At 35.0% G+C, this 144,179-nt stretch overlaps 11 protein-coding genes, 1 long non-coding RNA gene and 1 pseudogene across 30 annotated transcripts in view; 7 read left to right on the top strand and 6 right to left on the bottom strand.

Annotated features, from left to right (window-relative positions):
• Positions 1-1,987, top strand: part of LOC107622386 (cationic peroxidase 2) — a 2,115-nt gene extending 128 nt beyond the window's left edge. Inside the window, exons 1-3 of the mRNA XM_016324260.3 lie at positions 1-672; positions 902-1,064; positions 1,284-1,987. The exon at positions 1-672 is cut by the window's left edge and continues 128 nt beyond it. Coding sequence (XP_016179746.1) covers positions 274-672; positions 902-1,064; positions 1,284-1,699 — 978 coding nt within the window. The 5' untranslated portion in view covers positions 1-273 and the 3' untranslated portion in view covers positions 1,700-1,987. The remainder of the gene's footprint in view (positions 673-901; positions 1,065-1,283) is intronic.
• Positions 1,988-34,058: 32,071 nt separating this feature from the next.
• On the top strand, positions 34,059-34,574 carry LOC148579133 (uncharacterized). Its single transcript, XM_088488781.1, has 2 exons — positions 34,059-34,280; positions 34,383-34,574. The coding sequence occupies exons 1-2, from the start codon at positions 34,059-34,061 to the stop codon at positions 34,572-34,574; spliced, it is 414 nt and encodes a 137-aa protein (XP_088344907.1).
• Positions 34,575-34,610: 36 nt separating this feature from the next.
• Positions 34,611-35,377, top strand: LOC107620092 (uncharacterized). Its single transcript, XM_016322311.2, has 2 exons — positions 34,611-34,871; positions 34,970-35,377. Exons 1-2 carry the CDS (start codon positions 34,611-34,613, stop codon positions 35,375-35,377), a joined length of 669 nt encoding a protein of 222 aa, XP_016177797.2.
• An 11,393-nt stretch (positions 35,378-46,770) lies between these two features.
• On the bottom strand, positions 46,771-51,622 carry LOC107622385 (protein LNK1). Of its 16 annotated transcripts, none has more exons than XM_088505674.1 (10): positions 51,475-51,606; positions 50,415-50,815; positions 50,252-50,299; positions 49,560-50,037; positions 49,104-49,446; positions 48,176-48,859; positions 47,470-47,615; positions 47,177-47,312; positions 46,995-47,086; positions 46,771-46,846 (listed from the first exon to the last, which is right to left on the bottom strand). In XM_088505674.1, the coding sequence occupies exons 4-10, from the start codon at positions 49,874-49,876 to the stop codon at positions 46,786-46,788; spliced, it is 1,779 nt and encodes a 592-aa protein (XP_088361800.1). In that variant the 5' UTR covers positions 49,877-50,037; positions 50,252-50,299; positions 50,415-50,815; positions 51,475-51,606; the 3' UTR covers positions 46,771-46,785. The 16 variants fall into 16 exon arrangements, 13 of the variants coding, with proteins under 13 accessions (XP_088361800.1, XP_088361790.1, XP_088361795.1 ...); XM_088505664.1 differs by lacking the exon at positions 46,771-46,846 and having other exon boundaries at positions 46,890-47,086; positions 49,560-49,748; positions 49,840-50,037; XM_088505669.1 differs by lacking the exons at positions 46,771-46,846; positions 50,252-50,299 and having other exon boundaries at positions 46,890-47,086; positions 49,560-49,748; positions 49,840-50,037; positions 50,415-50,580; positions 50,693-50,815.
• Positions 51,623-52,754: 1,132 nt separating this feature from the next.
• On the bottom strand, positions 52,755-57,252 carry LOC107622384 (uncharacterized). Its single transcript, XM_016324257.3, has 5 exons — positions 55,247-57,252; positions 54,996-55,158; positions 53,901-54,064; positions 53,341-53,599; positions 52,755-53,197 (listed from the first exon to the last, which is right to left on the bottom strand). The coding sequence occupies exons 1-5, from the start codon at positions 56,779-56,781 to the stop codon at positions 53,090-53,092; spliced, it is 2,229 nt and encodes a 742-aa protein (XP_016179743.1). The 5' UTR covers positions 56,782-57,252; the 3' UTR covers positions 52,755-53,089.
• A 21,064-nt stretch (positions 57,253-78,316) lies between these two features.
• Positions 78,317-78,898, top strand: LOC148579132 (uncharacterized). Its single transcript, XM_088488774.1, has one exon. The coding sequence runs from the start codon at positions 78,317-78,319 to the stop codon at positions 78,896-78,898; it is 582 nt and encodes a 193-aa protein (XP_088344900.1).
• A 9,711-nt stretch (positions 78,899-88,609) lies between these two features.
• LOC107623682 (CD2-binding protein-like protein) lies at positions 88,610-93,071 on the top strand. Its single transcript, XM_016326028.3, has 10 exons — positions 88,610-88,859; positions 89,015-89,237; positions 90,087-90,212; positions 90,295-90,447; positions 90,950-91,076; positions 91,259-91,300; positions 91,666-91,965; positions 92,121-92,163; positions 92,363-92,440; positions 92,669-93,071. The coding sequence occupies exons 1-10, from the start codon at positions 88,783-88,785 to the stop codon at positions 92,733-92,735; spliced, it is 1,236 nt and encodes a 411-aa protein (XP_016181514.1). The 5' UTR covers positions 88,610-88,782; the 3' UTR covers positions 92,736-93,071.
• Positions 93,072-93,824: 753 nt separating this feature from the next.
• On the bottom strand, positions 93,825-96,745 carry LOC107623217 (serine/arginine-rich SC35-like splicing factor SCL30A). 3 transcript variants are annotated; one of them, XR_015905351.1, is made up of 6 exons: positions 96,197-96,742; positions 95,845-96,081; positions 95,466-95,655; positions 95,216-95,352; positions 94,768-94,957; positions 93,825-94,377 (listed from the first exon to the last, which is right to left on the bottom strand). XR_015905351.1 is itself a non-coding variant. In XM_088505630.1 (4 exons), the coding sequence occupies exons 1-4, from the start codon at positions 96,559-96,561 to the stop codon at positions 95,347-95,349; spliced, it is 798 nt and encodes a 265-aa protein (XP_088361756.1). In that variant the 5' UTR covers positions 96,562-96,745; the 3' UTR covers positions 94,974-95,346. The 3 variants fall into 3 exon arrangements, 1 of the variants encoding a protein (XP_088361756.1); XR_015905352.1 differs by having other exon boundaries at positions 93,825-94,373; XM_088505630.1 differs by lacking the exons at positions 93,825-94,377; positions 94,768-94,957 and having other exon boundaries at positions 94,974-95,352; positions 96,197-96,745.
• A 12,029-nt stretch (positions 96,746-108,774) lies between these two features.
• LOC148579131 (secreted RxLR effector protein 161 pseudogene) lies at positions 108,775-109,431 on the bottom strand (annotated as a pseudogene).
• Positions 109,432-115,143: 5,712 nt separating this feature from the next.
• On the top strand, positions 115,144-120,965 carry LOC107622847 (potassium transporter 7). The gene is made up of 10 exons (XM_016324893.3): positions 115,144-115,626; positions 116,343-116,571; positions 116,672-116,920; positions 117,115-117,165; positions 117,452-117,712; positions 118,076-118,128; positions 118,236-118,350; positions 118,437-118,691; positions 119,260-119,782; positions 120,035-120,965. The coding sequence occupies exons 1-10, from the start codon at positions 115,336-115,338 to the stop codon at positions 120,549-120,551; spliced, it is 2,544 nt and encodes an 847-aa protein (XP_016180379.1). The 5' UTR covers positions 115,144-115,335; the 3' UTR covers positions 120,552-120,965.
• LOC107622848 (copper-transporting ATPase PAA1, chloroplastic) lies at positions 120,664-122,376 on the bottom strand. 2 transcript variants are annotated; one of them, XM_088505627.1, is made up of 3 exons: positions 121,788-122,376; positions 121,556-121,709; positions 120,664-120,749 (listed from the first exon to the last, which is right to left on the bottom strand). In XM_088505627.1, exons 1-3 carry the CDS (start codon positions 122,073-122,075, stop codon positions 120,664-120,666), a joined length of 528 nt encoding a protein of 175 aa, XP_088361753.1. In that variant the 5' UTR covers positions 122,076-122,376. The 2 variants fall into 2 exon arrangements, with proteins under 2 accessions (XP_088361753.1, XP_016180380.1); XM_016324894.3 differs by lacking the exon at positions 120,664-120,749 and adding an exon at positions 121,137-121,323.
• Positions 122,377-122,480: 104 nt separating this feature from the next.
• On the top strand, positions 122,481-125,480 carry LOC107623532 (uncharacterized). Its single transcript, XM_021114031.2, is given in 3 exon segments — positions 122,481-122,834; positions 123,784-125,311; positions 125,313-125,480. Coding segments are annotated over 2 exon segments (1,500 nt in total). The 5' UTR covers positions 122,481-122,834; positions 123,784-123,832; the 3' UTR covers positions 125,334-125,480.
• An 8,285-nt stretch (positions 125,481-133,765) lies between these two features.
• LOC110268144 (uncharacterized) lies at positions 133,766-135,792 on the bottom strand. The gene is made up of 3 exons (XR_002356229.2): positions 135,652-135,792; positions 135,003-135,068; positions 133,766-133,899 (listed from the first exon to the last, which is right to left on the bottom strand). It is a non-coding gene; the product is annotated as an uncharacterized LOC110268144 (long non-coding RNA).
• Positions 135,793-144,179: the final 8,387 nt, after the last annotated feature.

The raw sequence follows: 144,179 nt of genomic DNA, 5'->3' as shown, positions 1-144,179 counted from the left end.
ACGTTCCCTTCATTCACTACTTGCTTAATCATATCCATCAGCCGGCTTTGCTTACTCTCTAATCTCTATTATTATTTTATCATCACCTTCTCTCATCTTTATTATTAATTACCTTCTTCCAATTCCTAATCAGCCCTATAAATACCTTCACTACCTTATTACTATTATCATCGTCCCATTCCCATGCATACGTGTTATTAGCTTAGCATCCTCATTCATATACATATAATAAAGTCAATAATAATTATTACTTGAACTTAATTAATTACCAAAATGGACGGTGTTTTCATCAACAAAAGATTCATTATGATTGCCTTATTGTGTATTGTTTCTACCACGGTGCATGGCCAAGGTACCCGTGTAGGGTTCTATGCGACTACATGTCCAAAAGCTGAGTCCATTATCAAGTCCACGGTTCAATCCCATCTTAACTCCGACCCTACTCTAGCTGCTGGCTTACTCAGAATGCACTTCCATGATTGCTTTGTCCAAGGTTGCGATGCTTCTGTCCTCGTTACCGGCTCTGCCACCGAGAAAACAGCATTTGCAAACCTCGAACTTAGAGGATTTGAGGTCATTGACGACGCAAAGACACAACTCGAAGCTGCATGCCCCGGTGTTGTGTCTTGCGCCGATATTCTTGCCCTTGCTGCTCGCGACTCTGTCGTCCTGGTATATATACACAACAATAATAAAATTTTAAAGTAAAGATAAAAGCTTACGTACAGTTATCTTTATATGAAGTTGATAGTTGAAAGTTATTAGATGATAATTTAATCAAACATGTTAAATTATTTAATAATTTTTAGCTATCAACTTCACAATAAAAATAACTATACCGTGAGTTTTTACATGTTTTAAAACGAACAAGTAATAATATTGAGAGTATTTTTGTTTGCAGAGCGGTGGATTGAGTTGGCAAGTGCCTACAGGACGTAAAGATGGTCATGTGTCACAAGCTTCGGATGTTAACAACTTGCCTGCACCTACGGACTCTGTTGATGTTCAAAAACAGAAGTTTGCAGCAAAGGGCCTCAACACACAAGACCTCGTTACCCTTGTTGGTAATCATACTAAGATTATATTATATTTGTCAGAGATATAACTTCCTTTATTAGTTTAAATTTTTTAACTTTTGAAAGAAATCATTTTGTGAGATATATAGTATTTGTTACAGAATAATTTTTATTGATTTAAAACAAATAAAAAATTTCGATGCAAATTTAACAGAAATTTAAAAAACACGTTTGTACAATGAAAAAGTTTGATGAGTATGTGGACAGGAGGACATACGATAGGTACCGCAGCATGCCAATTCTTCAGCAACAGATTGTACAACTTCACCGGAAATGGCCCTGATCCTTCCATTGACCCTTCATTTGTTCCGCAACTACAAGCACTCTGCCCTCAAAACAGTGGCGGTAGCAACCGTGTTCCCTTAGATACCGGAAGCCAACTGAAATTTGATACTTCTTACTATGCTAATTTGAAGAATGGACGTGGAATTCTTGAGTCAGATGAGGAACTATGGAATGATGCTTCCACAAAAATGTTTGTGCAGAGATACTTAGGCCTAAGAGGGGTGCTTGACTTGTCTTTCAGCGTTGAGTTTGGAAAGTCTATGGTTAAGATGGGCAACATTGGAGTCAAGACTGGTGCTGATGGTGAAATTCGCAAGATTTGTTCTGCTTTTAACTAACTACTTCAATCAAATAAATGTGTAGCTTAATAGAGTGTGTTTTCATTTGCAAATCATCAAAGTCTATGTATAATATCTTTTTATTTTTTTAAAGAAAAAAAAAAGAAAGTTTTTGGTGGTCATTGATCAGATGATCAAATATTTCTCGTGTGATTTGTTTAGAATATTATTACACATTATTATTATATATGCTATGTTTTAATTTGCACATGTAAATGATTAGAAAAATTATATGATGAGATGAATCTACATATACGGAACCAAATGATATGAATATTTACTATTAAATATTAAGTATTCAGTTAATAACGCCTAAAATTTCATTTTCAAAATATTTATTCTTTTTGGTTTTTTTGTTCGTCGGTAGCTCTGATGGTTCATGGATATATATCATGGATTGTTCCGGGGATAAACGTAAATGGTTCAATTATTTTAAATAACTTTAAGTAATAATATATATAGACTTAAGCATCGAAAATGACTTAACAATATAGTATATCTTACCTTGTCTCATTTAAAACGATAATGATAATGTTAGGCTGATAAAAAAAAGTTTAAATTTATTTTATTTAATTTTATTAATTATATTAATAATTAATAATAATAAATAAGATAAATTTAAATTATTTTGATTAATTTTTTTATTTTTTAAATATTATCAGATTTAAAACAATTTAGTAAAAATTAAGAAGTAATTTTATAATAATAAAAATATTTAATAACTAAATAAAATTAATAAAAATATATAATTTAAATTTATTTTATTTAATATTTAATATTATTAAAATTAATATATATTAAATAAGATAAATTTATTTTTTTTTTATCACTCTAATATTACATATGATAGTTATCCAATGCCTTGCAGGTTACAGCTAGCCCTTTAATTAATTTATTGATGAGTTTATGAATTGCTGATGTAGATCAGAATTTTGATCTGCAATGATTCAATAGGCCTAATTCCCGGCCAGTTGTTAATATATAGTAGTTACATAAATAATGATATAAGTCTTTTCAAATGAAAACAAAAATCTACAGGGTGGGCGTAGGTGTTTAATATAATCAAATCATAACTTAGAAAATCTACCAAATAATCATCATCATGGGAGTAGTTTTGCATTATTGAGTCTTTTTCCTTTGTCACTTATTTTGTATACAGTAATAAGTTTAATGAGAAGTGACAATAATAACAGATAATAAATAGTGACGACAACGACCCACCATTATTTCCCAAATTCATAAAACTTCTAAAACTTGAATTTGAATTTCACTTCGTTTATTCTGATCATATATATGAAGTAGACATATAGCTAGAGCGAGGTTAATATTAGGGAACCAATTAGAGGGTAATCAATTAGAATTAATTAGTTGAAAAACAAAAAATTTATTATAAAAAAAATAACTTTTTACTATTTTAATTTTTTAAATTTTAAAATTAAAAATATAAAAAATTGATTTGAATTGGCTTATGTTATATTTGATTTTCTAGACTTTTTCAATTAATATATGTTTATGGTAGTATAACGATAGATAATAAAAAATTAGTACAAATAATTTAAAATTATCTATTTAATATTTATTAATTATCGTTAGTATAATTATATAATTTTAGATATAATAAATATAATAAAAATACTATTTGTATATCAAAATTAACCACTAAAATCATCCACCAATGTATTTGTGTATAAATACATGTGTGATTTAATTTATTTGTGTATAAATACATGTGTGATTTAATTTATTTTCAACGTGTATTTATATTTCAACCTGTATTTTATACTAGTGACTGACTTTGGTAGCTGATTTTGGTGTACACGTAACATAATTTTAAATATGGTCACAATTCACATACATACATCATCAACAATATTAATTCACTGCATGCATGCATGCAGGCTACTTATTGTAGTGAACTTTCAAGTACATATACTAATTAACTAACCATAATTAATATATAAAATATACGACTCATTAATTACATAATAAATTAATTAACAGCAGAGAATTTCTTGAGAATGTCACCGTCAGAACCGGTCTTAACAGCATTGCTGCTCATCTTAACCATGGAGTTATTGGCAAAATTCACACAGAAAGGAGGAGGCGAGCCAAGTATCTCCGAACGAAACCGTTGGTTGAAGGGTCAGTCCAAAGAAGCTGATCGGAGCGAAGGATTCCATGGCCTCTGAATTGGCTTCCAGTGTCCAAAGTAACTCTCTTCTTGGGTTGATTCTGAGGGCAGATTGTGGCAGATATGGAAGAAAGAAAGGGTCAAAATTGCTGTATATTCTGTCCGCAAAGAATTCGCATGCTGTGTCCACCACCCACCTACATGTTGATGTTTATATATAATAATCACACACTACAAAAAATAAGGGGTTTAGCCACACACAAAATCGTGGCTAAACTCTAAGATAACTGTAGCAATCATATATTGGCCACGAAATAATATTTGTGGCTAATCGGGGGTTGCATTTTTAATTTGCCACAATTATAGCGTTATTAGCTACAGTTTTAAACATCGTGGAGACCTTCAGAGAGCCACAGTTTATATATCATTGTCGACGTATAATGCCGTGGCTAAATAAGAATAATCAAATCGAAAAATATAATTCTACCATACTTCATCCGTAGCTAATTTGTGCAGGCCGGGTTTTTCAGCCACAATTTTTTTTTGTGGCTAACGTTGGGTTATTTTCACATACAATTCGTGGCTAATTTGTACTAATTTGCTCTAATTGAACAATTTTATTAAATTAAAATTATATTTATATATATAACATTAATAACAAAAATCAAACTTTTTAAATATATAATATCTAACATTTTTTCATATAATAATACAAGTCTAAACTTATATATAATAAGAAATAAGAAAAATTTTAACATAAATAAAATAAATTCTAATCCTTCTAAAATAAATATATTTAAAATTTCAACTATTACTTATTAAATACACCAATTAAATGTCTGGCATATCACTGGATAAACTAGGGACTTTATCACTGTATTTTGATAACAAAAATTTGTACAGAGCTGCCAACTGAATTTTGGTTTCTTCATATCCATAGCTTTTTCTCTAAAGTTTCAACCAGCTTCTCTAAATTTATCACACGTCCTACATTTTCAACACCAAAAACCTTTTCATTTTACAGCGTTGCTCTACGGGCCATTACACCCAGAAACCGTACCAATAAATTTGCGTCATTATCTTGACTTTGTCCATGCCCATCAAGTTTCATAATGTCTTTTTCATCATTTTTCAAATGCCAAACTTGAATTGTCGTCCTTTTGCCAATTGTGATTTCTCCCATAGAAGTGTCTACGACTGAATACAAAGTTGAATAAAAGAAACAAATCAAATATTAGAACTAAAAAAATCACGTAAAAAAATTGAAATTTTATATACCTTTGACATTCACAACTAAAGGGTCATTATAATCTTTTTTGGTAGGTATAGTTGAGACTTATTTCGTCCAAATCTTCTTCATTGTTGTTGATATTCTGTGGTTATCGTAGTTCTGCTAAAAGAGCCTCTCCTGAATTATTACGTTTTTGCTTCACGAAAAAATCTGCAAAAAAAAAAAAAAAAACCCAACAAATAACACTAAAATTAAGAAAGAAAAAAAATTATGTATTTTTTTTTGGTGACTAAACAAGGAAAGAAACAAAGCAAAAACTATTCTAAATCCGAGCGGATGATTCGTTGGAGATCAACACTAGGCTCAGACCAAATAACATGATTAGAGTTACTCTTGGCACCATATTTAGCCATCCAATCCGCAGCTCTATTTGCTTCTCGGGACACCCATTCAACGTGAACAAGCCAAGGACGAGATAAAAGCTCCTGAATCTTGTGAACCAAATCTGTTACTTCAGATGGATACCCACTTGTAAGCTCATGCATGATGGGCAGAATGTCAAGGCAATCTGTTTCACATATAATATCCCTCAAACCGCAATCCCAAGCTAAAACCAGCCCCCTCCAAGCAGCAAATAATTCACATCTGATTATAGACCAAGGGGGAATGCTTCCAGAGCAGCCCGAGATCCAATCTCCCTTAGAATCTCTAATAATACACCCAAATCCCGCTAAATTTGAATCCATATACAAGCTTGCATCACAATTAACTTTAAAACTATTGCCTACCGGTGGTTCCCAACACAGGCAATTTCGGAGAGACCTAAAGGCATTGCTTCGATTCCTGTAAACCTGTAAGTCCTTGGCGGTAATTCTGGCCAAGGCAACAACCTTATGGTCTGTCCAAGGGTTGTCAGTGTTGAATATGTCATTGCACCTATGTCTCCATACCCACCAAAGCCCTGCACCAAAGGACGCCTCATTGTTAGCCAAGGCCTTCCGAAACCACTCTTCAAGAGCAGTACCAGCCGTCGAGTCCAGGATACTAGGATCCAACATATACCAGATTGCCTTTGATCGTTCACAGTCTCTAAGGCAATGCTCCATAGTCTCCTGCGCCTTGTTACATCTCTTACACATATCTGAAGAAGCTAAATGCCGCTTGAATCGAAAGGTCTCAGTTGGTAGAGCATCATGTAAGCTAAGCCACATAGTAAATTTGAACTTCTCTGGAATGTTTGTGTTCCACAACCAGTTCCAATTACTGTTGGCATTCCAATTTAATGTTTTCTTTAATAACCATCTGTAACCCTCCCTTGCACTATACTTTTTTGTTGCTGCAGGCCACCACTCCCACTGTGGCTCCAACTCAGTCAAACTAGGATATCTCAGACCATAAATAAACTGCTTAATCTCATGCGGAATAGGCGTGGTAAGACTATCAACCTCCCAAGACACCCCTTTCCACAAGTCAGCCACCATGAAATCTGATTCAGAAATATGTACATAAGGAACAAGGTTGCAAAGCTTACCAAAAGGAGTCCACTCATCATACCAAACTGATTTGTGGACATCTCCAATATTCCAATGAAGCCCTTCCTTGAGATGCTCATAGGCACTAACAATGTTCTTCCAGGTAGCCGATGAAGAATTTCTACTGTTTCCGTTCATACCAGATTGATTCCTGAGATATTTATGCTTCAGAACCTGCACCCATAACTTCTCACTATTATTTAGACAATCCCATACCAACTTTCCCAGAAGCGCCATGTTAGCACAGGAAGTATCCCTAATACCCAATCCTCCTGCCTTTTTAGGAGTTATGGCGACCTCCCACCTGACCAGAGGCAGTCCTTTTCCAGTCGCTTGGCCTTTCCACAAGAATTGTCTCATCAAGGAATCAATTTTATTACATGCATACTTCGGGAGAAGAGAAATTTGCATTTCATAAACTGGGATAGAGGCCATAACCGATTTAACAAGACAAAGCCTCCCTGCCTTATTCAGTAGGCGTCCTTTCCAACTGGAGAGCTTTCTCGAAATTTTTTCAATAATCTCCTGAGCCGTCTTCCTGGAAGCTCTGGCATGACCGATGTTAATTCCCAGGTATTTACCCAAATCATTGCAGAACCGGATGTTAGAGACCCCTGAGAGAACCTCTTTTCTCCTCTCCGACACCCTCTTGGAACACTGGGCCTTTGACTTATGAAGATTTACCTTTAAACCTGACGCTCTAGAAAACAAGTCCAAACAATGCATGACCTCTATTACTTGAGCTTTTGATGCCTTACAGAAAAGCAAAAGATCATCTGCAAACATCAAATGAGAGAGTCGTGGTCCATTCCTAGAAACCGCAACTGGGTTCCACAAACCTTGGGAAACTCTATGAGAGATAAAATTATGTATTTTGAGTTTAGAGGATACCCTTTCATATGATAGGGTTCATATAGTGTGGTTAAAGAAAGTTTCTTTCAGGTGCTGCAGAAAAAATAGGAGTTAAAAGACAACGTGAATGAAAAAAATAGGAGTTAAAAAATAACGTGAATAATGGGAAGTTATATTGGAATTTGTCCGTAATTATTTTAACTTTCTGCCAAAAACTACCTCAAAAGTTAAGCGCACATTAACATTTCAGCTTGGTCATTATTGTTTAGATCGTCTTTTAATTTTCTTTAATCTTGAGAATATTTCTTTCTATTCTACTGTTTATTATCTACTAAATATATTTTAAATTATTTTATTTTTAATACAATAGTTATTTATTTATTTTTTAATGGTCAAATATAATTAAAAATTTAAATTTAAATTTAAATTTTAAGTCTGTAATGTTTTTATCTTTAATTTTTATTATAACAATAAATAATCAAAAAAATACTTTAATAAATATATGACTCTCACAATCTCTCATTTCATGCCGTTGATAGTTGATGATTCAAACAATGCACTATTATTTAATTATTTACCTATTATACACAAAACAATATAATAAGAGTTATACCTTAAGTAAGTTTTGCAAATATTTTTATCTGAAAAATTTAATGTTTAATAAATTTTAATTACTAAATTAGTTACTAAAATTTTATTATATTAGACAAATTAATTATCACATAAAATTGTTATAAGAAATTTTACAAATTAATTTTTTTGTTACTTAATAAAATTACAAATTTTTATATAAGTGACTCATAAATTAATTAGTATTAATTTTTTTATAACTAAAAATAATTATAAAATAATTAATTAATGTAATATATCAATTAAATAATAGTATAAATAAAAAATTTAATTCATAATTTCACAAAATAATTTTTAAAAAGATAATTATGTATATAATAAGAGTACAGTACATACAAAAATATATAGTGAGTACTAAACCATGTAAATAAAGACTAAATTTTTTTTAACATATCCTTTTTTTTAATTCAAAAAATGATAAAATAATTTATTTTAATAAAAACTAACTTTTTTATACTTAAAAATTATTGAACTTTTTATTATCTATTCAAATTATATTATTTTAGCTAAATAAATTTTATCTTTATAATTAACTCAAATATTAGAATATTATTTTTATTTTTATAATTTTTTATTTTATTTAAATTTTTTTTTATATTTTAGATTTAATTTTATAAATATGTGTTAATGTCAGAATATTTAAAATAATGATACTATACATTAATAAAGTTATTTAAAAAATTAATTTATCCAAGACAAGATAGTTATAACATGTTAATGTAAGCAGGAAGTACAGCTACGAAAATTATTGTTTGTGGCAAAAAGTTAAATTTTAGCCACTGTGACAATGTTTCGTGATAAATAGAAGACACGCTCATTTATTTTTATCACAATTTAGTATTCGTAGTTAAATTTTGGTGGCTAAACCCCGTTTTTGTGGTAGTGACAGTCGGCTTCATATATATAAAGTTATTAACAACATTATTTTTTTTAAACAAAAAAATGGAATAAATATAATTAATCATGTGAGTACAATAATACAAATACATATAATTTTATAAATTATTAATTTAAATTATATCTATTTAAATTTTAAATTATAAACTAATATAAATTTTATAATTTAAAATTTTAATTATTTAAATAAAATTAAATTGATTAAAAAATAAAAATATACTAATATAATTCAAATTGTATTAAAACGTAAACAAGTTTGCTGAGTTCATAAACAAATTTTACGTAAATAAATAAGTTTAGTCAATATAATAAGTGCATGTTTGGGCGCCATTATTTTGTTAAAAAAAGATCTTTTTTCAATGAAAAATATCTTTTTTTATTTTTTAATGTGTTTGACAAATTTCTAGTAGTAAAAGTAAAAGCACTAGTAAAATAAAAAAAAAATATTTTTTGAGAAGCTGTAATTTACATCTTTTTTTAAAAGATATTTTTTCCTTAAAAAAAAAAGATATTTTTCATGTAATAAATAAACAAAAAAGTACTTTTATATTGTTATACCCAAACATAATTGATTGATAAAAAGACCTTTTTACATGAGATATCCAAACATAAAATTACTTTTACTTCTCTATAAGATCTTTTAAAAAAAGATAACTCGAAAAAAGATCTTTTCTTAGAAGCTCACCCAAACAAGCCCTAAGTGAATTTTGTGCAAACTTTATGAAAACACAATAAAAAAAATTAAATTCTAAAAAATAACATGATTTTTTTTTGAAAATTAAATTTTTTTATATTTTATAATAGAAATAAAAAATCTTATTAACATTGAGCTGGTCTAATATACTAGATAATTTTATTTTTTTAATGATTTTTAATTATAATTTTGGTTAAAAAATTATGCAGTAAACAATTAACTATAATTTCTCAATTTAAATTAGTCAATTTGTTTTTAAAATAAAATACGGTAAAAAATCTAACATTATAGCTATATCAATTGATTTTTTTAATTAAATCATTTGTATAAAATAAGCCGATTTTTTTAAACCAAATGGTAATACGTGTCATCCATCCAAAAACAACTTCACATGAAGTCGACTACAGGTGAATTTCCACCTTAATTTTTATCAAATTTACTGAAAATGTAAAATTTACATAATTATATTTATCGTTATTGATATCAGAATATATAATTAAATATTAAAAAACCAATTTTATATAATTTAAAATTTTGAATTGATTGTTAACAATTTGAATAATTAATTTAATTCGTCTCTAATTATTTAAGTAATTAAATTAAGCAGCGATGATCTACTAATATATCAAAAAAATAAAAATTATTTATATTAATTATTTAAACAGTTAAAAATGTAATAGAAATTTTTTCTTGGAGTGGAGGCTATCAATGAGAATTGAAGCAACTTAACTGCTAGATTAAGATTTGACCTAACATCGAACTTAACCGTTGATCTAACTATCAACTCAGCTTCAGAAAATGATGTCAATTGTCAGGTAGAAGTAGAACCCTACACTCGTGCCTTGCGCCTGCACTGTCTTAGGCTCTTGGCAACACATAAAAGTATAAGACGGATAGAGCCATCAGAAGAACCACAAACCCCGAGACGGAAGCTTTTATTCCATAAATAATTACAAGTCTCCATTTTATAAGAAATTAATTATATATTATTACGCCAATTGAAATGCAAGTTTTAATTTGTAGAATAATACAATATGCATGGGAAAGTAAAATACATATCTGAGAGATTAATTAACGTATTGGTGCAAGTATTTATAGGGGTATGCATATCTTTTCAGAAAAAGTTATGCTTATAAATTTATTTAACTAAGTCTAATTAAATTAAAATGATGCATCTTAGATATGAGTATGACCTTTTATTTCAATTAAAACGAAATCGTAAATAACTAAATTTTGTACGTACACGTTTTGCATCCTCTTTTTTTTTTTTTCCTTTTTTTTCCTTTTTTTTCTCTTTTTTTTTTTATCTATCTTTAAAAAAATAAGAATAAGAAGAGAAAAAACAAAACAAGAATTAAAAAAAATAAGAGCAACAAAAAAAAATTAAATAAGTTCTTGTTAAAAAATGATCGTATAAATTCATAATCTTAAAAATTTTTAATTAAAAAGTTTTTATCTTACGATTAAAAAATTTTGAGTTAAAATTAAAAAAATTAATGCTATTTTTTTACTTTATATTTTTTTCAAACAATAACTTTGACTTCTTTTTTTTTTTTTATAATTTTTCTTATTTTACATTGTTGGTTGGTGAACATTAATTTGTTAGTAAATTAGCTTCAATGATAAGATATGTTAAGAGATTGCCACCTTGGTACAATTAGTTAAAGTTTTGCTATTTATCACAAAAAGACTTTCGCAAAAGAAAAGCACAAAAATCTCAAAAAATCTTCTTACTATGAACAGTAAAAATATTACAAAAAATTTGTACTCTCAGTGTATGCAGCATATTAAGTACAAAAATACTTTAAAGAGCCAAAAAGAGATGCAAACACTAACCTTTGGAAAGAAGAAGATAGAGAGGCGACTACGACAACAGAAGAGAGCCTGAGAATTTTTGGAAACGAGAAAAAATAGCGAAGGAGCGAAACAGTTTTCAGAAAGCAAACGAAAGAAAAGAAAAAAAAGAAGAGGGAAAGACATTTATAATACACTAGGGGTATAACAGTAAAACAACGCAATCATTAAAAGAGCGCGTCGTTATCAATGTAATTGCCCTCCGCGTGTAAATGCAAAACCCAAACGGACGCGATGGTTGACAAGACGGGACGATTTATAATTCAAAATCACGTCGATTTCTGACTTAGCCAGAAAATGTCAACCCCGGTGTCTCCGAGCTCCATCAATACTCGAATCTAACTCGTAACTGAGAGATCGGACTCGAGCAGGGGCACTGTTAATATCCTGATCCAATACAATGGTCAGGCCCAATTAAGCCACAAATGTCCAATCCAAAGGGTTGGCCTTCACTAAACCATCCGACCTTTTCATGAGGTCGGATTCGACATGAGCTGGCAAGTGACACTTATTCAAATAAGTAAATGCCTCCTAGAATCTCTCATCCACTTCTAGAAGAGAGATCCCAACAACCCTAAGATAAAGGGACGGTTATCCACCATCAGAAGTAGAACTACTTCAACGATGGTTATTGGTCTATCACCTATAAATACCCTGAAGCACTCAGGTAAAACTAAGTTTCAATACTCTAAAACCTCCTCACTACCTTTGCTAACTTAGGCATCGGAGTGTCTTTGCAGGTACCACCCCCGTTCTTTCACATATACAATCCGGACGGCGGCTTCTAGACGTAAACCAAGTCGGAGACCACCTCCTCTAGCACTTGGGCCTTATAAACAAGCCCAACCACCATCCGATTCTAGGTAATCTCCGGAACAAGTATGATTCATCATTTTATATATGGTGAATGCTATAATGTTAAAAAAATAGTGTCTATTTATTAAAAAAGATTAAAAATTAATATTTAATTTAAAAGATATAAAAATAAATAATTTTTAAAAAATTAAAACTTACTAAAAAAATAAATTAAACAACACTTATATATTAACTCATAAGCACTATAAAATTGATATATATATAATTCATTATTATTAATAATGAGAAGTTCATCTTCTCAACCTTTTTTTCTCTCTCTCCCACCGAATACATCTATGCTTCTTTCTTATCTATGAAAATTTGATTAAACCACTTATGAACTCACTTTTTTAACACACAAACTAATTTTTATTATTTTACTTTTTAAAAAGAATACAAAAAATCAAGCAAACAATAAAAAGAAATAAAATAAAAAAGTTATATTTTTTATAAAAAATAAAAAACTTTTTAAAAAATACGTAATTTTATAAATAAAAATATATAAATTCTGCATGAAAAAAAAGAAAAAAAATTGTAGTATCAAATTTAAAATTTTGAAAGATTTTAGTATCAAAGTTAAAAAATTATAATCTTATTTTTCACGTGAAAAAAGAAGAAATATAATTTATGTGCACATATATAAATAATTTTTATTAAATTTGAGTCAATTTAGTTAGACTTAGTTAATGAAAATATTTAATGTATAAGAGGATTGATATTTCTTAGCTTGGTGCCATAAATTATTGAGAACAATAATAATCATAATGATGCACTAAGCAATAAAGGTGAGACTTGTTCAAGTTAAGTGTCAATTGTGAATGCACAAAATGAAGTGTGGTATAATGATTCAAATAATAGTGGTGCAACTGATCGATGTAAGATATCGCTATAATAGGATAGTAACTGATGGGGTCGCTGAATATGCAAGCTTTAATTATTGTTTTTTTTTTTTTTTTTGACAAAAAAAAATATTTTTTAATTATAGAAAAATTAAATGACACTTACACATATAAAAAAAATATCAATTCTACATAAATAATAAGAAGATAGATATTTCAAGTATTGAACTAAAATCTGATAACAAGCTCAATATTCGATTACTAAAAATTTTAACGAGAAAAAATAGAGATCAAATAGAATCTCTTTTATTTTTAAATCTACACAACTAATAAGATGCATCTTCTTTTTCTTCTCCATATAAATCTGAATATTTTTTTATTCTAAAAATTTTCTTCTATTTTTTCATAGAATTTTTCTTCAAGATCTGAAAAGATATGTATCATCATAACACCACCAGCAACCATAAAGAGAACTAAAACACCACCACAAAAGAGAGAAAAAATTACATATGGGTTATAAAATCAGGAACGCAGAGCTAAGCTCAGGTTCAAAAGAAGGTTATTTTAGATCTAGATCTGGATCTCAAATCTAAATCTCTAAAAGAAAAGAAGAAAACAGAAACAAACCAAAAAACAGAAAATAAGGAGATAAGAGAGAAAAAGATAAAGAGGTGACGGAGTGGTGTGGGCAAAGACGGAGGAGAAATAGAAGAGAAGGAGAAAGGAGGAGAAAGAAGCGGAGATAGTGGAGGCGAAAAAAGAAAAAAAAGGTTAAAGGAGATTGGAGCATAGAAGGGCCACTGCGGCCTAGATTGAGGCAGCGGCGGCGACCCTTAAAAAGAGCTTTGCGGTTTACCTCAATGGGAGAGAGAGAGGAGGGAGATGCGCTAGAGTTTTGAAAGTTTAGTTTTAATTATTGTCTTAATGATAATACTAAGGTCTTTTAATTTAAATTATTGTCTTGTGAAATTTTTTATATGCAAGAGTCCCTCTCTCGGTTGCTAATGTATTTCTCTGTCTCCCTTAATAATCTTAATAAATAATCCCTATTGAATTACTATTTTTTACCCTACATTATGGCAATATTACTCTCTCAATTACAGTCAAATTAACTTCACTCGTTGTAAAATTAATTTTAACCTTATAATATATGTATATTTCTCTTTATTTGACCCTGAAGTGACTTTAATCTATAACAATATATAATGACAATACATGAGTTTGGTTCCAATTTTTTTTAATATTGCCTTTTCTAATTAACTTCCCCACTTAATCGTTAGTTATTCAATTTAAAAAAACTTCCACTATTTTCTCTTATCTTATATTCATGTTATTAGAGCAACTTTGTACTAACTTTCACCTATTGTCTCTCACTTCTCACTTGTTTCTCTCTTCTCATCTCATCTCTTATTAATATTATCAAATACAGAGAGAAAAAAATTATTTTATTTGCTTTTAATCCAACTTATCTTCTCTTGAAGATATCACAAATAGAAATAAACACATATCTAAAATTGTTGACCATCAATATTTTGCTTTAGGTACTCTATTTAAACTAATTGTTGTAAACTATAAGTAATAAATTTTTTAATTAGATCCATGTTTTGATCATTACTATTATATTTTTATTATTTAGTAGCTATAATTTATATAAGAAATTATTTTATTTTTGGTAGAATTTAAAATATATTAATCTCATGCTAATAATATATTATTTTTTAAACATTCAGATATTCATAATAACATTCATAATAACAGTAGAGTTGGTCTTGGTCCAAATTCAAGTAACAAATAGAATGGTAATAACATTGGTGGGTATAAACTATCTTTTTTTTAAAACGTTAATTCATACTTAGTAAACTTTCAATTATTTTTAATATAATATGTTACATATATTTATAATACCGTTAATTTAAGTTTGAATTATTTTTTATTAGAATACTATTTTAATGTACTCTAAATTTTTATTAAGTATTTATTATTTTGATGAAAATATTCTTATAACAAATATTAATTTTATTTTTTATTTTTTTTCATACAATATTAAATTATTTATATTAAAAAATTTAGATAATTCAAAAAATATTATTTATATGTTAATAATCTTTTTTTTAATATTCAAGTATTAGAATTGGTCCAAATAATATACCGAATGATGATAACATTAGTTGGTTGTGTATATATATATATATATATATATATATATATATATATATATATATATATATATATATATATATATTCTATTAATTTGTTAATTTTATCTTTTGAATTTTTTTTATTATGGTACTATTTTAATGTATTCTAATTTTTTATCGTGTATTTATAATTTTAAAGATAATCATTCTTAGAAAAAATATTAATTTAATTTTTAATTTTTTTTATCTCTGATAATATTAAATAATTTATAACAAAAGATCTAGAAAATTTTAAAACTATTATTTATATTTATAACAAAATAACAATATACAAGACTATATGAGAGTTTGATGTCCAATTCTTTCTTTCCATCTTATCTCTATCACCATGACTTAAAATTAGATGTAGTTACTCAATGAGTCTCCCGTAGCATTATAAAATATTTATTTCAAAAAATTGGTCATTTTTTATTTAATTTATATGGCAAATAATAATATTTTATGTAATTTTATTTTATTTAATATTTAATAAATTTAGATTCGAATTCTCTTTTATTATTTTATTTCTTTACTCTAATAATTGTTTCATACAGAGAAACGCATCTAGAATTAGAAATAGAAGTATAAAAAATTGAAAAAAAATTAAAACAAATTAAAAGATGGATTAATAGAATAAATAATTGAAGAAGAAGTTACACATTTTTTCTATAACTGTTACTGAAATACAAAAGAAGATAAGACATGAGAATATGAGTTGTGCGTGAAAGTGGTTTTTTTATGTAACGTAACTGATGGATGTACGGGAGAAGTTCTATCATAAAAGGTAATATTGAAATTTGGATTTGGATACTAAAACTCCGTGTAGTTCTTCTTTAAAGTGAGACACTAAAATATTTATTTATTTATTTTTAAGAATCTAATTTTTTTTATTCTAAAAGTATTGGTATTTTTTATTTAATTTATACTGCAAATAATATTTTATTTTATTTTATTTTATATCTAATAGATTTAGATTTAATTTTTTTTACATGGTTGAAATAAAATAGTGCTATTGTATAATTGTAAACTTTAATTTTTTTTTGTCATAATAACTATTTTCTCCTACTATAATGCTACAGGTTAAATATTTTCTAATTTAATTTATACTGTAAATAGTAATATTTTATTTTATTAGTTATCTGATAATATTAAAAGGAATATAAAAGTTTGGTGTCCAATTATTTTTTTCATTTTACTCCTATCACTATAACCCAAAATAACCGATATAGTTATCATTATTTCTACTATCATAAAGCAGTTTGTCTGTGGAATTATTGTTATTTGACTTATTTCTACTATCCTATATATTGTTTTGTACTCTTTTATTATATTATTATCGTTATTTTTTTTCATTTTTGTACTGGAAGTCTCCGTACGTGTTGTGAGATGGATCAGGAACTTGTGGGTCAGAACGACGGCCGGATCGTCTGACTAGAGCAATGGGGGGTGATACCTGCAAAGATATTCCGACGCTCAAGTCAGAATGGATCTGAGAGGTATAAAGTGTGTAGAATGAATGACATACCTGAGGGGACCTTGGACTCCCTTTTATATAGGTGGTGGAATTTATCTTATCTTATCTTATCTTATTTAGTTAAGATAAGAGAGTTGTTTGAATTTGAATATCGATTAGAAAGTCTAGTGGGCCGGTTTGGGCCTTCTAGAAAGAGGAAGTAGGCCGAACCCAGGTAGCCGGGTTAGGGGCCGTACCAGGGGTGGGACCCAGAGGTTGGGTCCGTAACAGTTGTCCCACAGCGGGAGAGCGAGTGAGGTCGGTCTTCGTCGCTGGAGGACATGGGTTTTGCCGTTTATGGCTTTATTCCGCGTTATTGGAATGGTGGTTGGAGCCCGGGAGGTCAGTTTGACGGCTTACCTGATGTGGGAGCGGGCGACTCTTGGGTCGTCGCTCTTGGAATCTATGTTAGTGGTTGGTGTGAGCTTTTCGTATTCTTACGCCCGTTATGTTTCTCGAGATACGCTGTCAGTTGCATTTTCAGAGAGAACATTTATTGCATAGGGACGTTTGGACTGCTTTCCCTTTTTGCCCCGCCATCTTTGTTGGTTCATGGGGGTATTTTTAGTTTTTTACCCTTCGCAACAGTTTTGATTTTTTCTTTTTTTTCCCTTGGTCGCTTCATTTCCTAGTTTTCTTTGTTTCGTGCTTTCTCTGCTCTATGTGCTTTGCATTCTTCTTTCCTTCTTCCGTGTGCTTTGGTGTTTTGCTTGGTGCTCCTGTACCATTCGCGTGCTAGTTCTGCGTCCTACTTCGACTCGTATCAAGTTGTATCAGGTTGGTGTTCTTTTCCTATGCCTACATTATCTTTATTTATTTTTGCTTTGCTTGCATGCACTGGGACTGCGTTTTGTTCCTTTTACTTTGCTCTTTAGTACTGTGTTTCAGATAGGGGTAGTGGGTTTATTTTGGGAAGGACGTGCACCACTGTTTGTAGGCATAGTTTATGGTAGATGGTAGTATTTTTCATTTTCTCCACCGTGTGGTTTTGGTAGGCTGATGGTGGTGCTTCCCTTTGTTTTAGGTATGTCTCGGCGGAGGAATGAGGGTGCGGGTGCTTTGGCGGTTCTGGCAGGGGGCATCCACTCTCTATATTATTGGGTAACCTCCGATGTTCGGGGAATGCCGTCTCAGATGACGGAGGCGGACCTCCAGCGGCTCCGCGATCAGGGGGCTGTTTGCAGAGGTGGTGATACCGAGCGTCAGTATGAGCTCGTCCTTCCTGAGGTTGATGAGAGGGTTTGCTACCTAAATCTTGACTCGCCAACCATCTTGGATTGAATGTAGGTATAAGAGTCCATGTTTACACGACTTGGCGTGTGATGCGTGAGCATCTTTCCTATCTTTTCCTAGTGAATTTGCATCTAAATTGTTGAGTTTAATAAAGAATTAATTATCTTTTAGCCAATGTGGATGCTACTTTGAGTCTTGTACAATTCTGTTTATTTTAGGTAGCATTCAACTAGATTTGATGGAGTTTCTGCAGAAGAAGAGATGAAGGCGAATGATGCTGTCAACCCTGACCTCTCTGCACTCAAACCTGAATAACTCGAGCTACAGAGGTCCAATGGACGTGATTCTAGTGGATTTGGAAAGCTAACTTCCAGAGCTTTCGAACGATATATAATAGTCCATACTTCTTCTGTGAACTCGCTGCCAAGGCTGCGCCTAACTTGAGATTTCACAAGTTAGGCGCAAGACACAACAATACGCGAGATTGGCGTGGTTAGGCGCACTAAAGTTCATGTTAGGCACAACTTCACTCAACTAAACCCCAATTCATGCTGCCAAGCCTAAGTTAGGCGTGGATCCTAGTGAAGTCAAGTGGTCCCCATCCATCAATTGAAGATTTGCTGATTGCTATAATTAATTCTAATTTAAATTCAAATTTAAAAAAATAGAAAAAGATATTATGTTAGTTTTAAAGATAGATTTTAAATTAATTAGGATTAGAATTAAATAGGGGGATACCACCTCAACATTATTACATTCCAGACTTTCAATTCTATACAAATTTATATTCCGTAATTCTAGTTTTCTACTCTGAACCATGAGCAACTGATCCTCCATTGTTAAGGTTAGGAGCTCTGTCTATTTGTATGGATTGATTTTATTGCTTTTTCTATTTTAATTCATGTATGGATTTACAATTTAAGAATTATTTTCGCTCTTCATCTTATAAATTTGGGTGGAACGGAAGTATGACCCTCTTTCTATTTGAGTTCTTGTATAACTTGAAAAAGCTCTTTACTTGAACAACAGCTTGAAAACATATTCTCCTAAATTTTAATTATCTGGATTTAACATGATACGTGACATATAATCCTTTTATTTTTGGGTAATTAGAGTTTTTGTGGCATATAAATTGGAATTTGATCATGTAGCTTCTAATTGGAATTAACTGACCAAGAAATTAGCAGTTGATAAATTTTAGAAGAGACTAGAAAGGTCTAAGGAAGTAGGGTCTAGTCACATATAGTTTGTCATAAATTAAATCCTACATAATTAAAATAGTTAGTAAGAAAAGTAAATCCGGAAAAATAGATAACTCTGAAACCTTAACTGCCTTCTCAATATTTTATTCCCAACTTATTTATCTGCCTATCTTTAATATTCTAAATTTACTGTTAATGCTTTTAAACTTCCAAACACTATTTTCTGTTTGTCTAACTAAGTCTATCAAACACTATTGTTGCTTAATCCATCAATCCTCGTGGGATCGACCCTTACTCACGTAAGGTATTACTTGGTACGACCTGGTGCACTTGCCGGTTAGTCTGTGGTTATAAATTTCATACCAAATTTTTAGTGCCGTTGCCGGGAATTGATTGTGATTAACAACTATTCGTTATTTGATTGCTTAGATTAGATAATTTTCCTTTTAATTGATTTTATTGTAGTATTATTAATTTCTATTTTCATTTTTTCTTTGTTTTTTTTCTCTTGCTTTTCGTTTGTTTTCCTATCCCACTGTTTGATTTCACTTTCTTTTATTAATTTTTATTCTTTTCAAAAATTTTACGTCGTTTCTTTTTTTATTTTTTATTTTTTTATTTATTTTTATTTTAGTTTATTTTCGTTTTGTTTCTGTTTATTATTAATTTATTTTATTTTTTTATATTTTATTAGTTTTATTTTATTTTTGTCTTTAATTTCAAAAAAAAATTAAATAAGTAAAAAAAAATTAAATAAATAAATAGCACAAATATTTTTCTTAATTTCTGAAATTAAATTTGGCGTTTTTTAGTTAGTTTTATTTTTATTTTTCTTATTTTAATTTTTAGAATTCTGTTCTTTCTTCTTTGTTTTCCTGTTTGTCACATGGTGCGTTTAATTCTGTTTGGTGTTGTGTGCTAAGGAAAAATAATAGAGAGAGATAATATGGCTTACTACTCACACCCGAGTAGTGATTCATATTATTGTGGATGGGGGAACTATCCAAAATTTGGTTGGCAAAGTCAAAACCAAAGAAACTTCAGTGCTCCATATTCCAACTATCAAGAACCACCATCTCCATATTCATACCAAGAACCACCACCTCTTTATCCATATCAAGAACCATCATCTTTCTACCCATATCAAGAGCCACTATCTCTCTATCCATACCAAGACCCATCATCTTTTTACTCTTATCAAGAACCATCACCTCCTTCTTATCCATATCAAGAGTCACCATCTCCTTATTCATTTCAAATACCATCAGATCTTGAGTTTCTCATGAAAGAATGCATACATGATATAAAGACTAGTGTCAAAAACGTAGAGAAATATGTGCAGTCGATTATCAAGTCACAGGAAGAGGAGCAAGCAAATTCCTTCCCAAGAGATATAATGCAAGATCCTATGGAAGAAAGTGAGAAAATCAATCAAAGGAGTTTATACTCCAGTGAATTAGAGAACTTTTCACCCTCACACATGGAAGAAGAGGAAGATGCAAAAATAAAGGAGGTTGATGCACCAACAAAGAAGGAAGATGCACAAACAAAGGAAGTTGCAAGAGATGAAAATAATTATGGGAATCTACACTCCAATGAAGCAGAGAGTGGCATGGAGTGTGAGTTTATTGAACCACCAATTCAAGAAGTTCTTGATGAAGGGTACACTCTAACCATCACACAACACCCACATGTTGAAATCAAAGAAGTGAAGATAACTAAGTAAAGCACTGAAAAGAAGATTGTGACCAAGAAACAGAAGAAAATATCTATGAAGAAGAAAAGGTCAGAAAAAAAAATCCAACCTCTACCCCAACAAGCAAGGTGAATCAAGCTAATCACAATAAAAAAATCTTGTTAGAAGGAATTTATATCAGGGGGCACTAATTTTCACCTCTTCCCTCTTGGAGACATTTCTTTTAACCAACTAGAAGAAGAGGAAGAAACTTCAATAATCAAGTGTCAAGCTAGTGACGTTAAAGAAACGCTTGTCGGGAGGCAACCCGATAATTTCATATCATTAGCTATTTTTCATAGTAGTAATTTTCTTCTTTATTTAATTTTTACTAAATTTTTACTGTTTTTCAGATCATGCAGCTATTTAGAACAGGACCGAACACTTCAAAAAAATTTTATCTGTCTCCAAATTCAACATGGGAGAGTTAAAAAAAAAAAAAATGCATGCTGATCCCACAACACCCTTCTTCATCCCTTTATTCCCTTTCCCCTTATTCCCGTTATCACTCCTACCTACCCCTCATTCATTCTCCATTCAAACCAAGTCTCCCCCTTTTTTGTAACCCCCTTCCCTTTATTTTTATAATATATATATATATCTCGCAACCCCCCTCCCATACATATATAATCCGTCCCCCTCTCTTTTATATATATATATATATATATATATATATATATATACACACACACGCCCCCTTCTTATATACATATATATAAATAAATAAATAAATATAAAAAAATTATATATATATATATATATATATATATATATAAATAAGTATTTTTATTTCTCTTACTCTTTTATTTTTTTATTATTCTTTTATCACGCTATTTGTTTTTGTTTTCAGTTCTTTTTTGCTTGAGGACAAGCAAACCTTTAAGTTTGGTATTGATGCTTCGCTTATGATTTTCTGTTTATTTTAATGGCACCAAAGGGAGACGAATCATCTTCACGGAGGAGCACAACCTGAAGAATAAGACGACCGCTAGGATAACTAAGGTGGTTGAGTTCCTTTCATTTTTTATTCCTCCCCTCTTTTTCTATATTATGTTCCGGTTTTCTGCTATTTTTGCTTTGTTTGTTGCATGATCCTTTATTAGTTAGAATCCTAGGTCTAGTTTAGTTTTCTCTTAATTGCTTTAAAAGATGTCTCACGTATTACTCACTGAGCTTGAATTCAAATAAAAAATACAGAAGTGATGTATTGCATGAGAAATTGAGTTAATTTTAAGAGTAGTCTTATTTACTTAGATGTGGTGGCAATACTTTTTGTTTTCTGAATGAATACTTGAACAGTGCATATTTTTTATAGTGAAGTTTATGAATGTTAAAATTGTTGGCTCTTGAAAAAATGATGAAAAAAGAGAAATGTTATTGATAATCTGAAAAATCATAAAATTGATTCTTGAAGCAAGAAAAAGCAGTGAAAAACACAAAGCTTGCGAAAAAAAATATATAAAAAAAATATATAAAATAAAAAAAAGAAAGAAAAAAAAAAGCAAGCAGAAAAAGTCAATAACCCTTTAAACTAAAAGGCAAAGGGTAAAAAGGATCCAAGACTTTGAGCATTAATGGATAGGAGGGCCCAAAGGAATAAAATCCTGGCCTAAGCGGCTAAATCAAGCTGTCCTTAACCATGTGCTTGTGGCGTGAAGGTGTCAAGTGAAAAGCTTGAGACTGAGCGGTTAAAGTCCTGGTCCAAAGCAAAACGAGTGTGCTTAAGAACTCTAGGCACCTCTAACTGGGGACTCTAGCAAAGCTGAGTCACAATCTGAAAAGGTTCACCCAGTTATGTATCTGTGGCATTTATGTATCCAGTGGTAATACTGGAAAATAAAATGCTTAGGATCACGGCCAAGACTCATAAAGTAGCTATGTTCAAGAATCAACATACTGAACTAGGAGAATCAATAACACTATTTGAATTCTGAGTTCCTATGGATGTCAATCATTTTGAACTTCAAAGGATAAAGTGAGATGCCAAAACTATTCAGGATTGCAGTTGTAAACCCCACTATAAGAAGAGACATGAGCTTAATCGAACTCTCATTCTCATGCAAATTCACATTCTAAGCCTATATTAGTTTGGTTGCTTGAGGACAAGCAACAGTTCAAGTTTGGTGTTGTGATGCGTGAGCATCTTTCCTATCTTTTCCTAGTGAATTTGCATCTAATTTGTTGAGTTTAATAAATAATTAATTATCTTTTAGCCAATATGGATGCTACTTTGAGTCTTGTGCAATTCTGTTTATTTTAGGTAGCATTCAACTGGATTTGATGGAGTTTCTGCAGAAGAAGAGATGAAGGCGAATGATGCTGTCAACCCTGACCTCTCTACACTCAAACCTGAATAACTCGAGATACAGAGGTCCAATGGACGTGATTCTAGTGGTGTTGGAAAGCTAACTTTCAGAGCTTTCTAACAATATATAATAGTCCATACTTCTTCTCTGAACTCGCTGCCAAGGCTGCGCCTAACTTGAGATTTCACAAGTTAGGCGCAAGACACAACAACAATACGCGAGATTGGCCCTGCCCACTTCAAGTTAGGCACACTAAAGCCCACGTTAGGTGCACTAAAGTCCATGTTAGGCGCAGCTTCACTCAACTAAACCCCAATTCATGCTGCCAAGCCCAAGTTAGGCGTGGATCCTAGTGAAGCCAAGTGGTCCCCATCCATCAATTGAAGATTTGCTGATTGCTATAATTAATTCTAATTTAAATTCAAATTTAAAAAAATAGGAAAAGATATTATGTTAGTTTTAAAGATAGATTTTAAATTAATTAGGATTAGATATAAATAGGGGGATACCACCTCAACATTATTACATTCCAGACTTCCAATTCTATACAAATTTACATTCCGTAATCCTAGTTTTCTACTCTGAACCATGAGCAACTAATCCTCCATTGTTAAGGTTAGGAGCTCTGTCTATTTGTATGGATTGATTTTATTACTTTTTCTATTTTAATTCATGTATAGATTTACAATTTAAGAATTATTTTCGCTCTTCATCTTATGAATTTGGGTAGAACGGAAGTATGACCCTCTTTCTATTTGAGTTCTTGTATAACTTGGAAAAGCTCTTTACTTGAACAACAACTTGAAAACATATTCTCCTAAATTTTAATTATCTGTATTTAACGGGATACGTGACATATAATCCTTTTATTTTTGGGTAATTAGAGTTTTTGTGGCATATAAACTGGAATTTGATCATGTAGCTTCTAATTAGAATTAACTGGCCAAGAAATTGGCAGTTGATAAATTTTAGAGGATACTAGAAAGGTCTAAGGAATTAGGGTCTAGTCACATATAGTTTGCCATAAATTAAATCCTACATAATTAAAATAGTTAGTAAGAAAAGTAAATCCGGAAAAATAGATAACTCTGAAGCCTTAACTGCCTTCTCAATATTTTATTCCCAACTTATTTATCTGCCTATCTTTAATATTCTAAATTTACTATTAATGCTTTTAAACTTCCAAACACTATTTTCTGTTTGTCTAACTAAGCCTATCAAACACTATTGTTGCTTAATCCATCAATCCTCGTGGGATCGACCCTTACTCACGTAAGGTATTACTTGGTACGACCCGGTGCACTTACCAGTTAGTCTGTGGTTATAAATTCCGCACCAGCGTGCGGCTTCCGTTTTCGCAAGGTTTAGGCGCTGTTGAGCCGATGTTCCGTGGTCCCGTCTCGGTTGCATCCAAACAGTTAGGTAGCCATTCGCTCCTTCGAGTTTGTGTGCGAGTATCTGGAGCTTTCGGCTTCAGTTAATGTCTTCCTCTTCCTTTTCTTGTGCACCCTGCCGACAAAAGAGGGGAAACACAAGAAGGGGTATATGTCGTTTATGGTCCAGCCTAATCGACGTATTTTTGGTCTATACAAGGATTCTTTTCATGGGTTTAAGAGGGAATATTTTAAGGTGCATCCTGCTCAGGGGCATCACCCTTTCTGGTTGACGTTGGAGGGGGAACGTCGGTTTCTGACATACTGGAATTTTGGTGCTGGGACATCGTATTTGGCGCGGGTCACTTCTGAAAGGCTGTCCCCAGAGGATAGGGATATCTCTAGTGTCCTTTGGCACCTTTTTAGGGAGTGTCCTTTAAATCCCTGGGACATCATGAGAGACCCGGTGGCTTATCATACTTTTATCGATGCGTATTTGTCATTCTTTTGCATTTCGTATCTACCCGATTTAGGGACTTATGCTTTTTTCTTTTGTTTTTTTTTTTCAGTTGAAATGGCTGGTGGTCTGAGTACTTTGGCAAGGATGAAAGCTGCCATAGAGCGGGAGGTAGCGTCAGAAGCTTTTCCTTCTACTCCCTCATCCCAACCTGCCGAGGGTTCTCGGGCCGTTTCTCAGGAGCTGGCGCCTGGAGTTGGTGATGGGGCCCCCGCTTCTTCGGGTCCGGCGACCGTGGATGGTGATGAGGAAGTGGTCGTGGTCTCGGCTACTGATGCTTCCTGAAAACGGAAGAGGTCGGAGGAGGTCAACAGCGAGAGTTTGGAGGAGGAGGGTACGGTGCCCTCTGTGATGGACCAGAGTGTTGACGCCCCGACCTTTTTTGACCAGCACCTCATGCTCGGTACCAAAGAATTTTTTCATGACTGTGATGTGGCCTTTTAGGCAAAGTCAGTATATCGCGCCCTCCTTCGTTCTGCCGTTATAGTTTGGAAGGCTGAGCCTATGTGGCCCAAGTGGGTTTTATGGATAAGAAGCTGTGTCATTCCCAGGCCGAGGTGGCCAAGATGGAGGAGAAGCTCGAGGTGTCGAAGACGGCTAGGGAGAAGGTTGTTAAGGACTCTGAGGATGCTGGAGCTGAGCTGCTTCGTTTGTCCGAGGTCGAAACTTAACTTTTATCCCAGCTGGGTGGGGAGCGGAGACGGGCTTTGGATGCCGAGTTTCGGGCTGCCGTGCTCCTTGCCGAGGTTGATACCTTGAAGGCTGAGGTGTCTGCCCTGAAGGTTGAAGCCCAGGGGCTGAAAAAGGAGAAGGGGGAGCTGCTGGCTGACGTGAAGAATGTGATCTCTGCTACCAAGGAAATGATGAAGGCCTAGACTTTGGTTCTTGCGCTAGATGCGGACGTGTCTGTGATGGGACGTTTAAGACTGTCCAGGATGGCCAGATCGTCGATATAGAGTAGGGCACTTGTAGGTTTTTTATTCCTGGTTGTGTTTGGCCATTGGACCGTTTTTATGACTTTAAACTTGTTCTTGTTTGTGGTCGGCCTCTTTGTCGTGTCTACGACTTATGTACTTGGTCTTTTATTTATGTATTGATGACTTTACTTTGCGATTTGGGCCGTTCGGGCCATTTGTTATTTTAAGCCGTGTTTGACTTATTTGAGTCATTTAGACCGTTAGTCCTAAGTAGTATCGTGACTCGAGGTTTTATGTGGGCCGTTTTGGTCCTCATCGGATCGTTTAGCCATATTTTCGTGGATATCCATATGTTTTGGCCTCGGGAGTGATCGGCCTCCGAAGTAAGCCGTGCGTTTCTTGACGTTTGGGAAGGGAAATAATTTTCAAGATAGGAAAGATATTGAAAATGGAATTTTATTAAGATACTTGGGCCTCACTAAAATCCTCTGGTGTTGGCGGGAAAGAGTACCCGAAAAATGACATTGAATAATAAAAAAAGACATATAAATAATTGAGATGGTTTGTCTTGAGATAGGAGGTTCTTCCGTGGTTGTTCCTAAGTGTAGTATTGCCGTAGGTTGGCAGCATTCCAGGTTCTTGGTATCTCAGATCCGTTAAGTCGTTTGAGTTTGTAGGCTCCTTTTCCGATCACTGCCCTGATTTTGTATGGGCCTTCCTAGTTAAGGGTGACTTTCCCTTCCCCGGGGGTAGGAGTGCCAACGTTATTTCGTCGTAGAACGAGCTCGTCGAGTTGAAAATCTCGTCGGATTATGCCGCGGTTGTACCTTAGTCTGATCCTTAGTTTTAAGGCTGTCTCTCGTAGGTGGGCTATGCTCCTGACCTCGTCCGTGAGGTCTCGTTCCGCATCCTCGTTGTTTCCCACGACAGTTCTTCTCGGACTGGGGTTGCTGACTTCTACTGGAATGACGGTCTCTAAACTGTAGGTTAACTGGAACGGGGTTTTCCCGGTGGAGGTCTAGGGGGTGGTTCGGTATGACCAGCGGACTGAACCGAGCTTGTCAGCCTAGAGTCCTTTGGCTTCGTTGAGCCATTTTTTGAGGCACTTCACTTTTATCTTGTTGGCTGATTCAACCTGTCCATTTGTTTGTAGGTGTTCCACTGAATTGAAGTGGTGAGATATGTAGAGTCCCTCTAGAAATTCTTTGAATCGTTTGTCAATGAATTGGGTTCTGTTATCCGAGATTACGACCTCGGGGATCCCAAACCGCATTACTATGTGTCTCTAGAAGAACTTCCGGCATTGATTCTTCGTGATGGAGGCCAAGGGTTCGACCTCAATCTACTTGGTGTAGTAGTCGATGGCGACAATGAGGTATCGGAGTTGTTTGGGTGCCGTGGGGAAAGGGCCGACAAGGTCAATGCCCATGTCCCGAAGGACCGGTCTACTGTTATGGTGTTGAGTTTGTGCGCGGAGGGGGGGGAGGGGGGGCTTGATGGATGTTAGAATGCATCTGGCATTTGCTACAGTTGAGGAGTCTCTGATAATAGAGAGCCAGAAGTATCCTACTCGGATAGCTTTCTGGGCCAGGGTTTTGCCCCCAATGTGGTGGCCGCAACACCCTTCGTGGATTTTACAAAGTATATAGTCTGTGATGCCGGGCTCGACGCATTTGAGGAGGGGTTGCGAGAATCCGCGCTTGTAAAGTTGTCCCGTTATTGTAGTGTAGTTGGCATCCTCCCGTTTCAACCGTGTTGCTTTCCTGGGGTCCTCGGGTAACACTCCGTTTAAGAGGTATTGGAGGATGATGGCGGTCTATGAGCTTTGGTCTGAGATAAAGAGATCGACCATGGTTGAGACTGATATGGATGGTGTTCTGACGACTTCCTGGATCAACGATTGTTCCCTTGGCCTGATTTGGTGCTAGCTAGTTTCGAGAGTAGGTCTGCCCTTGCATTCCGTTCTCTGGGAACGTCTTTGATAGTTACTCGCTCGAACTCGTTTGCCCATTCTTTTACCTTGGCCAAGTATGCTTGTAGTAGGGGCTCTCGTGTCTGGTAGTTTCCGTTGATTTAGGAGCTGACCACCTGGGAGTCGCTGTAAATTTCTAGTACCTTTGCTCCGACTTCTTTGGCCAGTATTAGTCCGGCTAGGAGGGCATCACATTCGGCTTGGTTGTTCGATATCGGGAATTCGTATCGGATGGACTGTTCGATAACAATTCCATTTTTGTTTTCTAGTATCACTCTGGCCCCTCCCGAGTTGGTATTGGATGAGCCATCTATGTGTAGTTTCCAGATTTCGACGAGTTTGCCTCCTTGTGTCATTTCGCAATAAAGCCCGCCATGGCATGTGTTTTGATGGAGTTTCGAGGAAATGGGCCATCAGGTCCGCCATAGTAGTCTTCTCATCAGCCATGGAAACTACAAGAAAAACGCAAGTGAAGAAGTCAGTAACCAAGTTATTAGCGAGAAAAACTCCGGAGGAAACGAAAAGAAAAACAAAGAACGGGGAATAACCTACCTACGTGAGCCCAACCGATTTTCCGATCCCCATCACTAGATGAGGATTCAAATTTTTAGAACCAAAGATCGCCAACAGTATGTCGGCTATCCGGCGGTTCTTCTCACCTAATCCCTCATTGGTATCCTTTATTAAATAATCTGAGCCAGCCCCAAAACTTCAATAGGTCGGGATCCGTCTTTCTCCTTCCAGAGTAAGCCAGAAAGGGTGATGATCATGCGCAGGTCTTACCTTAAAAAATGTACTCTTAAAACTGTGAAAAGAGTCCTCAAAGAGACCGAATATCCGTCGGCCATGAACGGCCCGGAAAGACATGTATCCTTTCTTTGTCTTTCCCTCACTAGAAGGATTTGTCAGTAGAAAGAAATAAAGGAACACGTTCACGGAGGCTGGGAGCTCCAGATACTCAAACAGCAGCCCAGCTGTTAGGATGGAGCTGTGAGGGGACAACGTCGTAGCGGTTTAATAGCGAGATGACAAAAGGAGAAAAGGGGAGCCGAAGGCCCAATGTGGTGAACATGGGCTTGTACACCCACAACCAATCGACAACCCGAGGAGAGGCCATGTTCTTATGACACAACCTTTTGCGATCGCCAGGGACGTAGACATGGTAGTTCACCTCCTCGGGACCTCCTCCACATTGGGAACTGGAATCCCGAAATGCTTGGAGCTCCTCCTTGGTTATCCTATATAGTGTATCCTTCACATCAGAGGTTACCCAAGCGTAAAAATCAATGACGTTCAGCGTCGGTGGTCGAGCCATACTTACAATGGGGGCACCATTCACGTTAACCTGGAAGATCATAAACTCGGAAGATAAACAACAACGGATCTACAGCTAACTACGCCACTAATCCATAATACCTACGCTAATCTAAAGCCTAGATTCAAGAAACAGACACCTAAATGGTACCATCTAACAACTACCTAACATGGACTACGTCGATTCAAGCAAGCATGAACTAAAGTGAAAAAGGAAAATGGCATGCATCACGAAAGCAACAATCATAGAACAAAAACAATGAAATAGGGAGGGGATCATGAAGCACTTACCGGGGAGATATGCAGAAAGAAGGTAATATCTAAATGAAGAAGAACACGCAAGAATTCCACCAAGAACAATTCAGAGAACGAAGCAGTAAACAGAGACAAATGTGGAAATGAATGAAAAATGAGAAAGAAAGGGAGTTTTAAGAGAAGCAGAATGGTAACCGTCGAAAGGGGAGTGCGAAAAAACAGGGGCATAATGGTCCTTTCTTTGGGGTTTTCAAATTAATCATAATGAGCATTAAATGTTCAGCACGAAGATTGAAACGACACGCCAAGCTACAAACGGGGGCAATACACGTGCATGGGGTCACGGTCTCCACTGACGGATTCCCGAATTAAAGAGACTTCGACCAGAGAAGGGGCGAGTAGCACGAACGCGCCAATCACCCAGCCTCGTAATTGGCGCGTTGGGGGCACTGTTCCGACCCGACCCAATTAGCGAGGCGGGTTCGAGTACCTAGGAACCGACCCGCCGGTTCTCCAACCCACCAACTCCCCTTTTCTCTTTTTGTCTCGCGAGAGCACCTGGACAGCTGGAAAGGAAGCTTTCAGGAAGGAGGGTCTGCCCATGTGGGATCCACTCAAGTACAGATTATACAAGAGGAAGACCCTACTCCTCTCCAGAGATACGTCACCTATCCTAACCTTAAATGCCGCTTTCGTACGGACCCTAACTTGAGCGTTGGAGTCCTTACAGGTGGCCCTCCCCGCGCCTCTTGCCACGACAGCTCGGAGGAACTTCATTCGTAGAATCCACCCACGTCCAGCCGCCATCGACTCACAACCCTAGACATTCACCACTTCCTACCCGTTCAAGACTCGAGCCACCGGACAGTATCTGATGTCATTTGACAAAGTTTATTGCGATTGTGTGTGAGCCACTCTTGTTTGATCTTATCTCGTATTTTGGAAGAACGTAACAGGATTTTCTGCAATTCCAAATTAAAATTAAGGGGATAACCGATGATATTTTTTTTCTCATATATGCTTGCAATTTGCATGCATGACTACTACATATCTGTGCTTAGTTATATTGTGTTTGGGAAAGAAATAATTTCTCTATATATTTCCACATCCTACGATTGAAGAAGACTCTACAACTTCCTATTGAAAATTGTGATCTTCTTTTGCATGAAAGGATTTGTTAGCGTACCATTACATTACTCGTTGGAATATAACATAATATGAAATACTTTTTAAGTATTGAAATACTTTTATATATTAACCATAATTAATATATAAAATATACGACTCATTAATTAAATAATAAATTAATTAACAGCAGAGTATTTCTTGCGAATTTCACCGTTAGAATTGGTTTTAAGAGCATTTTCAATTGTCAAAATATGAGTTTTTGTTTCTGATAAAAGTAGAGGCCCACTATTGGAGAAGAAAAAAAATAAGTTCCTACGTGATTTTTAAGAGAAGTGAGTCTCTCTGAGCAGGGACTTTCATCATCCAATAATAATTTGTCACGTGACAAGTTATTATAAAATAAATAATTATATAAATTTATAATTAATAAATAATTATATTAAATAATTATATTTTTATTTAATTTAATTTATATTAATTATCTAATAAAATTATTTAAATAATAATTAATTAAATAATTATATTAAATAATTAAATTATATTTAATTTATTAATAATTATAATAATTAATTATATTAAATAATTATATATTTATTCAATTAATAATTTATATTAATTACCTCAATTAAGAGAAGAAAATTTTGTATTGTATTATCAATTTTTCTAAAAAAAATATTCAATTTATTTTTGAATTTATAAATTTTAATAATATTATTACAAAAAATAGTAACTATATTAATTTTAATTAATTAATTAAGTGGGGTCACAATAGGGATTAAAGTTAGTTCCTCCTAATGGAGAAGAAAGAGATACTTTGAGTTCCTATTCACTGTTTATGACGCAAAAGATGATGTGGAGTTACTTTTTATAACAAGTGGGCCATAAACAGAGACTGAAATGAGTTCCCTATTGAAAATGATCTAAGAGCACCTCCAACAACTGGTTCTCATTCCACTTTTTTCTGACACTTTAGAAAACCTACCGTTGAAACATATCATTATTGAGTCCTAGCATATTGTTCAAGAAGAGAGAGTCCCTGCTTAGAGGAACTCATTGTAACCAATAATAACTTGCCACTTGGCAAGTTATTATTAAAAATAAATAATTATATAAAATTTGAAATAATTAAAATACTAACACTTATATAATTAAATAATTAAATCATAATTAATTTATTAAATAATTTTTATTTTTAAAATTAAAAATACTAACCACATTATTAAAATTAGCTGTTGCAAAACTAGTCGTTGCAAAATTAGCCGTTGGAAACTAGCCGTTACTATGTTACCGTTATTATTAATAAATTAATATATTGTCACTCCATATATACCACTTACATACACTTCTATTCTCACACTTTCTTCTACTCTTCTTCATCTTCTTCCAAATTTACGAAATCAAAGTTCTGCTGATATTATTTTTTGTTCGAAAAAATGGATCCAAACCAACTCAACTCTTTTTTCAATTATTTACAAAACTTTTCTCAAACTCCAAATACCCAACAATCCCAAACCTCAAACTCTCAAGTTTCAAATCAAAATTTTACACTACCAAATATGTTTTAAAATTTAAATCCACATAATCTTCCTAATTTCAATTTTCAAGCTCCTTACAATAATCAATTTCCTATATTCCAACCACAAAATCAAAATTCACAAACACCACATTTTTTATTTTCATCCATATTTAACCCCTTTGTCAGAAATGTTACTCCAACATCTCTGCCGTTTCCAACTCAATTCAGTGCATCAAGACATAACTCATCTGGTGTTGGTGGCTCTTCTAACCCATCCTCTCAAACTCTGATACAATCTAGTCCAAATTCGTAATATTCATATTTTGCAAACCCTTGTGGATTAGATGCTATCGACCTCAATGATGAGATATTGAAGATCGGAGGCAAGATAGTATTCAACACTGGCATTGGAAAGAGGATGAGATGCTGATCAGTGCATGGTTAAATGTTTCAACTGGCCCTATAGTTGGTACCGATCAAAAGGAGAAAATATTTTGGAGTCGAATTCACAGCTACTGTGTAGAATTTTGCTCCAACATGACAAAGGGGTAGTTGTATGTAAGAAACGATGGTATAAGATCAACAAGGCTGTTGCACAATTTGCTGGTTGCTACGATCAAGCTAGTCGAAACATAAGGAGTGGTTCGAACGCTGATGATATAAAGGAGTTGGCCTATAAACTTTATTCCACGAATTATGGTCAAAAATTCACTTTTGAGAGGCATTGGAACATGCTTCGGTTGGAGCAAAAATGGAGAAGCCAACTACCTACACAAAGTGGTGGCTCAAAGAGAACCAAGGTTAGTGCAACTGGAGCATACTCATCCTCATCAAACCCAGAAACACCGTTGGCTGAGGAACCCGGTGTGGACTCTCCCATTCGCCCACAAGGATCAAAGAAGAGCGAGTGAAAAGGTAAGAGAAAAGCACAAATGTTTGAAGATTTTAGCGAAAAGAAATCATCGGTTGTTAAAAAATTATCTCTCATGGAAGATATTAAGAATATTAGAGAAAAAGAACTAATGGATAGGGAAAAAGAAAGAGAAGAGGATATGGAACATAGAGCAAAGATTATGGCAATCAAAGAGAAGGAGTTACAAATTCAAGCGGCAATGAAAGAACAAGAATTACAAGCTCAAACGGTAATGAAAGAACAAGAATTACAAACTCAGAGGTATATTAAAGAAATGGAGATAAATGCAAAAGAAAGGGAAATGGAAAGGATGGCCAAGGAAAGGGAAAGGAAAATGGATATGCAAATACTTAATGCTGACACGTCTACAATGAGTGAAAAACGACGAGCTCTTCATGAGATTGCATGTGAGAAAATAATCGCCAAGTGGTTTACTTAATGGTTCCTTGTATTCGTAGAGTTATGTAGTATGTTCTTATTTTTATTGCGTATTACTGGTATGTGATGTACTTTGTTTTATTTATTTCTGATGTAATTTTTTGAATTAGTCAATATTATTGTGCCGTTATTGTTCATGAAAGTGACCATTGCAAAACTAGTCGTTAAGTAGCCGTTGCAAAACTAGCCGTTAAGTAGCCGTTGTAAAACTAGCCGTTGAGGAGTAGGTATTTATTGCAGACACACTTATAAATATCAACTATCAATGACTCTGCAAACCTAATTCAAATCTTGTTTCTCACCTCGAAAGAGAACTAAAAATTACATTTCTAGATATGGCTAGAAATTTTGATGATATGTTTAATGAGGCTTTATATGACAAAAGAAGAAGGCAAGATAACACACTCCTAGATAATTGGATCGATGAGTATTTACTCGAAGATTCAGAAGAAGAAGATATCGATAGAAGCTCTATCCCAACTCCTCGTATATGGGTCAAAAGAGATCGAGAAGCAGAACATGATCGCCTTTTCCAAGATTACTTTGCAGATGAACCAGTGCATAATGCTGACATTTTTCGACAGAGATTTCGAATGAGAAGACATGTGTTCCTTCGGATAGTAGACGCTCTCTCAAACGTCTATCCATATTTCTAATAGAGGGTTGATGCAACTGGAAGAAGAGGCTTGTCACCACCCAAAAAATGTACCGCTGCGATACGGATGTTAGCATATGGCATAGCAGCTGATGTTGTTGATGATTCTATGCGCATAGGCGAGAGCACTACAATTGAATACTTGGAAAAATTTGTTGAAGGTGTCATTTCGGTGTTCGAGGATGAATACTTGTGAAAACCAAATCCAAATGACGTACGACACCTGCTACAAATGGTGGAGGATCGTGACTTTCCTGGCATGTTGGGTAGCATTGACTGCATGCATTGGCAATGGAAAAATTGTCCAAAGGCGTGGAAAGGTATGTACATGAGTGGTTATCGTGGGGTTGCAACCATAGTACTTGAGGTTGTAGCATCTTCAGACCTTTGGATATGGCATGCGTTCTTTGGAGTTTCTGGTTTAAATAACGATATCAACGTATTAGATCGTTCTCCAGTTTTCGATGATATTCTAAATGACCATGCTCCGGAGGTAAATTATACTATTAATGGTAATAATTATACTATGGAATACTATTTAGCAGATGGTATTTATCCTGAATGGCCATATTTGTCAAATCAATCTCAAAGCCACAAGGGGAGAAACGCAAGTTATTTGCACAATATCAAGAAGGGCAAAGAAAAGATGTGGAGCGAGCCTTCGGAGTGTTGCAAGCACGCTTTGCAATTATACGTGGTCCAGCTCGCTTTTGGGAAAAGAAGAAGCTTGCCAACATAATGAGAGCTTGTATTATATTGCATAATGTGATTGTTGAGGATGAAAGAGATACTTATGCAGAAATTTTTGCTCAAGGCTTAGAGTATGATGATGTCGAAAATGGCTTATCACAACCTCAGCTGGGAGAAGAAGATTTTGCACTATACCATCAATTTCTCCAAAGAAATGCCCAACTTCGAAATAGGCAGCAGCATAGACAATTGAAAGAGGACTTGATTGAACACATATGGCAATTTCACAATGCTTGTCGTCAACTATAGAGTTTAATTATGTTTTTCTTTGTATTAATTAATTTTACAAATTAGTGTAATCTCGAATTATATATTGTGTATTATTGTTATATATGAATTTATTTAATATTAATATCTTTTAATAGTGAATTATTTTTAAATTTATAAATTTAAATTATATTATTAAAAAAATTAATTACATTAATTTTAAGTATTTTAATTAATTAATTAAGTGGAACCACAACAGAAACTAAAGTTAGTTCCTCCTAATGGAGAAGAGAGAGATGCTTTGAGTTTCTATTTACTGTTTATGACGCAAAAGTTGATGTGGAGTTACTTTTTATGACAGGTGGGCCACAAATAGAAATTGGGATGAGTTCCCTACTGGAGATGGTCTAACAGCATTGCTGCTCATCTTAACCATGGAGTTGGCAAAATCCACATAGAAAGGCGGAGGCGCAGCCAAGTATCGCCGAACGAAGCCGTTGGTTGAAGGATCAATTCAAAGAAACTGATATATAATAATCACAGTAATAGATAAGTTTAATTTATCAAATTTATTGAAAATATAAAATATTTTTATAATCATATTTATCTTTGTTGATATGAGAATATATAATTAAATATTAAAAAAACTAATTTTTTATAATTTAAAATTTTTAATTAGTTATTAACAATTTAAGTAATTAATCTAATCAGTCTCTAATTATTTAAGTAATTAAATTAAAAAGGGGTGATCTACTAATATATCAAAAAGATGAAAACTATTTATATTAATTATTTAAATAGTTAAAAATTAAATAAAAATTTTCTCTTGGAATCGAAGACATCAATAAGAATCGAAGCAACTTAGCTGTCAGATTAAGATTTGACCTAACATAAGACTCAATCGTTGACCTAATTATCAACTGACATGATGTCAGGTAGAATCCTACACTCGTGCCTTGCACGTGCACTGTTTTAGTAACACAGAGCAATTGAAAGAAACACAAATCCAAAACTGAAGCTTTTGTTCCATAAATAATTACAACTCTCTATTTTATAAGGAATTATATATATATATATATATATATATATATATATATATTTTTTTTTTTTTCAAAATAAAAGTAATTGCATTAGTTTAAGAAAGTAATATAAAATTTTATGTGAGGTCAAAGAAATAGCAGAAAAGTTTTCTCAATTGAAGTCATAAGTGGCTACTAGTTACGATAATAACCAATAAACTAAAAAAAGAAAAATATATTAGGAAATTAGAAAACTAATCTTCTATTGATCTCATGACAAATCTTTCTTATTTAGTTCGAAATCTGTTTTGGACAAAATTTTCTTATTTTCAAATACCTCTTTATTACGTACTTTTCACAATATCCAACAAAAAACCTCAAAAATGTTGAGGACGTCGTCACCTTCTCTCCCACTTCCAGCACCTAATAGTACTTGGATTTACCGCTCCACAAAGGGGAAATACTTTGCAATGGTGGCACCAGCCTCAAATCTACTGCTCCTTATACTTCCTGAGCAGGGCCGCATCATCAAAAGCAATGAATAATGGTTTCCGGGACTAATCTACATCTGGGACACAAAGGTGGAGTCGACTAGAAACACTGGTAGATGAGGCTCAGTCCAGATAATCTTTCATGCAAAGCTCTCCACAAAAAGATTTTTATCTTTGTTGGTATCTAAAAGTCCGAAATTTTCTTCCAGATTCTTAGGTTTTGCATGATTGCAGATAGTTGATTGATCGGCTCATGCGCAAAGCCATACGCCACCACATATCCAGACGCCACATCATATTGCTTCTTCGAGTTCAAGACCCAAATCAGAGAGTCCTTGCCGTTATTATTCAGCTCTATGGAGAGAGAATGCAGGTACTTACTTCTGGGGGAAAGATTAATTTGATAAGCTCTCTGTTCCATCTTTTTCCTGTTGTCAGTAAGTTATTTACTCTATTAATTGATGAAAATATATTGATTGCTGAGACTGATATGATATGGGTATGCGAGCGACAGCCAGAATTCTTGCCAAACATCATCTCCTAACCCTATACTCCACAACAATCTTTTTTTCACCATTTTTCTACCCTCTAAGAGACTTTGACAGTCCCATAAAGGGTTAGTTCCTTTGTCTCCCGTCAAAGAAGACTTATATCTAAAATACTTACTCTTTAACATTTCGCTAAGTAGTGCATTAAGATTAACAGGCAACTTTCAAAATTATTTTTCAAGTAGAGCCAAATTTTGAGCACGCATGTCTTTGAAACCTGATCCTCATTTTCTTTTGGGTCTTGTCGTTTTGTCCCAACTAATTCATGATATTTTCCTTTCAGTACCTCTTTGATCCTACTAGAATTGTGTTAAAATTCTATGAATCTCATCTAAAAGTGAATAAGAAAACTTAAAACAGAATAGGGTATACATAGGGATTGCTTCTCCAACAGCCTTAATCAGGACATATCTTCCACCTGCTGACAATAGATTTATCTTCTAAGATTGTACTTTCTTTTATACTTTGTCTTTAATGGCTTCAAATGTGACTTTTTTTAGATCTTTGTACAGTTGATGGGAGACTTAGGTATTTATCTTAGGCCCTTATATGGTTAATATTTAGAATTTCTGCTAGTTGATGTCTAATGTGGAGTAGCGTGTTATGACTGAAGAAGACTACTGACTTATTTATGTTGACTTTTGCCCACTAACAATCTCATAGTCATAGAGTAGAGTCAGGATATTAGCACAAGATTCTTTTGATGTTTTACAGAATAAAATAGAGTCATCTGCAAAGAGAAGGTGGTTAACAGTCGGACTTCTTTTGTAAATTTGAATTTCCTGAATAACCCTATTTTGTTTTGTCCTGTGTAACAGAAAGAAAAGTCCTTCTGCACAAAAGAGAAAAAGATACGGTAATAGAGAATTTCTTGACAGATATCTTTAGTTGGCCTAAAAAAGTCAAAAAGTTGGCCTTTCAAAAATACAGAATAAAAAATAGTAGAAATCAGTTCTTTAATCCATGCTATCCATCTAGCATTAAAATCCATCTTCTCCATAATGAACCATAAAAAATACCACTACATTTTATCGTAGACCTTACTCATATTCAATTTTAGAACCATTTCATTTTCCAAATCTAATCTTTTTAACTTAAAATAATGCATGCAATCATAAACTATTAGAACATTGTCAAATATTAACCTTTCTTTCAAGAAAACATCTTGATTAATACTCACAATGTTATTCATAAATTATATATTATTACACCAATTGAAATGCATGTTTTAATTTGTAGAATAATACAATATGCATGGAAAAGTAAAATAAATATCTGAGAGACTAATTAATGTGTTGGTGCAAGTATTTATAGGGATATGTATATCTTTTCAAAAAAATTATGTTTATAAATTTTTTATTTAACTAAGTCTAATCAAGTTAAAATAATACATTTTAAAATCATATAACATTTTATTTTAGCTAAAACGAAATCATAAATAACTAAATTTTATACGTACACGTTTTTTGTCGTCTTTTTTGTTACTTCTCTTTCTTCTACGTTTTTTTTTCTTTTTTATTTTTTTATCTCTCTCTAAAAAAATAAAAATAATAAGAGAAAAATAAAATAAAAATTAAAAAAAGAGCAACAAAAAAAAAAGCTAAATAAGTTCTTGTTAAGAAATGGCCGTATAAATTTATAATTTTAAAAAAATTTAATTAAAAAATTTTTATGTCACAATTTAAAAATTTCGATGCCAAAATTAAAAAATTTCAGTATTATTTTTTTGCGTTATGTTTTTTCCAAACAATAATTCGATCTCCTTTTTTTCATCATTTTTTTTTTATTTCACACTGTTGGTGGATATTAGTTTGTTGGTGAATTAGCTTCAATATGGTACAATTAGTTGTAATTTTGCTATTTATCCTCTGCTCTTTAGTCAGTTAGCATTTTTTGTTATTTATCCTCTGTTTTTTAGTGTTAGTTAGTTAGCATTCCTACATTACTTATATATATATATATATATATATATATATATATAGTTTGAGTGTGATTCATCGTTATTAATAATGAAAAGTTCATATTATCTTCTCAACCTTTTCTCTTTCTCTCTCCCACTAAACGCATCTCTGCTTCTTCCTCATCTAGGAAAAAATGATTAAACCACTTCCAAACTCACCTTTTAAGTTTTAACACACACTTTCATCATTTTTATCGTTTTATTTTTTAAGAAGAATAAAAAAAAATCCAGCAATCAAAAAGAAAGAATAAAATAAAGAAATTATGTAACTTTTTATTTCTTTTTTTTAGTTCATTTTTTGACAATAAATACAAAAACTTTTGAAAAAAACACGTAACTTTATAAGTAAAAACACATAAATTGTACACGAAAAAAGAAGAAAGAAGAAACAAAAAAAACTGTAACATCAAGTTTAGAATTTTAAAAAATTTTGATATCAAAATTAAGAAATTCTTATTTTATGGTTAAAAAATTATAGAGTTATTTTTCACATAAAAAAGAAGTGTGATTCATATGCACATGTGTTAACAATTTTTATTGAATTTGAGCCAATTTAGTTAGATTTGGTTGATAAAATACTTAATGTATAAATAATTTTTATTAAATTTGAGTCAATTTAGTTAGACTTAGTTAATGAAAATATTTAATGTATAACAGGATTTTTTTTTGTGACTGAAATAAATTAAACAAAGAAAAACAAAACAAACAAACAAGGAACTGTCTAAATAGAGGGACAGCCCCGTTCAAGACTACTCTTAAACTCCTCCCAAGGTGAAAGAAGCTCCACATGCGAAAGTTGTAACTTCATCGCCATCTTTGCCATAGTATCTGCCACCGTGTTTGCATCTCTCATAATCAAGCGAAAGTCAACCCGCCAATTCCAATGCATGATATCTCTTATTTTGAGCACCAGTGGATCAATAAATCCAAAACCATCTTGAGTAACAAGATTAAATGCTTCCACACAATCCGTCTCACAAATAACATCTCGTTGACCCACATCCCAAGCTAAGAGATATCCTCTCCAAATAGCAAACAATTCTCCTTGAAGAATACTATTACTCTCAATCATTCCCAAACACCCCATTTGCCAGCTCCCATTACAATCTCTAATAACACAAGCAAAACCAACACTATCATCCAAACCAAAATAACTAGCATCACAATTAATCTTAAAAGTACCAATAGATGGGGGATTCCAAAAACCATTTAGAGTAGAGGGAAGGAACATACGTTGTAATTCAAAAATATTCCTAAGCTCCTTTTCTGAAGTTAATGCCAGACAAATCACTTTTTCCGGAGGCCAAGTTTCATGGGGATTAAAAGATGTCCTCGCCATATCCACCAAAGTCCCGAAAAGAACTTGAACGGATGCTCTCTGCTATGATACAAGAACCAGTTCTTCAATTCCAAAGGATGACAAGAAATATCCAACCTATGCTAGACAAGCTGAGCTTTTGGACAATCCCGAATACAATGTAAAACCGATTCCTGGCTAGAAAGACATCTTGGACACCTATCCGATGACGACATCCCTCTTCTAAAGCGAAAACTTGCAGTAGGAAGAGCCTCTTTAAGACACAACCAAGCCAAAAACTTATGCTTTTCCGGAACAAGCTGACGCCAAAGCCAAAGCCAATTCTCCCGCTCCTCCCAACCAAACAGCTGCTTACACAACCACAAGTAACCATTGCGTGAGTCATAGACTTTGGCAGCAGACCCACTCCAATACCAACCCACTTCCGGACCTGCTTGTTCATCTGGATTGTAAGAGAGAATATTATCTTTCAAATTTTGAGATAAAGGAGAATAAAGAGTATCCAAATGCCACCTACCAACCGACCAAATATCCTGTATCCGGAGATTCGAATCAGAAATGTGAACATAATCCATCTCATTAGATAACCGTCCTTCTCTCCTCCAGCTAGAAAACCAAAAATTCTGGTTCAAATCTCCAATACACCAAGCAAACCCATCCTTTAACACTTCCCAAGCCTTGCAAAGACACCTCCAAATGGGAGAGTCCTTGTTCTTAGGATAACTAAAACAGTCATATAGAGATGATCGGTATTTGGCTTCCAACAATTGGACCCATAGCTTGTTTGGCTGCTGGAAAAAAGTCCAAAGTAGCTTCCCAAGAAGAGCAATATTTACACAATAAGGATCTCTAATCCCCAAACCTCCATATTTTTTTGGAGTAACCAGTACCTTCCAACTAACAAGATTCAATCCTCTTCCATCAACTTGTCCTTTCCAAAGAAAATTCCTCATCATAGACTCCAATTTACTAATGATTCCTTTGGGAAAAATAGAGACTTGCATCTGGTACGTGGGAATAGCAGCAGCAACAGAATTAACCAAGCAGAGCCTACCAGTCCGATTGAGTAAACTTCCTTTTCAGCTTGCTAGCCTACTCCGAATCTTATCCAGGACACCATTGAAAGCTGAACGAGTCACCCTAGAATGGCTAAGGGTAACTCCAAGATACTTGCCCAAGTCTTGGACAAATATGATAGAAGATACCCCAGTAAAAACCTCTTTCCTTGTTGTAGAGACATTTTTGGAGCAAAGCGCTTTAGACTTCTCGACATTAATCTTCATCCCAGATGCTTTGCAAAAAGTCTCTAAAACTAACATCACATTTTGCACTTGTCTCTTTGTAGCTTTACAGAACAGAAGCAAGTCATCCGCAAACATTAAGTGGGATATTCTTGGTCCCTCTCTAAAAATAGCAACCGGCTCCCACAAGCCCAAATCAACCTGATGACTAATAAAGCATGCCAATCGCTCCATACACAACACAAAAAGATAGGGTGACATGGGCTCTCCTTGTCTAAGACCTCGACTAGGAGTAAAGCCATTCAGACGACTCCCATTCTAAAGAATAGATAAGGAAGAAGCAATGACACAATTCATAATCAAATTAAGTGTAGGAATAGGAAAACCAAAGCTTTTAAGGGTATGAGCTAAAAACCTCCAGTCAACTCTGTCATAAGCTTTCTCCAGATCAATCTTAAAGGCCAGTGTGACTTTCTTTGATTTAGTCTTCTTCATAAAGTGGAGGACTTCTTGAGCAATAATGATGTTGTTAGGAGTTCCTCGTCCCGGAATAAATCCTCCTTGAAACGGGCCAACAATCTCCGCAAGATGAGGACGAAGCCTATTAACAAGGACCTTCGTGATGATCTTGTAAACTACATTGCAGAGACTAATCGGCCTGAAATTTTTCATAGATACCGGTGATTCAACCTTTGGAATGAGAACCAGTAAAGTCTCCAACATTCTCGGATCAAGAGGAACACCAGAGAATGCCTGCTTAACCATCTTCCAAACATCAAGACCAATGATCTCCCAATATTCTTTGAAGAAGAAAGCTTGAAATCCATTAGGACCCGGAGCTTTAAAAGAGTTCATGTGAAAAACAGCTGCTTTGACTTCCTCCATAGTAACTGGTGCCGTAAGGTTATTGCAAGCTTCCTCATTCAGAGAAGGAAGAGGCACATCACCAAGGCAACCCAAATCAACATCATCCAAATGACAGAATAAGCTTTTATAGAAAGACTCTGCTTCTTGACTCAGAACCTCTGGATCAGTTTTCCACATTCCATCCTTGAGAAAAAGGCCATGAATCTTATTATGCTTCCTTCGCGCAAGAGTTTGAATATGAAAGAATCTTGTATTCCTATCCCCGAACCTTACCCACTGCTCTCTGGACTTTTGGAACCATAGGAGCTCTTCTTGCACTAGAGTATTATTATAATCATCAAGCAACTGTTGCTCTTTCTGACGCAAATAAATACTATCCACCACTTCCAAACGCTTTTGTAAATAATTAATCTGCTGCTCTAATTCACATTTCTTAACAAAAATGTTACCAAATACCTTCGAGTTAAACTCTAGTGAATTCTTCTATACTTCCGAAAGCTTGCCATGAATTCCTCTATTACCAGACCACCATGACTGGTTCACAATATCCCTATACCCAGGATGAGTAGCCCAAGCAGCAACAAATCGGAAAGGTCGATTCCCTTTAGGCTGAGGACGACCTTTACAACGCACCAGAATAGGGCAATGATCAGATTGAAGCCTATTTAAAACTTCTGCATAAGCCTCTGGAAAGATAGATAACCAACTACTATTTATACAGACTCGATCAAGCTTTTTTGCCACGTCAACATAATTTTTCACCCTCCTGTACCAAGAAAACCGCCTCCCAATAGTCTTCAGATCAAACAAACCACTATCCCCTAATGAAGTAGCAAACATGTCGGCTCTTTGATGAGAAAATTGACAGCCCTTAGATTCATGAGAAAATTTTACTTCATTAAAATCACCAAGAACAATCCAAGGTCCTTGAAAAACCATGGATTGTGCAACAAGATAATCCCAAAGGAGAACCCTTTTATTAAATTGAGAACTGCCATAAATACCACTACACCTCCAAATTAAATTATCAAAGTGAACCTCAACAGTAACACCCTGATCAAAAGCATCAATGAACTTACAACAGACACCCTTCATAGAGGATAGAAACCAAATACCTCCCTTATGCCCCTCTGCTTCTACTATACCAACAGAGTGATACCCCAACCTTTCTCAAAATAATTTTAAATGTTGAAAAGGGGAGTGAGTTTCAACCACAATAAAAAAAACAGGTCTAAATTTCCTAACAAGTTCCTTACAATGCACCCGGGCTAACTTATTAGAAGCACCCCTAATATTCCAAACAATCATATTTAAACTATCCATAAATAATAGGGACAGAATAAATAAGAACATAAACTCTAAACAGAATCACCAACCTCAATAGGTAGTTTGTCCTGCGGTACTGGCACACTCTGATCTTCAATAATTGCCACCTTTGGACCTCCTGACACTGCACCTGCCATGCTTCCATCTACTAAGATTTTCTCCGTTGTGCCACCATTTTTATCAACTGGCGAGTTCTGCAAGGAGGAAGGCCGAGGACGCTTCCGTAGAGAGATTCCACGACGTGCAGGTGTTCTGCGCGATGGAGATGGCGCAATTTCATGTTTTTCTCGCTTTCCCATCCTAATGCCAATTGATTTGCCTCCATCACCATGCAAATTGGGCTTTGGAACCCTTCTCGAACCAAACTTGTGCTGCTTTCCATCTTGGTCCTTCAAACCTGATGACTGGCCCATTGTGAATTTTTCCTTACGCAGCACTTGTTGCCAGCCCTCTCCATCATCCATGCATGTCTCATTAACATGACCATCAGGCACGTGAGGAGCCAATGATTCTGTAACTACATCCTTTCCTTTAACAACTCCTAATTTCTCACCCAAATTACGAGGATTCTCACCCAAATCACGAGCTTCTGATTCAGCCTCTTGTTGAATCTCATGATTGTTGTGTGGCACTAATGTCGGGGCTTCATTATTTTTTTTATCACCAAAGGAATTTCCGTTTCCTTCCAAGGACTCCTTCTCCATGCACAACGATTTATCATGCCCATACAGTGCACAAGTAGTACAAATCAACTGTAAATTCTCGTACTCCACTTCATAAGTCACACCCTCCACTATAATATGTTTGATTACAGGAAACTCAAGATTAATTTGAACACAAGCTCGGGCATATTTTCCTCTTTCTGCAAGCTTAGTAGCCAAATCTACTTTCACCGGAATCCCTATTGCAGAAGCAATTCGCAGCATTGCTTGTTCCTGGTAGCACCAAATTGGAAGTCCCGAGACTCGAATCCATACCAGCGTTGATCCAAAGAATTTTTCGCATGGCCTAAAATCCACATCCCATGGCTTTACTGCAACATAGTGACCGTCTATCAACCACGGGCCACCAAGAATGACTTTCTCACGATCCGCAGCAATATCAAATTTAACCAAAAAATATCCAAACCCCACATCCAACAAATCAAACCCTCCTTTGATGCGCCATACTATCCGAAGCTTATGCATGAGAGCCGTGTAGCCATAATGTTTATCCAGCACCTTGATCACGATGGCTTTCTTATAAGGTTCAGCTAGACAGCTCTTTGCCTCCTTGGTAAAACTGACACTTGGTGGACGAGAATCACTTTACTTACCTATCACCGTCGCGATACCATCCCCAGATAAAGACCCTACTAATGCAAAGGCCTTAGACTTTTCTGCACCAATGACTTTATCTCTAAAAGAGACTTTGGATGACTTTTCTAACCCCTCTCGAGAAGAACCCTCCTTAACACCGGATACACACCCACTCACGTTCTCCCCCTTATCTCTTCCGATGGCATGGCCATCTTCCTCACCGTGTTTCACCCTCAACCGCTCACCCCCGCTCTCTCCTTCTCTCATTCTCCTTGAGTACGTACTCTTTCTCTGCTAGGATTTTTTTTTATTCCATTTTAATGTATAACAGGATTGATATTTCTTAGCTTGGTGCCATAAATTATTGAGAACAATAATAATCATAATGATGCACTAAGCAATAAAGGTGAGACTTGTTCAAGTTAAGTGTCAACTGTGAATGCACAAAATGAAGTGTGGTATAATGGCTTCAAATAATGGTGGTGCAACTGATGTAAGATATCGATATAATAGGATAGTAACTGATGGTGTCGCTCTATATGCAAGCTTTAATTATTGTCTTAATGATAATAGTAAGGTCTTTTAATTTAAATTGTTGTCTTGTGAAATTTTTTCTATGCAAGGGTCCCTCTCTCGGTTGCTAATGTATTTCCCTGTCTCCGTTAATAATATTAATGCATGATCCCCTATTGAATTATTATTTTCTACCCTACATTATGACAATATTACTCTCTCAATTACAGTAATTAACTCCACTCGCTGTAAATTTAATTTTAACCTTATCATATATATATATATTTCTCTTTGTTTGACCCTGAAGCGACTTTAATAATAATAATTGGAACATGTATAGTACTTTTTACATCTTAAAGTAACGATTTGATTTGAGACAGTTACCTAATTCCATGCATATCGTCAATCCAAAACCGGGGGCCAAATTGCACTTTATTTTGATACCAGTTATTCAAAATGTATCTGATGTCGTTTGATAAAGTTTATTGCGATTGTGTGTGAGGCACTTTTGTTTGATCTTATCTCGTATTTTGGCAGAACAGGATTTTCTGCAATTCCAAATTAAAATTAAGGGGATAACCAATGATATTTTTTTCTCATATTTGCTTGCAATTTGCATGCATGACTACTATTCTACTACATCATGTCTGTGCTTAGTTATATTGTGTGTTTGGCAAAGAAATAATTTCTCTATATATTTCCACATCCTACGATTTGAAGAAGACTCTACAACTTGCTATTTTTCTCTGTTTTAACTACAAAAATTCATATATAATAATTATTCATATAACATAATATGAAATACTTTTTTAAGTATTGAAAATTGTGATCTTCTTTTGCATGAAAGGATTTGTCAGCGTACCATTACATTACTCGTTAATCGTCATCATCATAAATACCACCTTATGATGGATCAGTATGATGGCATCCAAATCCAAAGCAGAAAAATGAATTACAAGTTAACTACAGGATCTAAGTAAGCCCGAATAATTATACATATATGCCCTTAAAAAAAATCATCATTATACAGACAGCTAAATGTGCCAAAGCTGATTTAGACACTGATTAGGTGTTACCTCCTACGGTCTTCTTTCCCACTCCAGTAGAAGAGTCTTCTAGACAAACGTGTTTCTCAGTCTTTACTGGTGAATTGATCAGTGACTCATGTATCTATCATCAATTAAATAAAGAAAATGAAGCAAGGATCAAACAATAATATTCTACTTCATTTAAACATGTTAAGAATTAATGAGAGCATACCGTGGCACTGGATTTGAAAGGCATAGTATCATAAGGATGCGACATTGATTGATCATGGGGCCTGTGAAACAGTAAGTGTGCTATAGATCGATCAATGGGGTTTGTGTCAGTTTCCATATCCATGAATCCCATACACCTGAATGAAGTTGCAGGTTATACTTATCAAGAAGATTAAATAGCATTATATTTCTGCAATAAATTAAAAAAGTTTGTTTAACAGTACTTTCTATGCACTGACATTAAGTACTTATAACTATGAGCAATAAAACTGAAGTGAAGACAGCAACCAATACCTGCTACCATTATGTGGCACCATTGATTTGCATGCTTGATCATCTCCGGTGCAACCATTTGCAATTGAGTCATTATGTCTTTGCTCGGCACTCTTAGCCAAACGGTATAGACTATCCCTTAGGCACAATTTGGTTCTAATATCCAACTGCAGCCAAGCAAAATTTTGTTACCGAAGTAAATTATAATCAATGAAACTGATGAACTTGCAGCAATAATTATAAATAGATAACAATTTTAGCATTAAAGCTTTACATCTTGAAACCTTCAGCCTTTTACTTACCAAAGAATGAAAAAGGAAAAGAAAGAATATCACGCACATGCCTTAAAACACTGATGGCAGCGCCAAACTTCAAAGAGTCACTAGACCTTGAAGATAATGCCACCCACGAAAAGGATAGACCTACCAGGGAGGAGAGACTGTTTCTTCCTGATTTGCATATGGAACAAAGTCCACAATATGCCACAAGTTTATTACTTTGACATTTCACCAGGAAGCATCTTAATTTATGTAACTTGGACATTTAAATAAGTTTACATTACATCATCTTTTTGCCTTAGAATTATGCATACGTAACCAAAATCAAAAGTCATCTTTAAGCTAAACTGGAGTAGGGTGCAACGTTGAGGTAATCACACTCTTTTCTTAAGATTAAAAATCCAAGAATAAACAGGATCAAACTAGGACACCAAAGAAGATTCCAATACCTGATCCATGACCTGTTGCAGCTGGCAAAAGCTGTTTGCTTCAAGTGAGTTGCCGTTCAGTGCAGAGCTCATGGATGAGCTTTCCTGCACAGTTGATGAGTCTATTTCTGGAGAAAACCCTATGCGTACTCCATGAACTTCACTGTGGCCTTCATTTTCATTTTCAAACTGATTATCTACCTTCTGAGCTGAACCTGGACCACAAAATGGCATTTCTCTTGACACACTGTCACTTTTGACACTCCTAGATAACGTGTGTTTATCATGGCAGGGATACAACTTTTCTCCCTTTTCATCTGATTTCAAGGTAGCGGCTTCTAAAGAATGACCATGAGAACTCTCCATGTTTGAGGCACAAGATGATTCTTTAAGAGAAGCTGATGGATGCTCACTTTGCTTGGATCTTGATTTAGACAAAGTCGGAAAGAGGGAAGTGTGATTTGGAGTTTGACTCAAGTCTAGGTGCATTAATGGAATTTGTGTCTGCATGCAACCTAAAGGATCAGAATCTGAGCTCAACTTTTGTTTCTGGATGCTATCAACAGAAGTGATCCCACTGGAAGAGGCTCCAAAGTGTTGATGTATATCTTCATACTGCTCCAGAGGAGTATATTGATGTATGGAATCATCATTTTCTAGGTAACTATTTTTTTGTCTTCCTGCTAACGACTTTGCCATCTTCCTCTGCAACATTAATACATAGTGACTTTTTGTCATACACTAATGAATAAACAATTCATCCCAGTTTATAGGTTCTCCCTAATAAAACAGAGTATGCATTCAGAACCTATTGGAAAATGGAAACCGTATAAATCCAACATTTACCCAGAAAATGACAGTTATGACTACTGGTCTTTCCAATTGTGTGTTACATAAAAGAAAAGTTCAATTTTCCATCATAAAAAAAAATAGTGAAACAGTAACAAACCTTTTCTTTTGGCACCAAGTCAGCTGTATTGCTGGATTTCTTTCCTGATTCATTGAAACTCGTAGGAGGGATGCCATTATCATCAACATCCATTTGAGACCTAACTTTTCTATCAGCAGAAGATAATGTTTTGTTGGAATCATTGATTGGAAGACCTTTAATATCTTCCTTGGAACCCATATCATAGTCAGACATACTTTCCAATGGACTTATTTCTGCACATGAAAATTTGAAGTCAGACTTCAAAGCATCATCAGAACCTTCAGCGTCACGAGAAGACGATAGCCAGCAGAACTCCTCTTCATTATTGAGACTTCCCATTCCAAAAGTTAAATCATAATTCCTGCGATATAAAAATGATATTAAGATATTTATATGACAGGCGCAATACATTGATCGGCATTTCACATCAAATGGAAGATTAGAAGATTTGTGTCAAACAGAAGAGTTTCCTACAACATTCTGTCAACATCTTCAAAGTTCTCTATATCCAGCCACCCATCACTATCAAGAAAACTGAATTCGTTATCATCTTGAGACATCTGATTAATTGGATATTGACTAACAGTACCATCTTCAACAACAGACTTGTCTCTCAGGAGAGTGTCATCAGTACAAAGCTCATCACCACCACAATCCATATTGCTGCTCTTGAAACAGTGACCAGACATGTCAGTATCATCTGATGTTAACCTTTTCAATTCTACATATGAGTCACTATCACAAGAAAACACACCCTCAGGTGTGTGAGACCATGAACCCTTTTCCAGCATCCTTTATTTGTGGGTTGGATTTCTCAAGTACAGTTTCTCTTTATCCTGCGTACCACGGTTATTCACAAAGTCACTACTATTTAATACCATACAACCCCAACTAATTTCTTGCAGCTATGATGCTCCATTACATCAAATCCATCCCACGCGTTATTTTTAAGCTGCAAAACAAAGAGGTATTTAGACAATAAATAATCATAACCCAGCATAAATAACATTATGAATCCACAGCACATCATCAAACCTAATCATGAGAGAAGTAGCAAATGTGCTCCATCACCCCCCCCCCCCCTTTTTTCCCCCACCAAAATCACAAAATGCAACCCAAACGTTGTTCCATTACTCATTTAAAAGAAAAAGGAGGACTCACTTTACCTGTCATTCCAAGATCCAAAATGAACCTTAATGAAGCTTAACTTAGGCCTGACCAGTTAACAACGATTCTTACAAGGTCAATCTCTTAATGCAAATAAAATATGGAGACATGGAAAGCAGGCAGCAAGGTACTAAGGCATACAAATTAATGTTTTAATTTTACCATTCAATGACTTGTGTAGAACGGTGACAAAGCAACAGCTACCACCAACCAACAAGTATGATTTCAAGAGTATTATTTCTGGAGTCTTATCAATAGCTATCAAGCCATTGCTTCATCACTAGCTCTTTTTGGGCTTGGATAGCACAACACCCTAAATAAGATTATGCTACAGAAGAAAAGTGGATTTGTGTATAAAAGTAAAATTCAATTGGAAATAAACTGTACTGCAAAGAAAACATCTAATTAAGTCCAAATATTGATATCATCAATAACATTACAGAGTTGTTCATATTATTTGAATAATGAGGGCACATTCTTCTGCTATCTGTTACACCAAGATCTGCCACCGAACATTAGCCATAATATGGGTTACATGTCACATGTCCTCCAGCTCACATGAACTGCTCAAAGTGACTTCACTACTTTAGAATTACGATTATATAGAAATGAAAATTTATATGGAACATTTTTGAAGATATGACATCACAGGACTACCCTAGGAGGAAACTCATTCTAATGACTAGTATCACACGAAATAAGAAAGCCTCTAATTATGCCTAAGAATCAGCCAAAACAGTGTGATTCTCTCAATGATGCAGTTTCCAAGATGAGAATCTCTTGGATGATTTTGAACAAAAGGCACTTATGTGCAGTAAAGAAAAGTGTGGTTACGCTAAATCATGATTATAAATGCAGATAGAGCAACCAAAGTGGTTTTACAACAATTTAACAGGGTAATAACTTACAACTAATAACATGTACTATAATCAAAATCCAAAGAAAAGAAGGCAAGGAATCAGCTCATGTGATTAAAGTGACTCAATTCTTCACTAACCGCGGAAATGATTAACTAAAGTCATAGATATTATGAACAGAATCACAGAACAGAGCCCTACTTCACTAAGCTTATTCAGTCTGAACTCATTCATCAATTCACTATATTAAGAAATAGCAGGATGAATTAACTAGCAAAATCCAAAACAATAATAAGAGTGGCAGCAATTGAACCATTGACACATGCATCGAAGTAAATACATAAGGAAAGAGAAAGTGAAGTTACCGTAAGGAGAAATGAGGAGATGAAAAGAGAGGTTGAGGAAGGTGAAGAGAAGGGAGAGTAAGCGATTCAAAGATTCTTATTACAGAATGACGCTTTGTTCCACAAGCTTCGTTCCTATCCAACTTGCACTCCACAACTTTTCTGTTTTGCAAGTTGGGGGAGGAGGGGATCACGCAGGAAGGGACACGTGGCAGGGTAGATGGATATCGGATCTAGTTCGTGGACGGGAGCCTGGGTTCTCAAGATCCGATCACTTACTGCGTTTTAATTGGTCCAACTCTTTTAAACGCTGCGTTTCGATTAAAACATATTGCTTCCTTTTTTTCTTTACACAATTTTATTTTTCTTAATAATATATTGCCACTTGGCTAGTTGCTTAACACTTGCCTTTCCTTCTTCCAAGTGGGATATCATATTCATTCACTAGTCATCTCCGCTGGTATTCACAAAAATTTATTAAAAAATAAAAAAAAAATCATTTTTACCATTAATAATATCATTTCCGACCATAAAAAATTGATAGTTAATAATTCTCACAAAAGATGGCATGTAAAGTAAAAAGATTTAATAAAAAAATAGATTAACTCGATAAAATTATCTAAAACGTTTAATGAAATTATCCAACAAATTATCTATTTTGGCTAATTTTGTCAAAGTAATTCCATTTTCAATGAATATCAACTTAATTTACATCTTTTAAAGTTAAATTTGTCCTCAATCAAATTTTTATAATAAAAATTGATAATATATTTTAACTTTTATATAATCATAATAATTAGTATATCAATAAATGCTAATATGTCTATTAATTTATTCGTTTATTTATTAAATGTGTAATAAAAATAATAAAAAAATGAATTAGTTTAGATTATATATAATAAAAAAGTATTTTTTTAAAAAAGTTATATACCAGTCCTTCCTATATCTGCATTATATAAAGAATATAGTATAAAAGTATGAATATACACTTATACAGGCTTATAAGTTTAAACATATTATTATCAAAATAATAAAACAATACATTATTTCTATAAAAAATAAATAAAAAACAACATAAACCATCCCATAAACACCTCGTCTTCTAAGATTGATACCTGCTCCTATCAGTTTCAAAAACTATGTACAGATAAGAAAATTGTTGCAGAACATCACCTCCATAAGTAGTAAAAGAGTCTAAATTCTAAAACAAGGAAGAAAACAAGGAACTATGTACTACATGTAAATACAATAAGAATATCTCATAAGAAAACTACAGCGTCATATACTAAAGACTAGAAGTATATTCATATAATAACCGCCAAAAAATATATAAGTATATATATGATCAGAGCAAACGTCCTATACACTTTAGTACTTTACATTCTCAGTCAATGAGAATACCATAATTAACAGGATGATAATAATATCCAAATAGTAGTTCAGAATCTGGTCAACAAAATGGTACATGTCTAATATTCAAATGAGAACAAAACTACCTTATATTTTGAAGATATTAGATTAGATGAGTATATATATAGATAGATAGATAGATTGATAACTACATTGATCTTCTTTCTTTCTTTCTTTCAAAATGTAGGACAACAGATAACACTTGCTGCTAAGGAGAGAATATACATCATTTCTTCAAAAGCTTCTGTGAGAAAATCTTCTTGGAATATGGGCTATTTCTTGAAATTGCTTTGTAGGACTCAACTGCTTCAACTAGTAAATTATGCACATAGCCCTGGTTGAAAGTTGAAACGAGAAAAAGAAAACAAAAAAGGAAAATGTCACAAAACTATGTGAAAATCATTGGGTGCACTTCTTATAAGTAGAAGCAGCAGCAATGAATGAAAAGGAGGAATATAAAGTGGCTATGTTATGTACCTCGGAATAACGCAGAGCTGACTGAATGACATAATTGGCGTGCGGATCTTGAAGTAACTGTTCGAAGCAAGGCGCGCAGAGCAGTTCGCAAATGATTCTAGCCCGATTCTCATCATTGAATACAGCAAGACATTTTTCAACCACATGGCTACTGAACTTCTGCATTGACATGTACACATAATTACCTTCGAATTGCATGTTCATGGTTGATGTTGCAGATGGAATCCTTAAGTCCATGATAAATTGTATGACGTAGTTTCTGCAGAAGGCAAAAGGAATCAAGAGACTAGAGATCGGAACGATCAAAAAGGTACGAAAATTGTATGGACAAATACTGAAAAGATGCAGAAAAAATAGTATGAGAATTGTTTCAAAAAAAGCACATCTTCTAGTCACCGATAAAATTGTTTGAAAATCTCTCTACCAATTACCATAGAAATTTCACTAGAGCTAAGACTATTTGCTTGGGGAAAAGAAAAGAAGATAACATTCTTAAAACAAGGAGTATCTGGTTAAGGGTTTTTATGTGCTAGAGTGAGAAGTACAGTTCCACTAGTTACCCGTATTGATGTTGTGCTAGAAGAAGAGCGTTTGCAGATATTTCCGCAATTAGTTTCTCTCTATGCTCCCCATTTGAATGACCAATGCATCTTTGTAAAACACAACATCCGTGTTGATGAGTTGCAATGTCAACACAGTACTTTGCAGCGGCGACAAATATAAACTGCTCAATGCAATAAATGAAATAGAGAAAGAGCAATTACCATAATGCAATGGAATTTTGAGAGAAAGACAAAATGCAGAAAAGACCTAATCATTTTATCCACACTGATTTTGTAAAAAGTAGTACAAAGTGACAAAATTAACTGCTAGTCAAGAAAATGCCAATGAATTTGACCTGCCAAACCAATTTGACATGGTTTAGTCACTTATGTATTATTTTAGACTATTCCCTTCTCTGCACCAGAAAATATTGTAGTTTATGTGAAATAAAACATTCCACATGCTTACATACAAAGACATCTGATCACAATATCAAGTAATAACAGAGGCCGGCCATGGACGTGAACTTGGAACGGCTATTTTCCCAATAGTGAAGTTTGAATATATGGTGTCAAAAATTAAATTCCTATCTACAGAACCCTGGCTGAAAATAAGTCCAAATATTTTAGTTACATTGACATTATAGAATTATATAAATTGCATAGAAGATAAGTTTGAGATAAATATGGCTCAAACCGATTTAGCAAAGCTACATATCTGCCATTCAAACAGAAAAGCACATGGCCAAAATACATCCATGTCATGTATCTTTTCAAATTTAAAATTTTATTAACAATGCAGGCAAACTTGGTAGAGAGGTGCAATAAATTTGATTAGCGGTTAGAACATCATGATACAGATTTTAGCATTTAAGGAATATGAGAGACAAACATTGAGAAGTTGAGAAGAGAATGAGACAATGGGAACACAATGAACTGCTATTTCACATAAGCTGATCATTAATCATCTATCATGGATATATCGAATAGTTCATAGAAATATAGCAAGACTGAAAAGAGCAGAAAGATTAACATGCACCCATAACAACTTCATGTTTGAGACTATTTTACCATCTATATACATAGAAGATTTAAATATTGTAGGCATCATACCTTGTTATCTTCATTGCTAAGGAATTGCAAACAATGCTGAACAACATGGTTTCCATTAAGATCTTTGATGAGAGCCAAGAATCCTGGTTCAAGGGCAGATACAACCAAAGAAATTTGCCTTCTAGTTTTGAGAGTCTCAATCAGCTTCTGTACAACACGAGTGCTGACACAAGAAAGGGAAAATAAGTAAAGTCAAAGTCCACAACACAATGAAAATAATATCTCAATACTTGCATAAGTTGCAAGATTACCCATGAGTGTTCAATGAGATTCTGACAAGCTGCCCCGGCTCCATAGTAACCTTGAGTATGATCTGCATCCTTTGTTCCTCGTTACAGACATCCAATAACTTCTGCATGAGGTAATTTCCAAAAGAATTCATCATAAGTTCAGCTACATGATCAACAATCTCGTTAAATATCACTTGAACATCTTCTGCCAAACCCTCTTCAAACACTCTTTGCAAGAATCTACAACCATGTTGATCTTTGGCAATTAAATATATGTACCCTCGAACTTCTGCTAGGGAATTATACTTGGGTTCCAAAGAGAATGGACCATGAATCCCATGACTCCTAGGAGTCTCATAAGTTCCTAAACCATGGCACTGAATCTCTAGCTCCGACCTCTGTAGATGTTTGGTGAAATTACTTTCGCGCACAGCACCCTGACATCTTGACCGATTCAAACCCCTACTAGCAACATAGTTAGAACCTTCACCTTGAATGATGAAGCTTCCCTCACTAATAATAGTATCTAAACTTCCATGTGCTAATCTAGCATTTGTAAGTGGCACAGCTCTTACATTAGACATAGGAGGGTTATAATGCAATGACCCATCAACACTTCTATAAGGACTTAAATTAGTACAAAGGGGAGAATCAGGTGCTCTTGGCATGCCCCTTTCCTCCATTATATTAGTTCCATAATTTCGTGCATAGAACAAATCATCAACCATTGGATTTCTGCTTAAAGAAGCAGCAAGCTCTGCTTCCATACTTCCTCTGCCACAGTTTCCATTTCTCATCTGCCTCACATGCCTTGGAGAGCCCATTGAACCATGAGAACCATTCGATTGAGGAATCATATTGCCATGCCACCTAGGACACTGTTGTGATCCAAATAAGTTAGCAATGTTACAATCCTGGTTTAATCCTAACAATGCTGTTTTTGTTTCAGCAGCACAATGAGATCCATCACTAACAGGCCATTGAAATCGAAATAACCCTCTCCTAAAATCATAACGATCCCCGTGCTCTCCGTGAACATTCACAGAATTGTTTCCTCCACTCAAAGAATAATAATCAGGAAATGCAAGGCCATTAGGATTCTCTTGTTGATTTCCAATATACATTTTACTCAAATTGGCACATAGGCCTAGTTCATCAATATCACTGCCCTTCTTCCTCATAGCCACAGCTGAATCAGGTGCCTTTGAATCCAACCAGATGGTGTTAGGGTTAGGGCAAGGCATGGTGGATGTAAGGTCCTCCAATGGAGGTGGTGTTGGTGATCCAACAACGGAGAAAAAGCTTGAGGAAGAACCATCAGATTGAAGAGATAAACCACTAACAGGGGATGATGAAGCACATCGATACTTAATCTGAGCAATAGTGTCATCATAATCAACATCATAACCCATGACACCATGACCATGATCGTGATCATGCTCATCATCACCACCATGATGGTAATGATGAATGAGATTGTTTGATGTTGCAAGAGGGATCTCATTCAGCAACATTTCTAGCTCTCCAGCATCATCCTTCACTGTCTTTTTCCCCATTACAACAACGACGACGTTTTCAGACACCAACAAATACAAACAACTGAAGGAGGAGGAAAAAGAGAAGACACTAGAACCCCAGAATCAGAAGAAGAAAAATAATCGGAAACGCAATAACTCGTTTAAGAGAGGCTAAAATAAGAGAATCTCACTAGAGATAAACCATTTGAGTGATTGATGAACGATCAAAGGTGGTGTCTTAAGTCGAAGGGAATTCAGATTGCATTTGCATTAACATTTGGGTTTTGATCTTTTCCTGAGAGAAGTTTGATGAAGCATGCAAGTGCTAAAGGTTCAGATATGGTTGTTACGTTGCACGGTGTAGAGTATAAATTAAACTCTTTGTAGTTTGGAGTTTCTCACGCCATTGAAGCTGGAACGAGAAGAAGAGGATGAAGAAGAAGGTGAAGAAGAAGAAGAGTCACTCTGCTTTCTAGTTTCTACTCTATTTTTTTATTTTTTTTTGAAATTAAATATTTATATTTATATATTATTATAAAAATAAAAACAAAAGAGAAGAGAGAGAGAGTGTGTGTACTGGTAGCAGCAGAAGAAGAAAACAAATCACGCTATAGCGCCTGTATCTTCTTTCGTACTCTTCTACGCTTAGCTTTTTCGGTGATTTGCTATTGGAAAATGATATTTGAATTCTTGTTTGGCAAGGAAGGGAATGAGGGGAGAAAATCTTAACCGAGAGTCTTCGTATCCTTCTGTGTAATTAGTAATTACTACTTGCTAGTTGCTAGACCTCCGCTAATTAGCGTGTGTTTGGATTAGCACTTGTAAAACTGGAATTTGAATAAACTTAATTTTATATAATTAATTTTGAGTAAAAGCGAGTTTGTATTAAAAAAAATAAATTAAAAAAAAATTTTGTAATCATGATTTTTCTTTCCATTGCTTTGGTATGTTTGTTGATTTCCCCTTATAACTTACCATGGCACCATGCACATGTATTTGGGCCACAATTCATTTTGCCTTTTTGGTACTTACTACTTAAATACCTCTATAAAGATGTTTTGGTGTGATAACAATAAGATGAACCTACTACAAAAACAAAGTAGGGTGCTAATGTGCTATACATACCCATTTTTCTTAAAAAGTTCACTGTCAAAAAGAAAATATAAATAACAATTTTGTGACGTGGGAATGATACCTACAAATAAATGCCACATTTTAATCATTCTAATGGTTGATTTAAGAGGAGGCTTCCCAATGTGGGGTTTTCACCATACTCAACCTCTCCATTGCTTTTGCTAGAAACTAAAGTGATTAGCGACCCAAAAAGGAAAAAAGGTGAGTGATTAAAGACCATATTCATATTTATTTGTTATTTGGATGAAAAAGGTGAGGAGGGCCAAATAGTAATCTTAATTAATCTCTTTAAGGACATTGTTGGTATTTGGTAATTTGGAAAGGACAAATTATGTGCAATACTTTTGGCCCAAAATGGAATTAACATGGCAACGTCCGAATATGGTTAGATGATGGGTTGCTTAGTGGGAAAGCGAGAAACCAATTGGGCCCACATGTGGGCCTTGCTGTGCCCACAGTTTCAGAATTGGCCCACCCACTCCTTGTGCAACATTAGTATTCCTCCTATCAGATATTAACACGTGGAACCTAATGTACCAGCTTATAGGCTTCTAGCTCTTGGAACTAGGATTTTCATTTCCAACTTCCAAGTCTAATCAAAGTAATGATACGTTGAAAAGTATTTTTTTAATAAAAGATGAATTTTGTTGTTTTTATAATAAAAAAATAAAAATAAAAATATTATGCATAATATATATCTTTTAAAAAAATTAGTTATAATTTATAATTTTAATTTTCACCTCACTTTATTTTTTATTAAAAAATTATCATATATTTATATCTCTTTTAGTAAAATTTTTATGTCTTGATAAATATTTTTTAAAGTGAATGTTAATTCATTCTAAAAAAATTAAAGAGTACAACGTTTTTTGAACTCTAAAATATAAATTTTAAATTTTAAATAATTTAATATAATATAAAGTTTATATTGATGACAATGTAGTTTATTTGAATTCAACATTTTCTCATCATAACTTAGGAGTAAACTAATTGTAGCATAGTGGTTCAAGATTGTAGCTCATCACAGCTATAGAATAACATGTCCCAACTCATTAAAAATCTATATAGTTTTCAAGCCAGGCTTTTTATTTTTGGTATTACAGTACAAGTAGTGTTTTTTAATAATATGAAAATTTAATGTATTTTTATTTTGTATAAATACTATAAATTTGAGGATTACATTTATGGTTTGTTTTTTTTTTTTTAATTTATAAATTTAAGGGTCAGATCAATATTTTAATACTAAAAAATTTTCACGGATTTAGATTTCTAAATTTTTTATTATTTTTTTATTCAAAATCGACTCTTAATTTTTTATTCTCACCTAAAACTGAATCTTAGTTTTTTATCTCCATCCAAAATCTGACTCTCAATTTTTTACTTCCACTCAAATCTGAGCTTCTAATTTATAGTTTTTAATTTAAAAAAGAAATTATCTCCATATCCATAAAAAAGAGTTAAACCTTAGAGTAGTCCCTGAAATTACACCTGTACTTTATAGTAATCTCTGGATTTAATAGTTATTCATATTTGTCTCTAAAGTTTCACGACGGGACTCAGTCTCGTCCTTCCGGCACATTTCCTCCAGCTGGTGTTACCGGAAAGCTAATCTGACAACTGGGTGACACGCTGGCAACGCTAAAACGACGTAGTATTATTGGTGGCGCGTAAATGCCCTAAAACGATGTTGTTTCACTCCAAAATTACTTTTGAAGAATCCTCCCTCAAACGTTAACGTAACGTATTGTCTCCCCCCTCTTAAAATACAACACAAACAGAGTATTTCCTTCTCCCCTATACTCATCAATGGCGGTGGTGTGAAGACTGTAATTGCAGCGATTACGTTGGAAGACGACTACTCTGGAAGATCGGTTTCGTCATTTGCATCAAACAAAGACTGTACTGAAGGCTGGTTTCTCTGAAAGAGGTAAGGAAAAAAGAAAAATAAATTATGTGAGAATAGGAGTGCTCTATTTTTTGGTATTGTTGTTAGTTTAATATCTTCAGTAGTTAGGAACAATTTTTTGGAGTGTAATGTGTGGGTATGCATGTTTCTGTTTCACAATGTTTGCTAGAGTTTGATCACAACTAGCTTTTTGAGTGGTTAGGCTAATGAAATTGTTGACTGGATAAGGGTTGTTTGTCATGGTGGAAACATGTTTCTTATCTATCAGGGTTTATTGTATTTACTGTTGAAAATATGATTTTATGTTTTAGTTGTGAAGTTTTCAATTTGTTAATGTGGTTGAAGATGATGAGTTTGATCATGAAATTTTATTTCTAAATTTCAGATAGATGATCCTTTGATTACCATCATATTTCACCATGGAGGGTCATTTATCACAGAGTGTGATAGAAGTGTGAATTACAATGGTGGACAGATTTCTGAGTTGCTGAAAATTGACATAGACACACTGGATGTATTTTTTGCCCGAGACTACTACAAGAAGATTGGGTATGACAATGTGACCCACTATTGGTGGCTGGTACCTAATAGGCCATTGCAAACTAGTCTTAGAGCTGTGTCACATGACAAAGAGCTCATGGAGATGTGTTACCTTGCTCAGAAGAACAAGGAAGTTATCCATGTGTACTATGAACATGGAGTCTCTGAACTTGTGTTTAATGAGGAAGCAGAACCAACATCATCCAAAGGCAAGGAGCTAATAGTGCTACAAAATCTTATTCCACATCCATACCCCACCATCAATGTCACAACCAATACAATCTCCACCACATCACCATCAACTCCAATTTCAGAGCCAACTCACACCACTAGCCCCAAAATAGTTCCTACGACATCACCACCAATTCCAATTTCAGACCCAATACACACCACCAGTCCTACTCCAACAACAATTCCCACAACTAAGCCTGCTAGTAAAGGTATTTCAGGACCAAAACATAAGACTCAACCTACTGCAACTTCTGTTAGTAATTCCAAATCACCACAAAAAAGAATGGTAGCATCCACTGCTGCTCCTACTACTAAGCCCACCCCACCACCAAAAATAATGGCACACCCCACAGTTGCTCCTAGTACTAAGCCCAACCCGCCACAAAAAATAATGGCCTAATCCACTGCTGTTCCTAGTATCAATCCTAACCCACCACCAAAATCAACAGCCTAGACCACTTCAAAATCTTTAACTAGGTCCAAATTTAAACTTAAAGAACTCATAAGGTTTGAACTACCAAATAAAGGTCCTCAAAAATTTAAAAATGCAGCATCACATGCAAGGAGACTTTTAACAAGATCGGCTGCAACTGAAACTTTTGGAAAAGCATCTGTTAAGGGAAAGGAACCCCAAGCTATGTTTGTAAGCTTGTTTAGTGAGGAGGAATCCTCAGATAGTCATGATAGTTATGATAGTATAGAGGACGAATCATATAGGCCTGTTGGTGATGAGGTCTCTAGTGAGGAAGAAGAAGTGATTGTGAAGAGAGTAGTTGGAAAGAAGAGCGATGTTAGAAAGAGGACTACAACAGATAAGAAATAAGTTAAAGAAAAGAGAGATGCTATGCTTGAGGATGATGCTCTTGTGTGTGCAGACTTAAGGTCTGAAGATGATGAATTATTTTTTGGACCGATTCCTAAGGATGGTGAAATAGCACCATATTATGATGCTCAAGATGGAGGTTATGATGATTCTGATGGTGGAGAGTCTTGGCACTCTGAAGAAATGAAGACTCCTCCGAACTCTGAGGATGAGTTGGAGGAGGTTGATTCAAATGAGGTGTTTCCTGAGTTTAGGGAAAGATGAAGGTTTGGTGAGCTTAAACTAGAGGTTGAAATGAAATTTAATTCAAAGATGGAATTAAAGGAGATTGTTTATGAGTATTATATCTAGGAGAGAAGGCGGATCTGGTTTGAGAAGAATGACAATGTAAGAATGAGGGCTGTGTGTAAGGGAAAGGACTGTGGCTGGCTTGTATATGCTTCCCGGGACAATGAGGGTAATTGCTAGCAAATCAAGACCTTTTTGGACGATCGCACTTGTCCTAGAGAGACTAAGAATAGGCTAGATAACAGGAAGTGACTAGGTTGCAAACTGGTTAGGAAATTAAGAAAATATCCCAATCTTAAACATTCTGAAGCTGCACAGTACTTTAAGAGCAAGTGTGACTTGGACCTGAACAAGTCTTCACTAACAAGGGTTCTAGGGGATGCTAGGGCCGTAGTGTACGAAGATGCTGCTGCCCAGTATGGTATGGTTAGGAATTATGGGTTGACATTGCTAAAATGTAATCCTGGCTCCACTGTTAATATTGGTGTTAGACCTCATTCCAATCCTGATGAAGATCCAACTTTTGATAGGATGTACATTTGCCTTTATGGGTGTAAAAAAAGGGGTTCAAGACTGGCTAGAGCATTTCTAAAAACACAACATAGTGGTCAAATCTTCTCTGCCATTGGTCAAGACGCAAACAATCACATTTATGTGATTGCTTATGCAATTCTGTCCATCGAAAACACGGAGAATTGGCAATGGTTTCTGGAATTGCTGCATCAAGACTTGGGTGATTACAAACACCATGGTTGGTGTTTTATTTCAGACATGCAAAAGGTATTGTTGTTGTTTATTGATAGATATTTTAATTAACTACTGATTAGTAAATCACTTTACTGTTGTATATTGTTAGATATCTTAATTATTATTGTTTATTATTATATATGTGTGCTGAGTAGTAAATCTGTTTACTGCTATTTAGAACGATTGAGTAGTTGTTGTATAAACTGGATGCTGCTTAGTTGATGGCCACTGTATATGGGTAGTGTCTGTTTACTCTGTCGAGGGGTCAATGTGATGTCACTTACACAACTTTAGGGACCAGTCTGAATTCATTAATACAACTTTAGGGACCTTATTGAGACTCGATTATAAACTTTTCTATTGGATTTTTGGTTATGCAGGGACTTATCCATGCAGTTCAATATGTCTTCCCAAATGTCCATCCCAGATTTTGTATTTGGCATTTATGGAGGAACTTCAACAAACAGTGGAAGGATAATCAGCTTATAGGTTTGTTTTGGGAGTGTGCAAAGGCTACGACTAAAGAAGGGTTCATTGAAGGGATGAAAAATTGGAGAAGCTAAATAAGGATGCATGGACTTATCTCTGCAAATGGCCAAATGACTCATGGAGTAAGGCATTCTTTAGTAGTGCACCTAGAATGGACAGTATTTGCAATAATGCCTGTGAGATTTTCAACTCATGGATCAAAGAACCTAGAGCCAAGCCTATTATCACACTATTGGAGGAGGTCAGGATGTATGCCATGAGATCTATAGCCAAAAACAAGGTGAAGTTGAGGAACAACGTTGGGATCCTACCTCCAATACATCGAAGCAGGTTGAAAAGATAAGAAAAGAATAAAAAAATTGGGTTTCCATGTGGTCTGGTGATGCAGATTATGAAAAATTTGAAGTTCATGGGTGGCCGACCAATATGGCTGTGGATTTGGGCAAGAGATCATGCACATGTGGTTCTTGGCAACTAAGTGGTATGGTCTTTTATGTATATTTTTTTTATTGTTTTATTCATGATTTGCAGTTGGGATTTTGTTTATCTATGGCAGTGAATTTCTGTATAGGGATGCCATATGTGCATGCATGTGCCGCATTGGCCAGGACTGGTAAAAAGTCATATGAAGTCTGTCATCACTGGTTGACCATGGAAGCATACAACAACACCTATGCCTTTCATATAAATCCACTTCCTGGTCAGGCACTGTAGGAGAAATCACCACATAACAGATCTCAGGCACCAAAGTTCAAAAAGAAGCCAGGGCCAATTAAGAAGAAAAGAAGAAAAGATGCTGATGAGAAGCTAAGTAGAGGCAAGAAGCAGAAGACCTCCATAAAAAGAGTTTATAAAAAAGGACATTGTCGCTAATGTGATGAAACAGGTCACACCAAGAGGAATTGTCGTAAGAGGGCTGTTGACGAAAAAGCAACTGTTGTAGCTGCTGCAGCGGCTGCTAATACTGATGCTAATGGAGGTGAGGTCAACAATTCTGCTCCAACTACTACTGTAAATGGTGGTGATGCCCCACTTGTACCCCAGGCTCAGGTCAAGATTCAGCTTGATCTTAGTCAGCCTGTTTTGTCAGAAACTGATGACTCTCAACAGGTTCACATTGTTACTTACCCATATATATATATATATATATATATATATATATATATATATATATATATGTGTGTGTGTGTGTGTGTGTGTGTGTGTGTCTTACTATTTTAAATTTTCTTAGTCACTTCAAATATTTCATGTTTCATACATAGGTGCAACCCCCTTTTGTTTGACCAACCAAACTACTTCCTAAGAGAAAGTTGTCACACCTAAAAAGAACACTCCATCAACAAGCACACCAGCTGCTCCTACCCAACCAACCAGCACCCCACCTGCAAGCACTCCATCTGTAAGCACTCTACCAGCAAGCACTCCATCTGCAAGCACTCTACCATCAAGAACTCAACCAGCAAATATAATGAGATTTGTGCTTAATCCTGGATTTAAGCCACTCAGAACCAAGAATTAATGACTTAGATTATTATCTTTAGGGACATATGGTGTTTTTGTTTGTCTGTTTTGGTGAAGTAATTTATTTTGTATACTTTCTTAATTAGGATCCCAGTGTGGAGGATTTTAGTGTTGGAAACTAATGAGACTTATGTTTTGGCAACTCTGATATACTTGGGAATCTATTGTTCTGGATTTATAATGCCTTATTTTGGATATATTTTTTACATTATGAAATATTAATTACGACTTTTTTGAATTGATTTGTCGGATTTTTAGTTTTATTTTGTCCTCTTATATGCAATTAAGATGCATTCCAAACACTGCATGTCCATTTCCATTTTATTTACAAGAATTATATTTTGGATGAATATATTAGTAGTTCATATTGTTTCTCCAATTTTCAAAATATGCAAGCACAATAGTGTCAAACACTTTAATTTACATTTCTTTCAAACAAAATGACAAGTACAACTACAAAAAAAACATATGCTTGTCATTTGTTTTTTGCCAGATACAATTGGCCAAATTGCCTATCTAACTTTAAGGAAAAAACAGCTACTGTAATCAACAACATAAATACAAACACCAAAACTCCACCTACTTTTAGAATCCTAACTTCAGACTCTAATCTTCCAAGTTTTCAAGCAATCTTCATCTTCCATTCTTCATTGTCAATTGAAAGGCTTGTTCTACCATCACATGTTATCACATCCTCTTCAAGAATTTTATCTACCCGCAGAAACAACCCACACTACCTCTTACCTATAGTTTGCACCCAAGAAAGTGAATCAACCAAGTTTATATCCAGAATTACAGCAAACAACAACAACCACTTACATTGTAGTTTGGGCAACCTGCGAATGGTCTCCCTGGATTAGAATCCGTCGCTGACTATCGCAACACTGGTCTCGACCCGCACCCACACCACTCTGGTAAACGCGAATCATGTTATTGTTCATTCTCCTCATAATGCTTCCAAACGATCGTGGGTTGTTGGAGCTCCCAGCTGCGTTGCTCACGCTAGCCATTATCGTTTGCCTATGAAGATTCTAAAGAAAATCCAAGGGGAGAGACCAGAAGAGAAGAGAAAGGGCACTGGAGATTGATTCTCAACATTTGGGAATTAGGGCTTTTAACTTCAAATTAGGGACCAAATTGACTCACAAAGTTTATTTATCCATGTCAGCTAGCCGTTAGCGTTGCCAGCATGTCACCCAGTTGTCCAAATCAGCTTTCCGGTAACGCCAGCTGGAGAAAATGTGCCGGAAGGATGAGACTGAGTCCCGGCGTGCAACTTCAGGGACAAATATGGGTAACTATTAAATTCAGGGACTACTATGAAGCACGGATGTAACTTCAGGGACCACTCTGAGGCTTAACTCATAAAAAACACACAAACTTTCCATAACTATGTATAACACAATCTTCCAATGTATTACCAAAAAATTTAGCCTCCAAGCCACTGGTTGTTACATGGATGGCACACCATATAATAAGAGTCACAAAGTATTTAAAAAAAAGTAAAGTATTGTTTTTGTCATTAACGTTTGAGTAAGTTCTATTTGTATCTCTAACGTTTAAATCGTCCTATTTGTATCCCTAACGTTTGTAAAAGCGATCAATATTATCCTACCGCCAATTACACATCATGAGCTTTAGTTTGAGTTATGAAAATCTCTTCTTGAAGTTAGAATACAAATGTCTGGAAAATAACTAAGGTTGCGAGAACCGGACCAGTCAATAAACCGGTGAGGTCACTGGTTTAATGGTTCACTGGTTCGACCGGAATTTGACTGGGATTCGACCGGTTTAATTAAATATTAAATAAAATTATTAAAAAATATATATATAATTTTAAATATATAAATTCAATCATTTTTAACTTGATAAAATTTAAAATTTCACATAATAAATTATCCATAATTTAATATTAGAAGTTCACAAACAACTTCAAACATCAAAGTTCATAACTAAAAATAACAAAAACGCACATAATAACAAACACATAATATTCTATAATTTGTCCAGAAATTTTGCAAGATGATATTTCATTCTATATATCCCCTCCATTGTAAGTATTTAAGCAAAACATACATGTATATTGAACCTTATTATTTTTGTCATACTTCATTATAAAATATTGCCAAACTGAATCAAATTCACCTCTAGAAGAACCAGTTTGAGAATCTTGAAAAGCATTGGCTGTGGATTATTTTGTGATTGTTCTTGTAACATACAACACAAACAAAATTATGAACAGAATTACAAATAAATCAATAATCTCACCAAACAATTACTAAATCAGCAAACAATAACCTCAGCAACCAAAATCATGAATAAATAACAAAAAACAATAACATCAGCAAACAATAGCCTCAGCAACCAAAAGCCTCAGCAACCAAAATCATGAATAAATAACAAAAAAGTGAAAAACAATAACCTCAGCAAACAATAGCCTCAGCAACAAAATCATGAATAAATAACAAATAAATTAGAAATAACAAATAACAAATAAATCAAAATAACCTCAAAAAATCAAAATAAATCAAAATCATGAATCCAGCAAACAAATAAATCAGAAAATCATGAATAGAAAATCAGAAATAACAAAAAAATCTATTCCAGCAAACAATAACCTCATAAATAAGTCAATAACAGAGTATTACTTACCGGCGGCGAGGAGGAAGGCGAGCAACGACGATGACAGAGAAGGCAACACCGGTGAACACAGAGAAGGGGAGCTCGGCGATGATAAGGACACGGTGGGGGTTGCGGTGGTCAAACCCGTCGCTGCGGGACACGGTGGCTGCGAGATGAAGTGGCGGCGGGCTGCAGTGGCTGCTCGATTGGTGGCTTGATTGGCTTTTATGGTTCTCAGAACTCAGAAGAGATGAGAGACGAGTTTGTGAAGAATGAAGAAGATTTAGGATTCAGTAATCAGTACTGCGTTTAGCCGTTTAGCCTTTCCTCTTTTCTTTTTTTTTATTAAAAATGGCAAAATGACGCTGTTTAGAGGCTTTTTTTCTTAACCGGAAACCCTCCAAAAAATCGGACGGTTCTGCCGGTTCACTGGTTTTTCCACCGATTTTTTGTCAGACAATTTATAGGCTTTTTCGGACCGACTAGGTGACCGGTTTTTGGTTAATCCGGTTGAATTTACCGGTCCGGTTCGATTTTCAGAACTATGGAAATAACCGATGATCTACTCCGAAAAATAGCTCATCAAAAGTTGAAACTAATCCTTGCAACATTTACATAATTGACTTTTCTAGGGACACAATTGAACCTAAACACAAATAGTCGGTACAATATTAAAATCGAACACATTCAAGTGAGACCTAATTGAGAATGAATACATTTTAAGTAAGAATAATTGAAAAATACAATATGTTTTGTTAGTATAATTGACGGCAGATAACATTGAATCATTTTTATAAATGTTAGGGATACAAATAGGACAATTTAAACGTTAGGGACACAAATAGGACTTATCCCAAACGTTGATGACAAAAATAATATTTTATGTGGCTAATTTTTTTGGTAATGGATTAAAGAGGTGTGTTTTGCATAATTATAGAGAATTGGTGTATTTCTTTTAAATATAGATATTTTTTTAAATTAGAAATTATAAATTGGAGGCTTAAATTTGAATAGGATAGAAAACTGAGCGTCAGATTTTAGATAGAGTAGAAAAATGAGAGTCGATTTTGGGTAGGAGTAGAAAACTGAAGATGAATTTTGGGTAAAAAATAAAAATAAAAAAATAAAAAAAATCTAAATTGGAGAGTCCGATTTGTATATTCTAAAATATTTTTAATATTAAAGTACAAATCTAAAAGTCAGATTTGTAATTTTTTTTAAAAAATAAAAATTTCTCATATTTGTGGTATCCAATAAAAAAAATATATTAACTATCTATAATTCTATATTATTAGAAAATATCAGCTACACTCCAACACAAAAATAAATAAATAAATAAAAAGTGCACTTTATGTGAGAAGTTTCATGTTGCCATAAGTTGTTTATCGTAAGGCCAAATGTTATAGGAATAATAACTTGGTCATGACAATGCAAGAAGCACCACTTTGATAGGCAAACAAAATCTCTTTAACCAGTTCTCTAAATAACAACAATCTCCTCAATACGTCATCTTAGCTCTACACACCCCCTAAACTACAATACCTAACTCCCCACTTTTCCACCATCAACATCCTAACTTTGGACATCTCTAACTTCAAAGTTCAAACCACATTTATAATAATTGGAGTTAATAGTTAAATTAGTCTTTATCAGATTATTCATTCTTTAAATTTGTATTTAAAAAAGTTTATCAATTAAATTAATCATTTTCGTCTTTCGGTCACTCAATCAATAATTTTTGTCAATGATTAATAACATAAAATATTAACTCAGATTATACATGACATCTAAAATATTTAATTAAACACTGAATAAATATATTTATAAAAATTTATTAATTTAGTATCATTAAGTTATATTAGGATTATGGTTTATAGAATTGAAAAAATTGATTAAATTAATAGATTTTTATAAACATATTTATTTAGCGTCCAATTAGACATATTATATGTCATGTATATTATCAGTTAACGTTTTATATTATCAATCATGAACAAAAATTATTAATTAAGTGATAAAAGGACAAAAATAATTAATTTATAATATCTAAAAGGCTAATTTAATTGATAAAAATTTTTAAAACCGAATTTGGAGAACTAACTAATCTTTTAGAAACTAATTCAACGATTAACTCATAATAATTGATACTCAAGCTTTATTCATTTCATGAAATCAGTGTCACCTCTCTAATAACTAAGATTAATGGAATTATCAATGTTCTGAAAACCGGTTCGGACCGGCCGGTCGAACCGGTTGAACCGTGAACCGCCCATAAAAACGAATCGGTTAAACAGCAAAACCGCAAAATTCAAAAACCGGAATTAAACCGGTAAACCGGCCGGTAACCGGTCGGTCGAACCGAACCGTGATCCGGCCGGTTTTTTGGCTGGCCCCCAAAAAGTTGTCGTTTTAGGCCTTCTGGAGCCCTAAATCCCTAATTCGATCCTCCCCCTTCTCTTCGAGCTTCAGAAACTGAGAACTGCAACTGAGAGTGAAAACTGGGATCTGGGAACGCGACTCTCACACGATCGTCCTCGTCCCTCACCTCCGTCTAGCCACCGCGTCGTGTCGCCGCCATTGTTCATTTGAACATCCACGCAATCGTGCAGCAACGGTCGTCATTCGCCAAGCCACCTCCGTCGCGCAACAATCGTTCCTTCGAACAACCACCTCCACCGCGAAGCAGCCATCGTCCATTCGAAGGTACTCCACCACTGCTTGGTCACTTGGCGTCGCTGTCTCCTACTCTCCCTATTGCATGTTCTGTTGAAGCCTTGAAGGCGCCTTCGAGCTTCCATAGTTCCAGGTAATTTTTTTAAAATCTATTTTCAGTTTAGCATGTCTCTGTCTCCCTGAAGAGTTTGGTTGAGTAGTTGTTTAATTTTGTGAAGCTCTGTGAAGTGTGAACTGAAGTCACTGCAGTGTGACATCATGAACTCTGAAACTGTGAACTCTGTCTTCCTATTTAATTTTTCTGTGAACTGTGAAGTGTGAAACTGTGTAGTGTGAAACCGTTCCTGCTAAACTGAACTGTGAACTTTGGTTAATAATTGTTGTTTACTGATTACTGAACTGGACTGATTCCATAGTTCCTGCTTACTGATTACTGAACTGATTCCATAGTTCCTGCTTTGTGTACTGAACTCGATTTTGTTGTTTGTTACTTTGTGCATGCAATTATCCACATGAGAACATAACATTCAAGATAGATGAGAGTAGCAGCAACCCTAATTACTTGGCATTTGTGCTTTGGTATCAACAGGGAATTAGAGACATAACTGCTGTCCAGCTTTGTGAGGTATACTATATATATACACATTCTCCTACTTCTAAATTATTCTGCTGAATCAAGCAATTATCGTCAAGAGTAGTTGAAATTTGAGTCTTCAACATCTTACACTAATGCTACTATCCTATGTAATGAAATAGTGGTTATTGTTGTGACTCGAAAAATTATTTTTCATCATATATATTGCATTGGAATCACTAAATAGACACCCTCACAAAAACCATTACTGGAAACTCTTTATTGTGTTATATATATGTATGTAAGAATTAAGTTCCTAGTATATAACTAATATGTATAAAACATTATTGAACAATTAGTCAGTAATATTTAAAAATGTTGGTTAAAAATATTGTATTAGACTATTAAACTAAAGGTGTTAAACTGTTGACCAAAAGTGTTAGCTAATATGAATTAAAATTGTTGATTCCTAGACTTTTTTCATTGTGGATGGTACTAGCAGCTAGTATTATTGTCTGCATATGTTGTAAACTTGTAATATGAAATGAAATTTTGGCAAGAGACAACTTCTTTGGATGTTTGGTGCCATTGATTTATATGGCTCTGTTTGGTGATGTCCGTTTTAGATGCATGAACAGGAACCTTGGATGGTATTTTTCCACAGAATGTATTTATATTTTTTTATTTTATTATAAAACGGTTTTTCGGTTCAACCACGGTCGAACCGGTTGAACCTATAAACCAATAAACCAGTAGCTAGAGCGGTTCGATGACCGGTTCGGTTTTCAGAACCTTGGGAATTATACATACCTTTCTTAAATACTTCGGATTATTAGATTAAGAAGATGACTATAATGTTAGTTTTAACTTAACCAATGTCATTTTCAGATTCAGTGCCTTAGCTTGCATGCAGTGCTTTATGTTAGATGCAATTATATAAAAGGTTAGGCTAGGTAACCAATGGCTTTTTTGAATAATATAAATAATGGGTCTTAAAATTGGTCTAATTTAAATAAAATATACTACATTTTAAATTACTCACTTAAATTTTAATATTAGAATAATCATTTGCACACTTAGTAAATTGAACATCCGAACACCTAGTGAATTGAACATCCGATATATCTATTATTCACATTATTTAATATTTTTATTGTCTACCTATACTTTTCTTTATATAAATTATACACTTTTATAAATATAATTATAATTTTTACTCAAATGATAAACGCTTGATTTAACAACAAATATGACAAAAATTAGAGAGAAACCACCCACAAATAGAGGATTCTAGGAAAGGATTTGAACTCCCAAAAGAAGTCATCAACATGTCCACATCTGGAAAGTATACGAATTATAGAGTTAAGATGTAACAATTTAAATGTGCAAAATTATTGCCACACCAAATGCTTCCAAATCAGTGAATCACGAACGCGTAACCACCCGTGATTTTATGATAATAATAATAATAGTAGAATAACCTAAAATAAACCATTTTTTAACTCATGAATATAGAAAAACTTTTAAGTGTATTCAGTCATTTTTAATCGTTGATTTTAATTATAAAAATTATATATAATATATAATTAAGATCAACAATTTAAATTTTTTAAAATACCGAAATAGTATACTTAAAAACTTTCCATAAATATAAACCTTAGTTTGGGTTTAATAATTGTCAAGAAGGACAATTTTAATATGTTAATTGATAATTACTTGTATTACACTCAAAGGAGTAAACCTTAAAATGGTCAACCCAACTAAAAAACAAAATGGATGTTTATTTTTCTGTTGGCATTTGGTTGTGAAGACTGAAGATAGAACGAATGTTTGAATAAACTGAATTATGTCCCTATCGACTATCCAGCACTATATATATATACCCAGTAAAAGGAGTAGCACATATAATTTGTGAGAGTAAAAAGTAGAGATGTGGAGTAGGTAGGGATAAATTTTGGTACTTATTTCATCCCAATTTATTATCCGTCACACTTTGTTTTCACTTCTATAATTCTATTTGTGGTATTGAAAAGTTCTACTATAAAGTCTAACCTACTCTGGCTCGGTATTTGACAAATACTATTTGTTTCCTAACTCGCCTTTTTATAGGATAGAGAAATATTTATTGTTTTTTACTATTATCTAATCATTAATTTAAATTTTTTTTAGTTTAATTTTTTTATCTAATAATTTAGTAATATATTTTATTCTATATTTTTAATTATCAATGATCAAAAACAATAAAATTTAAATTTTTAATATATTTTTTATTATTTTAGTTTAATTTAATAAAATTTAATAAAAAATACTAAAAAATCACCAATTTTTATTATTTTTTGCAATAATTAGCTATAATGTTAAGAAGTGTAAGCTAAAAATGCATTATTGGATACTAGACAAAAGGTATTGGACTAATAACTAAAAATATTAACAAAAAATAATAAATTCTAATTTTTAAATTTTTTTCAATCTAATATGTAACATTAAAATATTTATATTTATAAATAACAAATTGTGTGTCTAATTAAAATATAAGAAATGTTAGAGGATAATCAAATTTTATTATTTTTTTATTTTAAACTATTAATTTAATTCCTTTAGTTTAGTAGCTCAACACTTAGGTAGCGTTTGTTTTGAGGTACTAAGACAGAGACTGAGAGAGTGAGACTCAATATTGTGTTTGTTAGTTTAGAGACTGGTACTAAAATTTCTGTCTCTATCTCTAAAATTTCAGTATTTCAGTATCTCCAAAAAGTAGGGACACAGGGGGCTGAAATTTTTAGAGATGGAGACTGAAACTTTAATAACATTTTATATCTAAAATACTTTCATTTCAATTAATTAATTCCAATTTTACCTTTTGTGCAAATTAAATTAGAGTTTCATTCTTGTTTCAATTCCTGTCTCCCATTTTGCACCAAATAGAATACTGAAATTTATTTCAATCCCTGTCTCTCAGTCTCAGTCTTTCCGTCTTTGTCTCTCCACCAAACGCTACCTTAGGGATGGCAAACAGGCACGCCGGCCCTGCCAACCGCCTATTAAGGCTGTCATAAATTTCTACCCTGTCCTCGCTTAAGAACAGATTATATATTTTTAAAAAATACTAAAATCTTTATAATTCTAAATATCTAATAAACATAGGGGATTAAGTATGATTTTGGTCCTTAAAGCATAAGTCAAAATTTTTTTTTGTCCCAACTTTTTTTTTGCATATAAAAACCCGAATAATTTATACATTTTTTGAGAGAATCGCAGAAGAACCCAAACTTGTTTTTGGACACTAAGAACCCAAACATGTTTTTTGGTGAAAGAACACAAACATTTTTATTTTTTGGACTTTAGCCAAAGGCTACGCCAGAGTCCAGAGATACTCATTTACCAAAAACAAAAACGGCCAGAGACACTCCTTATTTAATTTCCATTTTCCTATCCACTACATACTTGAAAAGGCAGTGAAAATAAATGATCATTGTATTTTTCTTCGTATAATTACCAATGATTGTGTTAAAATATCTGATAGGAAATGAGACAATTTGACCTTAAATCTAGGATCTTGTACTGTACGAAGGATTATAATATTCATTAAAAGTAATAAAGTGCATACTCTTTGCCTGGTAAATGTAAATATCAGAAAATGACGTTTCTGTTCTTTTGTTTTTGTTTTTTAATGTACTGAGATTGGAAATTAATTGTTTATAGTATACTTCAATTTTAGGTTTGATTGGATAATATAAGAAAATATTATATGCTAAGAGAAAACATAAAAATTTATTTAATAACAATATATATAATTGTTTTAATTTGTTTATGAATATCTACCATCAACAGTAATAGTCAAACCTAAAGACTTGTGTGAGTTCCATTTCCTTCTTAAGAATTGAGGCACATAAGACAATATAAACTGTGAAATTATCTACTCATAGTGAAGATATATTATTTATTATTTGAAGATCCCATACTGTATATACAGATTGATCTCTGCTGGTTATTATTGCATTATTGCATGCAATAATATATAACTATATAATAATAGACATTCATGCATTGACTGGAAAAAGGTTAAAAAAGGTCTCAAGATATTTATCTTGAATTGCCATCGGATATGGCATCGCCTTCAACGAGTATGACAATTTCAGAACCATTTCATCTTTTGGTAGGTAAAATGTAGTAATAATTTTTTTTTTAATTTATTTATATAACTATTAACAATACATTAATCTTCAAAATGCTTATTTGATAAAAGCATTTTAAAAAAGTAGGTCATTTTTTATAGGGCACCTATGAAATCAGCTGGCCCAATTCACAAGTGTCACACAAAATTTAGTCTATAAAGCTGCGTTTGTTTACAAAAACAAGACACTGAAATAGAGACAAAGAGACACAAAATTGTATTTTACAGAAGATATATGGACAGAGATAATATGTCCAAAGATACTGAATTAGTGTATTTTGTGTTTATCATGATAGGAAAGACACGGAAACGGGACACAACTTATTTTTCATTTTTTTTTTTATTATTCATGTTAATTTTTTATAATTATATTTTTTATTATTATATCTTTCATCTCAAATTTTTTGAATGAAAAAAATAAGAATAAATTGAATTTTCATAATTTATTCTAGTTTATCACTAAACAGAATATAAGAAAACAAAATTTTGTGTCTCTATTCTTTATATCTTGTCCTGTCCTGTTCTCAGAAACAAACGCAGTCTAAATAACGTTCTTTCAAATGATATCGGTATAAAATCAACTATATTAAATATATATTAAAATTAAACTTTAATCCTATTTTTATACAAAAAAAAATATTAAAATTTAATTATTAAATTAATTATTTGTATTAAATATATATTTAAAATAAATAATTAATCTTAATAATTTTATATATAAATTCATAATAACTAATTTAATGATTATTTTTTGTACAAATAATATTTTTGGCCTGAAATATATTTTGCGAGTTTTCTATGTGAAGTGGTAGAAGTTTACTATCGAAAAGTTTTGACTAGATTAACATTTTAGAAATTAATATATTTTTAATATCTATTTATATAAGATTTATTTCTATGTAATAGGACATATTAATTATAAGAGAAATGTTAGAGTGTGATCAAAATTTATTATTTTTTATTATTAGTTAGTTATTAATATTTAAAGTATAAATTAAAAATATGTTATTGAATTTTTAAATTTAAGAAATTAAATTGAGAACTAAAAGTAATGATAAAAAATAATATATTTCGATGGTGATTGAGAATTTCTTCCAATTCCAATAGAACAGTAACAATATGAAAAAATAACAGTATAGTGATAAGTCCTAGCATAACAAAGGTCTTACAAAAAATATAAAAAAAAAATAGATATTAGAACATCTAATTCACTCGAAATATTTTAACCTAAAAACATGCTAATAATAAAAGTTATTTAATAATATGATATTTAATTTAATTTTCACAATCATATATATAATTCAATACTTTCTTTTTACGTCTAAGTAATATTTTACAGGTTTAATTTTAATATACTTATAATATAAATAATTTAAACAGTTATCTAATTAGATTTATACGTTTAGATATTTTTAAGTGGTGAATTTAAAAATTAGATGATTGTGTGAAAAAAAATTATATTATCAAAAATAAAAATTACATTTTATAAATATATATAATACAAAATAATTAATTGTTAGTATGTATTAAACATTTTTTTCTCGAACTGGTATAAAGCACTAAGAACAACTCTAACGGGTAAGTCTTTAACTCATTTTTTTTTTTTTTTGACATGATGAACCTCTAATTGTTGGAGAAGAGACAAGTTGAGTTCTTCACATAATTTGAGGAGAAGGAGTTCCTCCTCAAAAAAAATTGTGGTATTTAATGGTAATTTGTCATGTGATAAATTATCTTTAAAATAAATAGTTATATTAAATTATAATTACTTAAATAATTATATTAAATTGTTATTAAATATGATGTATATTATTATATTAAATTATAATTAAATTTGTTTTAAAAAAAATAAATTTAATTTTTACAAATTTTAAAAATAATTTTTAGTTGAACTGTTTATTTTTATTTATAAAATTTAAAAATACTAACTACGTTACAAAATTACCTATTGCAAAATTAGTCGTTAAAAATTAACTATTACGATGTTATCGCTATTATTGATAAATTAATATTTTATTCTTCTATATATGCTATTTATATACACTTCTATTCTCACACTTTCTTTTATTCTTCTTCTTCTTCTTTCAAGTTTATGAAATTAAAGTTCTACTAATATTATTTTTTGTTCGAGAAAATGGATTCAAACCAACTCAACTCTTTTTTCAATTACTTCCAAAATTTTTCTCAAACTCCAAATATCCAATAGTCTCAAACTTCAAACTCTCAGATTCAAAATCAAAATTTCACACTACCAAATACATTTTAAAATCCAAATCTGCAAAATGTTCCTGATTTCAATTTTCAAGATCCTTATAATAATCAATATCCTATATTTCAACTACATAATCAAAATTTGGAAACACCAAAATGTTACTCCAACATCCTTACCGTTTCCAACTCAATTCAGTGCATTGAGACCTGACTCATCTGGTATTGGTAGCTCTTCTAATCCATTCCTTCAAACTCCGATACAATCTAATTCAAATTCGCAACATTCAGATTTTACCAACCCTCGTGGATAGATGCTATCGACCTCAATGATGATGACATTGAAAATCGTAGGCAAGATAATATTCAACACTGGCATTGAGAAGATGATGAGATATTGATCAGTGCATGGTTGAATGTTTCAACTGATCCTATAGTTAGTACCGACTAAAAGGACGAAACATTTTGGAGTCGAATTCATAGCTATTGTATACAATTCAACGCCGACATGAAAAGGGGGGCAATTGCATGTAAGAAACGATGGTATAAGATCAACAAGGCAGTTGCACAATTTGCTGGTTGTAACGATCAAGCTAGTCAAAACATAAGGAGTGGTTCGAACGTTGATGATATAGGAGTTCGCCTATAAACTTTATTCCACAAATTATGGTAAAAATTTACTTTTGAAAGGCATTGGAATATGTTTCGTTTGGAGAAAAATGGAGAAACAACTACCTACACAGAGTGGAGGCTCAAAGAGAACTAAGATTAGTGCAACTGGAGCATACTTATCATCATTAAATCCAGAAATACAGTTGGCTGACGAAACTGGTGTGGACTCTCCCGTTCGCCCACAAGGATCAAAGAAGAGCAAGAGAAAAAGTAAGGAAAAAGCACAAATGTCTGAAGATCTTAGTAAAAAGAAATCTGTTAAGAAACTATCTCTCATTGAAGATATTAAGAATATTAGAGAAAAGGAACTAATGGATAGGGAAAAATAAAGAGAAGAGGAGAGGGAACATAAAGCAAAGATTATGGCAATCAAAGAAAAGGAGTTATAAATTCAAGCGGCGATGAAAGAACAAGAATTACAAACTTAGAGATATATTAAAGAAATGAAAATAAATACAAAGGAAAGGGATGGCTAAGAAAAGGAAAAGAGAAATGGATATACAAATACTTAATGCTAACACATCTACAATGAGTGAAAAACGACGAGCTATTCATGAGATTGCATGTGAGAAAATAATCAATAAGTGGTTTATTTAATGGTTCATTATATTCGTAGAGTTAAGTAGTATGTTTTATTTTTATTGTGTATTGTCTTATGTGATGTAGTCTATTTTATTTATTTGTGATGTAACTTTTCAAATTAGTCAATATTATTGTGTCATTATTGTTTATGAAAGTGACTATTGCAAAGCTAGCTGTTTTAAACTTAGACAAGAAAAAACTAGCCGTAAAGTAGTCGTTGCAAAACTAGCAGTTGAGAAGTAGCCACTTATTGCGGACACACTTATTAATATCAACAATCAATGATTCAACAACTCCATTGAGCTCTAGTTTCTCATCTCAAAAGAATACTAAAAAATATATTTCAAGATATGATTATAAATTTTGATGATATGTTTAATGAGGTTTTGTATGGTAAAAGAAGACGGCGAGAATCGAGATAAGACACTCATGGATAATTGGATCGATGAGTGTTTATTCGATGATTTAGAAAAAGAAGATATCAATAGAAACTCTATCCCAACTCCCTGTAGATGGATCAACAGAGATCGAGAAACAAGACACGATCGCCTTTTCCAAGATTACTTTACAGATGAGTCGGTGTATAATGCTAACATTTTTCGACGGAGATTTCGAATGAGAAGACATGTGTTCCTTCGGATAGTAGACAGTCTCTCAAATGTCTATTCGTATTTCCAACAGAGGGTCGATGCAACTGGAAGAAGAGGCTTGTCACCACTCCAAAAATGCACTACTGTGATATGGATGTTAGCATATGGCGTTGCAGCTGATGCTGTTGATGATTATGTGCGCATAGGCGAGAGCACTATAATTGAATGCTTGAAAAAATTTATTGAATGTGTCATTTCAGTGTTCGATGATGAATACTTGCGAAAACTAAATTCAAATGATGTACGACGCCTGCTACAAATGGCGGAGGGTCGTTGCTTTCCTGGCATGTTAGATAGCATTGACTGCATGCATTGGCAATGAAAAAATTGTCCAAAGGCGTGAAAAGGTATGTACATGAGTGGTTATCATGGGGTTGCAACCATAGTACTAAGGTTGTAGCATCTTCAGACCTTTGGATATGGCATGCATTCTTTGGAGTTTTTGGTTCAAATAACGATATCAATGTGTTAGATCGTTTACTAGCAGATGGTATTTATCCTGAATATACTACATTTGTCAAATCAATCTCAAAGTCACAAGGAGAGAAACACAAGTTATTTGCACAATATCAAGAATGGCAAAGAAAAGATGTGGAGCGAGCATTCAGAGTGTTGCAAGCACGCTTTGCAATTATACGTGGTCCAGCGCGCTTTTAGCAAAAGAAGAAGCTTGCAAATATAATGAGAACTTGTATCATAATAGGATTGTTGAGGATGAAAGAGACACTTATGTAGGAAACTTTGCTCAAGGCTTAGAGTATGACAGTGTCGAAAACGGCTTATCACAACCTCAGCTGGGAGAGGAAGATTTTGCACCATATCATCAATTTCTCCAAAGAAATACCCAACTTCGAAATAGACAGCAGCATAGACAGTTGAAAGAGGACTTGATTGAACACATATGACAATTTCACAATGCTTGTCGTTAACTATAGAGCTTACTTATATTTTTCTTTATATTAAACAATTTTACAAATTAGTGTAATCTTAAATTATATATTGTGTATTATTGTTATATTATTTTTTTAATATTAATATTTTTTAATAGTAAATTATTTTTTAATTTATAAATTTAAATAATATTATTAAAAAAATAATAACTACATTAACTTTAATTACTTTAATTAATTAATTAAGTGATACTACAATAGGGATTAAAGTTATTTTTTCCTAATAGAAAAGAGAAATGCTTTGAGTTCCTATTTACTATTTATAATACAAAAGTTGATATGAAATTATTTTTTATGACAGATGGACCATAAATAAAAATTGAGATAAATTCTCTATTAGAGATGGTCTAAGTCAACAAACAGAAAAAATTTAATTGGATTTAATTGGAGTCTAACATTAAATCGTGTACAGTAGTATTCCATTCCTTTCTCACAATTAAATAAGAGAGAAAAGATAAACGTCAGCTTATTATTTAAAACTAATGAAACCCTAAATGTTGTGCTTGGAAGAGCATATTAAAAGACAGAAATAAAGAGATATTATATTTAGTGTAAAATACATAAATTATATTTTAATATTATGTGTAGTGTAAGATAAATATGAATATTAAAGGATAAATTTAAAATTTAAAAAATTAAATAAAAATATTTCTAAAAAAATGTTATAAAAATTTTAGTATTCATTTTTAAAAATTTCAGTTTTTTTATGTTTTTACTTTCTAGAAGTACTAAAGAGATTAAAATTTTAGTTTTAGTGTTAATTACTAAATACAATACTGAATTTTAATCCCTCAATCGAAACAAATGCAACCATATTGCGAATAAAAACTATATTAAAAACCATTAAATATGAAATTCATTTTTATTTAAGAATTTGTCGTTAGTTAATGTGTTGTTGTATACGCAAGACAAAATTTAAACTCTCATCATTTGTTTGAATGATCAATTGAACTAACCACTTAATCAACCTAAATTAGTTTGTATTTATATTAGTTTTTAATAATAAAAATTTTATAAAAAAGATCATGTGATTATACAAAATTAACCACCATATATTAATCCATATATATGTATTATTTTATATTTTTTCGGTACAGTTTTAAAGTTGGTCAATTGTATTAATAATTAATTAGTTAAATTGAACAAATTTTTGTAAATATAATTTGCTAAACACAAAAAATTATTTTTGTATATAAAGAAGTAGTCATTTTTATAAAGTACATACTAAAATATAAAATATATATTAAAAAATACAACACATGCATATATATACACATAAATATATGATCAATATATGATCAATGATTTTTAGTGTTTGTATAATATTTTTATAAAAGTTTTACCAACTAATATAAATACAATACAATATAAAAAAAATAACATAAATTTGATGCATTCATAATATAAAAAGTGTCACACATTATCCAATCATATTTTATGGGTTTAGATTACTTTTTTAAGTAGATACTTAAAAAATGATTATTTTGACTTAGGTGATATAATCGAATGAAGTCCACCGGAATTATCCCTAAAAAAAGTTGATTTTGATATTTAATCATGTTTTAATTTATTTTTAAAAATAATAATTTTTATTTTATTTAAAAAAATTCGAATATTATCCCATCAACAATACTAGGAAACTAAAAGGGTACTGGATGAATCCAAAATCTCTACGTGGATGGTGCTTATGCTAGGCATTATGATATTTCTTCTACTAAGTATCAGAATGTTTCTTTTTTATACTAAATAGATATTTTTTTATATATTTTATAAATTTTTTTATATACTAAGAATCGAAATTGTTAAAAGTTCTGTGATCCCCGCCTCTATTTCTCTAACGTACCATTCAGAATTTTAATTTGAGATGAAAAGTAATTAATATCAAATATTATAAATTAAAAATAAATAAAATTAATTAAATATAATTATAAATTAGTTAAGTTGTTTATTTTTTGACTGATGATCTCTTGGTTCCATATATTTTTTCTTATGCCATTAATTATTAGAGTAATGTATGTTAGTTGAATCTATTATAAAGAAAGAGATGAGTACAATATAAAAAAGATCACACATATATATATGACTACTTAGCTTGGGAATTGATGATTAGTTTATATATAGTGAGAGATGATGCATATAGATTTTTGGTGTGAAGGCAAGGGTGCACTAGTCTACTACTCTGTCCAGCAAACAAGCATGGTGACGCAGCGGCGGAGGATATAGAACCGTGTCCTATGCTCCTTCACCATCTTTCTGCATCTCCTTCTGAACGATCTAAAGGGTTCACACATGTGTTGATTCAACTTCCCTTCTTGCTTCTTCATCTCTCTTTTCTTGCTCCTTGTGAACTTCATTATATTCTTTGAAGCACAACACAGAGACATAGCAATTTAATGGAGTGTTTCTTGTAATTCAATCTGTGAAGTGTGAAGGGTTTAATTTCCTTTACTATATATAGAATTTTGTAATCGTTGCTTTTATGGGACATAACTTTATCTGAACATGCTGGTCCACTTTTATTTTGGACACTATGCCAAGTCCATAGTAGCTATACAAATACAAGCCATGCCTATGGTGTTGACTACCCACTTTGAAGGTGACACTTTTCCCGCAGATCAATGTCATTTATTTATATTGACACATCGATAATGTTAATGGCTAATCTAATCGAGTAATTAAACTTCAAATTGGAAGTGCCTAAAATGTCACCCAAGATGTTGAAAACATCCCAGTAGGACAACTGAATGTTACTTCTTCAAATAACTAAGAAAAAATAGACAGTATAAAGATGATCAAAAACATTTTTTAAGTTGATTCGTCATAGAAAATTCTTGACTACAAGGAGAAATCAAGTGAAATAATATAAGATGAGAAGATGTCATATTACAATATCGAATTAACGAGTTCTCATCTTATAAATTCATCTTTTCTCTTTGCTTTTTCGAACGTGGATTTAATCCATTATAATCTTCACACTTACAATCTAACAACATATCTTTTAAATACCCAAAGTTTCATATCTAAAGAGTTTTCAAGAAACTATTAGAGTTTTAGCAAAAGCTGCTTTTCGAGATCGTATCGATTGGTTGAAAGGTCTGGAAAAAAAAGTTGTTTTTGGGGGGAATGATACCCGTTGGTATTGAATTCAAAAGGGTAACACAACTTTCAAAACAAAGACAATTTATTAAGATTGCTCCGAAAAAAAAAAGAATTTACTTGAAAAAAAAATAAAAAAATTTTTATTTTTTAATTTCAAAAATTTATGTGATACATTGCAGCAATTATTTTCAAAGATTTGATAATTGCTAAAAGCCTAATTTTTTGAATTTATAATTCTTAAATTTAAATAAAGGCGTATGATTATATTTTTTAAAGAGAATAAAAAAAATTGAATGCCCTAGCTAACCATGTATCAAGAGCCAATCTTTGATAAAAAAAAAAAAAGGTTCCATCGAAACAAAATTTTTCTTATTTTAAGATACTCTATTTTTTTGTGTGGGGATCAATCACAAAAAGATACTAAAACATAACGTTGGAAAAGATGATGGAAGTGAGAGTTTATTTTGGCCATAATATCAGAAAATGAAATTCCATAATGACACCTTATATATTCACAAAATATAAGGATATTTATATTCTAAATCTTACAATAACTATTCGTTTTGAGCCAACAATCATAGACATAAATTGGTTATTTTTTTATTTTTCTATATTTTTATGGTCTCCTTGTCTAATAAGTCAATAACAAATTTGTTACGGATATAAATTTCATTTACATGTCTTGTTATCAATAGATTATTGCATATACAAAATAAAATTCAAATTATTAATACTTTATTTAAATGAACGAGTGAGCTGATCACTTAATCAACTTAAGTTAATTTTATTTCTCTATTTAATTATATATAAAAAATGTTGAAATTAGGTTTATTTTCATTAAGAGAAAGGTTAAGTCTTTAAATTAAACCTAAAAATGAGTAAAATCACGCATATAAAAAAGTCTTTTAATAGATTATAGACCAATTAGAAATCTCTTACATGTCACCTTCGAATAGATGCTTAATACATAATTATTATAGTCATTATTTTTGTATCTTCTGTATCAAACTCTTTTAAAATGATGAAATTAGTAAAAAAATAATGAAAGTATTTGGTAATAAAAAATTTTTAACCAAAATTAATCAAAATTTATTTTATTTAGTATTTATTAATTATTATAACAATTAATAATTATTAAATAAAATAAATTTTAGTCACTTATTTTTGTCTTTCTAACATTACCAAAAAATAAAGTAATAATTTAATTATTCATAAATTTTAATTATTTAAGTGATAAATTCAAATATTAAATTAAAAAATAATTAAAATATTATTTTATTACTTTATCACGAAGGTTTTTCATATAAATATATATTCATAAGAAGTTTAGAACATATAATTAAATACTTTAGAATTTATTAATTTTTGTTATTAATATTTAAAAATATAAAATAATATATATTATGAAATTATTAAACTGAAAGAATTAGATTGATAACTAAAAATAATTATAAAAATAATAAATTATAATAATTTTTTAATATTTTTTTATAATTAAAAATATTATTAGAAGATGGATAGTTTTTGTGTCAACATTTAGTCAACCTTTAAACATATGATAAAAAGTAAAAACAGAGAAAAGTATATATATTACATATATTAGCTAATAAATTGGTTGGCTTTGTAAAAAAAAAAAAAAAAAAAAGAAAAAATGTTTAGCCACATATATATATAACATACATATGTAAAAGTTTTTTCGTTCGTATAGTTAAGGACTTAAGGTTTAGCAACAACTAACATTCACTCTATTGGAGTAATCGCGTCAATGGTGTTAAGGAACAATATCTTCTTTTTTTAATTAAATATACACTAAAATTATTTATTAAAATTAATTATTATGTATTTTTATAAATACATAAATAATTAATTTTTAATATATTTTTTATTTTAATATATAATTTATATTAATGATTAATTTTAGTATATATTTAATATAATTATTTTTTTAAATTAAGCATTTAACAAGTTCTCATTTTTCACCATTTTTCTTGTCTCCTATTACTTTTTTTCCTTTCTTTCTTTTTGATTTTATTCCTCATTTTCCTCTTCCCCTTTTATTGGTGCAACTCTTTCTTTTTCCTACATTTTTCTTGTTTGCCCCCTCTTTTTCTTGATCTTTTTGTCTTTTTCCCCTCCTTTCGTTTTTTTCTTCTCTGTCCTCTCTCCTTCATATATATATTAGGCGCTATTTATATAGAATTTCTCTTTTGTTTCGTCATGATATATGTGTCTTTAAAAAAATTGTGCATTAATTTTAAGAAATTTTTGTATTGGGTGAAAAAATTAGAGGACTTAAAAGTCATATATATTTCAATAATAATTATGTATGTGTGAGAGTTTAGGACTAATATCTTTTTTTAAAAAATTACCATATAATTATAGTTCAACCCAAACTTAGCATTTTGATTACAACCTTACAAGAGAAATAATATTCTATTATTATTATTATTCACAATCTCTCTTTTCACTTTTTCTTCTTTTGTTTTTTTTCAACACTATCACAATTTCAGTTTTTGTCGATACTAACCACCCTAAATTAAACTATAAATAAACACTAACATGCAAAATTGTACACTCTACTACATTTTAAACCATAAATCATATAAAGAATTAAACAAATAATATTAACAATAAAAAATTTATCTAATATTAATTATTACAGAAATTAATTGCTATACAATATACATTTTCTTTCTCTTTTTGTAAGGAAAACAGTGACATTAACTTATGAAAAATATCTTGCACACTAGATATATATGCTCCATTGTATTGGTATATGGACAAAATCCCTTTTTGATTGAATTGACATGCGACTCAGATATATATTCAGTAGCTGTCTCGATACATTCGATATTGATATTATCGTTAGACAAAAATTATTGTTACGTAACTTGGGTCGAACGACCTATATTCTCGTTTTGTTCTCGTATTTTTTTTTTTTTTTTACCAAAGATAGGAGACTCGAATTCGCAACTTCTTAATTGAGTATGAAGAGACTATGTCATTTGAGCTATTACTCATTAACGTTTTGTTCTCGTATTACTCTTTATTATTATTTTAATTATATAAAATATAATTCTTACAAATTATAATTAATAGAATAATTGTCATAATACTACTTTTTGTTGAATATTGATGATACTTTATCATAACAAAAAATAATAAAAATATTATATATATTCCATGTTATTAAACACCTTACCAACTAGTACTTAGATTATTTCCCTGCTTGTACGACACATAGAGATATATATAAATAAGTTTCAAAAGTGTCGATCACTTTCAGCTGAACTAGTCCGCCACATTGGCAACGTAACCAAATGAAATGATGCAAAATTGAAAAGGAAATGGAGTTTGCATGCATTCGCTTTCGTTTAGTTTGCAGACTTGGTGATTCATGTGGAGCCACTACTGCATATATCCATTATTTCCTTCTTAAAAAAGTTACAAAAGCAAAGCCATTACATATATATATAAAATAGAAAAATATTTCAACTGTTTCAGTAATTTTGCCTTTTAATTTCTCTTAATTTTTTTTTCAAAATTTTAAATTTAAAATGAATTTTTTATATAACTTTTCTTTATACTGGATTTTTGTAGATTTTTTATTTAACAAAAATCGAATTATAAACTTTTCAATTCTAAAAATTTAAACATATAAAAAGAAAAACATAAATTATAATATATTTAACAAGTATATATATAATTGAAATAAATAACTAAAATCATTGTATTTATTTTTATAGACATTATTGGGATATAAAGTCCAAAAAAAAAAAAATAGACAAAAATTATCTTAGAGAAAGCAATTCCAATAAAATTTGTATGAAAATTTTTAAAAAATATACGAAAATAGAGAAAAAAACATTTCAATTAAATCATATTAATTTATTTGCACAAACATTTGTTTTTCGAAATTCATAAACGATGTATGGATTAAATATGACCTAAATTTAAAAAAAAAAAAAAAATTGGTATGGTAGATCATTGAAAAGATCATTTAAAAAAATTAGTAATACTACTCAATTTTAAAAAGATCATTGAATCCAGACGTGAATAAATCATTGTAACTTTAAACAACACTTGAAATATTTTCATATAACAGTGGTACAAATCAATGAAATAAATCATGGAACTCATTTCTCTATGATAAAAAGCTGAACAATAAACCAAGAATACTCGCTGGTATTGCCGACGTTATGTTTTTTTCCAAAAAGACTTGCATATGCTTATCATTTTTTCCTTTTTTTTTTTTTATTTCCCGCCATGATGTATGACTGTATGTTTGGCTTAACTGGCCATGGAACTTTTCTTTATAGAACATTACACGTTACTATTCTGAATGTTTTTCCTTTCCTTTTTTCCTTGTTCTGCTAAGTGTGTTTCATCGGTGACGCAAAATGATTTGAATCACAAGCTAATTAACAGTATCTTTTTAGTAGATTAACATAATGTATTCATAGTGGTGAAAACTCAATTACAGTCGACTTCACGTGAAGTTGATAGTTGAGAACCGTTAGATAAAAATTTAGTCAAATCAGTTAAATCATCTAACGGCTCAGTTATCAACTTCACGTGAAGTCGACTCCGCCTGAGTTTTCACCATTCATAGTTAGTAAGTACTAATGTATCCATTAATTTACTTTTTTGTTCATTAAATATGTAAAATTATTACAATAAATATAAAATTAGTTTAGATAACTAGTAAGAATGAAATATATTTTTAAAACGAAAACATAGGTATTAAATCTTTGATTCCTATTCTTTTTTATGTATTTTTTTTTTACATTTTTGATAATTAAAAATATATCTTTTAAAAAATATGAGTCTTGTGTATATTATCCGACAAGACAAGTGATCTAACGCACGTGTAATTTCCTTACGTGAATTGAATATACGTACGTTGTGTTGTCTACAGTACACACTGTTGTAGACCGAGATTTTTCATTAACAACCATACTGTGTCCATACATATTTGCATAGATCAAGCATTTTGTTTTTTCGTTCACTTTTCAATTGCCAAGAAAACTGCATAGGAGCACACTGGTGCAGAACGTAACCATTCCAATAATCATTTATTGTTTCTAGCTAGATTATTAATATTCTGTCACAGTTTATTCATCACTTCATCTTTGGCCATTTCACTAAAAAATATATGATGAATGTACGTATAAGAATAAGATCCTGATGACATCAGCAGTGAGAAGAGCTGGATGGTCTCAATAATAATAACTTCACATTTTTCTAGTTATACACTTCAAATTTCAACAATTATTCACAATACAGCTTGCAATAATAGAGAACTCTGCAGCCAAATTTTGAAGCCTCACTTTGGCAATCTTTTACAAACTTCGATTCTTTACTCAGTTAATTGCTGCTTGGTCTGTTCAAGACACTTTTTTTATTTAACGATATCATTGTCATGCACATGAACAGTGCTGAAAACAAAAGCCAGATTTCTCCTTAATCAACCCCCCTAATTTGAGAATGTTGCTTTCGAGCCACGTAATATGTAGCAGTAACCCCTTTTTTTTTTAGTTCTGGAGCAGTAACCCTTTGTTTTCAAGCTTTCTTCTTTTTTTTTTGGTCATGCAAGCTTTCAAGATATTAAAACGGGCCAAGTCAATTTTTATACTAAGAAAGCAAGTCCAAATCCAATATTGGGCTTTGGTTCCTCGCCCCCTTGGGCCCAATGGTACCAGACTACCACCCAATTGTAAAATAAAAATGAACAAAATTACAATAACTCTTACCCAATAAACAAAAAAAAAATCGAAATAATAAGAATTTAATTTTTATACATAAATTATATAATATTTTTTTACACAAACATTTAATTATATATTATCATATTAATAAATAATAATTAATTTTTAAATTCACTATTAATTTAATTGAATATCTATATAACCTTTTTTGATGTTAATGTACGAAAATTAAATCCTACTAATATATATTTAATTAATCAATTTTTTTTTTTTTTTGGAAAAAAAGAGGGGAGAGTAGTGACTAGTGAGAGAACGTTCGGGCGAGTGCACCCTGCAAAAAATCCAACGAGGACGAGTCGGCGACTCGGCGCGAGTTATAACTCTCTCTCTTTCTCTCTGAGCAGCTCAAAATCTGTTGAATTTGTCATTGTTGTCGTTGGGCAGCATCAATGGCGGGTGAATCATCTCGCAGTAGCGGTAAACGTCCCTTCGTGGAAGATGCTGACGATCTCGACAAAAAGCCACCGTAATCTCTCTTCATCACACCCTTAAACCCTAATCTCATTCAATAACAATTTTTCCGGAATATTACGAATTGAGCTCCCTCGAAGTTGCATGATGTTCATGCGTGCTATGACTTTTCGTTACGCTTGCATTGAATTTGTGAATGTATGTATGCAGAGCAAAAAGGGTTAGGTTTCCAAAGGGTAAGAAAGTGAAGCCAGGAGAGGAAGTAGTGGTGGAGAAAGCAAATGCTGAGAAGGAGGAACCAACTGATTTGTTGAATCCCCAAGTTGCTGCCAAAGAGCGCGCCAAACGCAGGAGCCAGATCACTTCTGAACTCTTTACTGATGACACTGGAGGCGCCTCAAATGATGTAACTGCTGCTGAAGTCACATATGAGGTTTGTTCTTGAAAAAGTTTTCCTTCACTTGTTTTGTTGATAGTATACCTTTGAGTGCAACACTGAACACAACACAAAGGATAGAGACATACAAATTAGTGTTATTGTATATTGCTTGGTAATCCACTAAAACAAATTATGAAAGTTTAATTTATTTTTTTTTTTTCATTCAAAAAATTTGAGAAGGAAAATATAATTATGAAAAATTAATAAGAATAATGAAAGAAAAAATAAAACATAAGTGGTGTCTCTTGTTAGTGTTTTTGTATCATTTCTATCAGGATGGACAGAAAATACACTAATTCAGTAGTGTCTCTGGTCACAATATCTTTGTTATGTCTCATCTCCCAAACACAATTTTGTGTCCTGTGCCTACAAACAAACGCAGCCTAAAGGAGTTGAGATTACCTTGAGTGATTTGTAGATTTATCCAAATGGAAACTAGGGTGACTATACATTACTTCGTGGCCGATTTTTGTCTGTGGAATGGAATTGATAATAATCTAGAGTGATAGAATTTTGTTAGCAGGTTACATTTTATATGATTGATGGATGGTGTTGACAGTTTCATTTTGCATTTATGCACCCTGCTATTAGTTGGAGTTTAACCTAAACTTGCTGTATCCAGTCTTTTGATATATTCCAATTAACATTAGAACTTGGAAGATTTATTAACGTAAATTATATTGTTTTGAAGTTTGTTGCGTGTAGGATGTTGTTTTTATGTACTTTTAGTATCGGACTATCCGAACTCTGCAGTTATTGCTATATTCAAGGTGTTCCAATGTTCGCTTTTTATTTGATTCATCTAAGTGATAGGCAGGTCATGATAGTTGATTACTTCAACAGGATAATGAGAATTTTGTTGATGATGGAATCCAAATTGAACCCTTCAACCTAGATAAAGAAAGGGAAGAAGGCTATTTCGATGCAGCTGGAAATTTTGTTGAATATGTTAGAGAGAAAGAAATCAAGGTATGGTATTTATACTGTTTTTCACTTTCGCTATTTCTATTTCCTTTTGATCCCGTCGATAAATTATTGTGGACTATTGTAGGATGCATGGCTTGATAATGTTGAAGTTGATCCAAAGTATGCTGCATTAAGCTATGAAGCAACTAATGAGGAAGAGGAGGTGGAAGACCTTTCTTCTAAAGATATTGGAACCATGAAGAGGCGGATTGCAAATGCTCTTGAACCTGGGGAAACGGTCAGCCTATGTTCCCCCACCCTTAATTTTCTGGTCTTTGGTTTTGAAGTCTTTCCTCTACTGAGGCATGATTGTAGAGTACAACACATTTATTCAACAACTCATTCTTGTGTTATTTATTTAGGTGGAAATTGGTTTAGTTATGACCGTGAGTTGTAAAAATTGATTTATACTTTAACCTGTCCAGAATATGCAGATCTGACAGTGTAACTTTAAACAATGAACAATAAAATACAGAAAGTTTGAAATATTGCAATTTTATTTTCCCATCTCATTCATTGTTGGCAGATTCCTTTTCACCCAGAGAAAAGGGTTATGATAAATTTATATGCAATGGATAACTTACTTTCATTACTAATTTTATATCATGATCAGTTGCTCCCTCTCTGTTGCTAATTGTAGATCATTGTGCTTAAGCAGGATTGAATTTATATTTATGTCTATTTTTATTAAGTGGCTTGGTGGTCTTCTGCGTTGTATTAACTTAAACTTCTTCCAATAGGTTTTACAAGCCTTGAGAAGGTTAAAAGGTAACAGTGACAGAAAGGCAAAAATGTCTGCCGAGACTAAGATTGTGTTTGACCAACTAACCGAGGATGCCATGAAGCTGATGGAGAATGGTGAATACAGTTAAGTTATTCTGACCAACTAGATTAGGCATAATTGAAAATGTACTTGTTATAATAGCCTATTGAGATCCTCGATGTTGTGCAAATTGTCTTGTTTCATTTATTTATTTTTCGATTTTTAATAGTTGTGTATTTCTACATGATGCTTAATTTCAATTCCTATCCCCCCCCCCTTTTTGCAGATGTTTATCACGAAAAGAAAGAGGTTTTTGAGCGCGAGGCAGGTAAGCTTAGTCTATAATGGCATTATACTCTTTATATTATTTACTTTATGTTGCAGGGATTAAATTTTTCATGTTGGTTATAATGTGAGATGGAACTTGATTTTATATGATCTCTTTCTTTTCTTTTTTTTTTTTTTTAATTCTTTTTGTAATGTGGTAGTGAAAATCATATTTGGACATCCACATAATAGCTTTAGCTTTCTCCTTTTCAGAGTGGTCATTGACAGTTTTTATTCAACATTCTCTTTGACCTATCACCCTTAATTGATGATATCTATTGTTTTATGAGGAGCAAGCAAGCAAACCTTTGCACTGCAGAAATAAAATGCTTGGTGCTTACATATTCCATAATCTCCCTTTTCCAGAAGGATATGAAAAACTGGCTAGGGCAAAAGGAGTAGGCACATCTATGCCTTCCACTGAAGCGAATACTTCTCTAAATGGGGAGAAAAGCTTGCTTTCTGACGACATGGATTCTGGTTTGCCCTCTGCAACATTCTCCACTGCGGCCATGGGCACATCAAATCCAAATTTAGTTTCTGCCGAAGTCTCTGGCAGTGGTGCAGATGATTATGATATGTTTGCTGATGATGAGAATACTACCACTAAGCATAGCGATGAAAATAATGTAGTTAGTCAACCATCTACGGATGCCAAAAATTCAGGTAAAGTGTATGTAAGATATTTACGTTTCATAAACAGATTTTGCATTTGCAGTAGAAATTATTGCCTGCTGATAGTTATTAAATTGGTTTTCATCAATTCTATCAAAAAAATGAAACTAGTTTTTAACTTGATATGGCTGTACTTTTCTTACCAGGTGGAGCATTACAAAATGATTATGTGTATGACGAATCTTCTGGGTATGACTCTTCTCTTGTGTTTTACTTTTTAGTAGATAGTTTCAAAAGTGTGACGTTAGTCACAAGAGAATAAGGATACATATCTACATTTCTTCTTTCCATGAATGAATTCTTTTATTAAAATGACTTTCTTTTTTATTTTTTGGACTTGAAATGTTGTTCAAATCTTGATCTGATATCAATTTCTTTATTGGTCCAGGTACTACTACAGCAGTAGTTTGGGCTATTATTACGACCCAAACACAGGACTATATTGTTCTGCGGTGTCGGGCCAATGGTACTGCACATTTATCTCAGCTTGTGTTGTACGCCTGCATTCATCTTGATATTTGACGTCTTTATTTAATGACTTTGCTAAATCATGCATTGATTAAAACTTTACCCCCTTTATTCATTTTTTTTGTTTATTTGATAGATAGATATATGGTAATAGAAGATAATATCAAGCAGTACGAGAGTTATATGTTTATAATTGTGACTAGCTTACTTGGAATGTTAAACGCAGGTATTCATTTAATGAGGAGACTAACACATATGACGAAGTTAAGGAGGTTGCATCCAATACCAGTTGATGAACTGTTTCTGCCCAAGTATTGACTATTGGAAATTCGGAAGAATATATCCACCTTCGTTTCCCTGGCCATATGTACAGACAGAAGCTTTCTTGAGTTTTTCTTTACCCTTGCACATACTTTAGCGTGGGACTTTCTTCTTACTTGGTACTATGCTTCCCAACAGTGTTTGTCTATTTAAAGTTGCTTTTGTGCAGAAAAGTCACGTAGAATTACGACATAGCTGTTAGACTGGTAGGAGCAATTACGATTGCGAGACTTGTGCAGTTTTGCTTTTACATAATGAAAAGCACAATCATTCATTATTCATAATGTATTGGAACAATATTTAGCTCATGCCGTTAATCGTAACTTGTAACTACGCAGAATGGCATTCAAGTGACATTAAATTTACTGGAGCTTCTGATATGTGGTGGTGCTTAACCCGTAAGGTATAACTGCCGACGGTCTGTTGATCTCGTCCATCCCTAGTTCTCTGCAAACACGCTCGTGCTTATTCGTTTCATTGACACGGGCCGTCGTTTGCATGCAAGTTAAAGATGTCAAATTTTAAAGTAATTTTTCTTTACAAAATATAAATAAGTGTTGTAACAGCACATGGAATATTGTATAATATATTACAATAATATATAAAAACTGGCCATCAACATATACATATACACATGCATAGAAAACAATCATCTTTTATGACAAATAGTTAGATACACCGTTAAATAATCAAATATCTATGAGGATTTTTTAAAAAAGTTACGGACTCCAAATCCCTAATAAAGCACAGAAATTCAAATATTTACAACCCGACAGATTCATGTATTTCAATATCCGAACACACCAGCCAAAATTATTCAACAAAATCTATACTTAATATTCCGACCTTTTTAACTGCTAACTTAGTTTTCAATCTTTCGTATTTTTACAGCCTTTGAAACACTATGCTTGTACTTCACGAAGAAACAGATTCTTTCCACGCAGAGAGAAAGAGAGCTACAGGCATTAAAAATGGGTGAGACTTTAGATTGTTACAAAATGAGTCCAAAATATCAACGCATTAAATCACTTAACTCCAATATCAAAGTCTAAGAATGAATATGTTGGAGAATCCAGTCATTGCCATCTATTTTATTCATACCAATAAAATCTTTAGGCTTACGTCAATGCCAGCATAAGTTTTACTAAATTAATTACTAAAATATCATAAGGATTTCAAACAAGGGGGATGGACGGTTCATGCACTATCCAAAGAAACTTCAATTTCAGAGAAACCGCGTCTCTATGACACATTAATCATTAAAGAACAGTAATTGTGATCACATATGGCGCCACGATTTCCTGATTGACAAATTTATGTATCTTCAGATGACACAAGAGAATAGATGAGAATGCTGCTTCATAAACTATTAACAGTAAAAACATTTGTGTTAAGTATATCTTTGAAGTAGCAAAGCTAGATAGCCATGTTCAGTGCCAAGTGATAATACCACTGCCAAACCGACCAGCCCAAAAAAGGCAGCAACAGCCAGCCACAAGCAGCAGCTATTGGTTAATTCTTCATATTATTCACGAACAAAAGCATATCATACAAAAGATGTATCAGCTACCACGTCACTTCGGCCACGTGCGTGCTTATATATAACATACCTAACTACATTAAATAGGAAAAAGTTATAACCAATGACAAGTGCAAAATATCCCCCCAAAATACCATACTGATGTCCCGTTTGTTTTCTGCCACTACACTTTCCAAGCAGTTCTTGCTGAAAGGAAGCATGTCATTGCTTTTGGCATGGAAAACAAACAGGCCATAAAGTGTCACCATAATGTTCCCAACTCCCTCTGACTGGAAATGCTACACTAAATTAGGACTCACTACGATAGACTAGGATTCCTACTTCATAAAATAATATGTTCAACTTGTGTACATCAAGTCGCAGAAATATTTGCAGGACAATGTGGTTACGAAATAAATATATAAAAAATCTGAATGGTTATGAGCGTGTTTTGAAGAAATAAGGAACCAAACCAAATATCTTACCAATAATCATATTATTCAGGAGTAAACCAAATCAGCTAAATCTCTCAAACCAACAATCATAGTTCTAAAACCAGCATTTTCTTGCAACCAGCACCAACTTCACGGTCAATCATCAACAACACAGAATTAGCATCAACGGCAGCAATCTCAACATGACACTATCAGTCCATTTCACTTTTCCCGATCATAGCTATATAACCAAAAAATTTGTTCAGCATAAATTGCGACTTCTATTAACTGAGCTTCAATTAAGTCATAATCACAGCTTCCTATAAAGTGACATGCAACCCGGATAAAAAAAATGCAAACAGGATGAAACAAAAGAAACAATTGTCATGGAATGAAAGATCAATCTACCAACTACAAGGTGCAACAATTACCAAATACCCAAGTATAAGAAACATCAAAATATGAATAGCATTCAAACATTGAGGAAGTATGATGCTACCAAACCAGCACATAGTTCTTAAAATTCTTGACTCCAACAAGACCGTTCACAATGATCAAAACATCCAACATAAGCAAAATAGCCATATCTGCATTACTCAAGGTGTCTCCCGAATTTTCAAGAAACATAGCTCATGCCTGAAAAAAGAATAGTAGAATCTAACAGTCAGAACAGGCCAAAAGGAAGCACTTGATAAAAACAAGCATGACATTCTCTGGAGACTTTTAAGGTGAATATTAGTGTTACTCACATCACCATCAGAATTTCTAGGTGATGGACTACGGGAAGCATCAGGACGACCACGTGGCGAGACAGGTGTAGGGGAGTGTCCATTGCGAGTCCTAGGGCTTTCACCCCTAGGGCTCTTCTTCCTTGGGGAAGCACTTGTCCTAGGGGATGGACTCCTTTGAGGACTTGGGCTGCGCCTAGCAGGAGAGCGGCTACAGGGAAGTAAACAACAGCAGCAACAATGGAAAAGTCAATGTACATTACATGAGCTTATTTGGAGTCAAAAACAGCTTATGAGAAAAGCTTCCTAAAAACTAATCAAACTCAAGCATGCTCCCATAACAATCTATAACACCATCACAACAAAAAGTTGAATAAGTTAATTATGAGCATGAGAAGACCTATCTACGCTCCGGCTCCGGCTCCGGCTCCGGCTCCGGCTTATACTACGGATAGGGCGGTCATCATCATCATAGCGTCCCCTTCCACGACCCTTGTCCGGACTGGCACTCCGACTCCGGCTCCGGCGACGATAATCCCTGTCCCTGCCACGGTGCCTGTCACGCTCATACCTATCGTAACTCCTGCTGCGACTCCTCCTCCTATAATCCTTCTCTCTGTAATCATCATCACGATACCTGCATCCGATTCAAGCATCAAAGCGAACCGTGAATGCAAAACCATAGCAAAACATATCACTCGAAAACAAACTACGGGAACTAGTGAAAAGAAATACAAAATTCGAAACGCTACCTTCTCCTGGGACTGCGGCTGCGCTTAGATCTGGGAGCAGATTCGACAATCCTACCTTTGTGGATGCGCTCGGCGTTGGGACCGTACTTGGCGAACTGGACGGTGATTTCGCGGCCGTCGACGACCCTGCCGTCGAGGCGCTCGACAGCCTTTTGAGCCTCGTCGGCATACTTGTAGCGAACAAATGCGAAGCCCCTGGAGTCGCCCGTGCGGCGGTCCTTGGGAATGAAAATGTCGACGACGTCGCCGTACTTGTGGAAGAGAGGGAAGAGGTCGTCGGCGGTTGTACGGAAGGTGATGTTGAGAACGAGAAGGGAGTAAGTGTCGCTAATGTCTGGTGGACCTGACCTTCCGAAGTGAGACATGGTTGATGCCTTTGCAGATTGCAGCAACAGCAATAGCCACACCCAATGCTATTGGTTTTGGGGATTAGGGATTTGAATTAGGGTTTGTGAGCCGCACGAGCTTCTTCAACACTTCGCACTTCAGAGGCTGAGCTCAATGACGAAGATAATACGTTGCCGCAGATCTTAAAAAATTATTATTATTTGAATTTCACTTATTATCGGTTATTTATCTCTAATTACTTTTAGTAAATTGAACCTAAAAAACGTTGGCAAAGACAATATTTTTCCCAAACTCTTAGGTAAGTAGTATTTTTATTTTTTAGGACTTTTGATCCCATTGTTCATAAAATAAATATTATATTTTTTATAATTCATATCAGTTAATTACAAATAAAGTGAGTGTAATTTTAGAGAAAAAATTATCATAAAATGATACATAATGATAAGAGTTTTCTTTAAGAAATATTAAGAGTTAAAGTAATTATTTAACTAATTTTTTTTTAAAGGAATTAAGTGTATTTGTTTAGTAGGAAACATCTTGTCTTTCTAATTTTTAAAATTTACTAGAAATTTGATATAGTAAATTAAGGATCTCGCTCTTCTAAAGTTATATTTTCACTTTAGAAAAAAAAATACCATTAATTATTCTTGAATTAAGATAGTGAGACTCATAAATAATAAATATTACAAATTTAAAGATGATTAAAGTATCACTTTATTATTTTACTAGCATTATCACTTTAGAGGATCTTTTTCCGTAAACTACACTCAATTATAAGAACCAAAATACAACTTTTATCCGGCGAATATAAATATAAATTGAAATATGTTTTCTTAAAATAAATACTTTAAAACTTTAATAAAAGATTTGTTTTAAAGTGGAACATCTTGGTATATTATTTTTTTTATTTTTAAAAATTTCTTAATTTAAATCTTAAAATAGTTTATGAAACATTCAAAATTTAAAGTAGTCATTAAAATTAGTAATTACTAATTTGATCTTTAAGTATCGACCCGGACACGCGTCCTGGACAACTCACTACTACAGCTGTATAGGGAAGCTTCAAGGAAGGTGGTTTCTGCCCTTGTGGGACCCGCCTCTGACACGGTATATATGGGGAGGGTCCTACCCCTCCCCCAAGGTACGTCACATACCATTCTCTCATCTCTCGCCTGCACACTTGACTGACTAGAGCGTCGGAGTGTCTTTACAGGTGACACCCCCCTCTCCCCACAAAGAGCTCGGGAAGTCGGTTATCCCTCTTTCGACCCAGCGACCCGGAACCAGGCGATCCCCTCTCTTATCGAACGAAGAACCAACCTGAACCGTCCGGTACCCGACCTACCGTACATTGGCGCCGTCTGTGGGGACGCCTGAATGGACGTTGTACTGGACCCAGGAGGAACAGGCCGCGAGACCGAGCACAGAGGAGAAGCCTCCGTGGCTTCTTCCCGGGAGCGCACGAGGTCCCCTCCACGATGAACCTCACGATCTCAAGAAAGGCGCCCATTCGGGGGAACTGGCGACAACAATGCCAGAATAATGCAGGAACTGCGTCACAGGATGCAGGACCTGGAGCGCCGGTTGGCAAATCGAGAACATCGCCAACGAACTCCCGAATCAAGCTACTCCCGTTCCCCTCCAAGAAGCCACTCCCGGCGAACAGCTAGCCCACGATCTGAGCCCGAGAGCGCCAGGGAGGAAGGACGCCTAAGAAGACGCCGCGACCCCATCATCTACACCCGGCACGAAAGGAGGCGCACCACAGATCGAGATCGGGAAGAAGATCGACGGGAAGACGGCGAGAAAAGAACAAGGAGAACGCGGGAACCAGTGATAATGGGCGCAACCCCATTTCACCATTCCATCCTCGAAGTCCGGCTGCCAAAGCACTTTGACAAGCCGACGAACATGAGGTACGACGGAACCCAAGACCCGCAGGAGCACCTTACAGCCTTCGAGGCTAGGATGAACCTGGAGGGAGTGGGAGACGAGGTAAGGTACCGCGCTTTCCCAGTCACTCTCGCGTGACCTGCAATACGGTGGTTAACAGCCTCCCGCAGGGCTCAGTGGCCAGGTTCTCGAATATTAGCCACGCCTTCCTAGCCCAATTTACTACCAGAATTGCAAAGGCAAAGCACCCGATCAATCTGCTCGGGGTGATGCAGAAATCCGGCAAACCGACCAGGAAATATCTAGACCGGTTCAACGACGAGTGTTTGAAAATCGACGGACTGACTGATTCAGTTACTAGCCTATGCCTGACGAATGGACTTCTAAACGAAGACTTTAGAAAGCACCTCACTACGAAGCCGGTGTGGACAATGCAGGAGATCCAAAGTGTAGCCATAGAATACATTAACGGTGAAGAAGTCAACCAGGTTGTGGCTGCTAACAAACGGCAGCCCTCCTACAATCAAACCCGGTAGCACAGAAGCGGAGAAAGACAGAAGGAACACGCTAGAGACGGCGGTCCGAGCAAGACACCCAGGTCGTTTCCTCGTGTCGGGAAGTTCACCAATTACACCCCTCTCACCGTCCCTGTCATAGAAGTTTATCAACAGATAGCAGAGAAGGGAATTTTGTCGAAGCCCCGACCTCTGAAGGAACGGACCGGGAGAAACAAGAGCCTCTATTGTGATTACCACAAAGGCTATGGGCACAAGACACAGGATTGCTTCAACCTGAAGGACGCGTTGGAATAAGCGATCCGGGACAAAAAGTTGGCCGAATTCTCCCACCTCATCAGGGAGCCGAGGAGGCGAGATCGCGACCGCGAGGGAGAGGACAAGATCCACGCGGCGAAGCGACGCCACGAGCCGGAGGACAACGAACACGGCCTTACCATAGTGAACGTAGTAACGGCAAGAGATGCACCCCCAAGGTCGAGGTCGGCACACAAGAAAGACGCCAAGGTCCTGGTGATTTCCTCATCCTCTGTGCGAAGCTCCAAAAGGCTCCCACCCATCTCATTCGGTCCAGAGGACCAATGGTTCGATGAGGCCACGGAAAGCCCGCCCATGGTCATCACGACCAGCGTGGGAACCGGCCTCATCAAGCAGATCCTCGTGGACACCGGGGCTGACTCGAATATCATGTTTCGCAACGTGTTTGACGCCTTGGGCCTACAGGATGCCGATTTAAAGACGCACCAACATGGTGTGGTAGGTTTGGGCGACCACTTCATCAAGCCAGACGGGATAATCTCCCTACCAATATCTGTAGGAACAGGACAGGGACGAAGGTCGGTAATGGCCGAGTTCATGGTTCTACGAGACTCCACGGCCTACAACGTCATCCTAGGGAGGAAGACTATCAACGACCTCGGAGCAGTGATCAGCACAAAGATGTTGATAATGAAGTTCATAGCTGACGACGGATTCGTGGGATCCATAAAAGGAGACCTAGAAACGGCAGTCGCTTGCGACAATGCCAGCCTCTCCTTAAGGAATAAATCTAAAGAGGCATCGGGGGTGTTCCTTGCCGACTTGGACGCCAGAGTCAGCGACAAGCCGAGACCCGAACCAGAAGGGAACTTAGAGAGGTTCAGAGTCGGGGACACTGAGGAGAAGTTCACCTACGTAAACAGAAACCTCCCACATGACCTAAAGGGACCTCTAATGGAAATGATCAGGGCTAACGGCAATCTATTTGCATGGACGCCAGCCGACATGCCGGGGATAGACCCCAACTCATGTCACATCACTTGGCCGTGATGGCCGAGGCCAGACCGGTAGCTCAAAGGAGAAGGAAAATGTCGCAAGAGCGAGCAGAGGAGGTGGCCAGGCAGACGGCCAGCCTCCTAGAAGCAGGATTCATTCGGGAACTCGACTACTCGACGTGACTGTCGAATGTAGTTCTAGTGAAAAAGCACAACGGGAAATGGAGGATGTGTGTGGACTACTCTGATCTCAACAAAGCATGCCCCAAGGACTGATACCCTTTACCCAACATTGACGCACTCATCGACGCAGCGGCGGGATATCGGTACCTAAGCTTCATGGACGCTTACTCTGGCTATAATCAGATACCGATGCACCGGCCTGACGAAGAGAAAACAGCGTTCATAACGCCGGGAGGGATATATTGCTACAAGGTAATGCTGTTCGGCCTAAAGAACGCTGGGGCAACATACCAGAGGCTAATGAACAAGATATTTAGCGACCTCATAGGCAAAACGGTGGATGTATATGTAGATGATATCCTCGCAAAGACCACCCGGCCTGAGGACCTCATAAGCGACCTGGGAAACGTGTTCGACTCCCTCCGACAACACGGCATGAGGCTCAACCCACTCAAATATGCCTTTGCCATGGAAGTTGGAAAGTTCATAGGGTTCATGATAACCCAAAGGGGGGTCGAGGCCAACCCGGAAAAGTGCCAAGCAATACTCCAAATGAAGAGTCCGGGATGTGTCAAGGATGTTCAGAGGCTCTCAGGTAGACTCATGGCCTTATCCCTTTTCCTTAGAGCGTCGGCTGCTAGGGCGCTACCATTTTTCAACCTTATGAAAAAAGGGATAGTGTTTGAATTGACCCCAGCGTGTGAGGAAGCATTTAAGTATTTCAAAGAGATCCTCGCAACACCACCCGTGCTCGGGATACCCAAAGCCGGGGAACCGCTCTACCTGTACCTGGCCATAACGGAGGAAGCGCTGGCGGTAGTTTTGGTATGGGAAGAAGGGAAGGTTCAACAACCAATTTACTTCGTGAGTAGAGCACTGCAAGGAGCAGAACTGAGATACAGCAAATTAGAGAAGCTGGCTCTGGCACTGCTAACCTCTTCCCGAAGACTACGACAGTACTTCCAGGGTCACCAAGTGGTCGTGAGAACGGACCAAGGAATCTGCCAAGTGCTCCAAAAACCCAACTTAGCGGGAAGAATGATGACTTGGGCCATCAAGCTATCTCAGTACGATTTGCGATATGAGCCTCGACATGCGATTAAGGCGCAAGCAATGACAGAATTTTTGGTAGAAGTAACGGGGGAACCGACCGAGGAGCTGGGCATACGGTGGAGGCTCCATATGGACGGAGCCTCCAACCAAACGTCCGGAGGTGCCGGAATCATCTTGAAAAGCCCTACCGGGGTCATATATGAACAATCAATCAAGTTCGAGTTTCCCGTATCGAACAACCAAGCGGAATACGAAGCTCTTTTGGGCGGCCTGATCTTAGCTCGGGAAGTCGGGGCTACGAGGCTGGAAGTGTGCAGTGATTCGCAGGTCGTTACCTCGCAAGTAAATGGAAGCTACCAAGCCAGAGACTCGCTGTTGCAGAAGTACTTGGAGAAGGTCAGAGAGCTGAGCAAACAATTCGAGGAGGTCGCGGTCCAACACGTTCCAAGGGAAAGGAACACACGGGCAGACCTCCTATCCAAGCTAGCGAGCACGAAACCGGGAGTCGGCAACCGGTCCCTCATTCAAGGCATGATAAAAGAACCAACAGTTGCACTCTACCTGACAAAGATAAGCCCCTCCTAGATGGACCCCATCACTGATTTCCTAGAAAACGGCAAACTCCCTAACGACGAGAAGGCAGCCAAAGCATTGAGAAGAGAAGCGACCAAATATGCGATCATACAAGGTCAACTATTTAAAAAGGGACTCAGTCAGCCCTTACTAAAGTGCCTGCACCTCGACCAAATGGACTACGTCCTTAGAGAAGTCCACGAGGGGTGCTGTGGTCACCACATCGGGGGCAAGGCCCTAGCAAGAAAGCTCGTCCGAGATGGATACTACTGGCCGTCGATGATGATGGACTCCAAAGAATTTGTAAGGAAATGCGTCAAGTGCCAAGAGAACGCCAACTTCCACAAGGCGCCGGCAATCGAGCTAAGCCTATTGACATCTTCCTGACCTTTCGCACAGTGGAGAGTCGACCTACTGGGACCGGGGCAAGTCAAATTCCTCATAGTTGCCATCGACTACTACACCAAGTGGATAGAGGCTGAATCACTGGCCAGTATATCCTCAGCCAATTGCCGAAAGTTTATGTGGAGTCAAGTGATAACTCGATTCGGCATCCCGAAAGTCGTCGTCTCTGATAACGGGACACAGTTCACTGACAAGAAGTTCGCGGAGTTCCTCATTGGCCTGGGCATAAAGCAGAAATTCTCCTATGTAGAGCATCCCCAGACAAACGGTCAGGTTGAGGCCGCAAACAAAGTTATCTTGCTGGACCTCAAGAAGCGGCTGGATAACAAAAAAGGTGCATGGACTGATGAACTCGCCTCAGTTCTCTGGTCTTACCGAACAACCGGGCAGTCGTCCACAGGAGAAACCCCTTTCTGCTTGACGTACGGGGTGGACGCAATGATACCTGTAGAGATTGGCGAGCCGAGCCCACGATTACTCCTGAAGGGAGTAGAGGAAGCAGTGGAAAAGGACCTAGCAGATGAGGCTAGGGAGATGGCCCACTTGTCAAAAATGCCACTAAAGCAAAGAATGGCCCTGCGCTACAACACCAAAGTGCTCAGGAGAGAATTTGAGCAAAATGACCTCGTCCTGCGGCGCAACGATATCGGGCTACCGACCCAAGGGGAAGGTAAACTGGCGGCAAACTGGGAAGGCCCCTACAGAGTCAAAGAGGTGATTGGCAAGGGCGCCTACAAATTAGAGAAGCTCGATGGCAAGGAAGTCTCGAGAACTTGGAATGCAGGTAACTTGAGAAGATTTTATTCCTAGCTCAAACACGCCGATTAGGCGATTTGATGGGCTCAGCGATTTACTTTTGTTAAATACTTATTATGGCAATAGACTTCTTTAATTATCGATTAACGTTTACTTGTCAAAATTACCTTCCCACTTGCTCTTCCCCATTTACACATCCCACGACAACAAGTTTCATATGAAACATGTTAAACGGGACCACGATACAGTACCCCGGGACTGATCACCCCGGGAGCCAATTAAGCTAAAGCCATAACAAACGGCTACAGCGATAGTAAAGCCACGACTTGGCTTCGTCGAACTACCAGCACAACGGTAAACGAACACGAGCCACAAGCCCATACCAACAAAACGGTAATGAAATAAAACAAAAACAATAAGCAGGAAAAGATGATAATCACAAGCCGACCAAGCGACTACCAGAGTATGTTAAAAAGCTAGTTCCACAAGTTCTACAAACAAAAATACAAAGGTACATGGGATCATTTCTTGGGCATGTCAACAATCTTGTCATCCCTGATTGTTTTAAAAATGCCAATCGCCGACGTGTCGAAGTCGGGGGCCACAATCTTCACCTGGGCCTTAAGGGCTTCCTCAGTCATCAGGATCGCACTCTTTCCCTGCTTCACGATTTCTTTATGCTTCTTCTTAAACTCTTCGGCTTTAGCTTGAGCGGCCTTAGCCGACGAGACGGCCGCATCACGTTCTTTCTCCAAAGCGACCACCCGACCTTGCACAGCGTTGAACTGGCTTTCCAAACTCATCTCCCGCTCGGTCAGACGGGATACGGTAGCATCAGAGATCTTCAATTTTTCCTCGGCAGACGCGGCCTTATCCTCGGCATCCCTAAGCTTCTCCTCCACCTTGGACAGCTGCTCCCAAAGCGTTTCAACTTGAGTTTTGAATTGATTATTGGCAGTGGCAGCAGATTCAAGCTTCCTGTGCAGTGACTGCATCCCTGACAACTCAAACTCGGCCTTCCGAGCTATAGCAGCACCGCCGAGGAGGGTACGGTACATCCACCTCACATGCCCCGAAAGGTCAGAGCCATGGAAGTGCTCCTCCGTGCCAGGAAGCAACTAGGCATCTATGAAGTTCCCGGCGTCAAAGTTCCTCTCCATCACGGTGAGGACTCCCTCAGGGCTGGAGGATGACCTCTGCCTCTTGGGGGTTGGGATAACCTTCAAGTCATCATCCTCGACTTGTTCAGTGGAGGTCGAATGCCCAGTGCCGGCCCCCTCCTCATGAATGGGAGAGACGCGCACCCCATTAGAATTCCTGTCCATCATCTCGGTATCACGGGGTGAAGGCACCGCCTGATCCTCCTTATTCTCAGGAGGGGTCTCCGACTTCCCGTTACCTTTCTCCCCATCACTTTCCTCCAAAAAAGTCTTAAACAAATTCTCAAGGCCCGTCACCTCGGCAGACATCTCCACTGCAGCAAATAAATAAACAAGTTAGTCGTGAAATCGGCATAACCAATCAAAGCAACCACAACGCAAGAAATACAAGTCAGCCACTCACAAATGTAATTTCTGACAACCTCCCAATTACCCATAAGAAGGTGGAGATTCACATGGTTTCTCCCAAAGACAGCCAACAACACGTCGGCAATCTTTCTGTCCACAACGGACATCCCCTTGTAAGTCACCTTAATGAAGGTGTTGGACCTCGCCCCGAAACTCCAATACATCGGGATGAGGCGTTCCCCTTCTAAGGACAACCAGAAGGGATGGCGACCTTTGACTGGACGCACCTTAAAATATTTATCCTTATACCCATGATAAGAGTCTTCAAACAAGCCAAAAATCCTTCAACCCTGGGCAGATTGGAAGGACATGAACCTTTTCCTCGCTTTCCCTTCTTTGGAAGGATTCGTGAGGTTGAAAAAATAAAGAAAAACGTCTACAAACACTGGCAGCTCTAGGTATTCACACACCATCTCGAAACAGCGGATGGAAGCCCAACTGTTCGGATGCAACTGCGACGGTGCCACAGAGATCCAGTTGAGGAGCGCCATTTGAAATGCAGAAAAAGGAATACGGACCCCTACTTGGGTGAACATGGACTTATAAAACCAAATCCAATCGGGAACCTGGGGGGAGTGGAAGTTGAGCTCATATAGCCGCTCGTTGGGGGCAGGAACGAAAACGTCATAGTTGGCCTCCTCGTTGGTTCTCCCGTACAAGTACTCGGCTTGGCGGAACTCGGTAAGCTCCTCCTCGCCCATCTGGTTCGGGGATTCTTTCACATCGGAAGTCACCCAAGCGTACGGGTCGTAACCCGCGGCGGAGGTGGAAGCTCGTGAGACGATGCGAGGCATACCTATAGTGGGGTACCACTCGGTTAGTCTACGAGGTCGGGAGCTCGGAAAAATCCCAGAAACTACATTAAGCCTATTCAGTAACTATAATTAAGCATGGCTAAAGCAGAATCCAAGCAAAAGCCTAAAAAGCTAACACCCTGGAATGGTAACCCCCCTAACGCACCTACTTGACACTATGATCATCTAGCATGCAAATCAAATAAGCAACATGCATATAGAAGAACTGATAATGAAGATAAAACGAACGTAAGCAAAGGAAGAGGAGAAGAGTGCTTACCTGATTGACTGTGATAGCTGAGAGGAAAGCAGGAAGGGATGGATGCTCAAAAACGCGAAGATCACAGTAGGGAATTCAGGAAGGAAGAAGGAGAATGCAAAGAAAATAGAATGAGGATGAACAAGGAAATGGAATGAAAATGGAGCGTGAAACTGGTTAGGGGATTAAAAAACTGACCTAAAGCGCGAAAAGCAGGGGTAAAAGAGTCTTTACTCACAGGGTTTGAAACAACCCATTATGAGCATTAAATGTCCGGCGCGAAGAACGAGGCAACGAACAGTTATCCCCATCAATGAAGAGACACGCGCGCAAGAGGCACGTCCCCTCCACGGGCAGCCGACCTGGCGACAACATACGGAAGAAGAGATAACACGCCACCAACAACTAGGGGTGGCAAACGGGCCTAAATCCGTTGAGCCGGCCCGCGTAACCCGCCAAAAAAAGCAGACTGGGCTGAAAAATTGGGACCACCAAATAGCAAAAGCCCGCCTAATCCGCACCGCTTAAATCGCGGGCTTTGGCGGAGCAGGGCGAGCTTCCCCGTCGGGCTTAATATTTTCTGACAAGGGGTATTTTTACAATTTTTTTGCTAAAACCCAACTTCCCCCAACCCAAGTTACAAGAGAATAAAGATGAAAATTGAGTGTTATGGATTATGTTTATTTTGTTTTATTGACAATATTTATAATTATGTTTTGGATTATGTTTATTTTGCTTTGGGAACAATATTTATTATTATGTTTTGGATGAAAATTTGGTTTATAATTATGTCTATTAGATATTTATAATTACAAAGACTTTAATGTTTGTGAATATAAAAATTATAATTTGTTTATACTTTTAGAAATTATAATAGTTAAAATTAAAAAACAGAAGAGATTTTTTATACCTTTATATATATTATTTAATAGTTAAAAGTAAAAAAAAAGATATTTGGCGGGCTTAGCCCACCGGCCCGCCAACCCGCCGTTAGGCGGGGCGGGCTGGGATTTTGAGACCATCTCAGTAGGCGGGGCAGGGCGGGCCAGCCCGCAAAGGGCGGGCTTCCCCGCTTGCCACCCCTACCAACAACCCTCACGATCATTGCTGGCGCGTTGGGAGTACTGTTACGGCCTGGTCCACATATAAAATGGGCCGACCCGACCCGCAAACCACCCGACCCGAACGGTCGGGTGCGAGACGTCCAAGTACCGACCCGGGCGCGTGTCCTGGACAACTCACTACTACAGATGTATAGGGAAGCTTCGAGGAAGGTGGGTTCTGCCCTTGTGGGACCCGCCTCTGACTATATGGGGAGGGTCCTACCCCTCCCCCAAGGTACGTCACATACCATTCTCTCATCTCTCGCCTGCACACTTGACTGACTAGAGCGTCGGAGTGTCTTTGCAGGTGACACCCCCCTTCCACACAAAGAGCTCAGGAAGTCGGTTATCCCTCCTTCGACCCAGCAACCCGGAACCAGGCGATCCCCTCTCTTATCGACCGAAGAACCAACCCGAACCGTCCAGTACCCGACCTACCGTACATCTTTGAAATTGTACTCTAAATTTTATAGTAGTCTCTCACACAGCTGTCCATTACTGGTCGTGGAAAAGTTGAAGTGGACTGAAGTCCTGCCACGCTAGCAATGTAACAACTGGCTAATGTAGTAAAAGAAACTCTTTTTTTTCCCTTCCAATCTGGTCCCTTTTTTCTTTTTAAAAGTCCAAACTCCGAGATTGATCAACCTCCACGAAGTTTTTTTCAAAAGATGACAAGTACGTGGAAGTGATTGTTCAAGTTAGTAATATTGTTCATGTTCTTGTTGATTTTGTGGGTCTTCTGAGTTGGAGATTCAACAAGAGTTTGCAAAAGTAATTTCTTTGATTGTGAGGTATAATTCTCATAAAAGAGTTCTTGTTAGTGCTGGTGTTGTTGTGTCTTTGGTTAAAATTTTGGAGTGTTCAAGTGAGACTGAACAAATTATTGCTGCCTTGTGTCTGTAGCGTTTGATTGAGAATTTCGATAATGTTTGATCAAATTCACGACAGAACTTGTTAAATTTCTAAATGCAAAATCATTCGAGGTTCCAAAAATGATGACAAAGACACTCTCCAAGATGGTTATGGTTGTAAAGTATAGGAAGAGATTTGTGCAAGATGATGAAAATATTACTCTTTTTCTGCAATTGTTGGATCTAGAGCAGCGGAATTTAAGTAATAAGTTCTTAATCTTTGTATTGATGTCATTGACGAGTTGCAACAGTAAAAGAAAGAAGATTGTGATTTTTGGATATACAAAAAATATGGAGAGACTTGCAATTGAATCTCAAATTTCTTCTGCTAATGTAAAGAGACTGTTAGATTTCTTTATAAAACCAGTAATTTACGTACCTCCAGCCATTGCCAATAAATTCTTTGATTTAATTTGGAACTTTCAATTCTTGAATCACAGAGAGCCAGATGGAATCAAGGTGTAATTTTTGTTCTTATGATCAGAATTGGGGACCCAAATTTTATAAAGTTTATGATGAACAGTCGTGTTCTTTCCATCAAAGAATAGACCAACTGTCAATATAATAATGAATAATTACAACACCACCCAAAATAATTTCTATATTAACAAATTGGACTACAATTAGAATAAAAATTCTAACATTCTCCCATTTGGTCCAACATTTGTTACGTATAGTTTGTAATTACATACTATGCTTAAACAATTAAGACAAATTATACAAATCATAACGGTAGTTTCTCATTAATCAAGTATTACCTTCTATGTATTACAATGTAATATCTCCTAACTAAATAAACTCTTCATGTGGTATTTCTGTAGGAATAAGCCCAATGATTATTCTAGGTTCTTCACTGAATTTTATTTGTCATTCTCAATCATGTATGCGCATATATACTGACCAAATGAGAAACAAACAATAATAGAAATTTCATATTCAAATATGTCATATAATATAACATAAGTCATATAAGTGACGTTACAGAACATAAACCCATACTAGTAACATGATCCTTAAACAATCCTGGTGGCATGCCTTTTGTCAAAGGATCAACTATCATTTGTTTAGTACTAATATGCTCTATTTGTACCTCATTAGACCTAACTCGGTCTTTAATGGCTAAGTACTTAATATCGATGTGCTTACTTCGACTACTACTTCTATTATTCTTAGCCATAAATACAGCAGCTGAATTGTCACAATATATTCTCAATAGCCTAGAGATACAATCCATAATCTTAAGCCCAGAGATGAAATTTTTTAGCCAAACACCTTGTGATGTAGCCTCAAAACAAGCAATAAACTCGGATTCCATGGTAGAAGTAGCTACAAGTGATTGTTTTGCACTCTTCCAAGATACTGCTCCATCAGCAAGCATAAAGATGTATCCTGACGTTGACTTCCTAGAATCAACACATCCCGCCAAGTCTGAATCTGAGTATCCAACAATTTTTAAATTGTTGGTTCGTCTATATGTAAGCATGAAGTTCTTGGTCCCTTGAAGGTACCTTAAGACCTTCTTTGTAGCTCTCCAATGGATAATTCCTGGATTACTTTGATATCTTCCTAACATGCTAACAGCAAAAGCAATATCAGGTCTTGTACAGACCTGAGCATACATTAGGCTTCCAATGGCTGAAGCATAAGAAATATTTTGTATCTATTTCTTTTCAAGTTCATTTTTGGGACATTGATCTAAGCAGAATTTGTTACCTTTCACAATAGGTGCAACACTTGGTGAACAATTTTGCATTTTAAACCTCTCAAGAACTTTATTAATATAGGCTTCTTGAGATAAACCTAAAATTCCTTTATGTTTATCTCTATGAATCTTTATGCCAATGACATAAGATGCATCACCCATATCTTTTATATCAAAATGTCTAGAGAGAAATTGTTTCACTTCATGTAACAACCCTAAATCATTTGTTGCAAGCAAAATATCATCTACATATAAGATGAGAAATATGATCTTGCTCCCACTAACCTTCTGATATATACATTGATCAGAAATATTCTCAATGAACCCAAATAAAGAAATCACATTGTAAAACTTCAAATACCACTGTCGGGAAGCCTGCTTAAGACCATACATTGCTATCTTAAGCTTGCAAACTAACTCCTTACCAGCACTTGAGATAAACCCTTCGGGTTGTCTCATATAGACATCTTCTTCCAAATCTCCATTAAGGAAGGCCGTTTTCACATCCATTTGATGCAATTCCATGTTAAAGTGTGCTACCAATGCCATAATGATGCGGAAAGAGTCTTTCTTTGAAACAGGAGAAAAGATTTTTCTGTAGTCAACTCCTTCCCTTTGAGTAAATCCTTTAGCAACAAGTCGAACCTTGTAGCGCTCAATATTGCCTGAGGAATCCTTCTTGGTCTTAAAGACCCATTTACAGCCAATGGCCTTTTTCCTATCAGGCAATTCTACAAGATCCCAAACTTGGTTATCCGCCATATAATTCATTTCATCCTTCATAGCATCTAGCCAGAAATTGGAATTACGACTTTCCATTGCTTGTGAAAACGTCGTTAGGTCATTTTCATCACAAACATCATAGTCAGACTCAGCAAGATACACTACATAGTCACTAGAAATTGCAAGCTTTCTTATTCTTGTTGATCTTCTTAATGTTGCATTATCAACCTCTTGTAAAGGTAGTGGCATAACAGGTTCTCCCTCTTCTTGAAGTTGCTCTTGAGCAATATGTTCTCGAACAACATTTTCATTATGAAGAGTTTGATCCTCCACCATATGATCTACTTGAACATTATCTTCATGATGTAGAACATTAGTAATAGGTTGTTCTACATTGACCCTATTTGTATGGGCATTGTATTGAACAATCATTCTTGTACATGGAGAGGTTTGATAAACATTATCATTCTCAACAACTTTAAGAGGATGATTTCTTCCACTTTTCATATCATGCTCTAAAAACCTTGCATTTCTAGATTCAACTATTTTACTTGAATATGAGGGACAATAAAATCTGTAACCCTTAGATTTTTTTGCATAGCAGAAAAAATAGGCACTTATCGTCCTTGGGTCCAACTTCCTTTCTTGTGGATTATAAACCCGAACTTCAGCAGGACAACCCCAAATGCGTATATGATTCAAACTAGGTTTCCAACCTTTCCATAGCTCAAATGGTGTTTTAGAAACTGCCTTTGTTGGAACTCTATTCAATATATACGTAGCTGTCTTAAGGGCTTCACTCCACAAGGATAAAGGAAGATTGGAGTTGCTAAGCATACTCCTCACCATATCCAGCAAAGTCCTATTTCTTCTTTCATCTACACCATTTTAATCTGGTGTGCCAGGCATGGTGTATTGTGCCACAATACCATGCTCTTGAAGATACTTTGCAAATGGACCAGGTGCTTGTCCACTTTCAGTACATCTCCCATAGAATTCTCCACCTCTATCAGATCTCACGATCTTAATTTTCTTTCTGCATTGTTTCTCTATTTCAGCTTTATAAACTTTAAAAGCGTCCAATGCCTCATATTTATTATGAAGCATATAGAGATACATATATCGTGAATAATCATCAATAAAGGAGATGAAATATTTCTGACCACTTAAGGACATATTAGGACAACATATGTCAGTATGAATTATTTCTAATATGTTAGAACTCCTCTTAGCACCTTTTTTAGACTTTTTGGTTTGCTTTCCCTTAATGCAATCCACACAAGTATCAAAATCAGTAAAGTCTAGAGGTTCAAGAACCCCATCACTTACTAATTTCTTCATTCTCTCAATGGAGATGTGTCCCAACCTTCAGTACCACAACATGGAGGATTTTTCATTCATACCATTACCATGCATAGCCATAAGACTAGATGGAACATTATTAGCTAAATGGACTTTAAATAAATCACCAATTAAAGTACCACGTCCAATAATATTATAATTTTTAATAATGTCAACAGAATCATCATAAAAATGTATACATAATCCTTGTTTTACAAGCTTAGATAAAGAAATCAAATTTTTAGAAAAATTTAGAATATAAAAGATTTTTTCTAAATCTAAAATACAACCAGTACTTAATACAAGCCTAAATGTTCCAACAGCTTCCACACGTGAACGCATCCGATTTTTCATATAGATGCTTAGTTCACTTCCTATCGGTTTCCTTTTCCTTATGAAACCCTGCATGGTATTTGAAATATGAATTTCAGCATCAGAATCAATCCACCAAGTGTCATGACATATTTCAACAAAATTAGATTCAAAATACACTGAAGGAATAAGATCACAAAGGTTAGTACCTTTCTTTTCAAGCCAAACTTTAAATTTTGGGCACTCCTTCTTCATGTGTCCTTTCTTTTTACAAAAGAAACATCGTGCACCTTCTTTCTTCATAGGATGTGATACAATACCCTTTCCTTTCTTCTTATGAGCTTGCTTTTTACCACCCTCATTTGTCACTAATAGTGCACTTTTACCAAATTTCTGAATTAGCCTTCCTTCCTCTTACACACACACATCACCAGTAATTCATTAATGGACATTTTTTCTTATGTGTATTATAAAAAATCTTAAATAGTCCGTACTGGGAAGGAAGAGAATTCAGAATAAGATGCACCAGAAATGAGTTAGAGATCTCAACCTCTAAAGCTTTCAGTTGTGCTGCAATGTCTCTCAACCTCATGATGTGTTCACGCACACCTCTTACGCCGGTAAGCCTCATAGATGACAATTGTGCCATTAGGGTGCTTGCAAGTGCCTTACTAGAAGACTTAAACTGTTCATCAATAGCCTTCATATAATCCTTGACATTCCTACAATCAGGAATTGAGCCTCGGATACTAGCTGAAATACGAAGCTTAATGAACATCATACTTAAACGGTTGGATTTCTCCCACCGTTCGTATAATGCTACCTCGACTTGAGAACTAGCATCAGTAGGTGTCGGAGGCTCTTTACGAGGAGCATAGTCAAGGTCTGCACACCCTAAGTGAAAGAGAATCTTATCTTTCCATTCTTTATAGTTATCACCACTTAACAAATGAACTTCAGATACAGTTTCAGATATCATTACTGCTGCAAATAATAAATCATGCTAACATTATTCAACTTTAAATAGGCACATCAAAATCCATAACATATGATAATGCATGCCAATACAAGTCATCTCAAAATAAATATGAATCATAGTGTCATTAAAATTTACTTGTGGACAAAGATTTTAACACACATAATATTCACTATACTAACTAAAGTATTGAAACTAGAAAATAAAATACTGCTTCTTAATACCTGTAGGCTAATTAAGAAGTAAGAAATATTTTCTATTTCAATCTAATTATATGTGAATAACATAATAAATTCTTGTGGGTAAGTTTATTATATAATTCATAACAATTACAAATATATCATATTAATATTTATGTGATCTCTTTAAATATAATTATTATTAAGGATGCTGTGGCTACTCCTCAATAAATCATATATTAATCACAATATGATATGCAGCGAAAGAATTTATATTACATGCAAATATAATCATCAAATAAATAAATTCAGTAGTATGAATAATATCAAAGTGGAGATGATCTAGTAGACAAATATTTTGGCAATATTTAGAAGATCCAAGTTCAAACCTCACTCCAACCAAAATTTGAATTTTTATAATAAGTTCATTCTGTCTTCTCTCTTCCACCGTCTTCCCTTTCTTCTTCTCTCTTTTTTTTTATTATTATTATTCAAGAATAAGAAAACTTATGGAAATCATGGAAAATTATACTATTATGAAGAACAACTATGACACAAATTTAGAAGATTCCTTCTAGGAATATTATTTATTATTCCCTCTTCTTATGGTACGTCAACTTTAATTTCAATGGTTTTTCTTACTTTTTTTTTCAAAATTCATACTATACATTCTTCTTTAAAAACAATTTATCAAAATAATGCACAGTAATTAAATTTTGAAATGGCAAGGCAGAGACAAACTTGCTCTGATACCACATGTTAAGTTTCTTTATAAAACCAGTAATTTACGTACCTCCAATCATTGCCAATAAATTCTTTGATTTAATTTGGAACTTCCAATTCTTGAATCACAGAGAGGCAGATGGAATCAATGTGTAATTTTTGTTCTTATGATCAGAATTGGAGACCCAAATTTTATAAAATTTATGATGAACAGTCGTGTTCTTTCCATCAAAGAACAGACCAACTGTTAATATAATAATAAATAATTACAACACCACCCAAACTAATTTCTGTATTAACAAATTGGATCACAATTAGAATAAAAATTCCAACAGAGACTTGTCAAAAAGTTTATAGATTTTGCATCTATTTAATCTCAACTAAATTAAGAGTAGTACATGCTCTCTATTGAGACTATAACAAGAATTAGTAAAAAAAAAATGTGTTTATGTGTGTAGGAATGTCTTGTGAAAGTATGAATGATTGTTAAAAAAAATTGTGATTTTCTATAGAGAATAAACAAAATTTGGGAATTAGGATTTTAAAAGGGAGAAAAACATCAGATTGTAAAAAAAAAAAAGAGTTTTCTTTGTCATATCAGTTAGCCATTACAATGTTAGCATCACAGGACACAATCTACTTCAATTTTTCAATGATCGGTAATGAAGGAAAATTTTCTAAGAGACTATTATGAATTTTAGAGTATAACTTTGAGGATAAAATTAAAAAATTATTAATTATAAAAACCACTTTAAATATTAAATATAATTTTAAAGATCACTTTAAAACTTAAGTCAAATATCTTATAAATAATTTATTAATTTAGTATATTTATGTGATAATTAATAATTTATTAATTTAGTATATTTATTTTAGCACACGTATTTTTATGTATCATGTCTTAATAAAAATAAAAATGTTCTTTAAATACATTTAAATACACCTAGATATATGTAAATCATTTATGTTTAAATGTCTAATTTTGATCTTGATCTTGATCAGTATTTTTTAAATAAATTTACAATCAATATGTAAAATTATTAATCTAAAAATGAACTCAAATACTTTATATAATAACAAAATAATAAAATAGTAACAAAATTATATTTTAAAATGAATAAGAAAATAATATATAAAGAATGTGTCACTTTTCATACATTAATATAAAACCACATTGTTCGGATTCTGTCCTAAAACAATACAAAGAACCCATCATCCGAAAACAATGAAAGGTGATCAATTGTTGAAGGCACCTCACATAATATACATGGGCACACCATAGGCCCATAAGATATTGATAATGGATAAGAATAATTATTAATTATTTTAGTAACCCAAAGTAAAATATAAAAAATATAAAATCACAGTTAATTATTTATTGAACTTCTCTAGACGCGAAGACACAGTGATCCACAGTTCCCCCACTGGGAAAATTCCATTTTTGTCCCTTAAGCCGTGATGCGCGCAATTTCGCACTTCACCACCTTCTTCACTTGCAGAAAACAGAGCTCAAAATTCACAGAAATTTTGTCCTCATTTTCATAGCTTCTGAAGAAAGCACTATATTCAATGGCCATGGCGACGGAGGAAGGGGATCCGGAGAGAGGTGATATCAATGGCGGACACTCCATGGAATCAACCGAATCCAGGTGGGTTTTTCAGGGGGACGAGGAGGATAACTCCGACATAGAAGAATTCAACGCCGATTTGAGACACCATCACACCCGTCGCTACGCTTCCGTGCTTGATTCTGACGATGAGGACATTGGTGAGCAGAGACTCATTCGAACTGGACCTCGAATTGATTCCTTCGACGTCGAGGCTCTTGATGTCCCCGGTGCTCATAGAACTGACTATGAGGTGCTGCTTCTCAAATTTTGGTTTGCTTTTTCTTTTATGGAATTATTGTGTCGTAGCTGATTCAATTTTCTATCTATGTGCAAGTTCCTTTACTCGGTTAAGAATTAGCATGTACGCAGTAATTATAAGCATGAAAAGGAAGTTAAGATTTGAATGGTGTGATATCCTTCTTATGAAGGCATGGGATCCTTGAATAGTGTGCTCATGGAAACTAAGAAGAGAGTACAAGTTGTTGAAGTGGGTGGAGGAGTTGAGAAATTTGAAAGCTGTGAGCGTTAATGTTATGATGGGAGGTCGAATTTACATGAGGAAAAGAAAAATTGAATACAACCTGAGAGCTTTCTTGCTTATATTCTGTGTGTGTGTGTCTCGTTTTTTTTTGTGCACAAACAAAAATTACCATGGTGACCTACAGCATATATACATTCATGAGCGAGATAGAGAGAAATTTCACTATGTTCAATCAAGATCATAAGGAGTAGCTACACGAGTAACGTAGAAAAAAGAAAGATACTTGGTGTTGATCCTGTTGTTGAGTTTCTGAAATACATGAATTTTAGTTTGTAATTACCTTGAGTACTTGAAATTCTATGTGCCCAACAGTCACTGTCCTTCTCTTAAAAATCTGTTATGGCTCATGATAAGATTACATAGCTCTACTGGAACAATCTATGTCAATGTTTTTTGCTTGTTTTCTTCTTTATATTCCTTTGCAGGATATCAGTATGGGAAAGAAAATCGTGCTGGCTTTTCAGACTCTTGGCGTTGTCTTTGGTGATGTGGGAACAAGTCCATTATATACCTTTAGTGTCATGTTTAGAAAGGCACCCATCAATGGAGATGAGGACATTCTTGGAGCATTATCACTTGTGTTGTACACTTTAATCCTGATTCCCTTATTGAAGTATGTGCTGGTCGTTCTGTGGGCCAATGATGATGGTGAAGGTATATTAAGTTAAATATTCTAAATAAGCCTCCAATGTTCTTTGTGTTTCTCTGTCTTCTGAACTTAGTTTGCTAACACTTACGTTGTCAAACACTACAGGTGGTACTTTTGCCTTGTACTCATTGATATGTCGTCATGCTAAAGTGAGCCTTCTCCCCAATCAATTACCATCAGATGCCCGTATATCAAGCTTTAGACTAAAGGTCCCATCTGCTGAGCTTGAAAGGTCCCTAAAAATCAAGGAAAGACTTGAGAGTTCTTTGACTCTGAAGAAGATTCTACTAATATTAGTGCTTGCTGGTACTTCTATGGTGATTGCTAATGGGGTTGTTACTCCGGCAATGTCAGGTTAGTTGCTGCTGCTACTTTATTCATTTTTGCAATTTTTCCAGGCTATTTGGTGCTAGTGTTTGGGATGATTCCCATGTTACTTGTAATATTAAATTTTTGCTTGTTTTCTTGGCCAGATGTTGTTTCATTAACAAGCTCTAATCTTCTGTTCTTTATAGTTAGTCTCACTTTATATCTATGTCTTCCTGCAGTACTTTCCTCTGTTGGTGGTTTAAAAGTTGGGGTAGATGCAATCGAGCAAGGTATTGCCTTAAGCTACTAATGAAATCTACTATCTGTATTTTCTATTGTTTGTTTTTTTTCTTGAGTGGCTTGCCCATGCATTATTTGTTGAGGGTGATAATTATCTAGCTGTGATTTGGCTATAGTAATTTAACTCTCTCTGTATGGAGATGACATACTTAGTTGCAATAGTCTTATTTTCTCGTTCATTAGGGAGGTTGGCATATTCATGAGTTTATTCATATCCTTATTTGGCAGGCATTCTTTATAGTTGCATTAATCTTGTGTTCATTTTCAACCATGCAGATGAAGTGGTGATGATTTCAGTTGCATCCCTTATAATTTTGTTCAGTGTACAGAAGTATGGAACAAGTAAAGTGGGACTTTTAGTAGGACCTGCTTTGTTCATATGGTTTTGTTCTCTTGCTGGAATTGGGATATACAATCTTCTCAAATATGATACTGGTGTCTTGAAGGCATTTAATCCTATTCACATCTACTATTTTTTCAAGAGGAACTCAACTAAAGCATGGTATTCTCTTGGGGGTTGTCTCCTTTGTGCTACTGGTAAATACATATATCCTGGATCTTGGTACAGGGATGCAATAATACTAAATACATTGCCTTGTCATGTAGATTTGTAGATTTGGTTCTCCTAGGGAGTCTTTTATATTTGTTCCGAAGGCAATACATTGGTAGCAAGTATGATGGTCAGTGTCAAAGTTTTCATTTAGTTTTTGTCACTATTTGAGTGGAACAGTCCAAATTTCAAGGTTCATCGATAATAATAATTCAACCAGAGCTTAATCTATCGCTGTAAACATCCACTATAATATGTAGTATGATGAATATACAGTATAATGTCGCTGTGGTTGCATATGCAAAACTCTTCATCCATTGATTAACATCACTTATTGGGCCATTTTGCAGGTTCAGAGGCCATGTTTGCAGATCTTTGCTACTTTTCTGTACAATCAGTTCAGGTAACAAACTATGTTAGACCATTAGGCTTCTTTCATTTAATCATTTCTTTTATTTCATTTGTAATGTCAACTATGTGCTGATAAAAACTAATTGTGGTAATTGGCAGCTTTCTTTTGTCTTTCTTGTTTTGCCGTGCCTAGTATTGGGTTATTTGGGTCAAGCTGCATACCTTATGGAAAACCATGCTGATGCTGGTCGAGCCTTTTTCTCTTCAGTTCCAAGTGAGTGTTTTTATCATTTCATTCTTTACATAGGCCTGTCTTTGCAATTTACAGGATCTATAAGCAATCGCATTCCATGTGTGCAGGTGGTGCATTCTGGCCAACCTTCCTCATTGCAAACATTGCTGCACTAATTGCAAGTCGGACTATGACAACAGCAACATTTTCATGCATAAAACAATCAACAGCACTTGGTTGTTTCCCTCGTCTTAAGATTGTTCATACCTCCCGGAAATTTATGGGCCAGATCTATATTCCTGTCCTAAACTGGTTTCTCTTGGCTGTTTCTCTGGTTTTGGTCTGCACTATATCCAGCATTGATGAGATTGGAAATGCTTATGGTAATGTGTTTCTGTTTATTTTTATAATCACCACATTTATTCATTAGATTTATCAAGCACATTGATTTACCCCTAGTGGGATAAAGCATCACAATATAATAGTCTGCATAAGAAACTTAGTTTACTCGGACTATTAAAAATTATCGAACTCTTCTACCAATATTTCATTTTTCATGTTCTCAACTACATCAGAGAGATAATAATACAACTTAAGTCTTCTATAAGAAGACCCATTTGCTTCAAGAAACCCTAAACCCCATTATTACCGTGCTTGCTTTGCACTGGTCATAAGGTCGGAACACAATTTCTGCGCACACACACGCACGTAGGTCAATCAGCTAGTGGTTATTATAATTTTATTTTAAACGGATGTCTGTCGCATACTTCTGAATTCACATAATGAATACATCAATAACAGTTTGACTGGGTAAACAGAGTACAAGGATATGGAGACTGCATAGTTTAGCTTTCCATAGTATTTTACACACTGCACTTCCTTTGCTGCTACTAAATTATATGTAATATTATAATGAATTTGTATTCAGGTTGATCCTTGGTCCTCTTTCAGGTATTGCGGAGCTTGGAGTGATGATGATGACCACTATTTTAGTAACCCTTGTTATGCTTCTTATATGGCAAATACACATCATCATAGTGCTGACATTTGTGGTATTCTTCTTGGGATTGGAGTTGATTTTCTTCTCATCTGTTTTGGGGAGTGTGGCAGATGGAAGTTGGATTATATTGGTCCTTGCTGTGATAATGTTTTTTATCATGTATGTTTGGAATTATGGAAGCAAGCTCAAGTATGAAACTGAAGTCAAACAAAAGCTGTCAATGGATTTGATGCGAGAATTAGGTAGCAATCTAGGCACAATACGGGCTCCTGGAATTGGTCTTCTCTATAATGAGTTAGTCAAAGGAATCCCAGGAGTTTTTGGCCATTTTTTGACTACGCTTCCAGCAATACACTCCATGATCATTTTTGTGAGTATTAAGTATGTTCCTGTTTCTGTGGTGCCTCAAAGTGAAAGGTTCCTTTTCCGGAGAGTCTGCCCAAAAAGCTATCATATATTCCGTTGTATTGCCAGGTAACTAGATCTGTCTAATTGAATTTTTTTTGGCATGAGATCAGTTTAGATATGAATCTCAAAATCCAAGCTAATTGACTTTTACCTTGGGAAAGTTGTTTGAATGATGAAAATGTGACCTTAAAAATTACTTTCAGATACAAAACATACAGTAGCTTCACGTGAACATCAATAACTTCGTTAAATTATGTCTATCCACATAATGAAGATGTCTTTTTATCTTACAAATGCAGACTTCTGTAATTTCTACAGGTATGGTTATAAGGATGTCCGTAAAGAAAATCACCAGACTTTTGAGCAGCTGCTGATTGAAAGCCTAGAAAAATTTATACGCCGTGAGGCTCAAGAGAGGTCACTGGAGAGTGATGGGGATGAAGATTCTGACTCAGAGGAAGGGCACTATGATTCCAGGGTTCTTGTAGCTCCCAATGGGAGTGTTTACTCACTTGGGGTTCCTCTTCTGGCTGGTCATAAGGACACAAAAAAGCTCACTTTAGAAGCAAGCACTTCAGAGGAGGTAACCCCGGCACTTGATGCTGAGCAGAGCCTTGAGTGGGAGTTATCTTTTATTCACAAGGCTAAAGAATCTGGAGTTGTTTATCTTCTTGGTCATGGGGATATAAGGGCAAGGAAGGACTCATGGTTTATCAAGAAGCTTGTAATAAACTACTTCTATGCATTTTTGAGAAGGAACAGCAGGAGGGGTATCACGACTTTAACTGTACCTCACTCAAATCTGATGCAAGTTGGCATGACTTACATGGTTTGAAAGAAAACAGATGACAATTTTCTTAGAAACTAGACTTCGATAGCAGAGAGCGAGGATCAGAAAGATCATACTTCGAATGCAGTCTTAAGTGTTTTCCTTGATCTGATCATTTCTAGTTTGGATCTCCAAATTGTTTAAATATCTTTCTGGTTCCCATCTCTCGTATAGAGGAAGTTTTGTGGTTGCGAGCTTTGCCATCTGCATATTTATGTATGTAGTTGGAATAGGCTGATAACATAAAGAAACAGACATGAGAAAAACTGTACTTGGTTAATTATATAGGCACTTCGTGAAAGGGTCAAATTTCACGCCAATGTAACTATGGACACCGTGTACTGTACAGTGGCATTTTGCCCATTTTATTCTTCTGTCAACTTTGCGGTAAATAATGCCATATCTCATGACATTACTGCATCTCAAAGAGCTATATTTCAATTTGACTTGCTCAATTCAGTAGATGGAATTTAAACTTTTATTTGCCTGTGAAAGAATTAAGATTGATAAGCTTTATTTGTTTCACTTGCTTTCAAGTTCCTAAAATGTGTATTGATATTTGGTGTGCGCAATTCCTACCTTGTACTTTCATGAAAATATATTTTGCTTGATCAACATATGGATGAAAGAAATTAACACATCACAATTTTTTAATTTCCCACGTATACAAGAACAATAGCCATCCCAATTCAGGTTGCTCTGTTAAAGAAGACTAATACATGAACACAGCTAACTTCACATGAATCGAGTCCATACAATTCTTGATAGCATCACTCGCCTGCCAATTAATCCACCAAGGTTCATGAAAAATTGCAAACCAAACCAAACCAAATCAACGCTACGAAATTCATGTGCGTGCTGTAACTAACATGTAACTAGCGTTCATCATCTAAAAGAGTACGGTATTGGCAAAAAGTAAAGCAATTGATTGGTAACTTCTAAATGGTCATCCAAAGCTTAGTTTTATTCAGATAAAAACTAGAAGAGAACGATAATTAGCAAAACCATACCTTGAAAGGTAGAATTGAAACCGCAGTTAGTTAAATGCTGAGCAAGTGCTTCTCCTAATTGCTTCTGCCAGTTGGGGGAACCTTTTTCTTCGGATACGGCAGACACTACTGCTTTAGCGGCGGTTAGATTCACAGTAGCAGATGACACTTGTGGCTGCCCGTTCATCATTTCATTTCATCATTAATATATAAAAGATAAAAAAAAAATGGAATAGAAAAAGGAAGAGCATACTCGACTTTCTAGAAGCTTCCTGACGTTATTGGCGCAGCCGTCGCACATCATACCCTCAACGTTGAGAACAATAGCATCGGAGGGAATGTCACCACCACCAGCTGAGCTGGAAACGCAGCGTAGAGGAGGCAGCAGAGACGAGTGGTTGAAGCGGAAGACGAGTGATGGCTTCTGTTTCGCTGCTGATTGAATCGTCCACGTGGCGAATTGACGGTTGAGAGGTTTGAAGAGTGGCTTTAAATTCATCTGTATCTGCATCGGCATGTTGAGGCACAAAGCAGATTCCATAGTTGCGATTACAGCACTTCTCACCAAAGTCACAGGTTAGAACTCTCAATAGATCCTCTAAAGAAAGCTGTTTACTTATTAGTGTAGCCAATTCGGGTCGAACCACAATAATATAAACATGTTGAACATTAATACAGTTGATTAATTAATTAAACATGTAGAACATTAATTAATAAACTAATGAACTTATTATTATTTTTTGCTTTTAAAAAATTTGAAGCAAAAAAATATTAAAAATAATAATTTTTTTATGAAATTTTAAAAACAAAATACTCTAAAAATAAAAATAAAAACAAAAACAAAAACATTAATTAAAAATAAAAATTAAATAATAAAGTTAAAAATGCGTTGAAAATATATACAAAAAATTCATTTATACTTATTACCAAGAATTCCAAAAATAATTGAGCTTAAACAGGGTTGGAATCATTGTGAGCTTACCCTAACACTCGGAACCTCTGTGGCTCTGTCTCCCTCGGTTCTCAGACTCAAAATTCTCTCCTCTCTCACTGCCTAGCCCACTAGAGTCTCTTTCAATCTCACTCGAGTCTCGTCTCAGTCACACTCGCCGGCGTCTCGTTGTTCATCTTGCCGACGTCTCGCGGCCTTCCTCGTCATCTCACTCGAGTCTCGTCCCTGGGCTCATCGTCGCCGGCGGCAGAGGCAACTCGTGGGATCGTGGCTTGCTTCGTCGCGTTCCGTGAGGTCGTCGTCTTCTGGTTTCTGTTCGTCGTCATCGCCGTGGACCGTGGACCGTTGGTGAGTCCCCGTTCTCTCTCTTCCAGATTTTCCTTCTCCCTGTATTTTGAGATGTTGCTGAATTGCTAAAATCAATTAATTTGCCTTGTTGTTGATCTAAATGTTGCTGTAAATCATGACTGAATTAGGAATTGTTGAATTTGTTGTTGTAAGTTGAATTTGTTACTGAATGTTGAATTTGTTGCTGAAAATATCACTGGGCTAATTTTTTGGTTGATGAAAATCATCTCTAAGTTGAATTTGTTGCTGATTATCACTGAACCTTGAATTTGTTGCAGTCTTGCTGAAATAATCACTTAGCTAAATTTTTTGCTACTGTAAATAATGTTTGGAGCTAAACTTTTTGTTGCTGAAAATGATCATAGTTGAATTTGTTGCTGAAAGTTATCAATGAGCTGAATGTTGCTGTAAGAATAGATTTGATTTTTAGTATTGATTGAGTTGATTCTTACACAGGCAGTATTAATTTGGTATAATTAGTTGAATTTAGTTTTTAATTAGTTGGTAAGAATGCTATGGAAGATATAGATGCAAATCAAAATGAAGGCAATGTTGGTCAAGCTCCAAATTTGTCCGATAAAGATATAGATGCCGATTTTGAGATCACTCCTTGGACTTGATTTAGTTATTGTGTTATGTTTTGCTCTCTTCATTGAAATTGAGAAAGTATTTTGTACTAGTGACTAATTTATTTTCTATTTTTACATCATTAGTTATGTTTAAGAATTAATACTTGTTTGTTATTAATGTGTGTGTGAAGACATGCTTTTTTAATTTTAAGCTTATTTTTTGTAATTTTATATTTATATTTAATTGTGACCGGATCAACCAGGTTGATTACTGATTTGGTTTTGATAACTATGAGTTGGAATATATTCATGTATCAATTATATTATTATATTATATGCACACTTATTCAGTTATTCTTCTTCCCACCTTTTGGATGCAGCTTTCAGGCTCAGGGAAGAAGCAGAGGAAGTAGTATGCACAGTTGAGGAATGGGGTTGAAGAAAATGCTCAGACCAATAGCAACACCACTACACCTACCGTCGCCGCACCCACTCTCTCCTCTTCCAAACCCTCCTCTCCCATCTCCGCCGCCAGATCCCTCCCTCCCTCCGCCACCACCAACACTCACAGTGACCCCAATCCCCAACTCCCAATACCACCGCCTCCTCAACTTTCTCAAGACCCATCTTTCCCCACCTTTCACCCCAGAATCCCTCCTCCATTTCCTCAAATCCAAGCTCCACCACCACCCTTCCTTTTCCCACTACGACTTCCACGTCTTCACCTGGGCCTCCTTTGTCGACTCTTTCCGCCACAACCACTCCACTTTCCATTGGATGGCCCAAACCCTAGCTCTCTCCCACCGCTTCCACCACCTCCACATCCTCCTTGATTTCATTGCCTCCAACCCTTGCCCCTGCTCCGACTCCATCTTCTCCTGCCCCCACACCGAATCCATCTTCCGCTTCGCCATCCACGCTTACTGCAAAGCTGGCAAATTGGACGAAGCTGTCTCCTCGTTCCGTTCCATGTGCAGGTTGATCGACGGTAGGCCTAATGTTGCAGTTTGTAATATCATAATTCATGGATTTGTGAAATGGGGCATGCTTGATAGGGCTCTGGAGTTTTATGATGAGATTGTTAGGGTTAGGATTAGGCCTGATTTGTTCACTTTTAACATCTTGATCAGTGGTTATTGTAGGAATTTGAAGTTTGGGTTGGCATTGGAGATGTTCAAGGAGATGAGAAAGATGGGGTGTGAGCCAAATGTGGTTACTTTCAACACTTTGATTAAGGGGATGTTTAGGGAGGGGAAGGTTGAAGAAGGGATTGGGATGGCTCATGAGATGATTTATTTGGGGTGCGAGTTCTCCAATGTCACTTGTGAGATTCTGGTTCGAGGACTTTGCGAGAAAGGAAAGGTTTTGCAGGCTTGTGAGATGTTAGTTGATTTCTCCAGAAAGGGCGTTTTGCCTAAAGGGTATGATTATTTTGATTTGGTGGATGCTCTGTGTGGGAATGGAGATGCTGATAGAGCATTGAGGCTAATTTATGAGTTGTGGGAGAAAGGATGTGTGCCTAGCTTGATTGCTTGCATTGTGATGATTGATGGGTTGAGAAGATCGAGGAAGACTAAAGAAGCTTGGAGATTAGTGGAAAAGATGCTTAAAGAGGGTATGATACTGGATGTTATGACTTTTAATTTTGTGCTTCAGGATATTTGCAAAGTGGGAAGAACAGAGGAAGCAAATAAATTAAGATTACTTGCTTCGAGCAAGGGTTTGGAACCAGACGACATGACATATAAAATTTTGGTTAATGGATACACAGGAGAGGGCCGGAAAATAGAGGGAGAGTCAGTGGTGAATGAGATGTTGGATAGGGGATTCATACCTGATCTTGCTTCATATAATGAATTGATGAATGCACTATCCACTTGTCAACGACACTCCACCCCCGGGTTAGCCTAACAAACTTGACCACACATAATACAAGTGTTCAAGGTTTAACTTGGTGTTCAATTATAATTGAAGCCTAGGATAAATGATATATGAATGATTGAGATCTTAATATGAAGAAAAAAACTTAAGGTGATTAATGAGAGTTGTCATCCATCATGTGAAGTCAGCTGGAGCACGAATGAAGTTAATCCGCAAGTCTTCTCTGAAGATGGTCCGTACTCAACTTGAATCCTCTTAGCCTATTTGATTCTATTACAAGATTATAGATTTAAATGGAATTGTCCCTGATACACAAAACCTAAATCCTTTGAGGACATTATTTTAACTGTAGGTATTTACTACTAATTTGAATTTGCTGTTGTGTATTTACGATACCTTGAATAGTGGTATTTTCAGATACGTTTTGGTTGTTGGCTTCTTTCATTGGGCCTTTGTAATTTTTGTTTTACACATTATATTGATTCTTTCAGGAGGATGTCCTATTGGATCTAATAGCAAAATAGAAGTGGTGATGTGGGTGCCAATGTGCCATCACATAACCCCGGCTAAGGACCTGGAGAGATATTTTTGGGGAATTCATGACGGCCTCAACCTTGCTTGGACTATGGGAATGAGGGAAATCATTATATATAGCGATGCCGCTGCTGTTATAGCCCTTATCAATAATCAGCGAGAATTCCGTAACCATCCCAATCCTTTGGTACGTTTAATTGCAAATTGGAAGAAGAAGAATTGGCAAATTTGCTTCAGCCACATACTCAGAAGGTAATAAAGTGGCGGACAGATTGGCGAGAATCGGCACTGAAATTGATCCTGGTCTTGTCTTGTCTAAGTGAAAGGCTTTGTGCGTGAAGATGGAAGAGGGGTAATACTTCCACGTATCTCCAGGCCCTAAGTGTGCTTTCTTTGTTTTCTTTTGTTTTTTTTTTCTTTCTTTGGGCCTATGGCCCCTCATATCATAAAAAAAGAAAAAGACAATCCAAGCTAGGCAGCAGACTCTAGTGGTTGCTGAGTACTTTGGATAATTGCAATACCATTACTTAAGTATTGCCGTGTTTCTCTATCTTTCCCAAATTGTGGAAATTAACATTGCTACAGATAGGATTAGGAGGAGTAAAAAACACAAGACAATACCAACACCTTGAGAGGAAACAAAAATACCAGATCAATAGAATCTTCATCGTCATGCTACAAGTTGAAAGTGTAGCAAGACGATATACAGTATGTGTTTCTAATGAGATTGAAGGGCAGTGGGCAATTAAGTACCTTCAAATTATACAAAATCTGAAGAAATCATTAAGCAAAAACAGGAAGTTGGGTTCCAATTATTATTTTATAAAATCCCAGAGAAACTTGTTAACGTTTTACATAGTGTATAAACTACTATAAAGGTAGCTTTAACTATAAGTAGTTTATATATTAGCAGTACCAAATATAATTAATAAAATAAGGTTTTGTGAATATGATTTGACAACTTATGATTTTTTGAGAATATAGTGTTTCCGAAGACAAGGGAAGCAATGGAGAACAAATAGGTCCAAAAATGGCTCTTAGGGTGTGTGTGGTTCAAGTATGTCTTTGTTACAAAGATTCCATTCCCCTAAGATATCCAAGGAGAAGGTGAAAATTGAAATGATGGTATTTTAATTGCCAGCTTTTCAAATTTTGAACCTCAAATTTTGAAACAAATATGAGAATATGATATTCCCATCTTAAAATTCCTAAGAATTATTTATAATTCCTCCAACTACACATACCCTTAAAGCTATACAATAACACTTGACACTATCTCAAAACTTAGACCATCAAATAGGATCGATGACCACACTAATATGGTGACTCAAAAATCTCAAAAGGAAAATAGAGACCTCATAAACTAATCGAAACTAATCTCTTAGTCAATTGGACCGATGGCCACACTAATAACCAGTGAGGTTCGTGAAAACCGGAAACAATTACAATCTGTAGACTTTGACTCCATTGTTCACCCTTCAACCTCCTGTTTAAATTGGCGTTTGTCAAATTAGAGTTTAAATGAAAGTATAAAGTGAAGTTTAAATGAAAGTATAAAATGAAATTCATTAACATCATCAGTCAGGAAAGGAGAGAGTTCTCCAGGAGCAGCATCCACAAAGTCCCAAGTGGGAGTTCAACAAAACAATGCAATCATTACATAAACACTTTTAATGAGATTCTTATGCAGTGTTTAGTTCCAATGATCAAGCCATGAGTCAAAATCCTGTTTTAAATTAATTAGTATTTTATGCGTGTGAAGAAGCCCTTGATCTCACTCATGGAAGGTAAAAAAAGTGAGTCAAAAAGTACCACAAAAAAATAACTCTATTTTGTAATTTTCATTCAATAAATAATCACAAAATCAGAACGAACTCACAAATACTCAGAACGACCTCAAGGTTGTAAAAATATAATTATGAAGCCATCGGCATCGCCCAGCAGTATCAATAGAATTTTTTTTTCATTTAAATTAAGAAGACAAGAAGTTAAAGTAACTATATTTTAGCATAGAATAACTAATGAAACATTTTAAGGTGTACATACTTCATGTTTCTGAGGTCAGGAATCTGTGGTGGAAAACTGCCAAGAAGATTGTACCATTTGAAATCACTAAGAAGGTTTAATAAAAAATCTAATCGATCAATAGTTATGTAGAGAATATGTAATCAATAATTTCTGTTGAAAAGAGGTAGAATATATTTGTTTAGTTAATTTATTTGTTTATATTTTTTAACGTTAGCTATAAAAAGTATTAATTATATATGCGGCTCTCACCCACCTGACTATCTGTTAAAGAATATGGGAAGATGAAGAAGAAGCAGATGAAACCCATTAACATTTTTGGACATGGTTCCTTGGTACACTGGGTATGAATTTAAAAAGCATTACATCACATTAACTTTTCTTTCCTTTCAATTTGTATATTTGATGTTTCAGGAAAAAAGTTTGGCAGGACAAAGGAACTTACAAAACCAGAAGAGGTAACTGAGAAACAACCCTTTCAGCTTCCTGACTTCATTGCTGGCACTTGAATTGAGAAAATCACGGGTTGTATGATCTTCTGCCTTCATATGTTATGACTTTCGTTCGAGTGAATTTTCTAGAGGAAAAATTCTCCTTATTGATTTTTAATATTGCTATGATGGAATAGCCTTGCATCCTACCTTTTCACTTATCTTTTGATTTTTCTATTTCTTTGAACTCAAGATTACGTAACATGGAACTACCTTCTATGGACCTAAGTTTTTTAATTAATTTCTACATTTTGTAGTTGCAGTTTGTATCAAGCTGTCTAAGTATTGTTTCACAAAGGCTTATATCGAGAAAGGCTTTCGGCAAAAAGTTGAAACGAATGAAACAAAAGCAAAGCGAGCGCATGCAACCGAAAATAGACATAGACTATCAGGTTCTATCTGAAAGTTATTTTTCTATAAAATAAAGAAGAGTGTTAGGGGCCAACAATTTTTGTGTTTTGTAACCATCAATAGTGTTTTTAATGGTTTGAGATTACATCAAATGGTGGGAAATCACTCACTTTTCTTTTGATGGTTAAGTGCTGGCCACAAAACACAAAAGTTGCTAGCCCCCTAGACTTCTTCTAAAATAAATAGAAAACTAAGCTATGAAAATTTAGTACTAATGTGGTGCATTAGCAAAGATACCTTTGTGAGATGCGTTTTCAGTATTGGAGAGTTAATTCGCATATCCGGTTAGTGCCTTCTACATGGAAAGTACGATCCCGTTCAACGTCTTTAGTGGTAAAGGCGCCACCCAGTTCAGTGCATCCTAGTCAACAATGCCAAGGAAAGGATACAGTTGCCACCATGACAAAAAGATAGTAACAGAATAACAATTTGATAAATAATTTATAAAACTTAAAAATATTATAGTTGATGACAGACATGAAAAATGTTTTGATTGACAAATTTTTGTTTAGGTATCATAAAGGGGTCTAACCCAAGGAAAGGAAACAAAAACAATAACAAACAAAGTACAGCCACTAACTAGTTCATTGTCACTTTAGGAGAAAGTGAAATGTAAAACTTATTAACATCATCAGTCAAGAAATGGGCGAGTTCTCCAGGAGCAACATCCAAAAAGTGGAATCCCTGAGGTTACTCCAAGCTTTGTTTCTATCTAAGTATGTACAAATTTGATCTCCCATGGTCTCTTTCGTATTTTGATCTATAGAATAAGGTTTTGATTCAATCTGCACTGGGAGTTCAACAAAACCATACGATCAAAACATAGCATTCACAATACTTCCTTTGGCGATGCTGCCCATCAGTATCAATAGAAAAAGAATAACATTTGGATTGAAACTCTGACTTGAAAAACACCCTACAAAGGTAGCTATATGATACACATAAGCACTTTTAATGGGATTCTTATGCAGTGTTTAGTTCCAATTATCAAGTCATGAGAAAATAAGGTTTAATTACTCTGTTGGTCCCTATAGTTTTGCAAAATTTTTAATTAGGTCCCTATATATATTTTTTTTTAATTGAGTCCTTACACCAATTTTTTTTCCTTTTATTTGAGTCTCTACACCAATTATTTTTTTTAGTTGGGTTCTTATACAATTAAGCCAATTACTACCAAGAGGGGCCTAATTGAAAAAAAAAAGTTTGGTGCAGGGACCCAATTAAAAGAAAAAAAAAATATAGGGACTTAATTGAAAATTTCGCGAAACGATAGGGACGAACAAAGTAATTAAACCTTAAAATAATTAGTATTTTATGCGTGTGAAACGACCCTTGATCTCATCAAAGGTAAAAAGAAGTGAGTAAAAGCACCGCTAAAAAATAACTATTTTATAATTTTCATCCAAACAATGATCACAAAATAAAAAATAATTCACAATTACTCATAATGAATTCAATAAATTACCAAACAATCATATTCAGGTTTCCCATCCAAGAATCTGTCCCACCCATGGGGAGTCATAATCTTGGAATCCTAAACAAGAACGAAAACAAAAAGTTTTGGTCGGGTGGATATATAATGTATTCTTTTTAATTAACTTTGAAACAAATCATCTCACCTTCTTGTTAAGAAGACCTAAATCCTGAATTTCACGCAGAAGCTTCCATGCTTCCTTGTTCATATTTCTATGAAAAAGAATCATAATTATTGGATTATAACTATCAAAATTTGGAAGGTAACTATTGCCTTTCATCTTAGAAACTAAGGCCATTACTTCATCAATAAACCCCTTTTTGATAAGCTCATGTATCATAATATTATAGATATCAATATTACAATTCTTGGCCAAAAGACCCTCAAAAAACTCTCTTGCATCCCTTTCTTCCATCTCATCAAGAAGAGTACTGCACATGGACAGATATGAAGTAATCTATTTGTTATTATAAACTTTGCGAAATAATACAATTGCTTCATCAGAAGCTGGTTTATGCAAAAAGCATCTATATTGTCCCCTTTCTTTCATCTCATCAAGAATAGTTTTGACTGATGAAAACATCCCTAATTTGCATAAACCACAAATTAAGGAATTATTTACAATATCAAGAGCTACACCTTTGGTAAGCATCTTTTTAAAGAGACTAATGGCTTAGTCTATCTTTTTGTTCCTGCAATAGCCATTAATCATAATGTTGCAACTCTGAACATCGGACGCTAAACCTTCTCTGATCATCCTGTCAAATAACTTTTCTGCCTCATTCACTTCCTTAATTAAAAAGTAGTCATCAATTAATACACTATAAATCACAACATTAGGCATATAGCCTTATTTCAACATCATACTAAATACTTTTTGAGCTTCTCCAACTCTTCCTCTTCTGCGTCCATTAATATACTTAATGTATATTCATTTGGCTTGATGCTGCCTTTCATCATTTTTCTCAACAATTTAACAACTGCTTCTGATTTATTAACACCACAGTATCCGTAAATCAAAGAAGAATAAATGAACATATTGGGAGAAATTCTACGTGCAATCATTCTTGAAATCAAAATCTTCGGTTGCGAGCCCAATTTTGCATAATGCATCAACAACGATACTGTAGATTATTAATGGGCTTTAGTTGGTTTCTACTCTAGTATTTGCAGCACTTCAAAAACTTCTTCTATTCGATCTTCCTCACAAATTTTCTTGATTAACGTCCAATAAGGGATTTTGTTAAGCTGAAATCACATGGCATCTAACTTAACATGAAGCTCCAATGCTTCCATAAGGTAGATGCCATGGGATTTCAACTTTAACCAAGTCACTTATGAGACATTAATCAAGAGGATTTGTGAGAAAGATCGGATAGGAAAGCTATTGAAGTGCTGCAAATACTAGAACAGAAACCAACTAAGCCCAACTTAATAATATACAGCACCGTTGTTGATAGGCTTGTTGAGAAGGCCAAAGATTTGATTTCAAGAATGACTGCATGGGAAATTTTTTCTAATGTGTTCATTTATTCCTCCTTTATTTAAGAATGATGTTAATCAATTAGAATAAATTGTTAAGAAAAATGATGAAAGACAGCATCAAACCAAATGAATATAGATTAAGTATATTAATTCAATGCTTTGTGTAGAAGAGGAAGAGATGGACAAGTTCAAAAAATACTTAGTATGATGTTGAAACAATACTATATTCCTAATGTTGTGATTTATAGTGTATTAATTGATGGTTACTTTCTAATTAAGAAAGCTAATGAGACAGAAAAGTTAGTTTGACAGAATGGCACCCGATCTTTAGAATTGTCACATTATGATTAATGACTATTGCAGTAACAAACAAAAAGATAGATAAAGCCATTAGTATCTTTTAATGAGATCTGAACTAAAGGTGTAGCTCCTGATATTGTAACGTACAATTCCTTAATTTGTGATGTTTGTGATGTATGCAAATCAGGGATTTCATCAGTCAAAGCTCTTCTTGATGAGATTTTTAATCACTTGTTGCATACTATGTTTTTTTGCATAAACCATCGTCCTGTTCACGAGTTTATAATAACAGATTACTCCATATCCGTCCATATGCAGTACTTCTTTGAATGGTTTGTGAAAAATGTGGAAGAGGAAGGGATGCAAGAGAATTTTTTTTAAGATCTTTTGGCCAGAAATTGTTGTAATATTGATATTTATAATATTATGATATATGGGCTTACCAAAGAGGGGTTTATTTGATGAAGCAATAGCCTTAATTTCTAAGATGAAGGCAATGGTGACCTTCCAAATTTTGACAGATATAATCCAATAATTATGGCTCTTTTTCATAGAAATATGAATGAGAAAGCATGAAAGCTTTTCAGTGAAATTCAAAGTGAAAGTCTTCTTGGCAAACAAGGTGAGATGATTTGTTTCAAAGTTAATTGAAAAGAATACATTATATATCCACCCATGCTTCTGAACAAAACTTTTTGTTCTCGTTCTTATGATTGTTTGGTAATTTATTGAATTATTTTTGAGTAGTTGTGAATTCTTTTTTATTTTGTGATCATTTATTGAATGAAAATTATAAATAGTTATTTTCAGTGGTGCTTTTACTCACTTCTTTTGCCTTTGATGAGTGAGATCAAGGACTTTTCACACGTATACAATAATAATTATTTTAAAACAAGATATTGACTTATGGCTGGATCATTGGAACTAAACACTGCATAAGAATCTCATTAAAAATGCTTATGTGTATCATAGAGCTAACTTTGTATGTTGTTTTTCAAGCCAAAATTTCAATCCAAATGTTGTTCCTCTTTCTATTACTACTAGGGTCAGCATCGCAAAAGAAATATTGTAAATGTTATGTATTGATTGTATGGTTTTGTTGAACTCCCATTTGGGGTGCAGATTGAATCAAAACCCTATTCTCAGAAGGATAGATCAAATGCAAAAAAGACTATGGGAGATCAAGCTTGGAGTTACCTCAGAATTCCACTTTCTGATGCTCTTGGGGAACTCGCCCCTTTCTTGACTGATGATGTTAATGAGTTTTACATTTCACTTCCTTCTAACGTGATAATGAACTAGTTAGTAGTTGTACTTGTGTTTGTGATTGTTTTTGTTTCCTTTCCTTAGGTTAGGCTCCTTTATGATACCTAAACAAAAATTTGTCAATCAAAATATTTTTCATGTCTGTCATCAGCTATAATATTTTTAAATTTTGCAAATTATTTATCAAATTGTCATCCTTTTGAAATATACTGCTCAGCAGCTCTTTTTGCCATGGTGGCAACTGTATCTTTTTTTTAGCATTGTTGACTAGGATGCACTGAACCGGGTGGCACCTTTACCGCTAAAGACGCTGAACGAGATCGTAATTTCCATGTAGAAGGCACTAATCGGATATGCGAATTAACTCTCCAATACTGAAAACGCCTCTTATAAAGGTGTCTTTGCTAACACAGCATATTAGTTCTAAATTTTCATAGCTTAGTTTTCTATTTATTTTATAGAAAAATAACTTTCAGAAAACCGAGTGAAGTATTCAGATAGAACCTGATAGTCTATGTCCATTTTCGGTTGCATGTGCTACCTTTGCTTTGTTTCAACTTTTTGCCGAAGGCCTTTCTCCATGTAAGCCTTTGTGAAACAATATTTGGACAGCTTGATACAAACTGCAACTACAAAAGGTAGAAATTAATTAAAAAACTTAGGTCCATAGAAGGTAGTTCCATGTTACGTAATATTGAGTTCAAAGAAATAGAAAAATCAAAAGATAAGTGTTCAGTGAAAAGGTAGGATGCAAGGCTATTCCATCATAGCAATATTCAAAATCAATGGGGAGAATTATTCCTCTAGAAAATTCACTTGAACAAAATCATAACATATTAACATATGAAGGCAGAAGATCATACAACCTGTGATTTCCTCAATTCTAGTGCCAGCGATGAAGTCAAGAAGACTGACGGAAGCAGAGAAGAGGTGACAGCCAGAAACGATGAGGAACAGGGTGAGGAGGGGAGACACACCGACGACCCACAGTGAGGAGTGGATAGCGGTGATGGTGGCGGCTGCTCTTCATTGGAGTAGGAGGAAGATTGGAAGAGGAAATTAGGGTTGAGGTGTGGTGAGGTGAGGGACTAAACAAAAGGGGCTGAGGCTATGTGGGTTCAGACCAAGGTTGAGAGAACCGGACCGGTCAATGAACCTATAAGACTACTGGTTCACTGGTTCAATGATTTGACCGGGGTTTAACCAGAGTTCAACTGATTTGATTAAATATTAAATAAAATTATTAAAAATTTTATATATAATTTCAAATATTTAAATTTAATAATTTTTAACCTATTAAAATTTAAAATTTTATAGTTTCACATAATAACTATTATTGAATGAAACAAATTTTGTTATTTCACTCACTATTAACTATTAAGATATGAAAACATAGCATTATCAGTGTATAATAAACTAGCATTAGTATATGAAAGCCCAAGTGCAGTTGCTTTTCACAAATGAGGCAGTCCTATTTGAATAGAATCCAAGCGTTTCAATCAAATAGGATTAACGCAAAGTGATACATTTCCAACAAGTAGTGAAAGAATTTGAGGAAACAAAAAGATACTGCTATTAATTCTAAACTCGGAGGTAAGAGATAAAACCATTTTCCCATTCTCAAGTGCATCTTTCACCAAAGGGTCTTCATTTGAAGTCACAGGCAACACAGATCCAAAAGTAAATACTCCTTATAATACAAAAAAACCAGAAAGGCAGGGATAATGCTTACATGAGAGTGAGATTGGCGTTTCCTCCTCAAAAATTGCTGAAAAGCCATCTTAGTCGTCTATCCTCACTGAAAATTATTGGTAACCATGTTAAGATATTAAGCAAATTAATAAATCCCAAAACATATAAGAGATAAATTTTATTAGTAAGCATATGGAAGAAAAAACACACACAAAGGAAACATCACTAAATAACTGAGAATGCAGTGAAGAAAGATGAAAACCATGAGTTAAAGCAGTTTTCACATTTATCTAGATTCTCATGAGCTACCAAATCTCATGTAAATTTTAAAAGAATACACATTTTGTTGTTTGCTCCAAATTTTGAACAACATTTCCTTCCCAATAAAAAAAATAAAAAAGAACAACGGATTATATGAACAATGTCCACTTCTAAACAACAATGTGCACATATGAAATAGCTTGAAAACAATGAGAGTAAAAGCAGCATAGAGAATCATGAACAAAATTAAGTCATCATGAACAAAATTAACTCAAGCAAACAAAAATCATGAGTTAACAAAATCCAGCAAACAGAAATCATTGAACAAAATTAACTCAGTAAACAAAATCTAGCTACTCAGCAACTCAGTTTCAAACAACAGTAAAACACTAAAACCAGAAAAAATGATTCCAAGTCACACTGCTTACCGGCGGCAAGGATGAAGGGGAGTGACGGCGACGACAGAGGAGCGGCGACACCGGCGATAAGAGAGAGAGAGAGAGAGCGCTCGAACAGAGGAGACGGCAACGGCCACAGAGCTTCCGCCCGACGGCGAGGGAGCTTCCTACGACGACGACACAGCTTCCTAAGATGGCGACGGAGCTTCCTACGACGGCGACACAGCTCTTGCGACGGTGACAGAGCTTCTACACGCGATGCCTATACACGCAACGGGGCTGCGGGGGCTTGGTGGCTGCGGTGGCTGCGGTGGCTGCGGTGGCTGCGGGCGGCGGGACTGGGTGGCTAGCGTTCTTTCTTGAGTTTGTTCTTTCAATTTCAAAAGTTCAGATAGGAGAGAGGTGGGAGTGTGACTGGGCTGCATTGGGGGTCATGGGTAGATGTAGGGTTTTTTGTTTTTTATAAAATGTAAAACGGCGCCGTTTTAAGAGTGATACCGAACCAAAAACCTCTAAAGAACGGGTCGGTTTTGACAGTTTATTTGTTAACCGTTGATTCGACCGATTTTTTAATCGATTTTTTGCCATGCGATTTATGAGATCAATTGGGTCGGTCTGGTGATCGATTTTCGGTTAATCTAGTTGAATTGGCTTATCCAATTCGGTTTTTAGAATTATAGTTCAGATGCTCGGTAATAGATTTTTATTTTTCTTTTTTTTTTCCTATGCATCAAAACAATGCTGTTTCAGACCAACAATAAAAAACCGGTACCATTAAAAACTCGACCAGTTCGTCCAATTTATCGGTTAACCATCGGTTTATTATCAATTTTTTGTAGGACGGTTCTAAGGGTCAATTGGACCGACCAGGTAATCGGTTCTCGATTAATCCAGTTGAATTGGACGGTCCAGTTCGATTTTCAAAACCTTGAATTTTATAGAATTGATTTTGGGTAGGAATGAATTTGTGTCAACATGATTTATGTTTGGTAATTCTATACCAAATTTGATTTTGATAAAATAAATATTATTTGAATAATATTAGTTAAAAACACTTTTAAATACATAATTATTAAAAAGAACATGTTATTTTTTTAACCATATTTTTTTAGTATGTTTTTTATATAGTATTTTTTTCCTAATACTCTTGGGACTTTTTTTCAGTAAACTATAATTTTTCAAACTAAACAAAAATTAACAAAAATAAAAATAATAAATAATAAAAAAAAGAACTCATATAAAGATAAACAATAAAAATTTCATAAATAAAATAATAACATGTATGAAAGGTAGTATTGGTAGAAAAGAATTAAAAATTTTAAAGGAAACTATCATTTCTACCCACGAAAGTTGAAAACGCTGACATATCTACCCATAAAAGAAGGAAATTACCATTTGTGCCCATGAAATATGAGTTCCGCACTACAAAATTATCCAAACACTAAAAAATTACCTAAAATCCCTAAATTATCATTATCTTCACCACTACTTTTCTAATCTCAAATCCCACCACCACCCAAACTTTTCTTCACCACCACTATCATCCCCAACTACTACCATCCAAAATCCGCAAGCTTCCTAGACGACCTCCCTCCACATAGTCTCCATTCTCTTGGCCCTCCCTTCCTCCTCCCTCCGCAATGCAATCACCCAAACGCGCACTGTCATCACCGCCGTAACCGCAGCCGTAACCATCTCCCCGCGCCTCCAGCTGCGCGCCCTATAACTCTCTGTCAGCGTGTCCCTCGACCGCCTCTCCTCCTCCAAACCCTCATCGACCTCCTCCACCGCCGACGACGACGGACCTCCGATATCGAACTCCCTCATGGCGGCCATAAAACGCTCCCAGGAGAACCAACGGACTGGGATCTGTATCCTATGACCGTCGCATCTGCTACCCCTTTAATGGAAGGACTCTACCCTAAATCTAGGTGCGTCTCTTTCTTTTCTTTGAGTTACAACAAGACATGGTTGAAGTTTGTACTTGTTCTGTGTTTGGTTGAAATAATCGTAGTTTCTGGAATGTTCGTCAGAGGCACGAGAAGTATGTTGAGTGATGGTAGTGGTTAGGGTTTAGGGTGGTGGTGACGAAGAGTTTCGGTGGTGGGTTTGGGATTGAAAAAGCGATGGTGTGGAGTAAGTGGTGGTGGTAGGAAATTTGAAAATTTCAAATAATTTTTTTGGATTTGGATAGTTTTGTTAGCAAAAGTTTATGTTTCATGGGTACAAATGGTAATTTTCTTCTTCTATGAGTAGATATGTCAGCATTTTCAACTTTCGTGGGTACAAATGATAGTTTACTCAAAATTTAAAGTCAATGGTTTAACGCTTAGTGAACGCAAAAACTAGAATCTTTGTTTCCTAGTCAAAAATTAAAACGTTCAAACAACTTATAACATCTTTTTCACCTCTCCAACCATAGTTGTCATAATTGAACCGGTTGATCCGGTCCTACGTAAATAAAAAATAAAAAAATAAAAAATGTAAAACTAAAATTTAGGGCAAATCACACATATAAACCAAATAGAGCCCAAAATTGCACAATTCTACCAAAAGAAAAAACGTTACAAGGATCTACCAGAAGGACAATTTTATGTAATCCGAATCAGCTTCATTCGAATTACCCATTACAACGCTAATTCGAATTAGACCAATTCGAATTACTAGAGATACACAAAAATTGAATTGGTCAGATTTATACAATTCGAAGCAACATGAGTCGATTTATGCATGCATGTAAAGTCCCTACTAATTTGAAACAAGCTGTTTCGATTTACCCCCTAGTTTTGTTCTTATATATTTCGAATGGGGCTGATTCGAATTACTATGCATTGAGCTATTACAAATTTTTATAGTACCTCTAACATCTTTTAAGTCATTTTTTTTAAATTATTTTGCATGAAATAAAATATTTTTTGTGGTATAATTTAAATAAATTTATTAAAAATTTTATTAAAAATATATTTACTCAAATTTCAAATATAATACTCTTCTACATAATTAATAATTTAAAAATTACAAAAATTATTTTATTTCATGCGAAGCAATTAAAAAAAGATTAAATTTAAAGATAAACATTCATGCATGTACTCAAATTTTAAACAAAATATTCTACATAATCAATAATAATTTAAAAATTATTTTATTCCATACAAAACCGTTTAAAAAGAAAAATGAGCAAACAAACTATTTAATAATAGTTCGAACGGAGGCAGCAGTGCTTCTCATTCGTAGACGACTCGTAACAGCACACGGCGACTCTCGAACGAAGAGTGGGCAAAGAGACAGAAGAAAGGATTGTGCTTCAGATGTGGAGAAAAGTGGGGACCTAATCATAAGTGCCCCATGAAGCATTATCAAATCATACTCCTAGGAGAAGATGCAGAAAAAGAGGCAGAAGGAGACGTAAGGATGAACCAAGAGGCACATGAAGGGGAACCTGAACAGAAAGAGCTGCAACTGTCATCATACAGTTATTGGGGACCTACTACTCGCAAGACCTTTAAGGTCCAAGGGAGATTCAGGGCAGAACAGTGGTGGTGCTCATCGACCCTAGGGCTTCGGCAAATTTCATTGCCACCAAGGTAGTTAGGCGGCTGGCGTTACCAGTGAGAAAGATAAGGGAGTTTCAAGTGGAGGTGGAGAACGGCGCTATAGAAAAGGGGCATGAAGGTTGTAAAAGGGTTCACTTGAATATTCAAGGGGTCCAAATAGTCCAAAACTTCTTTGTAATGAAGCTGGGCTGTTCGAAGATGGTGTTAGGAGTAGGATGGCTGGCGAGTCTAGGGCGGTTTGTGGGAGATTATGGAGACTTAACATTGAACTGAAAGCAAGATGGCAGGGAGATGCAACTAAAAGGTGATCCTTTCTTGAGCAGAAGCAAGGCTTCATGGAAGAAGACTTTGCACGCTCTGAAAAGTGATGGGGAGGGTTATGTTATCACCACTAGGGTTGCTGCCACCAAGGAGCAACAACAAGAGATGATTTCTACAGAAGCTAAACAATTTATACAACAATATGGGGACTTATTTCAGACTCCTGTAGGCCTCCCACCCAAACGCGAGAAGGACCATGCAATCATCTTGAAGGAAGGGTCAGAGATTCCTCGCATCAGACTCTATAGATACCCACAATATTAGAAAACCGAGATTGAGAAAATTGTAGACGAAATGCTAAATTCTGGCATCATATGTCCGAGCACTAGCCCGTTCTCAAGTCCGGTGATCCTAGTTAAAAAGAAAGATGGAAGCTGGCGATTCTGCGTAGATTACCGAGCATTGAATCGAGAGACCATAGCTAATAAATTTCCAATTTCGGTGATTGATGAGCTGCTGGACGAATTGGGAAATGCAAGAGTATTCTCTAAACTAGACCTCAAGTCTGACTATCACCAAATAAGAATGAGAAAAGATGACATCCACAAAACTGCTTTTCGAACTCATGAAGGACACTATGAGTTTTTTGTGATGCCCTTTGGGCTCACAAACACTCCTTCCACTTTCCAGGTACTCATGAATCAGGTGTTGCGGCCATTTTTGAGGAAGTTTGTTTTGGTTTTCTTCAATGATATACTCGTCTATAGCTTGAGTTTAGAAAAACATTGGGGTCATTTGCAGCAGATTTTTGAAGTCCTCCAGCGCAACTAGCTCTACCTCAATAAGCAGAAATGCAGATTCGCCCAATAACATATTGAATACCTGGGTCACATTATATCTAAAGAAGGAGTGGCAACAGACCCCACAAAGGTTCAAGACATGGTTGATTGGCTAATTCCGAAGGACCTCAAAGGGTTGAGGGGATTCCTTGGGTTAACCGGTTACTATCGTCGTTTCATTAAAAATTATGGAAGCATAGCTTGGCCCCTTACGCAACTACTGAAGAAGGATCAATTCAAGTGGGGTAATGAGGCACAAGCAGCTTTCGAAGCACTCAAGACTGCCATCGTGACAGTCTCGGTGCTGGCTGTCCCTTCATTTTCAAAGCCCTTCGTAGTGGAAACTAATGCTTCTGGGAAGGGAATAGGAACAATACTGCTGTAGGAAGGCAGGCCGGTGGCTTACATGAGTCAAAAACTTTCTGAACAGGCTCAAGCTAAATCTGTTTATGAGAGAGAGTTGATGGCTATGGTCCTGGCAATTCAAAAATGGAAGCATTACCTATTAGGTCAACAGTTCACTGTTTATACGAACTAGAAGAGTCTTAAATTCTTTCTTGATCAGAGAATTGGAGGCGAGGAACAACAGAAGTAGATGACCAAGTTGCTCGGATTTGATTTCGAAATAAAATACAAGGCAGGGAAAGACAACCAAGCAGCCGATGCCCTCTCCAGAAAATTCCAATTTGCTGTTGTTTCTATGGTTTCAACTGCTGAATGGGAAAACTTAGAAGAGGAGGTGCAACATGACCCAAAACTCAAGAGCATCATGCATGATTTGATTTTTGGAAAGGAGATTACTGCTAGATATGCATTGAAAAATGGGAGGTTATTACACTAAGGGCGTTTGGTTATTTTAAGGCATTCGAAGTTGATTCCTAAGATATTGGAGGAATTCCATGACACACAGTTGGGAGGACATTCTGGTTTTTTCCAAACTTATAAGAGGATAGCTGGAGTATTGTATTGGGAGGGAATGAAGAAGGCCATCATGGATTACGTGAGACAATGTAAAATATGCCAAAGGAACAAACATTCCACCTTGACTCCAGTTGGACTGCTACAACCACTCCCTATTCCGACAAATATTTGGTGGGATATAGCTATGGACTTCATTGGAGGACTACCAAAGGCACAAGGGAAGGACACCATCTTCGTTATGATAGGATGACGAAGTACGCTCATTTCTTTCCCTTATCTCACCCTTATTTAGCAAAGGAAGTTGCAGACCTATTTGTGAAGGAAATGGTGAGACTTCATGGGTTTCCTACATCAATTGTTTTCGACCGTGACTGGCTGTTCATGAGTGGTTTCTAGTCTGAAATCTTCAAAGCAGCAGGCACATCATTAAAGATGAGCTCAGCCCATCATTCCCAAACGGATGGGCAAAGCGAGGCGATCAACAAGTGCGTGGAAACTTACCTCAGGTGCTTTGCGGGGTCTACTCCAAAGTAATGGCCCGATAGTTGAATTGGGCAGAATATTGGTATAACACAATTATCATGGGTCGATCAAAATGACCCCCTTCAAGGCTCTTTATGGAAGGGAACCCCCAGTTCTGTTGCGGGGTGAGGGAGAAGCTGCGGTTGAAGAAGTAAGAAATCTTATGGATGAAAGGGATCAGATGTTGGATGAATTAAGGTTTCAACTAGAAAGGGTCCAAAACCGAATGAGGACATATGTTGATAGGAAGAGGAGGGACTTAACTTTTGAGCCAGGAGAGTTTGTGTACCTAAAACTGCAGCCTTATTGAATGAAGACCTTGGCAAAAAGGGTCAACCAAAAGCTGAATGCAAGATTCTATGGCCCTTATGAGATTCTTGAGAAGATTGGGCAGGTTGCCTACAAGCTTAAATTACCGGAAAGAGTTCGGGTGCATCCGGTCTTCCATGTTTTTTTTATTGAAGAAGTGTGTCAAGTCCACTGCCCAGATTTAGCCACTTCTTACGAATCTAACAGAAGAGTATGAACTACAAGTTGAACCCCAAGAAATCCTAGCTATTAGGAAAAATGCGGTTGGTAAATTGGAGGTGTTGATAAAGTGGAGGGACCTTCCAGAATTCGAGGATTCGTGGGAAGCAGCACCTGCAATTCAAGAAGCCTTTCCTTCCTTTCACCTTGAGGACAAGGTGATGCTTCAAGGGGAAGGTATTGTTACATACCCCGGAGAGGGAGAGAATGCTTAGTCAGCATCAAAGGCAGCCAAAAAAGGGAAGAAAAATAATCCATTTACCTTATCATTATTCTAGAAGAAGTAATAAAGAAAAGAGAGGAATAATAGGGCAAGAAAAATGTGTAAGCATAAGTGACAATAATTGATGATTAGATTAGTCAGATGAGAGAATCAGGGAGGCGTAATCGTAGGAGTTGAATGCTTGATTTTAGGAGATAATTATGATAACTAATTTGGTTACAGAGAGGGAAGGCAATAAAAAGAGGAGCTGATTAGGTGAGAGGTAGGAAAAGATTTGGAAAGACCTAGACTAAGAGAGAAGAGGACTCTCAAAGTTCCTCTATTATCTTTTACTGTTCTATTGTATTTCTGTATTTCCCTTAAAATAAATACCAGCGTAACAAAATTATATGGTATGCATTGAACCATCGTGTTATTAACTAACTAATTCAGAACTCAATGATATCTGAAATAGCTTTTAGTTCTGAAAATTTAAGCTATTGATTGTGTTTTGAGAACTTGAGTTTGGAATTGTTTGAGCAGCACTGTTGCACTTGGATCCTAAATCAGCTGAAGCTCAATCTTCTAATAAACTTGATCCGAACTCAAATGGCGGCTCTAAAACTCCCTTTCCTAGTCCTTCTGGTAATTATAATGTCAAAGTACATATTCTTTTTTTGGTTTTGCACTTGTTTGGGCTTAACTGGAAGCAAAAATGATAATTACAATGTGTATCCTCTTTGTATTCAGCTAAGGAAGTTCCCAAAATGGAAAAAATAAGGATACAACTGAAACATCAACTTCAAAGAACTGTACATCTAATAAGGGACAAAGACCATTGCAAAGTTTGCTTGCAGGGCTTCTACTTTGGTTTTCTATATAGCCTAGCTCAAATAGTACCAAAAATGTCAATTATGTTATCCTTTTCATATCATGTGAAAAATGTATAATGTAAAAGATTGCTGACACCGGATTACAAAACACTAAAGTCTTTGCAGTAGTCCTGTGGTTATTATTGGTTCTTGTTTTTGTTCTGAGATTTTTGCCTACCTGATGTCCAAATAAAAGGGTGTGTATTTATATAACTATATCATTTTATTGATATGGATAATATAGAACATAAAGATTGAATAATAAATAATTTATTTATAAGTCTGACCGAGCAAAAGATCAAGTACACACAAACCAGAAACAAAACAAAACTAGTCATAAAAGGAAAAACTAATCACACTAACAATCTCATTAAACATTAGGTGAACTATGGATGAGGATGGTGAAACCTAATCTTCAAACTTTTAAGTTTTACTGGTTGGTTCCTCTGCACCATTTCCTCTAGTTTGGCTACTTTCAAGACACCTGCAACATATATCTTATCTGCTACCTTGTCCACATATTCAAAGCAAACATACCTCCAATTCTTTTTGAAATACAAAACCCAAGAATTCCCCAAAAACCGGTGACAAAGCCAAGGGTTATGACTTATGACTGAGTAAAACAACACTTTGTCTAGCTTGTCATTTTTCTATCTTTTATCTTCATAGCCTTCATTGTTAGGATATAAGTAGCTCCAAGGTAACAAGGCTGTTGGTGGAACACAATTCCCAGTTGATCTGAACTTTGTTATCTGTAAATATTAGAATTTGTGTTCTACTTTGCATGTTCATTATGGCGTGCAAATCTGGGTGCATGTCTCTTCGCTTCTGATCAATTGTCCTAAACTTCTCTTATTCA

The sequence above is a fragment of the Arachis ipaensis genome, chromosome B10, assembly GCF_059453495.1.
Source record: "Arachis ipaensis isolate K30076 ecotype BB chromosome B10, ASM5945349v1, whole genome shotgun sequence".
NCBI classification, from domain to species: Eukaryota; Viridiplantae; Streptophyta; class Magnoliopsida; order Fabales; family Fabaceae; genus Arachis; species Arachis ipaensis.
This window is presented reverse-complemented; position numbering and strand designations above follow the sequence as displayed.

What these genes read in the sequence shown, in the direction of transcription:
- LOC107620092 (XM_016322311.2), top strand. Translation starts at nt 34,611, where the DNA reads ATGGTGGAGGATCGTGACTTTCCTGGCATGTTGGGTAGCATTGACTGC. An exon ending in TAAATGACCATGCTCCGGAG is followed by an intron (nt 34,872 to 34,969) that starts GTAAATTATACT and finishes TCAATCTCAAAG; the next exon opens with CCACAAGGGGAGAAACGCAA.
- LOC107622385 (XM_088505674.1), bottom strand. Translation starts at nt 49,876, where the DNA reads ATGCTGGAAAAGGGTTCATGGTCTCACACACCTGAGGGTGTGTTTTCT. An exon ending in ACTTGGTGCCAAAAGAAAAG is followed by an intron (nt 48,860 to 49,103) that starts GTTTGTTACTGT and finishes TTAATGTTGCAG; the next exon opens with AGGAAGATGGCAAAGTCGTT. An exon ending in GTGCCACATAATGGTAGCAG is followed by an intron (nt 47,313 to 47,469) that starts GTATTGGTTGCT and finishes AACTTCATTCAG; the next exon opens with GTGTATGGGATTCATGGATA.
- LOC107622848 (XM_088505627.1), bottom strand. Translation starts at nt 122,075, where the DNA reads ATGGAATCTGCTTTGTGCCTCAACATGCCGATGCAGATACAGATGAAT. An exon ending in GGAAGCTTCTAGAAAGTCGA is followed by an intron (nt 121,710 to 121,787) that starts GTATGCTCTTCC and finishes ATGAACGGGCAG; the next exon opens with CCACAAGTGTCATCTGCTAC. An exon ending in TTTCAATTCTACCTTTCAAG is followed by an intron (nt 120,750 to 121,555) that starts GTATGGTTTTGC and finishes ATAAATATGCAG; the next exon opens with ATGGCAAAGCTCGCAACCAC.
- LOC107622847 (XM_016324893.3), top strand. Translation starts at nt 115,336, where the DNA reads ATGGCCATGGCGACGGAGGAAGGGGATCCGGAGAGAGGTGATATCAAT. An exon ending in TTGTCTCCTTTGTGCTACTG is followed by an intron (nt 117,713 to 118,075) that starts GTAAATACATAT and finishes GCCATTTTGCAG; the next exon opens with GTTCAGAGGCCATGTTTGCA. An exon ending in CTTTTTCTCTTCAGTTCCAA is followed by an intron (nt 118,351 to 118,436) that starts GTGAGTGTTTTT and finishes CCATGTGTGCAG; the next exon opens with GTGGTGCATTCTGGCCAACC.
- LOC148579132 (XM_088488774.1), top strand. Translation starts at nt 78,317, where the DNA reads ATGGTAAAAGAAGACGGCGAGAATCGAGATAAGACACTCATGGATAAT.
- LOC107623217 (XM_088505630.1), bottom strand. Translation starts at nt 96,561, where the DNA reads ATGTCTCACTTCGGAAGGTCAGGTCCACCAGACATTAGCGACACTTAC. An exon ending in AGCCGCAGTCCCAGGAGAAG is followed by an intron (nt 96,082 to 96,196) that starts GTAGCGTTTCGA and finishes AATCGGATGCAG; the next exon opens with GTATCGTGATGATGATTACA. An exon ending in CGGAGCCGGAGCGTAGATAG is followed by an intron (nt 95,656 to 95,844) that starts GTCTTCTCATGC and finishes ACTTCCCTGTAG; the next exon opens with CCGCTCTCCTGCTAGGCGCA.
- LOC107622384 (XM_016324257.3), bottom strand. Translation starts at nt 56,781, where the DNA reads ATGGGGAAAAAGACAGTGAAGGATGATGCTGGAGAGCTAGAAATGTTG. An exon ending in ATCTCATTGAACACTCATGG is followed by an intron (nt 55,159 to 55,246) that starts GTAATCTTGCAA and finishes TTCTTGTGTCAG; the next exon opens with CACTCGTGTTGTACAGAAGC. An exon ending in CAGCTCTGCGTTATTCCGAG is followed by an intron (nt 53,198 to 53,340) that starts GTACATAACATA and finishes ACTTTCAACCAG; the next exon opens with GGCTATGTGCATAATTTACT.
- LOC107623682 (XM_016326028.3), top strand. Translation starts at nt 88,783, where the DNA reads ATGGCGGGTGAATCATCTCGCAGTAGCGGTAAACGTCCCTTCGTGGAA. An exon ending in GGTTTTTGAGCGCGAGGCAG is followed by an intron (nt 91,301 to 91,665) that starts GTAAGCTTAGTC and finishes TCCCTTTTCCAG; the next exon opens with AAGGATATGAAAAACTGGCT. An exon ending in TCTGCGGTGTCGGGCCAATG is followed by an intron (nt 92,441 to 92,668) that starts GTACTGCACATT and finishes TGTTAAACGCAG; the next exon opens with GTATTCATTTAATGAGGAGA.
- LOC148579133 (XM_088488781.1), top strand. Translation starts at nt 34,059, where the DNA reads ATGGCTAGAAATTTTGATGATATGTTTAATGAGGCTTTATATGACAAA. An exon ending in ATTACTTTGCAGATGAACCA is followed by an intron (nt 34,281 to 34,382) that starts GTGCATAATGCT and finishes TATTTCTAATAG; the next exon opens with AGGGTTGATGCAACTGGAAG.